This window comes from Phodopus roborovskii, unplaced genomic scaffold (genome assembly GCF_943737965.1).
Source record: "Phodopus roborovskii unplaced genomic scaffold, PHOROB, whole genome shotgun sequence".
NCBI classification, from domain to species: Eukaryota; Metazoa; Chordata; class Mammalia; order Rodentia; family Cricetidae; genus Phodopus; species Phodopus roborovskii.
Genome location: NW_026126547.1, coordinates 4,831,329 through 4,975,507, shown reverse-complemented (window position 1 = coordinate 4,975,507; position 144,179 = coordinate 4,831,329).

The following is a 144,179-nucleotide window of genomic DNA, read 5'->3' as shown; positions in this document are numbered from 1 at the left end:
ACTTTCTGTGATATAACTATTTCTTTTTTTCTTTCTTTTTTAAAATTAATTTTATATAACAAAGTCCATTTAAATGAAAACAAACATTCATAGACAATATTTGGGAATTTGGGCATTGTTCTTTCCAAACTACTTCCTGCTGGTAAGGGGTGCTGTCATGGGGGATTCAAAGAAGATTCAGAAATCCTGGCTGTAGTCTGTAAGGCTGCTTTGTCCAGCTGTTTTGAATGTAGGATCACCTTGTACTCTATTTCAGGCGGTCTGGCTTGATCAAACCACTTTAGTCTGGAAGGAATCCACATCTTTTCATTTTCTGTGGAAACAAAAATAGAAATCCTTTTCCCCAGTAACTTGTCCTTGAACTTAAATTTTGGAGTCACAGCATTTTTATTTAATTTAATTTATTATTTTACATGTCAATCCCAGTTCCTTCTCCCTCCCTCCCTCCCTCCCTCCCTCCCTCCCTCCCTCCCTCCCTCCCTCCCTCCCTCCCTCCCTCCCAATGTGCCTCACTCCCTCACTCCTTCCAAACCTCCCTCACTCCCTCCCTTCCTGCCTCTCTCCTTCCCTCCCTTTTACACTCCCTGCCCTCTCACATGCATTCTAACCACCCTCCCATCCCCCCATCCCAATTCCATATGTAGGGGAATGTCATCTAGTAGGAGTCATGTAAGTCTGACAGGTCATGTGAAGTAGGGACTAGGGCTTCTCTCCTGTCTCTAGATTAAGGCAGTTATCCCTGCATGGGGGGATGTGTTCGAAAAGGCCTTTTGTGCTCCAGGGATATACCTGGCTCCACTGTTTGAGGTCCCTTAGACTGCTCAGTCCTTTTGGCTGAGACCCATATTCAGGAGGGCCTGAGTCAGTCCAATGCTGGCTTGCCAGCTATCAGTCTGGTGGCCTGTTAACTCCTCCTTGTTCAGATATGCTGTCTCTATGTGTTTCTGCCGCCTGGTCTTGTCCTCTCCCTCTGCATCTGAGTTCTACTTCGACTCAGTGTTTATGTATGGGTGCTTGATCCTATTTCCAACAGGCATTAGTTGAGGACTCCAAAGATAAATTAGTTGTTGATCTCACTCTTCGGGAAGGGCATTTATGGTAGCCTTTCCACGGAAGCTCAAATTGTTAGTTGGGAGCAGTCTTGTAGTTCTTTAGACCTTTCTTTGTGTTCAATTTTATCTTCAAACCAATATTGGCTCCCTCTTTTATGTTCTCTCTCTCTGTGTCTCTGTCTCTCTCTCTCTCTTTCCTGTCTTCTATTCCAAACCAGGATAAATCTTCCTGGTCGTACATGTTTTCCTTTCCTCCCCCTCGTTTTCTCCTACTTCTGTCTCCATACGCTGTCCCCCCAATTCCCCTGAGCTCTGGGGCACTTGTCCCTTCCCAGTTCTGTGAGGGACTTTATATGAATCTCTTAGAATACACCTTGTATTCTAGTTCGTCTGGTGGTGTGAATTATAGGCTGGTGATCCTTTGATCTAGGTCTAAAATCCATATATGAGTGAGTACATACTCTGTTCCTCTTTTTGTGACTGGGTTACCTCATTCAGGATGGTTCCTTCAAGTGCCATCCACTTGCCTGCGAATTTCAAGATACCATTATTTTTTTCTGCAGAGTAGTATTCCATTGTGTAGATGTGCCACATCTTCATTAACCATTCTTCAATTGAGGGGCATCTAGGTTGCTTCCAGGTTCTTGCTATTACAAATAGTGCTGCTATGAACATAGTTGAACAGATGTCTTTGTTGCATGGATGTGGATCCTTTGGGTATATGCCTAAGAGGGCGATTGCTGGGTCCTGTGGTAAACTAATTCCCATTTTCCTGAGGAACCGCCACACTGATCTCCAAAATGGCTGTGTGAGTTTGCACTCCCACCAGCAGTGGAGGAGTGTTCCCCTTTCTCCACATCCTCTCCAACATGAGTCATCATTGGTGTTTCTAATTTTAGCCATTCTGGCAGGGGTAAGATGGTATCTCAAAGTTGTTTTGATTTGCATTTCCCTGATAGCTAAGGATGTGGAGCATTTTCTTAAGTGTCTTTCAGCCTTTATGATTTCCTCTATTGAGAATTCTTTCTTCAGTTCTGTACCCCATTTTTAATAGGGTTATTTGGTGTTTTGTTGACTAGTTTCTTGAGTTCTTTGTATATTTTGGAGATCAGCCCTTTGTCGGATATAGGATTGGTGAAAATCTTTTCCCAGTCTGTGGGCTGTCGTTTGGTCTTGTCCACTGTGTCCTTTGCCTTACAGAAGCTTCTAAGTTTGAAGAGGTCCCATTTATTAATTGTTTCTTTCAGTGTCTGTGCCCCTGGAGGTATGTTCAGGAAGCAGTCTCCTATACCAATTTGTTCAAGGGTACCTCCTACTTTCTCTTCTAAGAGATTCAATGTGGCTGGATTGATGTTGAGGGCTTTGATCCATTTCGACTTGAGTTTTGTGCATGGCGACAGACATGGGTCTATCTGCAGTCTTCTACACACCCTCATCCAATTGTTCCAGCACCATTTGTTGAAGATGCTGTCCTTGCCCCATTGTATAATTTTAGCTGTTTTGTCGAAAATCAGGTCTTCATAGGTGCGTGGGTTAATATCAGGATTTTCAATTTGATTCCATTGGTCTACCTGTCTATTTTTATGCCAATTCCAGGCTGTTTTCAGAACTATAGCTCTGTAGTAGAGCTTAAAGTCAGGAATGGTGATGCCTCCTGAAGTTCTTTTATTGAATAGGGTTGTTTTGGCTATCCTGGGTCTTTTGTTTTTCCAAATAATGTTGATTATTATCCTTTCAAGGTTGGTGAAGTATTGTGGTGGGATTTTAATGGGGATTGCATTGAATCTGGAGATTGCTTTTGGCAAGATTGCCATTTTTTACTATGTTTTATCCTACCTATCAAGAGCATGGGAGATCTTTCCATTTTCTGGTATCTTCTTTAATTTCTTTCTTTAGAGCCACAATGTTCTTATTATATAGGTCTTTTACTTGTTTGGTAAGCGTTACACCAAGATACTTTATGTTGCTTGTGGCTATTGTAAAGGGTGATGTTTCTCTGATTTCTTTCTCTGTCTCTTTGTCGTCTGAAAAAAAGTAGGGCTACTGATTTTTTTGAGTTTATCTTGTATCCTGCTAGTTTGCTGAATGTGTTTATCAGCTGTGGGAGTTCCCTGGTAGAGTTTATTGGGTCGCTTATGTAAACTATCATATCATCTGCAAATAGAGACAGTTTGACTTCTTCCTTTCCAATTTGGATCCCCTTCATCTCCTTTTGTTGTCTTATAGCATTAGCTAGAACTTCTAGTATGATATTGAAGAGATATGGAGAGAGAGGGCAGCCTTGTCTTGTTCCTGATTTTAGAGGAATCGGCTTAAGTTTCTCTCCATTCAGTTTGATGTTGGCAGTTGGTTTGCTGTATATTGCTCTTATTATGTTAGGTATGTTCCTGTTATCCCTGACCTCTCCAAGACCTTTATCATGAAAGGGTGTTGAATTTTGTCCAATGCTTTTTCCGCATCTTGGGAGATAATCATATGGGTTTTCTTTCTCTGTTTGTTTATATGGTGGATCACGTTGATATATTTTCGTATGTTAAACCATCCCTGCATTCTAGGTATGAAGCCTACTTGGTCATGGTGGATGATTTCTCTGATGTATTCTTGAATTCGGTTTGCCAGTATTTTACTGAGTATCCTGTGTGGATAGTCAGGTCGCCTTTGTTCAGAGTTGCTCTGAGAAGTCTCCAAAGTAGGGTGGACTGTTGGCTCCACCCTCTGTCCCAGTGCTCAACCCGAGGGGCAGGACCGTTGGTAGGGTAGGGCACAGGGTAGGGGGGGTAGGCTGGCGGTGGAGATGGGTGGGGGTGTATCAGAGCTCCAAGGGTGCTCTTGATGGGGACTGGAGATAGCGTCCTTTTCATTCTTGCAATAACTCTCATCATCCTATTCATGTTGCATATGAAGGGGACAGCAGTATTCTTGACCCCCCCCCCCACAGGCTTCTGTGTCATTTTCATCAAGGAAGTGTGGAGCTTACACACGAAGATACTAGCAATAAGCTTCCAGTAGAGTTTCCTAATTCACTATTCTTAGTGTATACAATTTCACCTAGTTACAAAATGTTAACCACAATCTCTCACCAATCACTATTGTAGCCAGTTGATAGAATAAGCCGTAGTTTTTTCATCTGGATCTGAAAGCCAGCAATGCAGTTTTGATGCATGACTTGTCCAACTCTCTCTGCCATTCCCCCTTATCCTCCTGCTTATATGAATTTTCTTTGTTCTTTTCCTGTGCTTTCTTGTTTCCTGCCCTTTATTAAAAAAAAATTCCATTAAGTTTTGTGTTCATGCCTTCATATGTTCAGTTTTTAAAAATCTTTTCTTTTTGCCCAGCATTATACATACAGTATAACTGTGTATCATATATTATCTCAGATTACATGTATGACTATTTAATAAGTGTCAAGAGATAAATAGTACATATAGTTTGATAATTAACTACAAATTATACCGACACAGGTTAAATATTTGTAATAATGTAATGCCATTACTTATTCACTGACAGAATATTTTAGCAGACATTGTATGTTTATGTGTGTGTGAATGTGTATGTAAGTACATGTGTGTGCCCCAGTGTGTAGAGGCCAGTCAATCTTTCACTGGTATGGGGCTTGCCCAATCTTACCAGGCTGCCTGACTGGCCAGGGATTGCCAATATCTGACTTCCCAGAGAAGGTGTGTGGCAAGTGCCTTTTCATATAGTGTTTGTTTGGTTATATGAGTTTTAATGAGTTAAAACTCAAATTTTCATGGTTGTATGGGAAATACTTTACCAACTCAGCCCATAATTTTTATTTTGATTTCTTTGTTTCTCCCAGTATTTTATCTTTGTGTCTTCCAAATTTTTATTTCTATTATTTTGAGAACTCTGTCTTACACAGAAAGAGCTTTTCAGATTATGCAAGGCTGCCTTTTAGTAGTTAAGAATAGGGGAAGCTAATCGGAAGTTTAAATATGTCAGATTCAATGTTGATTGTTATGTGAGGTGTGTATAGGATCAAATAACGACAGTCTTTAGGTGTTTCCCACTGGGCTACTTGAATGACCCAGAGGGAGTTCTACCTCTCACAAGTCAGGCAATGCTATCCTTCCCTTCAAATATTCTGCTGCCTCTTGAAAGACTCTGTTCTGATTTCCTGTTCTCAGCGTTCAGTGTGTTGAATGGCTGTATCCTCTCTCTGGTTCTTTGCATGCCTCACTCTTTAGCTGATCTGTGTCTTACCTCTTAACATACAGACTTTTGTGGTGAGAAAAGGTCAGGAGCTAAGCATAAAGGCAGCCCAGTGGAGCATGGTCCCTCACCTTGCTTTTTATTTCAGCCCTATTTCAACAGTAACTCTACTCATATGGGTACTAAAGTGGTCATTTCATGGTGAAGTCAAACCATATTTCTTGTTGGCTTACCTTGCTGTCTGGAGGCATGCTTAGTCAGTAAACTTCTCGACCATCTGTTCAGTAGTTTATGTACCCAGGCTTGAGCTTCCATCAAAACCCAGAAGTCAAGTATCATATGCTGGAATTTCTCTCCATTTCCCTCATGCCAAATACATTTTGTAAGTGAAGACAGTGAAGGGTGGCCACTCTTAATCTTCATTCAAAGACAAATGTGTAACTAATTAAGAAATTGAAGCTAATCAGAGCTCATATGATGGCTCAATTGGTAAAAACTTGTCTCCCAGACCTGGCAACCTGAGTTCAATCCCCAGAATTCACATGGTTGAAGAAAATAATTGACTGCTAAGGAAGCATTGCCCTTTGATCTCCATTTGAACGACACAGCATGTGTGTACCCTTCCCCACCACCCCGACCAATAACAAAATATTTAAAATTTAAGAAAATCAATGAAAAAAGAAGCTCTTGAGAATAGGTTTCAGTACAACTATAAACACAATATGTTATTAAAGTGTACTTATAAGTAAAATAAAGCAAGAGGAATGAAAGTTTTAGAAATAGGCAACAGGAGAGGTGGCTCAATGGGTAAGATTACTTGCTGCTCTTGCAGAGAACCTGAGTTCTATTCCCAGCATCTATTGCGGGGCAGCTCCCAACTGCCTCTCACTCCATCTCCAGGGAATCTGCACCATCTTCTTGAATCCATGAGACAATACACTCACATGCATGTACCCATACAGACTCACACATACACATAAATAAACCTAAAAACAAATCTTTGAAAAGAACCGTGTAAAATCATACCAAGAAACTAAAGTTATACATTTGAAATAAACTACTTGTTCTTAGATAAGAAAGTAAGCAATTAGTGGATGTAATCAAAATAGCCTTTTAGAATAAAAGCAATATTTGAAGTTCACATGTATTTTCACCCACATTTATAGGCATCTTGTTGGCTGCAACTTATTTTTATTTGTATTTTTGTGTAATTTGAAAATATTCTACTTAAGCATGAATTATGCAATAAAATTTGACACTAACAGAAAATTTGCATACTTCAGTTGTCTGAAATTTAAAAACAGCATTAATGAAATCCATGTTTTTAGTATAAAATCCTTGTCAAGTAAGGATTTTAAAAATATTTGTACCCCATTCCTATGATTGTTAACTGACAAGCACCAATTTAATAGATAGACTCACATGAACTCTAAATTGTTTTCCTGCTATGGCTAAGATGACAAATGTCTATACAATTGCTACTTTAGCAGTACCATAAAATGTCCTTTTCCTGTTAAGTGTTTCCCTGTCAAAGAGAAGATAAAAGACATCAAACACAGATCATCCTTAAATATCTTAAGTACTCACACAGGAACTAAAAGTTTATTCACAATTTTAACTATGTGTCAAAACTTTTAGAATTGCACCCTTACTCTGGGCAATATGTTTGGTACTAGGAATAAAGTGACTCAGAAAATATAGGTCTGTCCCTGCATCTACAGAAAGAATGAGTTAATTCTAATATTAATATGGTGGATTGTTGTATAGTGTTATACACTTAAGTGATATAATAGGAGTGAAAGGGCTGGGGAGTGTATATAACTTGCTGTGAATAGGCCCACTTATAAATTCATTGCAGCATTTGGGCATCTTGCTAACAATAATCCACAGCAATAATTGAAAACACAATAGTGAAAAAAATCTGGTTGTCAGATTGGACTAATTTACCACCTGAGTGATTTGCTTCTACTCAACATGAAACAAGCAAACCATTCAAGATCACGCTTTGGCATGGTTTTGGTGACACCAACAAAGAGTGGAGGTGGAGGCTAGCCTGTTCCCATGCCAACACCCTCCTTTCTCTAAGACTAGGGTGCAGCTGGTCCAGTCCAGGACATCTGAAACAATAGCATATAGACAATGTCCATCCTAATTGGTTAGTGTCTGTTCCATAGCAGTGGATAAATGTTTTGTATAGAGTCCCTGTTCATGCGGACAAATTTGAATATCTAAAGGTGAGCTTTGAAATGAATTTTCTTGATGAATTTTAATTAAGGAAAGTTGTGAAATATTTTGCATAATTCAGTAGGAGTGAATACTAAACATAAAGGGCATAAGTCCAGTGGGATCTCTAAACATCTTCCCATTACTTTGCTGGCTATTATTATATGTCATTTGGAGATATTGTCTATTCAGTTCCTTTGTGCATTGTAAAACCATGTTGTTTACTTTTTGTTGTTGAAAGAGTTCTTTATATATCATGAATACTAACCCCTATGTCATATATATCCTGTGTAAATGTCTTGCAATACTTTATAAATTCCATTTTTTGCTTTCTTTTTTTCCCATGGACACCTGATTTATTTTTATAAACAGGCCAGAGATATATACTGGAGGAGTGATTACTGGAATTAGGGAGGCATTTGGGGAGTGGTACCAAAACCTAGTGTAGTGGATATTACTGGAATTAGGGAGGCATTTGGGGAGTGGTACTGAAACCTAGTGTAGTGGATACTCCCTGGAATCTGAGAGTGGCCTTCTCAAAGTCTCCTAGTAAAGCAAGATATGGAGCTGGAACGGCCATCTTCTATGCCTTTAACAGTGGGAGAGGGACACCAAGCCAGCCATAAAACCTCCAACCCAGAATGCACAGGGGCAAGGGAGGAGCAGGACTTATGGGAGTGACTGATGCATAACTGATCCAAATTAAGGCCCATGCCAAAGAGTGAGTTCACTCCTGACACTGTCTAGATGGCCAGGAGCCATAGACAGGATAGCCACGATACCTAGGTTAGAAGCAAACATGATTAACAAAAGAAAGACAGAGAGAAAGAAAGAATAAGGAAAGAAGGGAGGGAGGGAGGAAGGGAGGAGCAAAGGGCAATGAAAGAAGGAAGCTGTTGGGAGCCATTCATAGCAGTGATCATCTAAAATCCTAACACACAGGAGGCTTGCACAGAGGATCACCATGATTTTGAGGCTATTTGGTAACAGTGCATTTAAGGACATTCTTCATAGGGAGACTCCTCTTATCACACACACACACACACACACACACACACACACACACAGAGAGAGAGAGGGAGGGAGGAAGAGAGAGAGAGAGAAAGAGATGCTCTGAGACTACAAAAAAAAAAAAAAAAAAAAAACAGTGAAGTTTCTTTAAGAAAACTGCAGTTCAGACAAAGTACATTCATTTTACTCCCTGGGGAACTGAAGTTTGGAACAGGACTGATGTCAACTTCACCTCCTTCCTCTGTGCTGGGGGAGTCTTTCCTGGGAGACATTTAGCCATTAGTGTTATGGAGAGTGGCAGTTTCTTTTATTTATTTATTTATTTATTTATTTATTTATTTATTTATTTTATATAACCAAGTCCATTTAAATGAAAACAAACATTTATAGACAATCTTTGGGAATTTGGTCGTCATTCTTTCCAAACTACTTCCTGCTGGTAAGGGGCCCTGCCATGGGGGATTCTAAGAAGATCCAGAAATCCTGGCTGTAGTCTGTAAAGCTGCTTTGTCCAGCTGTTTTGAATGTAGGATCACCTGGTACTCTGTTTCAGGTGGTCTGGCTTGATCAAACCACATTATTCTGGAAGGAATCCACAGCTTTTCATTTTCTGTGGAAACAAAAATAGAAATCCTTTCCCCCAGTAACTTGTCCTTGAACTTAAATTTTGGAGTCAAAGCATTTTTTTAATTTACTTTATTATTTTACATGTCGATCACAGTTCCCTCTCCCTCCCCATTTTTTGCTTTCTTAATGATGCTTTTGATAAGGATAAGTATTGATGTTTATAAATATCAGGAGAAACAAATAGGCCGAATAGATGTTTATTCAGGGAGAAATAACTCACAACATAGACAGATGAACACCAGCAGGTTCCTGGTCCCAAGGATGCCTCCAGAAGTGCTCCTGTCCTTGTGCTCCAAGGAAGAGAGCTCCCTGAGACCCTTCCTCAGACCTAGTTCCCTTAGGTCATGTCTGGCCCTGTCTCCACCCACTATGGGCATGGTCTATGCCACAGGTGCGGACAAGGTGAATATCTCACTACAATTCCCCTTTGAGTCTAAAGAAAATATTTGGGGTAGATACACAAACTATATACAAATAGTGAATAACAAGTGTGCTCTAAGGAAAGGAAAATCGAGAACATACAAACTTAAGACCTAACTCTCCAGTTCTAGGGTGAAGTTGAAACAGCGGTTTACAATAGAGTTGTCCTAAGCTGGAAAGCTTAAGTCTAGTACCTAATATATCTAACTAGGAAGAGAGAATAATAGTTGTGATAATTTAATCTTCAACCTCATCAAAGACCTGAGAAGGAAAATAATAATACTAGGGTAGGCAGGAAGTGCGGATGAGCAACTTCCAAAAGGTACAGCAAGGACAGAAACAGCGGGCTACCTGAACTATCACCCAAGGTCTCATAGCAAAGTTGGTACAGCCAGTTTTGGCTAAGGCCTAAAGTACCTGACAGACCACAACAACAGCAGGGAGGTAGAAAGGCTGTCTTACCCTGACTTGGCAAGGCTCAGCAGTCTTCTATATTTCTCTCCTGAAAGCAAATAGGAGTGCATGTCCAAATCAGTGGTCAAGGTGGGGGCAGTTCTTTGCCCAAGAGACCATTAGTTCAAGCGAGGATGAACTCCAGAAGGAGCAACAACAGTGTCCAACATATTTTCGGGAAAGTGCATGGTGCTGTCAGGAGCAATAGTGTCTCATGTCAACAGAGTACTAATATTAAAACATTTGAATGCCATGTTCTGCATGTCTATGAATTGATTGAAGATTAAGCAACCATGTCTGACTAATCTCATAGGTAAAGGAAACATGGGTGAAGATAATCTGTAATACTCAGGAATTTAGCTAAAAAAAATCTGATTAAACCTTCCTTGAGTAAAGCAGGGATAAATACCTAAACAATATAACTATGTACATATATATATATATATATATATATATATATATATATATATATATAATTGTAAATCTCTAAAATAGAGGTAGAGTAGAAATGTCTAGATAAGAGGTAGAACTATAAAGGTCAGCATGATAAATATCCCAAATTCTATCCATATACAAAATGTCTTGAATACAAGAAAAAGTATACATACATAGAATATGGCAAGAGTAAATGTGCATAAAATATAAGTGGAAAGATTTCACACACTATGACAAAATATAATATACAATTCTTCCGGGAAGGGAATATAAACTTAATTTTACATAGGTTACCACAAATAAGAATATATAACAATGTAAGCTGTATAATACTATTATCTCACTCTTACTAAATAATTCACAAGAAGATAGGCTAATCTACCTATATCCCATCTAAACCATACCTTTCCCAACCATACCCTATTCCTGTCTAAAAGATAAACCCGAGTCTAAGCATCACCTTCCATACCCAACCCTAAGTAACTAAAACCAACCCAAAGAAGATGAATATTATCCTCAAATTCCAAGAGTAGGGAAAGGGGGTGTCGTTATATTAAGATTACTTCCTGATGAAATAGGACGATAATTTTCCAATGGATCCTGTAGGAAGACAATTTTTAGCAACCAAATTTCTCAACAGAACTGGCTGTGACATATGTACCTAGTCACTGTGTGGCAGAAAATGCTTGACTGTAGTTCTATTTGAAACTCTGGCCAGGGTGTAATAAGAAAGTGCACCATTACAGTTAGCTAGTCATGAGTTGTCTCGAGCAAAACAGTCTCAAACAGGTTTTAGGGTGATGTTTGTAGTCCAGATGCATCAGTTGAGTCAAGTGGAAATGACGACATGGGGCCCCATTTTCTTTCCAGAGAGTTCAAAAATTGCTTTTAAGAATTGTTATTATTCCTTGTGGAAAACTTAAACATCAATATTAAAGTAAAATTTTCAAGTTTTAAGGTATGCATTAGGGGAAAGGCAACAATAAGCATTAAAATGTGTATGAGAAAATTAGGATTTCAGAGATAAAATTGCATATAAGCAAATGAGTCCCCAAATTTTGTTTTCTACTGCCTTATACCAATTGGCTTCTTGATTTAAGGCAGAAATCATGAATTTGATCTTAACAACATGCTTGAATTTAGAGAAGGAAAGCCAAATCCAACTCCAAAGCCAGCATTGGTTTACATGAATTGGGACTACAGGAATACTAGATAGTAAAGAGAAATAGATTTCTGTATAGAAATAGTTTCTAGAATTAAATGGTTTTTTTTTTGTTGTTGTTTTTTTTTTGTTTTTTTTTGTTTTTTTTTTTTTTACCATAAATCAGATTCCTCTTCATTAAGTGATTGTTTCTGGAGAGCTGTTTTCTCATCTGTAGGGGCCTACATGTTCAGTGTCTTTTGGCTGTTTGAAGATAGGTTTTCTCTGTTTTCCTGTAAGAACAAGAACAGAACACTTCCCCTACCTTTGAGAGGCTTCCGCACATCTCATGGGACCTAATTTGTTGGATGACTTGTCATTTCCCTTCATTAAGATGTTTCTCTTGTTCAACTTGGATCTTGATTAGATAGTATCCATAGTTTTTCTTCTCCTGTAGATACAAATGTGAAACCCCTAATCTCACCAGATATTGATGTTTAATAAGTATCAGGAGAAACAAATAGGCCAAATAGATGTTTATTCACGGAGAAATAACTTACAACATAGACAGATGAACACCAGCAGGTTCCTGGTCCCAAGGATGCCTCCGGAAGTGCTCCTGTCCTTGTACTCCAAGGAAGAGAGCTCCTTGAGCCCATTCCTCAGACCTAGTTCCCCCAGGTCATATCCAGCCCTGTCTCCATCCACCATGGGCGTGGTCTATGCCACAGATGGGGACAAGGTGAAAATCTCACTACAGCTAAGATTTTATGTATGTATGTATGTATGTATGTATGTGTGTATGTATGTATTTATTTATTTGATCTTTCAAGACAGGATTTCTCTGTGTAACTTTGTGGACCAGGCTGGCCTTGAACTCACCGAGATCCTCCTGCCTCTGCTTCGTGAGTGTTGGGATTAAAGGCATGTGCCAGATTTTAATCTTGATGCACAATTTTAATCCTAGTAGCCTATGCTTTCAATATCTTACCTTAGAACCCAAAAGTGTGTTTGAATAGGTTTTAACTTTAGCCCTACTTTTCCTCCTATGATTTTCATAGTTTTAAATTTTATGTCAATGATCCATTTTGAGTAAAATTTAAATGTGATAGGAGGTAAGGTTTAAATTTTTACCTTTATGTTTATTGATGATGTATAATTTCCCAACTCCTTTTATTGAATGAGTTACTATTTCCTCCTATTGAATAGACTTAGATTTGTTAGACACATGTTAATATAGATATGAGTTTATAGGTGGCAATTATTTCCCTATCTATATATATCTTTCCTTATGCTCATATTATTCAGTTTTGATTAAAAAAAACTTTATTGATAATTTTGAGGCCTTTGATTTACTGTGTTTCAATCATTTTGCCTGCTCAGCCTTGCTCACAATGACCTATGAATTTGAAGATCAGATTTTGAGTTTTGATGTGATTGAAGTAAAACTGTAAAAGGCTTTGGGCTATATTATCATTTTAATAGTATGACATTTAATATTCATGACAACATAGATATATTTCCATTCCTTTTGATCTTCATGTATATTTTTCTTTAAAAGTATTTTATAGCTTTAAATATAAAAGACCTTAGTTAAATTTATTCCTGATTATCTTGTTGTTTGTCATCATGTTATACATGGAGATGCTTTGTGGTTATAAGAGTAAATTGCCCAGTTACTGTCAGCAGACATTGCTTTGGTTTTCCTTGCTTGCTTTGGTGTCAGTGGGTTATTAGTCAGTGTCTGTTCCTAGGCTGGGGTCAGGAAGTGTTGAGACAGTGAATTCTAATAACTGTACACACCTGCAAAACAAAATTTTGATTTACAGAATATGGCCATTACCCTCCATGTCTTCCCAGCAATTACTTGGCCAGCACCAGACAAAAGATTATTTTAGGAATTTTCTCTCTTCCACTACTATGGATTAATTTCCCTATTTTTGAACTTCATCTATATGAAGTCATGGTGCTTGTACTTGTTTTTCAAAGTGTCCCAACCCCAAAAATTATTGCAGTATTGAAGTTTTACATATTGTTGTGTATTTCTTCTTTTTCTTGTTGGTGTGGTTTGCATTTGTGTGTGTGTGTGTGTGTGTGTACATGACACCACTGTTTTCTTCATCCTCTTATTGGTGGATATCTGGACTATTTGTAGTTCAGGACAATCCATTGTATGCCATGTAATAATGTTTGGTGGACACACCTGGAATTAGAACTATTGGATCATTTGGTATGAGCACACTTAGTTACCCAGCTGTAACCTGAATGAGCTAGAAAATTCTAAAGTAAAATGTGTTGCCAAGACTGTGTGTTGTCAGTCACTGTGGCAGGGATGTAGTGAAAAATAATCCTGTTTTTAATTATAACTTTTCTGAAGCATTGAAATGATGGGAAATGTATGGGTTTTACATCTGCTCATGCCTTTGTCTGTTTTTATTGGAAGGCCTTCCTTTCCTCATTGAGCTATAGTATTTATTTATACATCCTTTGATTTTTCTTGCTAATACATTTTAGTAAACACAATCTTACAGTTTAAGTGAATTTTATGGCTTTGCTTCTGTAATTGAACCATTAGGCTTAATCTTGATTCACATAATTTGTGACTATAATATTTGAGTTCATGTGCGAATATTTTATATATACATAAATATGAATGCAACTGATGAATTACATTTCTTAATTAATATATAGAAACCTTTGTCCTTAAAAATATCTGTTTCCCTGGTGCTAAACATATATCACCACAAATTTTCTTTTGTCTCATATTTCTGAAAATCTTTTTGTACCTGCTGAATTTCAACTTTTCTAAATTTTATAACAATGTAGAAATTTTATTTCTTGCAAACTTTTAATTCTTTTACATTCATTCAAATATATAAGTAATGTGTTATATATTTGAAAAAATTTTAATCATTTTGAGATTTACCCTTAGTGCATTTCTTAATATTTTGTTTCTTCCTTTTAAATAATTAACGTTAATCCATGCTTTCAGTACTTTCACCAATATAACGAGATGTGCAATGAGTATGTGATGAGTCATTTCCTTTCCAAGTTTAATGTCATATGTTATAGTTTGACTATGGACTGTTTTCCATAGGCTCTTGCACTTGAGCATTTGGTCTGCAGCATGTAACACTGTTTTTGGAAGGTTGTGTAACTTTCTGGCATTGAATCATGTTGGAGCTAATGATTTTAAGTCTTCCTCCACTTACTGATCTCTGCTTTCCAATGAGTGCATTGTGACCAACTACTGGAATGTCCCACCCTCAGGCCTTCTCTGCTGGTAGACTGTAGCAGCTCTTAAAGCTTGAACCCAAATAAACCTTTCCATTCCTCAGCTGCTTGTGCCTTACACGACAAAGACAACAAAAGTAACTAACAACACCATTTGTTTAATTTTTTTCCTTGCTTTGTTTAATCTTATAATTTAGGTGGTATTATGAGTGTCCTGTACAGTACATTATGCTATTAATTAGCTATTAAAGTAGTTTTTATCACATTTTCTTTCATCTTTGGGTTTTCAATTTGGATAATTAATCCTTACTGGAATCTTGATTCTTACAGAGTATGTAAGTACTCATCAAGGAAAATCTCCCTCTCCACTGATAAGAAATTTTTGTCTTTGTAGTTGTTTGTAGGGTCCCATGCTATCCTCATTATAGGACAAGTTGTATGCCTATTATCCTGATAATTTCTCAACATTTACAAAATCAAAAATTGCTCCTTGCTTAATTCTTCACTCTCTAGAACTTTTATTGCTACTCTCATATATTCAAACTCCTTTCTAAAATGCTTTTCACACTTTGTATTCTTCTCTTTTTGTGTTTTATTCTAATTAATTTTTTGTGGTCTAAGTTCTTGCTTATTCATCTCATCCTTGACTGTGTGCAAAATACGTTTTATCATCTTCAATGAATTTTAAATTTCAGTATATTTTTCTTAATCTGTAGAAGTTGCATTGCCTGTTTTTTCCCTACCATATACAGTCCTTCACTCCTTGCTTGTATTTCAAATGGTCACTTTTGTCTTCAGACACATGTCAAATATTATTTTCTCTATCCATTCTAATAGCTGCACTAAGAGACCTGGTTAATTTGTGCTTTATCTCCTTGTGTGTTTTGATTTTTCTCTTTGAATGACCATTTTACAAAAATTCCCCAGAAATATATTTGTTGGGTACATTCACACACACACACACACACACACACACACACACACAACACACACACACAACACACACACACACACACACACACACACACACACACACACATACACACAGACCTCATATTAGTCAACAGTAAAGCACCAAGCAAGACTGTGTTTAGTTAAAGTACTTTTTTTTTTTTTTTTTTTTGAGATTTCTGAGTTAACATTAGCAGTACAAAAATCTTTGTATAAATTCTCATTATGTTTGATTGGTGAAGAGCTGAGAAGGATTTTTCTACTCATACTTCAGCTAAAAACTGAACATTTCCTGTTTTCTTTTTTCTATTTTTCAGGAATGAACTTTTTTCTTTTGCCAAAGAATGTGATTTTCTTATCTCTAAACACACCTCTCCTTTTAGAATCCTGTGAATCCCTTTCCATGGCATTCAGTAGTTGTTCATTACAGAAAGATATGTAGGACCAGTACAACAGAAACTATAAATGATAAGACAAGCCTTGTACTTATAAGTCTTCAGTATAGATGGTACAGTAGCTGTCCCAGTGTGATGACTAGTATTATTGAGAAGCCATCATCTAGTTGTCAAGACTTGGAGCACACCTAGTCAAGGACTGACTAGATTAAAGTTGCTCTCTGAGAATGTCTATGGGGGACTATCCTGAGTACATTAGTTGACATGGGAAGACCTACCCACAGTGGATGGCACCATTACTTAGACAGGAAATTTGGAACTAGTATGCCTGAACTTGCCCTCTTCTGATGCTTATATAACATGCACAGCTGCTTTAAGCTCTTCTACCTTTACTTCTTTGCCTTGTGGAGAGATGACCTGGAACTGTGAGCTAAGATAAAATTTTCTCTTTTCGGTAGCTCTCATGGGAGTATTTTTTACAGCCAAGAAACTAATAAAATCAATGTTTTGGGTATAAACTGTTATAGTAGCATACAAGGCTAAAATAGTTGCAATTCCTAAGATGATGATTTATTAAAAGATTATTTCAAGGGCAGGATTGCATACACTGAAGGAAGGCCTCCAAGAACTTTTGATTGCTGTGCTTTTCAGATTGTTTTTGTTGTTGTTGTTTTACATTTAGTTTGCTATTACATGCTAATCTTATTGAGATTTGACAAAACACAATCCTTTTTTCAAAGCAAAATTTACTATTATAGGCTTTTCTTGGTATATTTTGTCTTGATATAATATCCTCTTACAAATTTTATGTTCTTTTCTAGAATGCATGTCTATTAAAATCAACTGAAACATGTTTTTTCTTTTTTTTGTATCATTTCACTTTTTCTTTTCGTTGAATATAGATTCTTCTCTCATAAAATAATCCTGACTACATTTTTCTCTCCCCTAACTCTATCCAGCTCCTCTCACAAACTTCCTCCAGATGTACTTCCCATATATTTCCTCTTCAGAAAAAAAGCAGGCCTCCAAGGAACAACAGTCAAATATGAAAAAACAAGATACTATTAGAGAAAAGCTCTCATAGCAAGGCTAGACAAGGCAACTCAATACTGGGAAGAGTCCCAAGAGCAGGTAAAATATTCACCCATTCCCACTGTTAGGAGACCCACACAAACACCAAGCTAACAGCCACAAAATATGCAGGTCCTGGGCTTGCTGCTTCGTCTCTGTGAGCTCATGTTAGCCCTACTTAGTTGATTTGGTGGGCCATGTTCTCCTTATATCCTCCATCCCCTACAATTTCCCCCTTTCCTCTTCCATGGCCTCCATGAACTTCAAGAGGAGGAACCTGACGGAGACTTTCACTTTAGACCCTTTGCATAGTGTCTGTCTGGCTATGGGTCTCTGTACCCACTTCTATCTGCTGCTGAACAAAACCTCTCTGATGATGACTGGGCAAGCAGCATTTTATGAGTGTAGCAGATTATCATTAGAATAATTTCATTTTTTTTTCCAGATATGTTTGGTACTAACCTAGGTATCTGGGCTCTACAGTCTCTGATTCCTGAACATCCGGCACTGTAGAGGCATGGATTCCCTCTCATGGCATTGGCCTCAATTGGTTGGCCATTTCTACAAGTTCTGGGCCACCATTGCCCCAGCACATCCTACAGGCAAGACATATTGTAGACCAAAAGTTGTGTTTCTGGGTTTATGTCCTGGTTTCTTTTCCTATTGTCTTTAGAGTACCTTCTTGCACCAAAGAGACTAGAACATAGGGGTTAAGGCTCCAAGCCTACAACAACTGACATTCCCATGTCTATTGAACTAAGTGGAAGCTGTCCTCAGCTATGGGGCCCTGCTGTCAGTATTTGGAGAGCAATATTCTACCCTAGCATCAGCCTGGGTTGTCTAGGGATTTCCCTGGGATCCTCATGGCAAACAACTCAATGCAATGCAACCCAGTCCTTCCACTGGAAGCCTTGCCTGGTTACAAAAGATAGCCAGTTCAGACTCTGACTCCTTCATTACTGTGAGTCTTCACTAGTCACCCTCACAATCTATGAAGTTTCCACACCTCCCAAATGCCCTCAATTCCATCTGTCTCTCTCCACACACACACTCTCTCTTTCCATCCTTTTCCCACAACCAGATCCCTCTTGCTCCCTTCCCCACTTATCCCCAGTCCATCCTCAAAATCTATTCTATTTCCCTTCTCCAGATCTGTGCTTTCCCCCTAGAGAACTCCCCATTACCTAACTCTCTGGGTCTATGAATTATAGCTTGATTATTATACTTAACAGCTAACATACACTTATAAGTGAATACATACCATATTTGTCATTCTGGGTCTTGGTTACGTCACTCAAGGATGACTTTTTTCTAGTTCCATCTATTTGCCTACAAATTTCATGATGTCATTTTTAATAGCCACATAATACTCAGTTCTATAAATGTACCACATTTTGTTTATATAGTCTTCTGTTGAGCAACATCTAGGGTGTGTCCATTTTCTGGTTCTTATGAATATAGCCTATATGAACATAGTTAAGCAAGTGTCCTTGTAATAGTATGGAGTATCCTTTGGGTAAATGCCAGAGTGGTATAGTTGGGTCTTGAGGTAGATCGACTGCCAATTTTCTGAGGAGCTACAAGATATTGATTTCCATAGTGACTGTACAAGTTTGCACTACCACCAGCAATGGAAGATTATTCCCCTTGCTCTACAGCCTCATCAGCATGAGCTGTCACTTGAGTTATTGAGCTCATCCATCCTGACAGGTGTAAGATGGGATCTCAAAGTAGTTCTCATCTGCATTTCCCTAATGGCTAAGGATTTTGTACATTTCTTTAAGTGCTACTCAGCCATTTGAGATTCTCTGTTTAGATCTGTAGCCCATTTTTAAATTGGACTACTTGATTCATTGCTACCTAGTTTCTTGCGTTCTTCATATATTTTGGATACTAGACCTCTAGCAAATGAGGAGTTGGTAAAAATCTGTTCCCATTCTGTAGGTTGCTACTTCATCCTATTGATAGTGTTCCTTGCCTTACAGAATCTTTTCAGTTTTTTGAGGTCCTATTTTGTCAAGTGCTATCACCTTGCCAGCAAGAACGACGCTCAACAACAGGATTCTTCTGCAGCTATGTTTATTGCGTGGCTCATTACAGCAAGTTGAGGGAAGACCCCGAGGAGGAAAAAGGGCTCTGCTTATATATCCTCAGAGGAGCCGTGTCCGTTACTGACAGTTGCAGCCCGCAAAGCTTGTAACGGTCACCTCATGACGTGGATCACGCATCCGCGCCTTGGTGGCTTATGGACAGGAAACCGGTGCCATCTTCGGGAATAGCACCGGTGGCTCTACACTATTTGTTAATTGATGATCTTATTGCCTGAACTATTGGTGTTCTCTTCAGAAAGAAATCTCCTGTGCCAATGAGTTCAAGGCTATTCCCCACTTTCTCTTTAATCAGGTTCAATGTGTCTGGTTTTATGCCAAGGTCTTTCGTCCACTTGGGTTTGAGGTTTTATGTAGGGTGATAAATATGGATCTATTTGGATTCTTCTATATGCAGACATCCTGTTTGACCAGCACCATTTATTGAAGATGCTTTGTTGTTTTCAGTGTGTATTTTTGGCTTTGCTTCTTTATCAAAAATATGATGTCCATTAATGTATGGGCTTATGTCTGGGATTTCAATCTAATTCCATTAATCAATGTGTCTGTTTTTATGCCAATACCATGTGCTTTTCATTTCTACAGCTTTGTAGTACAAGTTGAAGTCTGGGTTGGTGATCCCTCCAACAGTTCTTTTTATTGTTCAGGATTGTTTTAGCTATCCTGGGTTTTTTGTTTGTTTTGCTTTGCTATACAGGGATGAGAAATGTGTTTTCAAGGTCTGTAAATAATTGTGTTGGAATTTTGTTGGGGATTGTGTTGAATCTATTATCTGCTTTTGGTAGGATGGCCATTTTTAATATGTTAATCCCATGATCAGTAGGTGATTTTTTCCATCTTCTGATATTTTCTTCAGTTTCTTTCTTCAAAGACTGAATATTTTCATATACAAGTCTTTCACTTGCTTGGTTAGAGTTATCCCAAAATTTATGTCATTTGAGGCTATTGTGAATTATGTTGTTTCCACGATTTGTTATTTGTTTGCCCACGATTTGTCATGGTTAATCATTCTGTGTGGAGTAAAATGTAATACCAAAAGTTTTGATTTACATTTTCCTGATTGATATTAATATTGAACCCTTTAAAAATATTTATTAATCATTTATGATTCTTCCTTGACAAATTTCAGTTATGTACCATGCATGGTGGTTTGAATTTAATTGACCCCCATAAACTCATAGGGAGTCACACTATTGGGAGGTGTGGCTTGTTGGAGGAAGCTTGCCACACTGAGTTCAGGCTTTCAGGTTTCCTATGCTGAAGATACCCCACGATGTGACAGTCAGTCTCTACTTCCTGTTGCCTACAAGATAAGGACTCTCACCTACTTTTCCATTACCTGTCTGCCCACACACTGCCATCCATTTTCCTGTGAAATTTTAACTAAGTCATCCACATTAAATGTTTACCTTTATAAGAGTTGCTATAGTCATGGTATCTTTTCACAGACACTATGGTTAAATTTTTATTGGGGCGCTTTGTTGCTCAATGTTTAGGTTTTTTAAAATTAATTATATATTCTGAATATTAATCATCTTTCAGATGTATAGCTATCAAATATTTTTTCTACCATTCTGGTCTTCACTTGATTAACTGTCTCCTTTGTTATACAGAAACTTCTAAATTTAATAAGGGGCTATTTTCTAGTTGTTTGCTGTACTTTCTGAATAGCTAAAGTCTTATTTGGGAAGTTTTTACTTATACTTACATCTTTAAATATTTCCTATATTCTTCTCTAGTGGTGTCATAGTTTCTGGTTTTACATTAGACCATTCGATCCTTTTGGATTTGATTTTTTATGCAAGATGAGTGATAAGGATCTAGTTTCATATTTCTGTTAGGTGGATATACAGGTATTGGCAAGCTTAGGGGCCATTGGTTATGAACCGCTACATCACAATTAGCTTTAGACTTCGCCTCCATCTTTCCTGGTCACCCATAAAAGGGAAAGACCATGGCTGTCCTTTATTCAGGTTTAAATTCCCATATGAAAAGGTGGAAGTTTCAGGACTTTGTTGAGGTCTATTAAAGGCCAGTTCAAATTAATGGAATGGGAGCTCTACTTCTGTCCCTGGATGGAGACCAGATGATTCTAATCTGCTGCATAGATTAGAACATTATAAACTACTCTTTCCTTCATTAAGAGTTAAGACAGCTGTGCATGTGTCTATCACCTGGCAAGAGAAACCTCCTCACAAAAGTTTACTCAACTCAGGACTTGCTAAAAAGTTGGGAGGATAATTCTCTCCATAATGGGATAGTGTAATTATGCCACCCAGAAGCTGCATCCTTTGATGCAGTTGCTTGATGGTCTGCACTGTTTAACACTGCCTGGTTTTGTGAGTACTAACTTTAGAAGCCTCACTCCCAGGTCTACTTCAGTCTTTAGATAGAAACTCAAATCCTTTGTTTGCACTTACATTCTTTCTCTGAAGACGTTGTCCCCAGCTTCCTTTGTGTTGCTTTTGGCAGATATCCATTACTAAACCTGTCTGATTTCTTGCTCTCTTACTCAAATGATGTAGCTATCACTCTTCCTCTTATCTTTTTTTCTCTTCTTAGCTGCTAGAACTTAGCATCTGACAAGAGTCATAGCTTGTCTACTCTGTTAGTTTTCTCTCAAATTTCAATAACAAGGTCCCCAAGGGTTTGACTCCATTCTGAAGTTATTTAATCAAGGAGAATAAGGATGTAACACTTTTATATGTAGGTATGCAGGTTTCCTAATACCATTGGCTTAAAAGACTTTTTTTCTCCTATATGAGTGTTTTTGACTATTTTTTTTTGGAAAAAATTGAATACCTGTTGACTTTATCTATAGAGCAGTAGCATGTTGGGCACAGGGACTGGTAGAGTATGAGTGTGGTAGCCCAGGCCACTGGGACCAGGAGAGCCTGAGCATGGTGGGCCATGCCACTGAGACCTGGAAAGTGCCAGTGTGATAGCCTGGTGACACAGCAGCATCCAGAAACTATCCAGCCACTGGAACCTGAGCCTCAGCCCTGCCTGCACACAGAGGAGCAATCACCAGAGGCTCTACCCTGCCTGCAGCTGAAGGAGAGTTCAACAGAGCCACATCCCCCAACTACACCAATTAGAGGAGGAGGAACAGCCTGAAACACAGACTTCACCTGTATGGATTGGAAGAAGAGAAGGACAACAGTGTGAGAATACACCAGACAAGTTGGGCAGTGGTGGCACACGTCTTTAATATCAGCACTTGGGAGGTATAGGCAGGTGAATCTATGTGAGTTCAAGATCAGCCTGGTCTGTAGAACTAGTGCCGGAGAGGCTGCAAAGCTACATAGAAAAACCCTGTCTGGAAAAAACAATAAAAAACCCCACTAAACAACATAAAGATAAATATAGCATCACCAGAAACTAGTGTTTCTATAGTAGCAAAACTGAACATGCCAACACATATGCGGCAGCAGCAGAAAACTGCCTTAAAAACTTTATGAAGATGACTGAGACCCTTAAAGAGGAAATGAAAATTTCCCTTAAAGAAATGGAGGAAAAGAAAACAAACAAAAAAAAAATTAGAAGAAATCAACAAATCCCTTAAAGAGAACTAAGAAAAGCAATCAAACAGGTGAAGGACATAGTCCAAGACCTGAAAACTGAAATAGAGGTAATGATAAAGCACAAATTGAGTGAATTCTGGAAGTGAAAAATCTGGGTAAACAATCAGGAGCTACAGATGTAAGTATAAACAAAAAAATATAAGAGATAGAAGAGAGAATCACAGGCATGAAGATATGATAAAGGAAATAGATTAATCTGTCAAAGAAAATGTTAAATCCAACAGAAAATATCCTGGTAATCTGGGACAACACGAAAAGACCAAACCTAAGAATAAAAGAGATAGAAGAAGTTAAGCACAAAGGCACAGAAAACACATTCAACAAAATTATAGAAGAAATGTTTCACAACCTGAACAAAGGCATGCCTATGAAAGTACAAGAAGGTTATAGAGCACCAAATAGACTGGGCCAAAAAACAAAAAGACCCCTTACCACATAATAATCAAAATATGAAACATAAAAAATAAAGAAAGAATATTAAGAGCTGCAAAGAAAAAAGGCCAAATAACATAGAAAGGCAGACCTATCAGAATTATACTGATTTCTCAATGGAGACTCTGAAGGCCAGAAGGTCCTGGTCAGGCATCGTGCAGACACTAAGAGACTACAAATGCCAGCCCTGACTACTTTACCCAGCAAAGCTTTCAATTACCACAGACAGAGAAAACAAGATATTGGATAACAAAACCAGATTTAAACAATACCTATCCTCAAATCCAGCCCTACAGGAAGTACTAGAAGGAAAACTCCAAGCCAAGGAAGTTAGATACACCCACAAGAATATAGGCAATAGATAGTCCCACATCAGCAAATCCAAAAGAAAGGACACATACACACAATACTATCACCACCAACAAAACAAAAATAACAGGAACTAGCAATCATTGGTTATTAATATCCCTTAATATCAATGGCCTCAATTCCCCTGTAAAAAGACATAGGCTAACAGAGTGGATATGAAAGCACATCTCAGTCTCAAAGAGAGATATTACCTCAGAATAATAGGTTGGGAAAAGATTTCATTATCAAATGGACTTAAGAAACAAGCTGGTATAGTTATCCTAACATCTACCAAAGCAGACTTCAAACTAAAATTAGTCAAAAGAGAAGAAGGACATTTCACATTCATCACAAGAAAAATCCATCAAGATGAACTCTCAATTCTGAACATCTATGTCCCAAACACAAGGACACCCTCATTTGTTAAAGAAAAATTACTAAAGCTTAAATCACACAATAAGCCCCCACACAAATGGTGGGAGACTTCAACACCCCTCTCTTACCCCTAGACAGTACTGCTGGAGAGAAAGTTAACAGAGAAATAAAGGAACTGACAGATGTCATGACTCAATTGGACCTAACAGACATCTATATAACATTCCACCCAAACACAAAAAAATATACCTTTTTCTCAGCACCTCACGGATCCTTCTCTAGAATCAATCACAAAGTCTGTAACAAAGTAAACCTCAGCAGATAAAAACAAAACCAAAAACAGATCATTATGGTTTAAAGTTAGAAATCAACAACACTAATAGCCAAAAGCCCACAAACTCATATAAAATGAACAATGCTCACTGAATCACTACTGGGTCAAGGAAGAAATAAAGACAGAAATGAAAGACTTCCTAAAATTCAGTGAAAATAATCATCAATATACTCAAACTTATGGGACACAGTGAAAGCAGTACTCAGAGGAAAATTCATAGCACTAAGTGTCTATATAAAGAAACTGGAAAAAATCCCACACTTTCAAATGAACAGGACTGATGGGAGATGTCATTTTGTAAATATGTTTCTGTTATTGGTTAATGAAAAAAGCCCTGCTGGTCAATAGGAAAACAAGGTGGGTGGGACTGGGAAAGGAGGAGGATTCGTGGAGAGGTAGGGAGAGTCAACATGTAGGACCAAGAGAGCAGAGGTCCAGATCCTCTCTCCGGTAAGATAAGACCATGTGGAAATACTTAGATTGATATAAATAGGTTAATATTTAAGACAGAGCTAGCCAATAAGAAACACTAGTAACAGGACAACAGCTTTATATCTAATACAGCGTCTCTGTGTGTTATTTGGGGATGATGTGGGATTGAGACCAGGCTGCAGGAAAACTACTCTTACAACAGAACACTTCAATGATCTAAAGCAATAAGCAGCAAACTCAACCAGGGGGATTAGAAAGTAGGAACTAATCAAATTAAGAGCTGAAATCAGTTCACCATATGAAAATCAATCAATGTAATCTACCATACACACAAACTGAAAAAGAAAAACCACATGATCATCTCAGTAGATGCTGAAAAAGCCTTTGACAAAACCCAACACCACTTCATGATAAAGGTCTTGGAGAGATCAGGGACAACAGGAACATACCTAAACATAATAAAACCTATATAGAGTAAACCAACAGCCAACATCAAGTGGAGAGAAACTCAACGTGATTCCTCTAAAATCAGGAACAAGACAAGGCTGTCCACTCTCTCCATATCTCTTCAATATTGTACTTAAGGTACTATCTAGAGCAATAAGAAAACAAAAGGGGATCAAGGGGATACAAATTGGAAAGAAAGAAGTCAAACTTTCATTATTTGCATATGATTTGACAGTTTACATAAGTGACCTAAAAAAAACTCTATCAGGGAACTCCTACAGCTGATAAACACGTTAAACAAAGTGGCAGGATACAAGATTAACTTAAAAAAAAAACTCAGTAGTCTTACTATATACAGCTGATAAAGGGGCTGAGAAAGAAATCAGAGAAACATCACCCTTTACAATAGTCACAAAAAACATAAAATATCTTGAGCTAATGTTAACCAAACAGGTGGAAGACCTACATAATAAAATCTTTGAGTCTTTAAAAGAAAGAAATTAAAAAAGATACCAGAAAATGGGAAGATCTCCCATGCTCTTGGATAGGTAGGATCAACATAGTAAAAATGGAAAATGGCAATCTTGCCAAAAGCAATCTATAGATTCAATGCAGTCCCCATCAAAATCCCAGCACAATTATTCACAGACCTTGAAATAACATTACTCAACTTTATATCAAAAAACCAAAAGATCCAGGATAGCCAAAACAACCATGTACAATAAAGGAACTTTAGGAGGCATCGCCATCCCTGACTTCAAGCTCTATTATAGAGCTTTAGTCCTGAAAACAGCTTGGTATTGGCACAAAAATAGACAGGTAGACCAATGTAATCAAATTGAAAACCCTGATATTAACCTACACACTTAGTTTTTGACAAAGAAGCTAAAATTATACAATGGAAAAAAAGAAAGCATCTTCAAAAAATGGTGCTGGCATAATTGAATGCTGGTGTATAAAAGACTGTACATGGAGTAAATGATATCATAGATCAAATGGACTTAACAGACAGCCAAAGGATATCCTAGCCCCAATGTACATTCTTCTCTGCAGTCCATGAAACATCTTCTAAAATAGACGTGTATGTGGATACAAAGAAAATCTTGGCAATTGGTGTTATTGGTCTAAAGGAAAACAGAAATAATTTCTTGTTTTTGTTTAATCACACAGAGTAAAAGTATCACAAAACAGCAGTAGCAGCTAAAAATAGGTACTTGGTACCTTTGTGAAAACTAGTACTTAGAGTAGCCAAAGAAAATCCATTCCAATTATCATAGCCAAACAAACTGAACCCTGACTGTGTCATCTTAGCAGAAAGCTATTGGGGACACTGTCTGATCTGTCTGATACACTGAACTTCTCCACATACAGGGCTCACTTGGTGTCTGTTTGGACTTTGTTATTATTGGTTTTTTTTCTTTAGTTGCAGGGATTTTAACAATGAGATTGGTAAAAAGCCAAAAATAATATCTTAAATAAGTAAAATCTTGCCTTTGCATACTTCTTTACAGTTTATGATAATCAAATCAATTACAAGAGAATAAACTCCTCAATACCGGGTTATGCTACAATTTTTAAAAGGATTCTACTTGTTTACATTTTTTTTTACTGTGTAAGTAGGCATGTTCAAAAGTAATTTTGAATTGTGATTATGATGAATTATATACATAGGCATTCTTTGTTCAATTTTAAAGAGAATAGAAAGATAATTTAACAACTGAACTTCAGGCCATCTAGCAGCCATACCTTACTTTTTCCTGTTTATAGATTATTATCAAAATTGATAGCACAGCTGGAGATGGTTGGGTTCAATTCTCAGCACCTGAGTGGTGTCTTACAACAGTGTAACTACAGTTCCAAGGAATCTGACACTCTTTTCCGCTTTTCTGGTCACTGTGGGAACTAGACAAGCACATGGAACACAGACAAAAACATGCAAGCAAAATAATTACACCTATGAAATAAAATACATTTTAAAAACTGAGAAATACTGGTTAAATAAACGGAAAACATTAAGAAAAATCATGCCAGAAGACCTGGTAGGGTGCTCATGGACCTTCTGCATGCTCTTGGTCCCTTCACACCCAATTCTTAAGGTCTCTCCTAGCATTGGAACAGAACAGAACAACAGCTGCATCCTTCTCTCCCTCTTGCCCATGCCTCTTGTGAATCGCAGATCATGTTCCTTACCTCACTCATCACTGTACCGTAGGGCCCTACTCAGGTGAATGCCCTGCCCAACCACAGGCCTTGCCTTTCAGAAGCCTAGCTCCCAACTTGGGTGGACACCCTCTGCACAATCACAGATCATGCTTGTCTAAAGACCATAACAACTCCCCTGGCCTCCCCTCCCCACTTATCACTATGACCCAGCCTCCAACTTAGGCAGATGCCACAACTTCCAGAAGACCAAGTCATCTGCCTGTGGACCTTCTTCACCATACCTGTTTCCCCAGATCCAGTTCTTAGGGTCATCCCTACAGCCAAAATAGAGTATCAGCTGCAGCCTCCCCATCCAGTACTCCTTTGGATCCAACAGACCATTGCCCTTGGCTTCCCCCCACATAATAATCAAAACACTAAACATAAAAAACTAAGAAAGAATATTAAAAGTTGCAAGGGGAAAAGGCCAAGTAACATTTAAAGGTAAAATTACACCTGACTTCTCAATGAATGCTCTAAAAGCCATATGGGCCAGGATAGATGTCTTGCAGACTCTATGAGACCACAGATGCCATCCCAGACTATTATACCCCCCAAAATTTCAATCACCATAGATGGAGACAAAAAAGATACTCCCAGATGATGTCAAATTTAAACAACATAGATCTAAAAAAATCCAGCCATACAGAAGGTGCTAGAAAAAAATTCCTTAAACAAGGAGGCTAACTACACCCATGAAAACACAGGAAATAATCTATAAATAATCTCACATTAGCAAAACTAAAAGAAAAGAAAGGATGCACACACACACAGATGCACACACACACACAACACACACACACACACACACACAATACTGACAACAAAATAGCAGGGATTAACAATTATTGGTCATTGATATCTCTGAGTATCAGTGAACTAAATTCTCAACAATAAAAAGACACATGCTAACAGAATGGATTTGAAAACGGGAAATTCAACTCAACATCAAGGATAGACTTTATCCCAAGATAAAGGGTTGGGAAAGGAAAATATATTTCAAAACAAAATTAATCAAAAGAGATAGAGAAGGACATTACTTACTCATCAAAGAAATATGCACCAGGATGACATTTCAATTTTATTCTACTGGTATACTGGGAGATATCCACTTTAGACACTTTTTGGTTGGTTTTGTGTCTGGAATTCCTGTCAGTGCTTCTGTTCTTAGGGAAGTGGTCACTGAGATTTTCTCTCCTGGTTACCACATCTATGTCTTTCTGAGCCATGGAAACCTTTCAAGTCCTGTCTTCTTTCAGTGTCTCATTCCTCTGGACAAACCCACTTGCTTGTTTGGGTTGATCCTTCACTGTCTGTCTGCCCCTAATGAGGTCACCCTCTGTTACAGGTTGAATCTAGTTCAGTTACCAGCCCAATGCAGGACAAGCATGGTAGTAAATTTGGCATCGAATACTCATGGACTTTGGAAAGTAGATTTTTCCATTCCCAAGGAACGCATATAGAAACTAATATTAATCAGTTAAAAAAATAGAAACACCAAAGTTAAAACATTAAAGCAAGAAGAAAATATTACGCTATTTTCTAGGCGCATTGTGTTTATTAGTTTTTGTCACCTTGACACAAGCTATGATTATCTCAGAAAAGGAAACTCCGATTAAGAAAATACCCCATAAGCTTTACCTGTAGGAAAGTCTGAATGGGAATTTTCTTGATAAAAGACACAGGGGGGCCCAGCCCACTGTGGGTGGTGCCACCTCTGGAAGATAGGTCTATGTTGCATAAAAAGTCAAGGTAAATAAGCTAGGGGGAACAATCCTGTAAGCAGCATTCTCCAAGATCCCTGTTTTACTTCTGCCACCAGATTCTTGCCTGGAATTCCTGTCCTCATTTCCCTAAGTGATGGACTGTGACTTCAGAATTGTAAGATGAAATAAACCCTTTCCTTCCCCAACTTGCTTTTGGCCATGGTGTTTATCACAACAATAGAAAAGCAACCCAAGACATTCATTTATATTATTCAAATACATTCCAGGTATTTAAATTTTTCTTTAATGAGTCTAAGAACTCAGATTTTTTTCCTTTTTTATTTAGATTTGAAACAAAGTTGTTTTACATATCAAACCCAGTTCCCTCACCCTTCCATCCTCCCTTATTACCCCCACCAAACCCCAGCATATCCCCTAGTTAGGAAGACTGGGCAGTCTATAGGGCCTCAAGTAATGGATCAGTATTTATCCCTAGTATACGAATGGACTTTGGGAGCCCAGCCCACATAGAGAGATACTCTCTCAGCCTGGACACATGGGGGATGGCCTAGGCCCTGCCCCAAATGATAGAACTCAGATTATTTATGTTATATTCTAGATTTCTGTGGTAATGAATTGAATCTCTAATGTTAGTATTATGAATAACAACTCACTATGGCTGCTGGCATCAAGAATCATGTTTTACAGTGCTGAGCTTCGGGTGGTAGTCTTTTTGTAAAATCTTATGTCCACATTTTCTTACCTAACAAAGATCCCTGGAGCTCAAATATCTTATTCCTAATAATTAGGAATTATTGAGCAGAAAGAGGATGGAATGTGGAGTCAGTTGGGGGCAGGTGGGGGTGGCATGGGAGAATGGGAGGGAGAGGGAACTGGGATTGATATGTAAAATACGATTTTTTTCTAATTTAAATTAAAAATTATTAAAAATTAGAAATTATTCAATCTGTTCTTATACAATCTATTTTATTTCTAGTAGCTCTTATTTCATTTTTAAAAGTTTATTGAAATATAGTTGGCATATAAGAATATATATAATTTATAAGTTTGAAAATACCTAATGTTTGTAATACCTTCACCACTATGATGACTATTCTTGGTTGTCAGTCAACTTGATTATATCTGGAATTAACTAATACCCAAGTGGCTAGGTATTTTGAGGCATTTTTCTTAATTAAATCATTTGAAATGAGAAGACCTAATCTGGATCTTTCGGGGTGGGAAGCTTAAAGCTTGACCATACTTTCTATTGGTAGCCTATGTAGAAGACACATTAAAAAACCTTTTGCTCTTTGTCTGCTTGCCCTTGCTCTTGCTGGTAAGCCACTTATCCACTGTCATTACAGACCACTTCTTCAGGATTCCAGTATACTCTGAGACCAGTTGAGACATCTAGCCTTGTTGACTGAACAACTTGACTTTTGGACTTTCTATTGGTAGACAGCCATTGTTGGACTAGCTGGACTACAGCCTATAAATCACTCTAATAAATCCCAGTTCTGTTTCTCTGGAGAACCTTTACTAATACAACCACCACAATCAAGGCGTATTCACTCTTCCTAAATCTTCTCTATGTCCTTTCTTTTAAATAATGTTTGTAATAATTTTTAAACATGACACACACAGCCCATGAAAAAGTTGTAGTGCACAGGACTATATTATTAGCTGTAGCCACAGTTTTGAGGAGCAGATACTAAAACTGTCTCTTCTTCAGTAACTTGTAAACACATATTCACTGCTTACAACTCCTCCCTTTCTTTATAACATTAGTTCTCACAGACTGCTATTTTACTCAAAGGGAAAGAAAACTCTACTCCCATATCCAAAATAGAACTGTTCATAATACCAAAGCTATGGAAATAATTCAAATATCCACCTACATATGAAAGTGTTAAATAAAATATGGTGTATGCATTCAGTGGAATATTTGTTAAGATTTTAGAAAAGGTGATCCTTTGTGACAGTGTGGATGATGTGACACTAAGATTTTTTTATTATTCAATCTTCCTTATGTTGTAGTTTAATAACATTTTCATTAGAATGTTTTGGATTTCAATTTATTTATTAATATCTGATGAAATGCCTTAGGTTGAATTTTGAAATACTATATGAGTCAGAACTCCCAAACCCTCAACCAAGCAAAATTTAAAGTGCTAGAACTTGTGTTAGCCTTTATTTCATTTTTTTCTCCCTAACTATCTCTCCCTTCAAATTTACAAAGTTCATTTCATCCAAATTACCTCATTAATCATGATCACCATGGCTGTCTCTACTGCGTCCTGTATCCAAAACTATTTTCTTCTTTCTGAATATCAGTTACCACCCAGGAATCTTCTAATCTCTGTATTTAGAAGTAAAAAATAAGGCACTTCAATCAGGATTATGCAGGATGACTTTGACTTGATAATGTCACATATATTTAATCCAGATTTAATTAATTAATTAATTAGTGCAGAGCCTAAAGAGGTGAATTAAAAGGTATGTTTTAGTGCCTAATTTGTGAACCGTTAGTGTTTCCCATTGTATACTGAGTGTCAGTTCTAGATCATGATGTAAGCCCTACTTGGTACAAAAAACAGGAATTTGAAGTAAAATCTACACTAATTAGAGAGGAATAAACAAGTGACATCATTTTACATTGTATTATCATCTATGTTGAAGTAACAAAAATTCTTGGAATTTTTTATTTAGATGAATTATAGAGAGCTTAAGGAAATATACAATGCCAATTAAATTAGTTTATCTATATAAGCAATGAAAAAGTAGAACTTGAAGTAAAAATAAGTGTCCAAATAAAATATTTAACTGAGACCTAAGAAAATATGTATATTATAGAGAAAATGTCAAAATTCCAATAGGAAAGATCAGACAATATCTAAATTAATAAATATGTTCAATGTTAACATTCCTGTTACCCACAACTTCATCTAGAGATAAATATCACAACTAAGGCAATCAATTTTGTTGACACTGAATAACTATGGTTTATAAGAAAGTCGAGAAAGTCCACAATATTAGCTATGTACTAACTAACATTAAGTCAGAACAAAGTCAGACTGACACTGTGTGACTTAAAGATAGACTGTGAAGAGGCAGTGATTAGAATATAATGGTATTATTGAAAGAATACATGTAAAGATCAATGGAATAAAATAGATGTGATAGTACTAACCATCAACTTGACAAAAGTTGACATCACCTTGGAGATAGGTTTCTGAGTATGTCTGTGGAGGATTGTTTTACTGTGGTTACTGAGGTGGGACACCTCCCCTCTGTGAGTACCGCAGTTTCCTAGCAAGGGATCCTGGACTGTGTAAGAATGGAGAAAAAGTCCTGAATACCAACATAAATGTATTTACTCCTCTTTTCTTACTATTGAAGTAATGTGGCCAAATATTTCCAGTGCTTGCTTCTTTGACTTCCCCTCATTGGTAGAGACTTCTGTACACTGAACTGTGAGCTAAAATTAGCCAATCCTCACCTGTATTTCTTTTGCTGTGGAATTTTGCCACAGCATTAGGAAAGAAAACTTAAGATAAGGGAGAATCCAGAAACAGAATCTAGGAAGTATTTTTAATTTCTCATTGATAAAGCCAAAGTCAAATGCTATATAGAGATAAATTTTTACAACACATGGGACTTTTTCAAATTCCAGTTACTTTCAAAACATTAATCTACACACAAGCACATCTTTCACAAAAATTAAGTAGATTTTAGATATTGTACCTAAATATCAGATGTAAACCATGCAATATACCCAAAAGAACAGATAGGAGAAAAAAATGTAATGAGTTTTTTGTTTTTTCTTTCTTTCTTTCAGTATGATCTATGATTATAATTATTATCTAACTGGGGCTTTTTAAAAATTTTACAACTGTGTTTCTATGGAAGAAGTTGTTAATAGAACAAAAATCCTAGCTACAGTTTATGAAAATATGTTTCCAAATACATGCATTCAAAGTGTACAAATTCATCAAATTTAACAATAAAAATTAAGTATTCAAATTTAAAAATGAATAAACTATGTGAATAGTTATCTCTTCAATGACGTATTACAATAGCAAAGAAGCATGGGATTTTAAATACCCTGTGTCACCAGAGAACTGCAAACACCATTATGTACATACTAGATGGCTAAACTCCAAAAACTCTTATCAAAACCAAATGTTGTTTAGGATGTAGAAGACATGGAACACTCACATATTTTGAGTGGAAATGCTAATCAAACAGGTGCTTTATAGTTTGGCTGTTTCTTACACAGCTCCACACAACTTTATTACACAGTTCAGCAAAAACCTCTCTCAGGTTACTGTATATTTTTTTATATTTTTATTTGTTGATATTTGCTAGATAGTGGTAACTTATTCAAGTGATTTGCTAACATTTGTATAAGGATGCTTACAGCAGAATTATGTGGATCACCCCAACTGCTGTCAATTAAGATACAATTGATGAATGATAATGACTAAATAAAAGCATGTTAATCCCTCTCATAGAATATTATGTGGCCCAAAAGAAGAAAGACTAAGCTACCAAATAATTAAAATATATAGATGAATTCTAAGTGAACATTTCTGAGTTAAAGAAATACGCACTGTGCTACTTTAGTTGTGTGATATTATGAAATGCAAACATATTGAGATAGTACAATAAATCGGTTGTTGCGAGAATTTTTGGCAAGTGATGGAAGACAGGATTATCGGGTAGGAGAAACAGACTGGCTGCTTTTCACTGTTTTAAAACTATTCTGTGAATAGTGAATAATGGTGAATACTTTACTGATGCATTTGTTTTATCCTGTAGAGAAGAATGAGTGAATGAAGTGTGTGAAAAACTTTAAAAGTCATTTGGGAGATCAGGGTCTTCTAGGATGGAGTGAAGAATGCTCCCAACCCACTTAGCTGTATTATAGGTGCATACATACTTCAGTGGAAGAGGTAGAGAATAAGATGCTGACTAAAGTTAGTTCAAAGTTATGTGGAGTCTGTAAAACCAAGGGCAAAGTGAACTAAATGTAACTACTGCAGTCTCGCTGATAATGTTCTTCCCTGGGCATCTGATGCTCAAACTTATACCACCATAAGTATATACCCAAACTGCACGAGGAAACAATAGTGGAATCCAGGTCCTGATTCCTGTAGCTGAGGGAGGGGATTAGAATGTACCATGAGGCAACACATTAGAGTTTGAGACAAGGGACTCATTTTGGGAATATATATGTTGTTACAAAGAAATATTGGTGATTATATCTCTACACATGAGTTAGCAAAGACACATATATTCCTTTGCTTTGTCAGCTGAGTGGGTCCCAAAATCAGATCTCAATTATCATGACCATACCTAGCATATGAGTTATGAAACAGCAAGAAGAACGTTGGAGAAATGGATAATTCTAGACTGAGGGGAAAATGAATAAAATGAATCCAAGTCATTTTGTTTGACCAGAAAGTTAGGAAGTGCTAAAAAACAATATTTCCTCAAAGGCAAATAAATGCTCCAACAACAAAGCTTCCTGTGATGGGATATTTTAAGGGGTGGTAATAATAACTGAAAATCGGACAGGGCCTAAAGCTGAAGATTTGAGTAACGGAGGAAGGTAAAACTGGATTGTAATCTTAAATGTAAAGAAATATTTGCAAATCCATATTGATATAAATTAGGCAACAAATAAACAAGTTATGTGGAATATTACATTTATAATAACTGACAAATTCTTAGTAAGTTGTATATGTGGTTTTCCATGTAGAAGGCAGGTGGCCCTTAATGCCTCTTTAAGTGTGGGCTGTGCAAAATGAATCATACAGCAGCTCTTTTGAATTAAGGAATACCCTTCTCATCCACCAGGCTCTCCCTTTGAACAAAATTCTTGCTTATGATTGGTTTCTGATTTCCATCATAAATTGGGGACAACCAATATATAAAATATAGGCTGATTATAGTATACAAATCCATCTTAATATAGAAATTGCATTCACGTGATCAAGCAAGTCTCCATGGCATGCATAAACTACTAGCAGGAGAAAAGCCTAAGATCTTCAGTTCATTATCATTTTCCCCTTAAACCCAAATCTATGACCTTAAGAGCAATTCCTTTTGTCTGGTTGCTGAGGAAAACATAAAACAATGACCCAAAGTTTCCAACTGAAAGGCAATTGTGCCTCAATACAATGATGTCACCATGGTCCTGAGATTGAGCCTGTTGGAGTAACATTCTCGAATATCCAATTCCTGGGACTAATGCCACATTATTCTTTTTAAGCACAAACAAACAAACAAACAAACAAACCCAGCCAGGTATACATCTCAGTCACTGAAAATCAAGTTCAGTAAATTATCCAAGAATTTCTTATTCCTGGTGAGAAGGAATATTAGGAAAAGATAGGTGGTTAAACATATTGATGTAGAGAGAATGCAAATACTTAGTATACTGTTTTAAGGTTCAAATATGTTTTTGGAGCAGAAAGAGCTCTTGGCAATATATTAACCATGAAGAGGCTCCTTTGTGGCTTTCAACAGCATCCTCCAGTCAACCAGCATACCTTATTGACTCAATGCCATGAACAAAGTATTTGTGTCTCTTTCCCATACTTGTACATGGAAAAATCAAGTGCCTAACTTGATGGTATTCCAATGTGGGGAACTTTGGTTAATGGTTAGATCTAGATGGGTTAAGGAGTGTGGAACTTCCATAAGGGAGACTGATACACGTATAGGATGAGGAAGGGACATTATAGCACCTTTTCTGAGTTTATTCACTAAAGAATGCTACCTGATGACATTCTAGAAAGGCCATTTTCACCAGGAAACTCTTCAACCACACAGGCATCTTGACTTTGGGATTTCACTCCCCAAATAGTAAGAAATAAATATGTGTTAAAATACTCAGACTATAGTGTTATTATAGCAGCCTAAAACATAGCACTGATATACCCAGACCATGGTGACAGGAGTCAGGTTTCTATGAGTTCAATATATGAACATAATATCATTGGAATTGATTTGATAGCTGCCGTTGCTGCACCATCACTGGCTCTTGGCTTGGTCTGTTTCCTAGGTTAGATCATCAGCTTCCTGGAAAAAAGTCAATGAAACTGTTACATTGGAGTCCTTTTCATCCCAAATGAGTGAGCAGAGATGCTTCACTTTCCAGGGCAGAGATTTGTTTTATTTACTTAGAAGGTTTCTGCCACTTCACTGATCTTGAAATATACTCCATCACCCTGGAGTAGTCAACCAGGTAGAGCTCTTTCATGTGCACAGGTAGATTGTGTCTAGGATACAGTTACCTTGGAAGCTGCATTGTAGCCTGTCATATTGCTCACATGCCATGCAAGGAGCAGGATATCAGTTCACTTTGAAAGAGTTTTGCTTTATTTCTTCAATCCTCACTTCTTATTAGGAGAGTCTGCTCAGTCCACTGAGACTGCCACCTGGCTCGCTTGTTTGCTTAGGATTCACTTTGTCCTACATGGTGATTGTTTCATGCTGAATGACATATCCCAGCTATGAAAGGCAAATTGGATTGATAATCACAAATAGTCAGGTGACTTATATTTGGAAACAAGGAAATTTTACAGAGTTCTTCATCAGGATCAGTAGTAGATGTCAGTAAAAGATTATACTGACTCAATGAAGCAAAGACATTAAAGATTCTACCAGGCAAAGAACATTGATCAGTCAAGTGAAAGAATACTTGTCCCTACAACAGAACTATTTAATTTAAATGACTTCACTTTTTAGAATTGAGCTAGAAGAAGCAAAGCCATCTCCAAAGGCAGTATGTCTAAGTGAGCATCCTATCTCAGAGCCAGATTCTTGGCCTGGTTGCCTGTTAAGAAGCAGAACCTCACGTAGATGTCATCATCTGCCACAGAAGCAACTGAGAGTTTAATGTTTCTGTGAAAGTGAGTTGACAGGACTAGCTGCTTCAGTTTTCAGGGAAAATGTGAAAATGTGAATCTCTTAGTCAGCACTGTAACCAAGCATGGTTTTTTTTTTTTTATTTTTTATTTTTTTTTTTTTTTTGAGTGTTCACTGTAACACTGTGCAGGACCCATTACCATGGAATAGACCTTAGTAGTCAGAGTCCACCCAGAAAATCAGAAACTACTTTGCTACTTGAAAGGGCATGGAGGTGCTTTAAAGATGGCCATTCAGATATAGAAGAACAAAGAAAACTAGAAGAAAAAAAAGGAGAAAAAAAAAGAAGAAGAAAACTAGAAGAGACTACATAGCACAGCAAAGATGAGCAATGTCAAAAGCCATCATCCTTAGCCTTCAAACTGAAGGTATAACAGAAGAAGGCTCTTTCAGTGCCTAGCAGAGAGAGTCATATAACTGGAATTCCTGAGTTTCTAAGAACCAGGACTTCGGCCTCAGTCAGCTTGCTATTTCACTTACTATGGTTTCTTTCCCTCTTGCTTCTTCCTGTCTTTCAGGTCCCTCCAATGCACCCTTACTCACCAACCCCGATAAGAAGGAAAACTACCACAGAATGGTGAGTACTAAAGAGTGAACTGAAGAAAAAAAGTTGATGATGGATATATAGAAGGACAATATGCACACTACCAAGGAGGCAAGCAACAATGATGAGTCTCATGTGGAATGATGGCTGACGTGCTAAGGTAAGATTATGATCAGGATATTGGATAATGATATCAGAAGCTGGAAGAATTGACTAATTATTGCAAAGGGCCAGTGTTTTGGCCTACTGAGTCTAGAACAAGACAAAAATATTGCAGCCTGGGTGTTGAAGGTACTTAATGGCTTTATATGCCCCATGTTTTGCTTAACTTGAGACATTGCAGTATGAATAACATAACTTCCGTTCTTAGGGATTTGTGCTGTTATGGCCTATCTGAGGAAAATGGACAATTTCTTCCTTTTACAGCCAGTAGTCCAAGTTGCTATGAAAGAGGATCTGTTTCCATAATAGGAATATTTCATAAAATATTCCAATCTTTTGCAATTGAGCCAAAAGAAGCACAGATGTGCTGTTGTCTCCAAAGATACCACATCTAGAAAGATAGCAGAATCCAGAAGATTCTGCTTCCCTTTTCCTGGCCCACCTTGAAAATATGAGGCTTATAAACTCACAAGGAGGAAAACCCAAATTTTTAAAATATCTAGCTTGTAATGTTAATAATTACTAATATTTCCAAAAGCTTAATGTTTCGGATAGCATACTAAGTAGACATCTATAAGCATTTCCTTTTATGGTCCCTCAAACCCAGTTGGTAACACCTTCTCTGGAGATTGAGGGCATCATTAGAGGTATGTGGGAACTCTCCAAGGGAACTTTCTAACAGGCACACTGGTACCATACTTTTCAAGGAACTTGGATTCCATCTTCAGATTAGCCCTAGTTTGGGAGCTGAGGGGAGAGTCTTTGATGATTGTGGATACACCCTTAAGTTTAATAAACTTCCTTTCTCTCACCCCTGCTTTAACTAAAGTTCTTATTTTTCACATTTCTCTTTCTAGTCTCCACCATGTTACCATTATGCGAATGTAAAAAGAGCTGTGAGCAACACCAGCAACAAAATGTTAATTATGTTTTTGTCTGTATTTTGACTTGGTTTTAACACTCTCTTTAAAGAGTTTGGTTTTTCCAGTTCTCCTCCAACTGAACAAGAAGATTCTACCACAGTTGTCATCTTTGCACATTCCTGACTCAATGTGATGTGATTCCTCAGTGGGAAGGGCCAAGAGAAATTAAGTTTGTATTTTGATCACATGGAATTATTTCTCCAAGACAGTTGTTGTAGAATTATGTAATGACTCAAAACAAGCAAATGTTTCTGTGAAATTGAATAAAAACCCCTGTGTATTCTGCTTAACTTCCAGCTTTGATGTTCTTTCAATGTGTGGCCTTAGGTCTTTTTGCTGTGATATCTCATAACTTCACTGACAAAGCAAGGAAAACTCTCTATATAAATTATTTGTAATAGTGTCTGGCAAATAGGTATGAAACCTAGGATTATGGCTTTTCTGTTTCTTTAGATTAGAGATGGATTTCAACAATTCATAAAGTGGACACACTTGATCTGTTTCCACTATCCTAACCAACTAGGTCTTCCACCCTGCTTGAAACCTCCTTTCTCACTGTGGCAATCAATTCTAGCCTCTAATAACACCAGCTTTTCTTAGAGTGAGTGGCCCAGGCAGCAGCATTGGGCCTGATGCCCTTCCCCATCTTCATACTCTGACAAAGAATCCCCATTCTTGAAGACAGAGTTACAACTTTCATGTGCCTGTGAATTCTACTATAAATTTTGAACCAGTATTCATCAGCTTCAACACTAACCAATAGGTCAATGACTAAGAAAAACACCAGTGGAAGCTTTGTATTTTATAGTGCTGGTGATCACATTTAAGTCCTCATGAATCCTAAGCAATCTTTTTAAAAGAGCAGTATTTCTAGTCCCAGAAGGTTGGGTTTTATTTGAATGTGGGATCTCCTTTTCTCATTAATCCCCAGGTAGGAAAGCCTAGCATGGCAGATAGATTGTGAATTAGCCCTAGGTCTTTATCTCTCCATGCTCACAGCCTTCCTTCTGCATTCCACTGGCTTCCCTTAAGCTGCTTTCCAGGCTCACAGCTTGATGCCCTGAAAGGCCCTATTGGCCTTGTCATGGCCTCTTAGGCTTGGTTGTTATGATGGCATCCTATAAATAAGCAAATCACATTACCTTTTCATCCTTAAAAGCAATGAGTGTGTGGCTCAAGTCTTTGATAAATGTGTAGAAAATATATGAAAAAATACTGAGTCTTAGTCTCCGATGTTGTTTCAAATAAAGGCTTTTTTTTTTTTTTTAGATTTTCTTTTTTATGTGTAAGAGAATTTACCATAAGTTTATAAATACCATGTGCATGCAGTGCCTGCAGAGTCCAGAAAAGGGCATTGGATTTCCAGGAACTGGAATTATAGACAGTTGTGAGCCACCATATGGATGTTAGGAATCAAACTCAGATCTTCTGCAAGAATAACAAATGTTCTTAACTACCAAGCCATCTCCTCAGCCCCCAGTGTTGTTTCAAAATCCCGTTTTTGTTTTGTTATTTTTTTTGTTACTTTTGCATGGTATATAATAAATTCAAACACATGGTTTGTGTTGACATTTAATGGAAGGGCTGAGAGGAATGTAAACACATTGATTCTTTCCTTTTGTTATTACTAGACAGTTGTTATATGCATTTTTAACATTAGAAAGAATATCAAACATTACAGCATAAACAATCTAAGAATATATATATGTATATATATATAGTTGTCAAGTGTAGGCATGTTCATTATTTAATATGATGAGAATTTAATGCCATGTTCACCTTAGCTGATAATGTTCTGGATTGAGATGCATAATTTATTGTTTTAAAAGAAAGGAGTGAAGCAGAAAGGTCAACATGAGGGCCTCTCCCCTCCACATCTTTCTGCCTTTTAGCCTTTGTAGCAGAGGCCATGGATCACTCATCAATATGCTTAGTGAATTCTTAACCTATCACAGGATCTGTGAAGAGGGCAAGCAATTAAAGACATTCTTCTGGCTGGACTGGACACACTTCTAGCCAGCATTTGATTGAGACTCTCCTCTTCTTACTGCAGGTCATTGAGCAGTAATAACTTTCACTCTCTACAGTGTAGAATAATCCTTAAACTGACCAGGAAGAATGAGTTACTGATTCTTAAGAAACAAGGTGTTTCCCCCTTGATTCTGATTACAGAAAGGCTCCTTTCTAAAGGGAGGGTTTTGTTGTGTTGTAACTATGTGCTGACTTTACCCAGGACCTGCTAGTCAATAGTAATGGTCACGGAGGCATCAGGGACATGTGGTGCTTCCTACACGTTCTTTAAAAAACATCCACAACTTCCTTGTAACATGGGTATTTGTATTTTTTTTAAAGGGGGAATTAAGACTCAGAAAAGCTATGTTCCAAATGATATGAAAGACTTTGAAGATTCCCCATGGAAGGCCTCACCCTCCCTGGGAATCAGAAAGGGAATGGGCTAGGGGGTTTAGGGGGTTGGTCGGGGATAGGGGACAAGGGGAGGGAGTGGGAACTAGTTTGTTTCTAATTTAAACTCAGAAAAGCTAACAGTAATTTCAAATTCCAAACATACAAAGATAATAATTCAGCTTTTAATAGGCAACTTCAAATAATTTTGTAAATGTTGCATTCTACAAAGGAGATACAGATTGGCGTAGAACTTTGAAAATGCTCATATAAGTTGTTAATGATAATAGTATTTCATACTTTTAACAAGTAGAAACACACAGCAAATAAAAATTATCCACGCAGCTAACATTTAACACATTATTTATCGATAAGTGCTTTTTTTGTTGTTTGTTTTTTTGTTTTTCAGACAGGGTTTCACTGTGTAGCTTTGGAGCCCATCCTGGAACTCACTCTGTAGACTAGGCTGGTCTTGAACTCACAGAGATTTGCCTGCCTCTGCCTCCCAAGTGCTGGGATTAAATGCATGTGCCATCACAGAGTGGGCCCTAATTTTTTTCCGTTTGTTTGTTTAGATTCAAATAAATTCAACCAAATTTCAAATTTTATCCTAGTTACTTTTAGTTTCTTTTGCTTTTAACATGTGTGCACAAAAAATTAAAAAAAGTGCACTCCCCTATATTTGCTGTTGCCAAAGTTACTTGTTAGTGTCAGGTATAATTCCATTCTTCCTCTTAGGGAGGGAGGAATAGCCCTATGTAACAGATTATTCATGAAGGCAAAAAAGTTATTTCCTAACAAAACACCCAAAAAGCTCATTTATTCTTCAAAAATTTTCTCATCCCACCCTTAAGAGAAATTCAACTGTTTCAGTTCCCTGGATAAAATCCATCAATGATTCCACAGAAACTAGGTAGTGAATCCAAATTCCTTTAGGCACTAAGATTGGCTGAAGGACTTTGTCTCCATAAGTTTATTTTGGCTGAGATATTTCTACCACCGATCCCTAGTGTCTTTCCTCAAGCCCAACTCTCAGCTCTGTCTTGTGCATTGGCTACTGGGTTGAGAGATAATTTCTCCTATATATTGTGTGGGCAGAGGCAGTCATTGCATATACACAAGTAAGTAAACCTTGTCACATCTCCGTCACTGGCCCAGAACAAAGTCCTTGGCCTTATGGGTCCTCATGAAGAAAGAAAGACAGGTTCAGGAGAGCTGCTAAGACTGATCCATTAGTTGGTAAACAAAAAATAAATGCCTAGGTTTCAGGGCCATTGATATTTGGGAATGTTTGTTATGCAGTTAGAACTAGCAGTCCAGAGGATGGTAGAGCTTTAGAATGCTGTACTGCTTCACACCATTTAACTGTGGGAGTGCATGACAATTTGTTCCTCTCTTTTGCTATCTACCTTTCCCAGAGAAGATGGTAGCCACAGGGATTCAGAGAATGGCTCCGAGAATCACAAACAGTAAACAAAAACTCAGCTACATAAGCTTGAGGGTATGTATCTGATTCAACCTTAATATTATTCTTCTGGAAAATGTGAGCGACAATGAATACACACACACACACACACACACACACACACACACACACACACACACACACTGTATATATTGTATATTGTGGCTCTAGTTTAACCATCTCTGTAAGACTTATTAATGGAATAAGTCTTGTTTATACAAGGTTGGTGCAATGGGCACTTGTAGAATTTGCCTACTCCCATCTCCCATTTTCCTGTGTGACTATCCCTCCAATGTATCATTCTATACTGTTCTGAGATTGATGACATCTTAAACATTCTAAGAGAGGAAAGTCTGGCACACAGTAAGGTCTAAAGTTCACATTTTTCTTTTAATATATTGGAGTTTTCTTATGCGTTACGGCCTACCTGAAGCTCAGAGTTCCCAGAGGGAGCTTGACTTTTCAAGTGAGTGGTACAGTCGAGCTCTTCTGCCTCCCTACTTCTGACTGTGCTTATGTTTACTTCATCTAGCAGGAACATTAATCATTTTGTATGTTTTCTTCTACCGGGACACGATGGACTTGATTATTCATATGCAGAAGTAAACAAATTCAGCTTGTTTTCTTCTGGGAGCCAATAAACCTGGAAGCTATTAATTTATGTTAGAGAATGGGAGTTTAAGAAGGTTTTCTTTTTTAATGATGCATTCCCTATAACTCTATTGCATTTCATCTGGGAAATAGCAGGAGAGTCCTCCTGTGGCTAATTTAACATCTGCTCTAGTGTGGAAAGGTCTTTTTATTTGTACATTTTACTTGTTACCATTGGTGAATTAATTCTGCTGCTTTTATAAAGAAGAAGAACAAGGTTAAACATCTTTCAAAGAATTGAAGAAGATAAAATTAAGTGAAAATTTGTGACTCAGGTAGGGATCCTAGAACCAAGGGACATGGTGACAGTACAAACTGGACAGTTTTATTTGAAATCTTCTGGTATCAAAGGATTGCTTCTCCATGTAGATGAAGAAGAAATAACTTTGTTTCCTACAACCTTTCAGGTTTTATAAGCAAGTAACTGTCCCACCTTCTGGGTAAGAACATGTGTCTACAATAGGGACATAATACATAATTCTTATTTTAAAGTTAAAATGTGTTTGGGGGCAAAGTATTCATTAGTTACACATTTTTTTTAATGTCTCTCTGACCTCACCTTTCCCATCCATCAAACACTTGCATATCACAATTGTGAAGTTAAATATAAAAAAATGTAACTATACCCTGGCTGCCATCTGCATGTTTGTTGGGTAAATAACCCATGTTTAGGTATTAGCTTTTCCTTCATTGTGTCACTATGAGTAAGTCACTCCATCGCTGTTGCTACAGTTTTGTTTACTACAACAAAGGACAACTATTACAAAACTTTTGAAAGTTACTGAGTAAAGTGGTGTAATGGTCAATCAAATTACTAACATTTCTCTTTTGAGAGGCAGCATTTTTTAGGCTATTGTGCAAATTACAACACTGCATGTTTAAAGCATGCAGTGCGTTTTAGCTTATGGAACTGCAATTATCTTTTGCTATGGTTTGACTATGAAAAGGATGGATATCTCCTTTACTGTGAGCTCAAACAAGACATTTTCCTATAAGTCACTTCTGTTCAAGCATCTGGTTCCTGTAATCTATTTGTTTTGGTGTAATATAGGTATGGTTACATATTTTTAACTTTCTCGGTTTATTCCAGCTGAGATCATTCATTCTTTATTATATACACCATTTTTTTCCCTCTCCACACAACACCCCCCTTTACACTGCTGTTAAATTTCATCATGGCCCCAGCAGGGACCAATATACTCTTTGCAGTTTCACTGATAGACAGTTCTTGTAGTGCACAACTAATATGTGGATTTGAACTAGTTTCTTTCACTTGATAGGTAATGCTTTTGGCTCATTGATTTTCTGTCTTATGGATTATAGGTTTCCGTCAGGAATATTTAAAACGCCAATTTCATCATATCTTTGCCTGTGCATGTAGGGTGATGCTGGAATCCAGAAGGCAAGATTGAATGTCATGGTAGAGCTCCATTTTGTTCTTACAGGTGTACAGGTGTGGGTTGGGGAGGGCAGAGGTGGGCATGAGAATTGAGCAGTGTTCTTGTCTGTCAGTTGAAACAGATAATGTACTTCCCACTACATGTTGGTAGTTCTCAGGATGGCGTGAAAAGCTGTGGCCCAGGTAGGGGGTTGGCTAGGGGTGGAGCTGAGGGAAGGCAAGCGGTGGAGGTGGGGTCTGATAGTGGTGTCAGGCTGGCAGAAGTGGTTTCAGCTACCCTTACTGCCACTGTTCTGGGAATCCCAGATACCTTGGGCCATTTTGTGTCTAGGGACCCACCTTCCAGTCCAGACCACCTTCCTACTGCCTGTCAATTCAAAAGGGAAGGGAAAAGCGAATCTCCTCTGGCTTGCCTGGGAGGGAGCATTACAAGACACAGCAGAAAGATGACTCCAGTTCTAGGAGTCCTCCAAGTAGTAGGCAATGGAAGAGCAGAGTGAAGGTACAAGTAAAGTGGTTGGGGGCCCTATAGGTAGCTACAAACATGAACATCCTTCTGTAGTGGCAACGCTGTGCTTAACACCCTTAGGCATAGTGTTTATTGATAGGACAAGCCAAACATTTCTGTGGCCTTTTTACTTTGATCTATTTTTTTCTTCCTTCCTGGGGCCTACAAACTTTACTAACCAGGCAATCCATGGTTCTATAGGCAGCTTTTCTCTTCGGTACAGTGAGACTTTTTCTATGAGAAAACGTACTGATTTGTGATTTCAGGGATCCCCCTGGGCTAAGTCCTCTCTTGGTTACTTGTTACTATGATCAAACTCTGTTGAGTTTGCTTGTTCTGTCCACACTCCAAACAGTGTTCAGAAAGTTCTTTGTGTCCTTTGGCTCAAGAGGCTGAGTGGTGTTTTCATTTTTTCCTGGATGATTGCTACTTAATTATCCAGAACTTAGTTCAACTGTCATCTCCTCTCTGGTCTCTCTTCTCTTAAATACACTTGCTTCTTTAAGTGTCTAGTGTGTGTGTGTGTGTGTGCGTGTGTACACGACTTCTTTACACTAGCACCTGCCTGCCTTATGCTACTCATCAACTGAGTACTTGACTTTTAATGCACTTGTAGCTCAGGGATATTGAATACAAGTATTACTGTGGAAGATATTCGTATCTATTGGTCTGCACTTGAGTTTTCTTAGATGCAACAATTGTGATTTCTGCTTGCTTTCCCCATTGGATGAGGCTGCCTAAGGTTGCTTGCCAGCTTCCCTCCTCTCAATCTGTTTTAGACTGTGCAAGTATCAGATTAATTTGGCAGTCCAAAGACAATCCCCCCCCAATGTATCTCCTAATTCTTTCTTTCTGCTTCTATGTAAACATTTGCACTTGCTGACACAACTTCTAGTTAGCATTTATTTCTCTTTTTACCAAATTAGGCTAGTTATTGCCTAATTTGCATACAAGACTCACTATTGGGGAAGTGTTCACAAATCACAATAATTAATACTTACTCTCACTCAATATCACCTATCTACAAAGCAATTTAAATTTATTAACGAAGTCAACTAATTGGTAAACAAGCACACACCACTGTGGTGCTGACAGAGTGGAAAATTGGGATGTCGCAGTGCTGAGTGATTTGTCTAAGCCATTCAGTAAATGAGTTGCAGAAAGAGTGTCTGTACTAGGCAGTTGTTGGCTCTCAGCCCTACATCTAGACTACTGGCACAGATCAAGCTACACAGACAGCAGAGGGCAATTAGCTATGCAAATCAGGTAATTACAGACGTAAATACTCATTGCCTCTCGCCATGTCTGCTGGCCAGAGATGGCCCATTTAAAGCCAGGTCCTGAAGGGCTGTATTAAGCTCAGCAGGACTTGGTGGCTCCACCTGGATGGGAGAATAAATTATTATCTAGTGAATATTTCTTATATGTGGGCTGCATAAAGAATTTCTGTGCTTTCAAATCCAGTGTTATGATAAGCAAAGCTCCCATTGTTGTTGTGTGAAATAACTGCCTCATTGGGAGAAAAAAATAAGTAGTAAGTTCATCAGCCCACACGTCATTTAAATGAAACAGTTGTTATACTTTTCCACACGTCATTTAAATGAAACAGTTGTTATACTTTTCCATGAGAGATATTTGAATAAATGGAAAACCATGGTCTTTCTTTATGAGTGTATCAAGGAGGGATAGTACGTTCCAGGGATGTTAAAACTCATCATTTCTCAAGAGAGCTCTGGGAAGTGTCATTATTTTAAATTTATGAATGGAAGCCAAGGCAAATGCAGAGACTTGCCAAGAACTCAGGGTATAAAGGAACCACTGAAGATTTAGACTTGGGTGTGTGCAGCCTCAGATCTCACATATACCACTGAGTGCATTCTGAATGCAGAGAAGTGTGCATATCCAAAGCCACCAAGTAAAAATCCCTGTGTTTGCAGCACTGCGTTTAGTCCTGACTCCAAATCAGAGCTGCAGCTTCAGGTACTTACTAGGATATGGTACTGTTCCAGAGACCACACACCTTGAGTCATCACTTTCAAGGGAGGAGGCAGGGGCCAAAGAGGTCTAAGCTACTGTGCTCATGAACCCACCAGTTCTCCTGCCCTGCTCTGTGGAAGAAGGCCACTCAGTTACACTTATAGGAGCCAAAATCAGGGCTATATTCTGATCTTGGAGTCTCCAGAAGGCTGGCTATTGCTTATTTGTGACAGATATGAGGAAAAGACAGAAAAGTCACCACCGCATGTAGAAACTTTGGGCACTGTGAGAGCCTTTCCTCTGTGGAGTTGTCTAACATTAAGATAGAAGGCTATGACTACAGAGATAGAATGTTTAGGTTATAAGAGAGGCAAGAAAGAACTGAGAGGAAATGAAGTTAAAATGTAGGCGGTACCATTCCAACTTATCCCCTCTGGTGGGGGAAGGCTAAAGAATGCAGGGAACCACAGCCTGGTTCCATGGGTGAACAGGTTTGAAAATGGCAGAAGAAAGTACGAGATGGGAGGAGGCAGCCAGTACAGACTCTTCAGAAAGCTACCTTGGCTCCAGCATCCTTTCTTCCAAATACAAGGATTTCTTATTAGATAATCTCTGCCCCTAAACAAGGACATGTTTTTCAGTGAATATGCTCTGTGCTGAGGAGGGTAGGCCACGTAATACAACCAAGGGGTCAGAATCTGGGGATCATTCCTGCCTGCATGCAGACATAGGTAGGCTTGCAGCTCATTGGTCATGTGCTTTGGGAAAAGGAAGTAAGGTTTCCAATGTCTATTTTCTTCTGTAAAACATGGACAACAATAATGGCTTCTGTAAGTTATTTCTTGGGAGTTCAAAGAACTAATAAATAGAGCCTGGCACACAATAACCCCTCTCTGAAACTTATATTATCATCAGGCTCAGGGACCACCATGCCCATTAAGTCACATGAAGCTATTCTCCTGCCACTGGGAGACTTAATCAACATTTGCCCCTCCTTATGTAATCAAAAAGACAAAGCAAAGAATAATTCTGCTAAACTTCAAGCTGGGAACCAATGAATTTACTGTACTTGCTTACCCAGGAAGAGGTGAGGTGTTGCTAGCAGGAGTGTGGGTGGTGCCAAAACAGTCACACTGGTAAGACTTCACCCATAGTGTGTGATGACTTCATCATAACTAGGTAGACAGAAGCCTCATCGGTTAATCTCCTTAGCCCAGTGCTCTCTAGCATCCTTCAGGGAAACTCAAACCTTGAGGTCATGTGCATTTAGGGTAGGATTGCACACAAATGGGTTGAAGGAGTTACTAGAATCTCAAGTGAGGGTCCCTAAACCCTCCTCTGAGAGAGTTGAACAGTCAACAGGCACACTCACAATAGTCTCTTCCAGGTAGTCACAGCTGATCTGATGAAAATAGCTGCTGTTTTGCTGGGGTGGGAGATAATGGCTTGTTATTCCATTCTCAAAACCTGGTATGTGTTTGGTATTTGGCACTCATTTGTTGAAGCCAATATAGGTCACTGAGAATATTATACATAAACTGGGGCTGAATTTCAGGGTACTGGTGGAATTCCAATACAGTCTCATCTTTGTTTATTCCTTTGAGCATAGCTTTATAGGTAGACAAAAACCTCTCTGCATTGTATCCCAATACTACATAAATTTAAATTACACTTCTCCAGTGAAGCACAGGGTGGAAAGGGTCCTGAAACCCTCGTTCTTTCTGGCATTTGTGAATGAACTCTTCCCACACCACACTGTAGGATGAGAAGGAGGCAACAGATAAGTAAAAGACAAGCCAGGGGATCTTGGAAAGGAACTGTGTGGTCCTGTAAGAAAGGAATACTGGATAGGTTTGAGCATCTTTTTGTAGCCCTTTCCTTAGGACGGGGTTGTTACATCATCTGGACTCTGAGGTTGCTGTTTTTTTTTTTTTTTTTTTTTTTTTTTTTTTTTTTTTTTTTTTTTAAAGAACAGACTATGAGGAGAACAGAATATGAGGAGGTCCTCAACACTTCAGCCCTAAATCTGCTCCAGTCTAAGTGGGACCTGGAATGAATCTGATAGGTACTCAGGGATTTTGTTAAAATGTTTGAAGCCCATAAAGCAATCACATTTAAATAAAATAATGCCACCCAGAAATAAATAAAAGGAAGCAAACACACTTCTCAGAGAGAACATTATCTCTCACAGTGAAGAACAGAGTGTCTCCTTTGATCTTTCCCCTGCAGATTAATTTTTTTGTTATTAAGAAGATAAATAGTAGACAATCAACACTTCAATCTGGATAACGTGGAAGGCAGCCGATTAATTTCAAATGAGAGAAATGCACTCAGATGAACTTATCCTGCAAGGAGAGGCTCATGTATCATGGAGAAAGAACCCGATTAAAATGGGCAAGGTTTGTAATAAAACTAAAGTATCCAGCACCTGGGAATTCAGCCAAGGAGAAGCGCCCAGACCTCAGTTTTTCATGAGGAACAAAAAAAAAAAAAAAAAAAACCAGAACTATAGAGTGTCATGTAGTGGCTGTTTCTATTAGGTGAAGTCCTACTGGTTGATATTTAACAAAGCAACTTTTTAACAATAATGTTATGTTTGTATTCATTAATGAAGTTTAAAAATACATCAACTATTACTGTACAATGTTTGTGTTTTTCTGCACACAAGTACATTAGGAAAGCACAATAGAGTTGAACAAAACATTGTCAAAGTATGTGAGAGAGCACTGTGCTGATTTGTCATGGGCAGCAATACTGATGTGGGTACCATCTTGAGCTTTTGTGATATTAGGTAAACGTTTTATTTTTACATACATTCTGTATAAATACCACCTGGTCCCATTTTGTTGTTGTTGTTGTTATGGGGGGTTGGGAGACTTTTAATAACTGATTTTATTTCATCAGGTATTATCAGTATGTTTAATTTGGTGGAGTACAAGCTTTTAAAATATGTCCTTATGATTCTCCGGATTTCTTCAGTGTCTGTTATTATATGTCTATTATATGTCCCCCTTTTTGTTTATGAATATTTAGTATTTTCTCTCAGCCTTTTAGTTAACTTTGATAAACATTTTCCAAACTTATCTGTTTTCTCAAAAAAAACCAACTTTTGTTGTTGTTGTTATTTCTCTCTTATTGATTTCAGCTGAGTTTGAATATTTCTTGTCTTTTGTGTGTGATTTCTTTTATTTTCTTCTAGATCTTTCAGTTGTACTGTTAAGTTGCTATATAAAATTCCTCTGATATTTTTATGTAAACCAGTGAGTGCCATGAATTTGACTCTTTGAACTGCCTTCATTGTGTCTCATAAGTTAGGTTATGTTGGATATTCATTTTTATTTAATTATAGATAGTCTTTAATTTCTGTCCTGACCTATGTTTCATTCAGTATTGAGTTGTTCAGTTTTCATGAGTCTGTAAATTTTCTATTGTTTGTTTTCTTAATATTTAGCTTTAATCTGTGATGGTCAGATAGGATGCAGGGTATTATTTCAATTTTCTTGGTTTTTTTTTTTTTTTTTTTTGAGACTTGCTTTGTGTCTGAGTATATGTTCAATTTTGGAGACAGTTTCATGAGGTGCAGAGAAGAAGGTATATTCTTTTGTGTTTAGGTGAATTTCTGTAAATATCTGTTAAGTCCATTAGATTTATTGTGTCAGTGAGCTACAGCATTTCTCTGTTTTGATTTTGTCTGGATAAGCTATCTATTCTCAAGAGTTGGATATTGAAGTCTCCCCTTATCAGTGTGTGAGAGTCAGTGTGTGATTTTTAATCTGTAGTAGTGTTTGTTTTACAAACATAGATGTCCTTGTGTTTGGTGCATAGGTGTTAAAAATTTCAGTGTCTTCTTTTTCTTTAAATTTTTGCTTTTATTCTTTGTGGATTTCACTCCGTGCATTCTGATCCCATTCATCTCCCCACCCTTTCATATCCACCCTCTGCCCTTGAAACCTATCCATAAAATAGAATAAAATAAAACTTAGAAAAACAATAAAAAATCCCAAGCAAGCAAGCAAGCAAACAAAAACAGCCCTCCCCCCCAAACAAAACAAAACAAAACAAAACAAAATCTTGGCTGTAGTGTGACACAGTGAGTCAGACAGTATACACTTTAGCCCACATTTCTTGTAAGTGTTCATTGCAATGAGTCATTGGTCTGGTTAGAGGCCTCTGGTTTCTTCTACACTAGCAATACTGGGCCCTCAGTGGGATGCTTCTTGGATATCCTGTTGTTGCTTTGTGTCATGGTAATCCGGCATCTTTGAATCTGCAGTGTAACGAGTACAGATTTTCCACCCGCCGCCTTGTCTTGTCCCGACGCCGCGCCAGCCTCAAATAATACACAGAGACTCTGTATTAAATATTATACTGTTGGCCAGTTACTACTTTCTTATCGGCTAGCTCTGTCTTAAGTATTAACCCATTTGTGTTAATCTATGTATTTCCATGTGGTCTTCTTACTGGGAGCCAGTTGCCTCGTACTGCTCTCTCCAGACTCTCCATCTTGGCTCCTCCTCCCTACTTCCTATTTCCTCCTTGTCTCCTAGTCCCTCCTATCTTGCTTTCCTATTGGCCAACAGTGCTTTATTTATTAACCAGTATTATGAGAAACATACATACATAATGGCATCTCCCATCACTGCAGGTTCATATCCTTCATATGCTCCAGCAGTGCATAGATAGAGTTTCCGGGTGGGCTAACTCATAGCCCTGGTTCTGGGCCTGGGTGATAGCTGGTTTGGTGAACCTGCCTGCTTTCCCTCATTGTCACCACCAGGGTGAGCTCGCCAGCATTTCCCTTGCCAGCACACCCACTGCAGCAGACCACTACATGGTGTGTGTGTGTGTGTGTGTGTGTGTGTGTGTGTGTGTTGGTGGTTGTGTGTGTGTGGGGGGGTTAGCTATCTTATACCCTCAGGGCCAGCTCACCTGTGCACCTGCCAACAGGGTCACCTCTACTGTGCTGCCCCAGAGGAGTGCAGGGTCAGGGCAAGCTCTTCAATGCTCATAACCTCAGGGCTAGCTCTCCCATCACTACAGGCAGCAACGGGTGGATTTAGAGGGAAGGACATCTCTCCCTTGCCCACTGCATCATGACAGGTGAGGGGTGGAGACAGATCTCCCATGCATGTTCCTGGAGTCAGATAAACTGCACCCTCGTCAGCAGGCTCAGCTCTACTATGCTGCCCAGGCAGTGTTCTGGGCTTTGCTCTCCCAAGTGCTGCAGCTGGTGATGGACCCAGCCAGTTCTCCCTATTGCTGCAGGCAGTGAGGGGCAGGGTGAACTCTGTAGTAACAGGAGGATATCAACACCGACCACTGCTGCAGCAGGATCACAGACCCAGACACGGCCTTTGGCAGCAGCCCAGACCCCGATGACACCATGGCCCCAGGTGGAAGCACAGGCCACTCAGATATGTATGACCTCCACAGTGGCACAGCCCTTAGACACTAATGTGGCCTCAGCTTAGACTACAGTCCTCTGAGGCAACAGGAGCCACTGGCATCAACATAGGGACAAGCTGCAGCAGGGACCCCAGACATGACTCCTGGCAGAAACATGAGCCTGGAAGACATTATGGTTCCAAGTGGCTGAGCAGGCCTCAGACTCCACATGGCCACTGTGTGGGTGCATCTCTTGGACAGGAACATAGTCACAGGTGGTGGCTTAGCCTCTGGATATGAGCAGGAGCCATGGACACAGAAAATCATGGCTGTGTCGGAGCCACAGACCCAGACATGGCCCTTGGCAGCCCAGGCCTGGCCTTCACCATTGCCCTGGGTGGCGAGCAGGCCACCCATATCAGTCCATTCCTTATGGCTTTCATCCCTTCAGATCCATCTCTGTCCCCACACATGGACTGTTATGCCTCTCTCGCTCTCTCTCTCTCCCATTTCTCCACCGTATACTCGCTCACCATAATGGTGCCTGACAGGCAGGTGCCAGAAACACTGGGTGGCTTGCTGATTTTTGCTTACTCAGGTGGCGTGTCCTGGAGCAGTGTGCCTGTCCTCCCAGTGCTCGGGCCTCATAGTACCCAGTGGCTTGTGCTTGACTTCTCTCTGCCCAGACTGAGTATCGTGGGGTGGAGCTGTCTGCACTGTCCTCTTGAATGTTTCTTTTGATGGTTACAAGTATGTAGTGTTCTTTTCTATCTCTTCTGATGAGTTTTGGCTTGAAATCTATTTGGTCAGAAATTAAATTGACACATCAAGCTTTATTATAGCACCTTCTGTAGGGCTGGATTTATAGATAAATTGTTTTCTTTATTATGGTGAAAGTTTGCTGGATACAGCATTCTGGCTGGACATCTGCAGTCTATTGGAGTCTATAGCACATCTGTCCAGGCCCTTCTGGCTTTTAAAGTCTCTATTGAGAAGTCTGGTGTAATTCTAATATGTCTGTCTTTATATGTTACTTGGTACTATTCCCATTCAGCTTTGTTTATTCTTTATAAAGCAATATTCTTTCTTTGCTGTGCACATTTAGTGTATTGATTATTATGTGCCACGAGCACTTTCTTTTCTGATCTAGTCTATTTGGTATTCTATATGCTTCTTATTCCCTAGTAGGCCTTTACTTCTTTAGATGAGAAAACTTTTCTTCTATAATTTTGTTGAATTTTTGTTGTTGTTGTTGTTGTTTCTTTGAACTGAATGTCTTCTCTTTCTCTATCCCTATTATTCTTAGAATTGGTCTTTTTTAGAGTGTCCCAGATTTCCTGGATGTTTTATGACAATGTTTACTTTATTAGATTTAACATTTTCTTTGACAAAGCGATCCATTTTTTTTTTTTTTACAATTTCTTCAATTCCTGTGATTCTCTCTTGCATCTCTCATTTTCTACTGGTGAAGCTTGCCTCTGAGGTCCCTGTTTTCATTCTTAAATTTATATTTTCCAGATTTCTCCTAGTTTGGGTTTTCTTTAGTGACTCTTTTTCCATTTTCAGATCTTGAACTGTATAATTTATTGTCTTCCACTGTTTGTGCTTCGAAAGAGATTTACTTATTTCCTCTGTTATATTTATAAAGTGCATTTTAAGATCTTTGTCTTGTGCTTCAGCTATGTTGTATCACTCAGCACATGCTGTGGTAGGATTGCTGGGCTCTGGTAGAGACATTTTGTCCTGGCTGTGATTGATTACACTTCTACACTGATGTCTAGGCCTCTTGGTTTGGGAAGATTGTAATTCTAGGTATTGGTATCTAGTCTTGTCTTTGTTGTATGGGTGAATTTCCCCCCTTGGTTTCTGTTGCTCTCTCTGGTTCTTAGGAGAGTGTGGTGGCTGTGTGACACCCGGTAAGAAAGTCTTCTGGTGTGGGTATTGAGGGTCCTGTGTAATATGTTTTCCTAGTCATTGGGAGATGGCGTTTATAATAGGGAACGGTTAAGATGGAGAGTGCTGAGGGGGTCCACAGAGGGGAGGAAAGCAGGATGTTCCATTAGGAGCTGTTTATTTCTCTAGGAATCGGGTCAGAGAATGAGAAGAGGACACATCAGGTGGTCTGTTACAGAGCTTGGGATAGGACTGAGGGATTAACTATGGAGGGAAACTGAAGATCTGAAGCTCATCTATCTGCTTTGCTGGTTTTACTGTTTCTCCAGCAGACTTAGCTGGTGGGATCTTAGGGAATGCCTGTTGGAGTTAGGGGCTGGGCTAACAGATTGAATGGGGAGGCAGATTTGAAGGGGAAAGCTTGATCCAGTAGAGAAGAGGGCAGAGAGGAGGGGTGGTCTGCTTCAGAGATGGGGGTGAGACTAGGGGACTGGTTTTGTAGGCGGGGAAAGAGCAGTGAAGATCCACTGGCTGTCTGGCTAGAGTGATCTGTGAGCTCCTGGGGAATAGCTGTTGGAGTTGGGGACTGGGATGAAGCAATAAGTGGGGGAAGAAAGACCGGAGGGGAAATTCTGTGTGTTCCACTGGGGGTAATGGGGAAGAGAGGCTGCAGCAGGTGGTCTGCTCCAGACCTGGATAAGACTAGGGGATTATATTTGTAGAAATGGAGGGAGGGGTGAAGATCTGTAGTTAGCCTACCTGTTTCCCTGGCCTCCTAAGCTGGTATGTTTCTAGGGAATTCTGTTGGTGGTAGAGGCCGAGACAATAGAATGAGTAGGGAGAAAGAGGGTTGGAGGAGAATTGGAAATGGGATCAGACAGGAATGGAAGGCTGCAGTTTCTGTTCTGCTGCAGAGATGGGAATGAGACTGGGTAATTGGATTTGTAGGAATAGAGGGAAAGGTGGAAATCTACAGTTAGCTTACTTGCTTCCCTTTCAGAAATGGCCTATAGAGAATGTCTGCTGGAGTTGGGGATGTAATAAAGCCCTGAGTGGGGAAAGGAAGCTTGGAGAGGAAGATCTGTGTGGTCCAGTAGAGATGGGTTAGAGATGAATTGAGGCTGAAGCAGGTGGTTGGCTACCCATATTGAGATAAGACTTTGGGGTGTATTCTGTAATTTATAGACTAATGTTGCTTCTCCTGTCCACTATTAACTATATACTATTATCACAAAGATGACTATGTCCACCATTTTCTTACTTTTACCTGCATTATCCACATGTGCCACTTTCATTATAAGTATAATCAAGTTGTGAAATGCTTTGAGATTTAAATGCACCAATGAAATATAACCCATTAGTCATTTCCATGATGTGATGATGCCTTTACTCCCAGGCAGCAATGGAATGAACCATAATCTAATGGGTCTTCTGTCACTGGGCTTTACTTAGTTTTCCTGTTATGACATTTGTTTTCTTACCATTGAAAAGAGTGGTTTTATTTATGTGTTTATTTTGCAGTCTGTCAGAAGATGTTCATACTCATGTATGGATTATAAGTTTTTGTCTCCAAATTTTGTTTAATTTTACAATTCTAGAAGACAGTTTTCATGGATAACCTGACCCTGAAAATGCACCTAGTGCTATTTTCTAGTTGTGGGCCTCTTCCATAGAGTTTTCTTCAGCTTACCCCTGGGATCACATTGGATTAAGTGGAAAAGCAAGGGAAAAATGAGCTAGAACTGTAGAATTTTGTGGAAAGAGAATCTTGGGAAGTAAGGCAATGTATGGATTTTATTTGATTTCTCCAATCTATGTTTCCTCTCCTCCTATGTTTATGCTGGTAACTGTCACATATTCTCAAGTGGGATTACTCACTACTAATTCAGGAGACCCCACTTCTCCTGGGCCAGTGATGGTGAGGTACACTAATCTTAGTGGTGTTTAAGACAGAAAAATTTGAACTTCAGATTGTCCTCAAATAGTGAAAGGTTTTACCAAGGTATGGAAAGATAGGTTGAGGGTGTAGATCAGTGGTAGAGTATATATGCTTAGTGTATGTAAGGCCTTGGATCTAATCCCACTATTCCAATCCCATCATAAAGAAAAACAACAAAAGCTATGGGGTGAAATACACATAGCTTCCCCAGATATGAAGTTTAAAATCTTTCTGGGAATAAAGATGCTCTTTTATTTACTCTTCTATTATGAAGAGACACCATGTCCAAGGCTACTCTTATAAACAAAAGCATTTAAGTTTGAGCTTGCCTACACTTTTATAGGGTTAGCCCATGTTCACCGTCAAGGTGGGAAGCAGACAGGCATGACACTGGAGCTGTAACTGAGAACTTTCATCCTGATTTGTGAACAGTAGGCAGAGAGAGTGTGAAAGAGTATGAGAAAGAGAGAGAGAGAGAGAGAGAGAGAGAGAGAGAGAGAGAGAGAGAGAGAGAGAGAGAGAGAGATCAAACCCAGCGTGGGTTTTTGAAACCTCAAAGCCCACTCCCAACAATACTTCCTTAATGGCCATTCCCAGCACCACACTTCCTCCACCAAGGCCATACCTCCTAATCTTTCTCAAATTGTTCTACTCTATGATGACTAAACTTTCAAACATATGAGCCTATGGAGGTCATTCTCATTTTATTCAAATCATCAACTACCTAACAGTAATGAATCACAATAAATATGGAGAGTCCACACAAGTATTGAGCAGGTGGACAGGAAACCTATACACATTGAAACTGTTCAGTTAATGAGTCAATATAAAACTCCCTTTTGGTTTAGTGGAGTTGAGTCTTTGTTAATTTTCCATGTGGAAAAGAAGGAAGTGGTATGGGGATCCTTTATGCATACTAGCAAGAGGAAGGGAGGTTATTTGAAAAAACAAACAAACAAACAAAACAAACAAACAAACAAACAAAAAGAATGGTACCAAGAGGCAGAAATTATGTCTCTAAGCATGAAAGAAAGACAAAAAGAATGAGAACATTCTTTAGGGCTGGCTGATCATGCTATCCATTGTAAGTAACTGAAGCTCTGGCCATTTAATTCTTGCATTCAATAAAAAACATTGGCTAGGTAATGAAAGCAGGGACTGGTCTCAGATCTGATTAAGCTCAATGTTTTCCATTCCCCATTGTCTATGGATATAGAAAGCCTGATGGTCAGTGATAAGGAGACGTGAAGATGCTTCTGTGAAGGCTGGATTTTTTGGAAAGATGCTTGCTGTATTCCATTGTCAACATTCAGAAGCAAGTAAGAGTTGAGGTTTATCTTTTGTCAGGTGTATTTCAGCTACATGTAAAGGTCTTTGTTGTGTAAACATGGGCATATAAACATCCTGATGAAGAAGACTATGGACAAGTGTTAAACATAACATGACAGTAAGTTGATACATATTGTATTGGAGGTAGCCCCAGGATTTTATGTCCATCTTTCCTTGAGCTCACTAAGGTAGGCATTCCATTGATAGCAGTGTGAGAACATTTTGAACATGGATTTACTTGGGGAACAGATGATAACTTGTCATCTGTATTCCTAGAATTGTGGTAGCAGGTGGTTTGTAAAATGCTTGCCAAAGGAGGAGCCCAGAGAACTCCAGTGAGGAATCATTCACTCTTCTGACTTCTAACAGTGGCAGATAGAAGTCCCTAAGGGAAAAACTCAGATGTGTTCTGTTTTTCCTTGGAGAAAACAGTATTATTAATTTTTTACATGTTATTTTTTTCCACATTTAATTGCTCAGTTGGATTGACGTATTAAGGGGAATTGAGATATTCACTGCTCCAGCCTTCAACTTGATTAGTCACATATGAGTCAAGAGATCACAAAGACATATGGACTGTGACTGAACAGGGTAGGAATTTAGCTACATAAACTTGAAATATCCGTATGTATGACTAAGAGTGGGAGCAATGGAAGAGAGAGTAATTTAGCATTTATGATGTGCCAGTCACAGTGCCCAGGATTTATGACCATTACCTCATTCTGCCCTCACAATAATCACAGGAAGAAAGCAATAAGAACCACCATTTTCAAGGCAAGGGAATCGAGCTTTTGAGAGAAAACATACAACTAGAGAAGAGCCATGCTGTATTTAGACTGAGATTTCTATACTCAAAGTCTCAGCTCACTTTCAAATAAAGTTAATCTAGGCCTTAATTCTGATTCTTGACTTTCCCAAATGTATATTCTCTGCTTAGGAAATAAAATCAGAAAAATACAATAGAGAAGAGAGACATGTTAATATACTTTGGAAAAGAGGTGTTTGTATTATTGCAAACATTTCCAAAATACTAAATATATAACACTTTAAAATTAATTCTTAATTTATCATAGATATCTTAAAAGGCTGTATTATCAGGTACAAAACATGACTACAAATCAACTACAATAGTAAGTAGAATGCAGTGGGGTATTTGACCTAATTAGTAGCAAATGCTTTGAATATTTCAAAATGACAAAAAGGTTGTGTTATAGTTTTAATAAATACTGATCATCTTAACACCTTGATGGTTGAATAGTATTTAAGTGATGTATTTTCAATCATCAATAAACAATATTTTCCAATTAAAGAGAAAAACTTAAGTAAGAACAATATAAAATAAAAATTACAGCCAATCAAAATTACTTAGAATAAAAGCAAAAATATTTTAAATTATAAACAATACAAGGGTATATCTTTTTTCATTTTTTGATGGTTTTAATTGACTCAGGATATTTATACATATTTTGGGGGTACAGTATGGTAATTTAACAACTAAATACAATGTGTAATGATCACATAAAGGTTAACTAGTATTTTATCATCCATCATTTGTGATTTTTATGTTGGAATATCTCTTCTAATTACCTTGAAATATATAATAGACTGTCACAGGCTGTATGAGAATATCAGGACAATTCCAGTCTAATTACATTTTGGTAGCTGCTTCCTTGAGTCCCACACTTTATCAGCTATCAGAGGAAGAGTCAGGGGAGCGGCTCCTCCATGGTGGGGCTGAAACAAATGGCTGGGCAATTCCACTGCAGGGACTTCTAGGTGGCTAATAATACATGCTCTTCTCTCCCATTGTTGTTACTATTGAGTGGTTCTCTGCACCAGGCAGAGGCACAGTAATATGTCACATTTTCTTCTTGGTGCTGAACAGTGTTGCATGTCTATGCTGAAAGAACTCACTCAACATTGCTGACTCTTCTGTACTTGGCATGCAGTGAAGCTAGGAAGGGTCAACCTCCAACATTTTCATTGCTTTCCCTCTGTCTCTAGGAGACTGAGGCTGTGTCAAGTTATACTCTAAGGGAAACTCAGTCAATTTCTTTGCTCATTTATTGTGGACCAGTTCAGAATTACTAGGTAAACAGTTGTAGTGCTGAAGCTAGTTGGGTGGCACACATGGACTTCCTTCTATGTCTGGTCTGAAATTACTACAGAACAAGTGGAGCATCAGTCCTGCACATTTATCCTTCAGTGTGATTCCTGTCTCCATGTTCTTTCTCTTCTGCCTGTATAGACTGAAAAGGGAAGAAAACAGTAGAGATGTTGTCTCAGTTGAAGGACCTTATTTTTGGCCAGACATCTTTCTGTCATTTTATTGGCATCTCTGAGTCATGTTTAAAGCAACAAATGGCTAGGGCCATGCAAGAATTTCTGGGCAATTTTATTTTTAACATTGATGGTATTTCAACTTCCTCAAGATCCCTGATTCTTACCAATATTCCCTTGTTCTAATATGTACCTAGGTTGAAAAATCATTCAACAGGACTCTCAAAGTGATTTCTGTTCATAGGAATATAAAAATTGTCTGGACCCCACAAAGGCAATGGGAATTGGACAAATAACAAAAAGAAGTGACTTGCCACAGTGATTAGTGGTACATTTAGTCTTGTACTGACAAACACCTGAAGCCACCATTCTGTGCTTTGGAGAGAAGTCTTTATCTTAGTGTAGTTTTTATCACTGTGACTAGATGACATTGACTGGGTGATGTTTAAAGAAATGACTGGATTTCTTATCTATGGCTGGAGGTCCAAGAGCACGGTGTTGGTATCTGTTCAGCTTGTAGTAAGGACTCCTACTGCTTTAACTCATGGCATAGTGCAGAAGAAAATTTGGATATTTGTAGATGAGAGAAAAGACTTGAGGGCTCTTTGTTTTATAAAATCCACTCTTGAGGTAAATAATCTACTCTTGAAGATTATTACTAAGTCCTCACAGAGAACTCAGAAAAATTGGCCAGTTCTATAGAGCTGCATTAATCATGCTAAGGAAGCAACTGCCTTTAAAAGCTCTGTCCTCCCCCTCACATTAAGAATCAAATTTAACATAAGTTCCAGAGTACACATATCTTATTCAAATTACAGCCATCTTCATGGGTCCGATTTCAGTCAGACACACACACTCACAATGAGGATGAAATGTCTATCACAAGAACAGATGAGAAAGATGTCTGGCCATTGCTTCTATTAAATGGCTCCAGATGCCCATCTGTAAAGTGTGACTAGAATTCTCAGAGAAAGGAAGAGCAAAGGTCCCAGTGGCTACACAGCATAGTGGCAGATACTCAAGCCTCTCATTTAGTGCTCTGGGCCAAGATGGAGCAACACGAACTTGTCTATGTGAAGCAGAGGAACAGGACTCTATGCAAGTAAATACCAAACCAGAGTGGGTAGAGGATTTAATTCCAAGGGTACAGAAAGGGTTAGCAAAGGGAATTTTCAAGTGGAATTTCTGACAGAGCAATAACTTTGATTCATCTCAGGACCCAGTAAACTAAGCAATATTAATGTCTTTTGACAGAGAAAACCTGAACAGAGAAAGCCAAAAGCTTAAGTTTAAGTTAGAAGGAAAACCTTAGTAATTCTAAACAAATCCTTATTGTGTTACTTTCTCTGGGGAGTTATGAATGAGCAAATAGGGAAGCAAATAATGATTCTACCAAATTCAACTCGGAGAACCAATGAGTTTAATGGTATTACTTACAGGAGTATGGGTAAGGAGTTAACTATAGGAGCATGGGTGACAAAAGGCAGTTGCATTACTGAAAAGTCCAGTTTAGCATATATGATATCTCATAAACATTTTTTTCTGATCTGACAGTCTCCTTTCCTCTGCAATCATTATTGCTTATATGATCTTGGGAAGGGATTTTGTGAACTTTATAAGTTTCAGGAACTTCCTGAGACTTCCAAGTTGCTTTTTCTCGAGTCTTTTAGGTTCAGTTTACTTTATGAATCTCAATAAGCCTTCCTCCAGGATGGAATGAATCTTTTGTTTTTGCCACCATATATTAAATCACAGTGGCATGTATTGCCACACTAACTACTATGAACAGGAAAATGCAGATGAGGATTCAACCCTGGATGTCTGCCTCAAGGGATGAGCAGGTTCAGAAGTGTCTCCACTAAGACAGACTTTAATTTTGGTATTTCCACCATGAATTCTTCATGCTACACATTCACAGATTTTATGCTTCTTGTCAAAACCACATACAAATATTGTTTAGCATTCTAATCATTTGGACAACAAAACAATGAAGAAAATAGTCAATTTATGTCTCACAGTTAGCACTGCATAGATAAAACAACTAAAATGCATATATAATTCTTAAATCTTATAGAATACATTTTAAACAAGGTTTATACAGGTAAAGATGATGGAAATTCTCTTCTTTTATAGTAAAACATATAACCATATATTAGAGTACAGAGTAGTGCTATGCTTCACATACATATACACATACATACATACATACATACATGCATACAACATGTGCACACATGAACACACACACAAAAATATACACACTATGGAGTAACAGGATTGATTTAATTAGCAAGGTTTTCATCTGAAAATATGTATCATTTATTCCCTTAGTATAACTGAATATTCACATCCTTTGGCCGAAGTTTTCATGTTAGTCATGGTGCATAAGCCCTAGCATCTGATTACTGGCTGGAGAATACTTTCAGCTTCCACAAGTACCATTGGACAGATTCCATGTATATTTGACACTATGTAATATTTTTTGTGTGTTGTGGTTATATGTGGCTTACTGCATCGGACATAATATTCTCCATATTTATCTATGTTGTCACAAGTATCATTTCCCATTTCCTGTTTTAAGGCCAAATAGTATTTTTCTCCCTTTACATGTCTGTAGGTGTAAATATCACATTTTCTTTATCTATTTGTTGGACCATTTAGGTAGATTCTCTAAATTGATCTTTGAATATGGATATCTATCATATAACATAGTCACAACAGTTAATAGCATTGTTCTTATAAAAGAACAAGTTTTGGACTTCATAGTCTGGCCCACCTCTGGCTGGTTTACTGAATGTCAGACTTGTCCTAGGGACACCAGGTAAAACATCGGCAATGTTCTTTTTTTAGACCACAGTCACCCTGATACCCACACCAAAAAAGACTAACAAAAAAGAGAATTACAGACCAATTTCCTTTGTAAACTTTGGTGCAAAAATACCAAATAAAATACTTGTAAACTAAATCCAAGAACATATAAAAATGATCATCCAACATGATCAAGTAAGCTTCATACCAGAGATGTAGAAAGAGTTCAGCATATGAAAATTTGTTCATGTAATCAAACATAAACAAACTGAAAGGAAAAAAAAAAACACTTGATCATCTTATTAGACCCTGAATAAGCCTTTGATAAATTCCAACACCCCTTCATGATAAAAGTCTTGGAAAGATCAGGGATATAAGAAATAGATCTACTGTTGAGCGCTATTGCCTTGCCTGCAAGAACGACGCTCAACAACAGGATTCTTCTGCAGCTATGTTTATTGCGTGGCTCATTACAGCAAGTTGAGGGAAGACCCCGAGGAGGAAAAAGGGCTCTGCTTATATATGCTCAGAGGAGTCGTGTCCGTTACTGACAGTTGCAGCCCGCAACGCTCGTAACGGTCACCCCATGACGTGGATCGCACATCCGCGCCTTGCTGGCTTATGGACAGGAAACTGGCGCCGTCTTCGGGAATGGCACCAGTGGCTCTCTACAATCTACTATAATAAAGGCAATATACAACACATCTATGGTCAACATCCAAATAAATGGAGAAAAGGTTATATAGCAATTTCACTAAAAGCACTGATAAGACAAGGCTTCCCATTCTTTCCATATCTATTCAATATATTATTTGAATATTTAGCAAGAACAATAAGATAACCAAATGAGATCAAGGGGATACAAACTGGAAAGGAAGAAGTCAATGTATCACTATTTGCAAATGATATGGTAATATATATATATAAATACATACATGCATACATACATACATATTCTACCAGGGAACTTCTCCAGCTAATAAAGACCTTCAGCAAAATGGCTGAATACAAAATAAACAACAACATCAAAAACAACAAAAAAGTAGCCCTCCTATACAGGAAAGATAAATGGGCCGAGAAAGAATTAGGAAAACAGTACCCTTCACAATACTCACAAATAACACAAAATATATTGTAATTCTAACCAAGCAAGTGAAAGACCTGAATGGTAAGAACTTAAATTCTTTGAAGAAATTGAAAAAGACATCAGAATATGGAAAGATTTCCCTGCTCATTGAATGGCAGGAAAAACATAGTAAACATGGCTACCTTACCAAAAGCATCCTACAGATTCAACACAATTCCCATGGGAATTTCATCACAATTCATAATACTCAACTTCATAATGAGAAAACCCAGGATAAAACAATCCTATACAAAACAAACAAACAAAGAAACAAAACAAAAACAAAAAACTAACCAACCAACCAAACAAAAACCAACAAAACAAAACACAACAAACTTACATCATCCCTGACTTCAAGGTGTACTGCTACTGCAGAGCTATAGTGATAAAAACAGCATGCTATTTGCATAAGAACAAAGAGGTTAATCAAAGGAACAGAATCAAAGACTCAGATGTAAATCCACAAACCCGTGGATACTTGATTTTTAAAATAAAGAAGCCAGAAATATGAAATGGAAAAAATTATTTTCAACAAATGCTGCTGTTCTAACTGGATGCCAGCAAGTAGAAGAAGCAATTATATTCATATCTATCAGTCTGAACAAAACTCAAGTTCAAGTGGATCAAAAGATCTCAAAATAAAACCAGATACACTGAATCTGATAGAAGAGACATTGGGAAACAACCTTGAACTTATTGCCACAAGAGACAACTTCCTAAACATATCACCAATCATTCCTGCATTAAGATTAACAATAAATGGGACTTCATGAAACTGAAAGCTTCTGTAAGGCAAAAGACATGACCAAAGGGATAAAATGTTTAGCTACAGGATGGGAAAAGATCTTCACCAACTTCCACATCTGAAAGATGGCTGATTATTAATGTATACATATATATGTATGTATTATGAACATATGTATGTATATGATGTATATGTATATGTATATGTATACAGAACCCAAGAAACAAGATACCAACAACCCAAATAATCCAATTACAAAATGGGGTACAGATCTAAGCAGAGAATTGTCAATAGAAGCATCTTAAATGGCCAAGAAACACTTACAGAAATGTTCAACATCTTAGCCACTACGGAATTGAAAAATCAAAGTGACCCTGAGACTTCATATTACACCTGTCAAAATGGCTAAGATCAGAAAAAGAAGTGACAAGTGATACTGGTGAGGATGTGGAGCAAGAAGAACATTTCTCCATTGCTGGTAGTAGTACAAACTTGTACAGCAACTTTGGAAATCAATATGGCTGTTTTTCTCAAAATTGCGAATTGATCTATCCCAAAATCTAGTTATAACACTCTTGGGCATACCCAAAAGATAATCCATCCTACAATAAGGACAATTGCTCAACTATGTTAAAACTTATTCATAATAGCTAGAAAGTGGAAGCAAACTAGACATCCACCAACCAAAGAATAGATAAAAGAAAATGCTGTACATTTACAGAATGGAGCATTACTCAGCTGTTAAAGATAATGACGTTGTAAAACTGGCCAGTGAATGAATGGAACATGTGGTAAGCCAGACTCGGGAAGACATACATGATATTTACTCACTTATAGGCAGATGTTAGTCATAAAGTAAAGGATAACCATGCAACAACTCATAGACTCAAAGAAGCTAAATAAGAAGGAAGGTTCAAGGGGGGGCACATGAATCTCACTATGAAGGGGAAATAAAAGTTATCAAAGTAGACAAGAGAAGATATCTAGATGTAGGGTGGGCATCGGAACCATAGAGAGCAGGTTGAGAAAGGATAGAGGGATAGATTACTGGGAAAGAAAACTGGAATTACCGGCATGTCTGGAATGAGCTGGAAACCTAGTGCAATGGAAACTTCCAGGAATCTATGAGGGTGATCCTAGCTAAGATCCTAGCAATGGGAAGTGTGGAGCCTGAACCAAACAGCTTTTGAAAATAGGCAGGACTTCCAATGGAGGTATTGGGACCCCAACCCAGTTACACAACCTCTGACTTACAATTTTCCCTGTCTACGAGATATTCTAGAACAGAGGTAGTACAGAAATTATGGGAGTGGGAAACCAATGACAGGTCCGGCTTGAGATTTATACTGAAAGGGAGCCTACCATTGACACCTCCCGCTGCCTGGAGGACCAGGACTCAGAGCCCAGACAGCCCAGAGACCCAGAATAGAACCAAGTATATCTGGTAAAAAAGAAAAAAAACAGTCAGTGAAATGATTCCTAGTAGATCACTGCCTAACTCAATTGTAAATGGAGAAATTTCACCCAGCAACTGATGAAAACAGATGATGCAGAGACCCACATCCAAACAGTAGACAAACCTCACAGAAGGGAAGGGAAGATTATGGGAACCAGAAGGGCCACGTATATCATGGTAAAACTCACAGAGTAGCCAGGCAGTGGTGGCACACACCTTTAATCCCAGCACTCAGGAGGCAGAAGCAGGCAAGTCTCTTTGAGTTAGAGGGCAGCCTGTGTACAGAGCTATTTCCAGGATAGCTAGGGCTGTTACACAGAGAAACCTTGTCTGGAGAAAAAAATGCACAGAATCAACTGACCTGGTCTCATGGGGGCTTATGGAGACTGAATTGCCAACCAGAGAACTTGTATGGGACTGACCTAGGCATTCTGTACATATGGTGCAGTTGTATAGATTGGTCCTTTACAGGACTCCTGGCAGGGGGAATAGGGGCTGTCTCTGACTATATTGCCTGCTCTTAAACCCTTTCTTACTGCTTGGCTGCCTCCTCCAGCCTTAATAGGAGAGGAGGTACCTAGTCTTGCTTCAACTTGATATGTCTTTGCTGTCTGATATGCATGGGAGGCCTACACTTTTCTGAAAGGAAGGGAGGCAGTGGATAGGGGGTTGGGGGAGGGACTGGGAGGAGAGGAGGGAAGGAGGGAAACTGTGATTAGGCTTGGACAAATTAATTTTAATTAAAAAAGCAGGTATTTATGTGTCCACATCATATGCTTGTAAACATGCCAAACATACTCACACATGGTCAGTGTGAGTAATGATGACATATTTACCATTTTGGGGTAGCTAGCAGACAGTGAGTATGTAGATTTAAATCACAGGGCTGTAAAACTTTACTGTGGACACAGTTATTGTAAGTTGACGATTCTGTTGCTTATTGTATTATGTCAGCTTTTCTAACTTGATGCAGAGACCATGCTGGTAAAGCTAACAAGGGTTGAAAACTTCCAGGAAAATGCTGAAGGGCTTAGCAATCATGCTGTGACCTGCATGGCTTTGGGATTTTCCTAACTGGGGTATGAGGGAATGAAGAAAGTACACACAGAAGCACATGTACAGAGAAGTTGCCATTGTGTGGGCTAAGATACACCAGCAGCAGCTGGGGAACTCAGCATGTTTATTTTGTACTGCTGAGGGAGGAGGTAGGTTTATTGCATACACCTACACAAAGCACATCTTGGTAGTAGGTCTCTACAGAGGCACAGTCTCAGGCAGTAAACATCTGGGAGGAGGACTCTGCATTCATACTTTCTGCATACACTGTCTATCCACACATCAATCAGGGAAGGGCTTTCCTACTTCTCTGAGCCTTAGTTGGAGAAAGTTTTACTCTTCTCGTTGGTCTCAGGCACTGGGGTCCTTGACAAGGCTGTGTTCATGTGAACAGCACACATTCACTCAGAACTTCATATGCTTGCCACCATGTCAATTGCTAGGGAGCACAGAATATAGGGATGGTCTCAGGTGTGCACACATTGGCTCATCTTCATGCATACTTGATTCTTGTGATGGTTGACAGAAAATGGACCCCATAGGTTCATAGGGAGTCTCACTATTAGGAAGTGTGGCCTTGTTAGAGGAAGTGTGTCACTGGGGATGGGCTTTGAAGTTAAAGAAGCTCAAGCCAGGCCAAGTGTCACTCTCTCTTACTGCTGCTTGTGGATCCAGATGTAGAACTCCCAGCTTCCTTTTCAGCACCATGTCTGCCTGTGTGTTGCTATACTTCCCACCATAATGACTAATGGAATAAACCTCTGAAATGGTAACTGAGCACCATTGATATGTTTTCCTTTATGGGAGTTGCTATGGTCATGGCGTCTCTTGACAGTGACAGAAACACTAAGACAATTGGGTACTCTAGTTTGTCACCTGGAGACATTTGCTGTGCTACTCTTGATGAAGAAGTTGTGCAAGGTCAAGTTCACTCATTTCATAACTGAAATTTGATAGCATTGCTTCTGTATGCTAGGGGGGAAATTAGAGGTTAGAAGCTCATCTTGTCTTAAATCTAACTCACCACAGAGCTATTCAGATTGGGCGCTTGAAGCTACTCTCACTATAACAGTCACCTATGCCTCCAGTCCTGGAAAGTAGCTCCTAATAGGCACTTAGGCCAGTGCCCCGGAGAGCATCTCCAGTTGACCAAAAGAAATAGTCTTTGTTCCAGGTGTTTGAGCTTGGATTGATCAGACTGTAGTGGCTTTAAGACTCTGACTCCATATGTCTTCCATATGTAAGCTAGTATGGGAGCATGACATAATTTTCATAGCTGAGTTGAAAATGTAGGAGATTGTAGTGTTTTATTTTAATTTTATTTGACATAATATGCTCTACTGAGAATTCTTCAAAGCCTAATGAACCTGCACAAATAAGCTATTTCATGTAGGCTTTTGGTGAAAACAGTATCTTTTTCTTTATTCTTTAACCTTTAATTTGAATTTTTGATGTAATTTTATTAATTCAAATATTTCTATTGCTTTTATCACTGCTTTGTCCACAAATGTATCTAAGCTACATTATGCTAATGACTATGTATAGCTAATTATGGACTCATCTTTTTACGATAGGGTCCAGTGAGTCTAGTTTAAGAAAAACAGAAAAACTTGAAGTGATAGTTTTCACATTCATAGATTCAAGCATTAGAAAACACAAATGAGCTCTTGAAGATTTCTCTCTTTCTCCTTCCCCTTTCCCCTACCTCACTCTCCCCTCTCTGTCTCTTTCTTTTTATCACAACTCAAATTGTCCTTGGTTTTAGAAGTGTATATGCCCCATGATGGTGGATAAGTTAGTTGTTGATTTCACTATCTGGGAAGGGCATTTATGGTAGCCTTTCCACGGTTGCTCCAATTGTTAGTTGGCAGCAGTCTTGTAGGTCTCTAGATCTTTCTTTAGGTTCAGTTTTCTCTTCAAACCAATAATGTCTCCCTCTTTTATGTTCTCTCTCTCTCTCCCTCTCCCTCTCTCTCACTCACTCTCACTCTCTGTCTCTCTTTTCTGTCTTCTATTCCTACCCTGACTCAATCTTCCTGTCCTCTGCCTTTCTTTCTCCTACTTCTCTCTCCATTCACTGCCCCCCCCACTTCCCCTGAGCTCTGGGGGACTTGTCCCTTCCTGGTTCTGTGAGGGACTTTATATGAATCTCTTAGAATACTCCTTCTATCCTAGTTCCTCTGGTGGTGTGAATTATATGCTGGTGATCCTTTGCTCTAGGTCTAAAATCCATATGTGAACGAATACCAACACCCATACCTAAATATTGAGTCCAACTAGAATCCAGATGCAGATGGAAAGGACAAGACTAGGTTGCAGAAACACATAGAGACAGCTGACCTGAACAAGGAGGAGCTAACGGGCCACTAGACTGATAGCTGGGAAGCCAGCATGGGACTGACTCAGACCCCCTGAACATGGGTCTCAGCTAGAAGGCCTGAGGAGTCTAAGGGACCTCAGACACTGGAACAAGGATGTATTCCTGGTGCACAAAAGGACCTTGCGGACACATTCCCCATGGAGGGATAACTGCCTTAACCTAGAGACAGGAGAGAAGGCCTAGTCCCTACTTCCGATGACTTGGCAGATTTACATGACCCCACCTGGATGGCATTACCCTACATGTGCAATTGGGGTGGGGGGATGGGAGGGGAGGGTGGTCAGGGTGCATGTAAGGGGGCAGTGAGGGTAAGAGCAAGGGAGGGAGGGAGGGAGGGAGAGGGAAGTGGGATTGACATGTAAAATAATAATAATAAAAAGAAATGTATATGCCATAAACTCACATTTTTGGAGATTCCGAAATTCAATCATCAGCACAGCAAATACAGCTGTGGAGGAGCTGCTTTTCCCACATTCGTTTTTCTTGTTTTACAATTCACCCACATTACAGTCATTGATAGCCTGGCCAGGGGCTATGGAAGGACAGTGCTCACCTGTGGGATGTTATAGCTGATTTCATGGCAGATGAGAGCATATGGGAATTACAGGCTACACCCAACAAAGAGAGTATCAGGCCAGTGCCAGTACTAAATTCTAGGTTGATATTTTCTTATGATTAGCATGTTTACAACATTTATGAGATAAAAGAACTACGGGAAAGATGGGAAGAGAATTCAAGTGGTAAACTATGAATAGAAAATTAATACTGAAATGCACTAACATACATACACATGAGAGGAGAGAGAGAGAGAGAGAGAGAGAGAGAGAGAGAGAAAGAGAGAGAGAGAGAGAGAATACAATGGTAAGAAGGAAACAAGAAAAATACCTAATATGCCACTAGAGACTTTTGATACATAGTTTCATCTCAAACTTTTATGTGGATATGGTAATGCTATCTGTTTGCCTCTCTGTCTAGGTATCACTCTATGTTTATTAGTCAATTTAATCTATTTTCTGACTTTCATTTATCTGTTCTGATATCTATTTAAGAAAACATTGACATATATTCACATGTCTAAAGATTTCTGTCATCTATCTATCTATCCGTCCATCTACTATCTATTCATCATTTATCTATCTTTATCTACTATCTATATCATCTATCATTACTTGTTTCCTACACCTGATAAGGGATGGTCTTCTATTTATAGCAGACAGAATTGTGTGATGTTAGTTTTTCTGGACATAAGGAAAAGAGTGACCTTTGGGTCCAAATGTCTCTTAGGGATGTGTATAGACCCTGGATACAGAACTGTCACGGGAATCTGACTCCCATCCCCTTGTTGCTATACCTCTTTGTCCATCTTCCTGGTCTCTCAATGTTGGTGAAAGAAGATTCACTCTTAGGTAGTGTAAATGGGTGACTTTTCTAAAGGCAGTATTTAAAGCAAACAAATTTCAAGTTGGGCTACTATCTTAAACATTGTCAATTGTTCAGGTGGAGGTGGTTTAGTAGACTTCCTTAGCAGCTACCTATTTGTAAAGTCTTGTGAATGTGCCCTCCCAGACACATTTCCTTTGTATGTGATTTCTAGATTTCTCTTAGAATTTATAGTTAGTAGTAGAGAGGGGAAACCACCATTTTAAATTCCAAGAATTGTAACAATATCCATAGCTTTAATTTATTTTAAACCTTAACCAATACTGTTTCTTTTTCAGTTATTATCTTATGTTTTAAAAGCCTTTCTTATTATCAAGTCAATCTGTTTCTAGAAAAACAAAAACACAGAAAGTAAAACAGGAGAGAAAATATAACCATAATTTTACTGTCCTTGGTTTCCATTGCCAATACCATGATTCTAGGGTGTTTTTTTTTTTTTTTTGTTATTATGGTTGTTGTTTTGTATCTTATTTAGGTATACATGCATTTTATTTTCACAAAATTAGTTCATATACTACATTTAATTGATTTTGTAACCTTAATCAAAGATATCATTTTTATTAAATATTTTCTATCATATTGAAAAATATTACCTTTTAAAAAACACCCCAAACTCAGCTTTAGTAAATAGGAATAAATAATTCCTGCTACATTCATGCAGAGAGCCAAGCAGAGAAAAGAAGTAGCAAGATAAATGGATGTGAGTAGGACACCATGCCATCAGCTTGAGACAGGTCACAGCACATCTGCCTGAGAAGCACCCATCCCCACACGTAAATCATAAACTGGCTGCCTTCACAGGAGCAGGGGAGTCACAATATTGAAAGACTATGAAAACCAGAAAGTCTGACAAATTACTTTGCCCTCTCCAGACAATAGGAACCCAGATTGAGGAGGCCAGCAGAGCAAGTGTTGATGAGTAGAAGAGTCCAGTATACCATTGGTCCAAGGGTACTGAAAATTGACAAAACAAACAAACAAACAGTCTTTGCAGAAACTTTGTGATAGATAGTTAAACACAACAAAAATGTTTTAAACAGAAGTTTAATAAACAACCAATTTTATCCACTAATCAAAATTCCTTTTGTAATCAAGGAAGAGAGACTCCAGAACCATGTATGGCTCAGTGGTTAAGGGCATGTTCTTCCAAAGGACCCAAATTCACTTTACAGCAAATACAGGGCGGCCCACAACCACCAGCAACTGCATCTCATGAGAAATTGATGCCCTCTTCTGGATTCTCTAGGCACTGCACTTGTATACACAAAAATAACAACACTTTTTTTTTTTTTTTTAAGAATAAGACAAATTGGGAAAGGAAGAAATGAAGCGTAATCAAAATCAAGAGAGAAGTAAAATAAGAGGAAGCAAGAACAATACAATTAAAAGCAAAATTAAAGAACACTGGAGACAGAAAACTGTACAGAGAGGTAAAGAGAAAAGCAAAAGGAGTAACATTGACAAGAAGTTTTCAACATAAATTGAAAGGAAAAAAAATCAAAAGACGCAAGGAAAAGAGATCCAAAGAATACCAAATTTGAATTTTCAAAGAACAAAGCAGTCACAATAAAATGGACTATAACACAGAGGTGTAACTTTAGAAATTATATGGGATCAAAGCTCGAGTACTTGTCACCACATGCTGGACCAAGCCGACAGTTATTTGGGGCTGAAAAATGAGACAGACAGATAGATCTCATATATATGTTACTAACTGAATGCTCTGACAATAAAGTCATTATTAATAAAATAATAATAATAGTAATAATGATAAATGAGTTGCAAATTTCAAAGCAACAGTCAACACTTTCAGGGTAAGACTGTAAAATCACATGTTAAAATATTTCTGAAGAAACTGTGAACCATGCATTAAAAAATCAGCCAAATTGTCTTGCTATGGAAACACCTGACGAGCATGAATTTCTAACCTGCAGAAAACCAGGTTTTATTTTGAGAAAATTCCTAGGAGATATATGTTAACTCCGGAATCCAAACCTCAAAAGACTGGTAAAAGACGGCATGAGTTTCAAAAATGATCAACTACAGGGCTTGTGAAAGGTTGTGTGGCTGCCAGAGTGACAAAGGAGGATGAGAAAAAAAAAAAAAAAATAGAGAAGGACTCTCCCTTATCTGGAAGGCTTGGTGACAGAAGCATTTTGGATTTTAGATATTTTCACATTTGGGATATTTATATACACAGAGATGTTTAGAGGATAATACCCAGAGCTTAACGTAAAATTTATGCATGCTTTATAATAGTCATGCTTACACATATATTTAATCATTCTGTGCATGGAGGCACCATCTTGGTATTGGATTGCCACTTGTGGCATCATATCACAAAGCTTCAGAGTGTGCAGAATGATCCTTTCGTTAGGGACACTCAACTGTACAGTATGAGTGTTTTATCTGTGTATATATCTATGCACCACATGCATTCCTAGCATCTACAGAAGCCCAGAATAGATATCTGATCCCCTGGAGCTGGAGCTATAGCCAGTTGTGAGCAATGGTGTAGGTGGCTGGGCACTGAACGTGGATCCACTGGAAGAGCAATTAGCGCTCTTGACCACTGAGCTATTTCCCCAGGCTCATGAGTGTCTTACTTCTAAGAATTACAAAGTACAACAGGAAGAGTTTACAAATCCTCTCTCAAATGATTGGACACAATGAAGAATTTGAAGAAGGGCTGTCTGTAGGATAACACCATGCCTGAATGATGACAGAGAAGAATGCGTTTTCCAGCTAGAATATTTCAGTACTGTCTGCTAGGTCTATATAATGTATATAATGTTGCCCAGATTTTATTAAACAACTTTTAGTTAGCAGTGGATAAAAATCTGTGATTTATTATCTCTGCATGTGCTTGAAGAATTAGTGACAATGGATTATTATTTCAAAGGTGTTTTAAAACAAGACACTATGCATATGCACTGCATGCCATTATGAACCACTTAAACGGTGAAAATGCAAAGACCATGAAAGTAGGCTATGAAGAGGAAACCTCAGCTTTGAAATTTAGGAGCGTCTGAAAGTTGACATGGATGCCCCCTCTCTTGCTGTTTACAAGCGCAGGAGTTTCTCTGGCAGGTCAGATAGTGAAAAGAATCAGAGCATCACCTTTGCTGATTGCCTTTTTGCCATGTCTTTACTTGAAATAACCCAGGGTATGTGCTTTTAACAGATTTATTCTCATACCACAGACTGACTGCTGCTTCTCTTTGAGAATCTATGATTTCATTGTTTTATAATTTTTATGTTTTTTCTTTTATTGAAAATAGATTTGTTTCTCAAACAATATATCCCGATTATAGTTTCCCCTCCCTTTATTCTTCCCAGCCACCCCATCCATTCCTTTCTGTCTCTCATTAGAAAAGAACAGGATTCTAAGAGATAATAACCAAATAAGACAATATAAAATATAATAAGATGAAGTAAAAACTATCATATTGAAATTGGACACAGTGATCCAACAGAAGGATAAGAGTCCTGAGAACAGAAACAGGAGTCAGGGACCCACTCATTCTCACAGTCAGGAGTCCCATGAAAATACTAAGCTAATAGCTGATATATATATGGGACTTTGTGTAGGCTTTGTGCTTGCGGTTTTAGTCTTTGTGAGCTCATATGCACCTTGCTTAGTCGATCGGGGGACCACCATCTCCTATGACTCTTAAAAGCTTTATGCCTCCCTTTTCACAGGGTCTCCTGAGCTTTAAGGGGAGGGATTTGATGGAGACCTCCAATTTAGACTCTTCTTGTAACGTCTGGCTTTGGGTCTCTGCATTTGTTCCCATATGCTGATGATGCCTGGATAAGGCCCTGCTCTGTGAATACAGGAGAGTATTATCTGGAGTCTTTCAATTGATACTTTTGTTTTTCAGACCAGTTGTGTTTGATTTTAGCATAGGACTTTAGGATACTTAGTTCTTAGTTACTCAATAGGTGATGGATGTGGGTTATTCTGGAGTGGGCCTTAAGTCAAGACAGACATTGGCTGGCTACTCCCACAAGTCCCACAAGTTCTGTGTCATAACTGACCTAGCATATTGTGTTATGAAAGCAGGACAGACTGTAGGCCAAAGGCTTTTTACTTTTTAAAGTTTTTATTGTTTCCATTTGGATTTTACATCATGCATCCCAATCCTACTCACCCCCCTGTTCCCTCAATTCTACTCTCTGCCCTTGCAACCTCCTCCCCAAACAAAATTTAAAATTTAAAATCTAAAGGAAGAAAGAAAGAAACCACACCAAAGAAAACCAAATCAAACCAAACCAAAACACAAAACCAGAATAAACAAATAAAAAAATCTCAGCACGGAAGCTGTGGTGTGACCTAGAGAGTCACACAGTATATGCATTTATACATCTTTACTTGTAAGTTCTCATTGCAAAGAGTCATTGGTCTGGCTCAAGGCCCCTGAATTTTGCCACACCCTCAATAGTGGGCCCTCACAGAGACTCCTCTTGGATATCCTGATATGACTTTGTGACATAGAGATCCTGTAGTTTTGGATCTGCAGAACTGGACCCTTCACATGCTCTACCAGGTCTTCTGGGCTCATAAGCATGGATTCATCTTTCTAGCCCCTTTAATAGTATTCTTTAAATTATTATACTATGATAGCTATGAATATGGACATTCTTTTTTACTCTTATGCCAAAAGTCAACCACAAAATCTACTCACAATGAAATATATATATATATATATATATATATATAAATATATATATATATATATATATAAAGCTCAATGATTTGCCTTGTGTTTTGAAATACATCTTATATCCATGCAGTTTCTGCCTTTCAGATCCTACCATTTGACAGGCTTATTCTTACTTTTTTTTAAACATTAAAAAGTGAGAAATCCCCAAACACTTATCTTTTTAAAAAATCCAGAAACTGAAAGTCAATTGTAAAAATAAAGCAGCCATTAGAAAAAGCAGAATCCAGTGTCTATGTCAGATGTGGCACACTGAATAAGACAAAGAGTCACTCCTTAATCTGTGGAACCAACAGAGACAAGGAAAAGTTGACTATGAAAATTCTATTCCAGAACAAAATAAAGAACTAGTCTGGGAAACTTCCTCATCCTAAGAGGGGCAACCCATCAGCGCTATGACTGCTACGGACATACAAGGCTGATAGATCACATTCTGAGGTAGTCTACTATAGCTGCACATCAGAGCAGACCTTCTCTCATGTTACAGGTTGCCTGCACAGAGAAGGTGGGTATGTGAAGTTTCAGGTGGCGCTGGTGCTGGAAATGGAATTGGATGTGCCTTTGTTGGTATGAGAACAGGTCTTCTGCCAAGAGCAGATATTAGCCGAGGACACCTGGATTCCATCCAGACCTTTCCAGGTGTGAGTTTGCAGCTGAAATTACCAGCATGTCTTGGAGTTTGATGGCCCCACTGAATGTTGAATACGTGAACTGGTTGTCATGCAGCAAGAAATATCATTGTTGGTTTTTACTTGAGTGAAAAATAAAAGGTAATATGCATATAAAAGAATTGGTCTGCTTCTGTTTCAATGTAAGCCTTAACTGATGTTAATGCAAGGGTACTATACACGGTAAAGTATGTTCTATGCTTATTCTGTGAACCACACAAGGTTTGGTTTGAGAACAGTTTGATTAGGAAAAACAAAACAAAACAAACAAAACAAAAAACAAAAAACCCTCTTCTGGGAATTTGACCCGTTTCTAACTCATTGTAATGTCTTTGACAAAGTGGTAAAGTTGTCTTTCCAAGGCTACAGTTAGAGGCAATGAGAGCTATTCCATCACAAGATGAGAAGGAAAACTGGCAACCATGGTCATAGTGTCAAGAGCAAATAGAGCTAGCCTTTTTATATGTTAATAAAATAGCTTTCTATATTTGAAAATCTATGGAACGCTCCATCCTAACCTATTTTCTTTCTTTCTTTCCTTTAAATCCAGTGATACTGAGCCCACATAATTTTTCTCTGTGTTTACTCAATCTTATGAAGATAGGTTTGGTAATATCCAACAATATCACTTTGGATCAACTTAGCATTCTCCCTCTCTATTAAGGCACTAAAATGATGTCTTCTGCTTGCCTTTGGAGATTACTACACTTCTCTGTTCCAATAGTCAGCTATAGATGGACCACAGTGGAAATTGTTAGACCTTTGTGAGTCACTATAATGACAAAAGATCAAAATTTAACAATTAATATGTAGATAATAATCTGAAGTTATTAAGTAAATAATACCTAGACATAGAAGTAACATCTTTCCCTTGAAAGTATCTTAGTAAAATAAAATGGAGATAGTGGTTCTTATGTATCTTCAAATCAATAGAGAAAGATTCATGTGTCAAACAAATAGGTAGGAAAAGTACAGTAGAAAGAAAACCTTAATTAACTGAATAAATTGAGTGCTAACTCAATTAGAGTAGAAATAATCTTTTGGGAAAATTAAACAATGGCACTTAAGACCAAATTAAGAGACAATAAATCAAATTAATTTTAGAAAATATAAGGAAGTAAAACTAAGATATAAGTTTCATATAATTTGAATATAACTCATGCCATGAAACTACTCACAAAAATGAAGAAATAATTAAGAGGATATTACAAAAGGGAGAAATCAAAGAAACTTGTACAAAAGTAAACAAATCTCTAGAATTGCTTGGAACAGTAGTGAACAATTCTTTGCACCAGATGAAAAAATTACAAGTAATTAAGAATACAACAATGAAATGGATGAAGAATCATGACAATACACACCAGAAGATAATCTACTTGATGAATTGCTCTCTAAGAATATAAGTAGACCTTCAATGCATAGAAAATCAGGTATAGAAGCAGACAATCACATATGTTAGTCCTGTGTCTTACTGTGCACTAGAAGAAGTGCACATCAAGTCCTTCTCAACAAAATGAAACAAATACCTGGTGCTATTTCTGAACCAAAAACCTGTGGCTATGTAGGACATAGGTGTTAAGGGAAAACCTACTAATATTATTTTACTGAATGGATATAGTATCATAACAACTCTTAATGATTAACTGTTATACACATAACTCAATATGTCTCTCAACCCTTATTTGAGTAGCATCTAATTGCAATAGGAGACGATTAATGTAGAGACCCACAACACTAAGATGAAGAGAGTAAGAGACTTCAGAATACTCACCTCTAAAAGGAATATATACTGTACCTACCTCAAGGCTGAGGGATAATTGTAGAAGAGGAGTAGAACAAGTATAAAATTAAGAGGCAGAAGATGATTAGAAGGAAACATCTGGACACAACAGGGCTACTGCATGAATGAGCTTATAGCAATTGTGACAGCATGCACAAAACCTGTGCAAGTCAAAGCCAGACCAAATCCCACCATAGAGAAAAGAGTTGAACAATTCCACCCCTAGCTATAGAGCTATGCCAATTATTAGCTGCAAAGAAAGGAAGGGTCCATATTCCAGTAGAAAAGCAGGCATCTAAGAATATTTTGGGCAGCACAAATTGGTCTTCAAGTATTACCAAACAGGTGCATCCATAGGGAAGGGGGCATATCTGGAGAGATCCGGGGGTACATGTTATCAAAACAGATTGAACATAACTCAGAACTCTCAAAGAACTAATATACAAAAGAAAACAAATGACCACAATGAAGATGTGGGGAAATGGCTTATAAACTGCTGGTAGGACAGCAAACTGCTACAGCCATTGCATAAATCAGTTTGGCTATGCTTCAAAAAACTGAAAATAAAGACACCATTTGGAATGGCCTATTCCACTCCTTGTGTAGTGGAAGGCTCTAAGTTAACATTCCTCAGAGATGCTTGTACACTCATGTTTATTGTTGAGCTACTTATAACAGTTAAGAAATTGAAATACCTTGAATGCTTATCAACAGATAAATAGGTAAAGAAAATGTAGGTTTGGGGAGGGGGAAATGATGTAATTATGTTACAATTATTATATTATAATTAAAAATTGGGGCATGGAGGGAGAGTCCGGAGGGAGGAAAGAAAAAAAGGGAAATGATTTAATTATATTCTAATCTCCAAATAGAAAAAGTAATAAAAACCAAGTGTCCTGCATATACTGTAAATGGAAGGCTCCTGTCCTGATTACATGTTCCCAAATATCCAGCAGCTGCTTCCCAGCTGATACAGTGGCTTAATATTACCTATACATGATTGACCAATAGATCGGGCTTATTACTAACTAGCTGTTAGACTTTAAGTAGTTACCCTTTGTCATGTGGCAATACATTTATTAACATGCTATGTTCATGTACTGCTCCCTCTGGGTCTGGCTGGTGAGCTAAGATTCTGCACTTCTCCTTCTCATCATGCTTAGATTGGTCACCTGTACCTCTTGCCTGGCTACGGGACAATCAGCATTTTATTATGCCAATTTGATTGACAAATCTTTACAGTGTACTAGAGGATTATGCCATAGCATTCTTTTTCATCTAGAAACTGAAACTGCGACATGTATACTGAAACTGGTGAGTCCAGAGGACATTATCTTAATAAAAATAAACCCAATTTAGAAAGACAAATATTGCACATTTCTCTAGTATGTAGAATCTAGATTGTATGTGTGTGTTTGTGTGTGTGTGCGCTTGCTGTGTGTTCCTGTGTCCGGACAGTAGAGAAGGATGCATAGAAGGCAAGGCAGGGATTTGGAAGGCAGTTGGAGGAGAGGAAAGAGGAGGTAATAGGATGAATGTAATAGAATAAATGTGGCCTGAAACTGAAGTGGGGCTGTTTGGGTGGAGAAAGGAGATCAGAAAAAGGGAATCAAGGGGAATGGTGGAGAATCAGGGAGAGGTACAACTAAGAACAAAACATAATGAATATATGTAAGTATCAAAATGACGGCCACTCTTTTATTTAACACATAAAATAAGAAATGTTTTCTAATATTATTCATTGAAATCCTTACACAGGTGAGTAAAGAATTTCTTTACTTTGACATTGGTGATGTGGGCACCTTAGTGACTTTCTCCTATCCTCAATATGGACTTTCTTTTCTTTTCTTTTTTTCTCCTGTGAACTTCTCTGAAGAAGAGATGTAGCATATGGAAATTACCTAACTAATCCTAGAAGAATTTCAGTGCTAACACAAATTTATCATTGGATGCAATCTCTGTAGGACCATTTCCTCATTGACACACCAGATGATGATTTGCTAAGTGTAAATTGTGCTCTAGGGCCAATGAAGTTGCAGCATTACAATTCTACTCATACAGTAACAACACTTTCTATCCTAATTTGAAGGCCAGAAACATGATTTCTCACTGTATGAAGATGAGTACTTCAGAACTGTTGATATGTGGGAATGATTCTTATAAGTCTCTGGTACAAATTATGGTATATACATAGTCTATCAGTAGGCAGCAAGCCCAGGCATCAGTTCAAATAACATACAACCATAGACATATACAAGAGATCATTTTATGCCTAGAGATCTTTTCCATCACAGACTGAACAAATCCCAAAGCAATAGGAGCCATAACAGCTGCAAATTCTGTGCATGCTAATCGGCAGTTGTTTGGGTACTGTGCAAATTATTAGCACTTATACTATAGTTAGAAGCCAATTTTGCAAAAACCTAGGAAGCAATTTTATACTAACATCGATTTTAAAGCTGGAATATTGCTGGGAAAGCACACTGGGCCAAAATTTATATCAAATTGACAATTCAAATAACAATCATGTTTGAGAGATTAGATGTCATTTATGACTCAGAAACGCTAACCAGTCATTGGCATTGGAAGATAAATGGAAGTTATCTCTTTTTATACAATTCAGAACATGAGTATGATAATAAAATTCTCCAAGAGAGAATCCTTCTAGTAATAGGTGAGCAATGTACTCATTGTGTACAATTTTAAAACGGTACAAGTTTAAACTGAAAAAAGTAGTCAATCATATTCCTGTTTCTTGGAAATGGTTATGATTATTTTCACAAGGTTGAAGTCATTGAGGGTGTTCATTCTCCATCATTTTTTATTTGTTCAATTTTGTTCATGTAACTTTTAGTCATAATTATCTCCCCACATTTTATGATTTTTCTGTGTTTATTTATTCTACACTAGCCTAGAACTTCAGGTATTTTTTTTTTCTGATCCTCCTGTGGCTACATCTTGAGTGAATACTTGAATTACAGGCATATGTTAGTTACCTGTAACATAATGCCCAGCTATTATTATTTGCCTTAAAAATATATTTGGCTACATTCTCTGGTTGCACATTGCAGTTAAAATATAGTTTAACAATCCCTAGGTACTAGTGATCTGCTGTTTTATTCTTATTACCGAACTGTGGTTAATGTAGCAATCTGATCAATGCTTACAATTCATTTTCCCTAGAAGAAAAATAAATTATTGAGTGGTGGAGTATTTTTTCTTTTTGCCTGACTATCCTGCTCTGTAGTCCATGCTGGCTTCAAACTCACAGAGATCCACCACCTGCCTCTGCCTCCTGAGTGCTGTGATCAAAGATATATACCACCACACCCAGCAAGTAATGGTATATCTTAATTTTAAGTTCTTGAAATATATTTTGGAACTGGTATTCAGAAGATGATAAAAATTGTATATAACGATTGTGAATTGTTTATTTTATTTATTGTTAAATTTGTGGTGGAGTAATACAATTGATTGATAGAAAGTTCTTTAACTCTCTGACCTTGACATAAACAAAGGGTGGTTTCTTCTATCTATATTCCTTTGGACTACTCTATCAAAGTCATAGGATCATATCTGACTAGGATGAAGAATGTTTATGCAGCAACTTCAGGATAAAGCACCCAATGCTTGGAATGGGGGATGTTGACACATTAGAACAGGTAAGCGTGTGGGAAGCGAAATTTAATTGTTATGGATCGAATGCGAAATGTACCTTATGGGCTCTAAGTTTGAAAAACTGTTTCACATCTGCCTGTGCTGTTTGGGAGGTTATAGAATCTTTGGAACCTCTGGAGGTGAGGCCAGGCTCTGGTTCTGGCTGGAACTCTGATTCCTAGCGGTAAGACATGGAGCTGTAATCACATCTTCCGTTTTCAGCGGTCAGTGCTATTGCAGCTGTTATTCCTTCCTCATCATGATAGGCTGAAATCCTGGAAACTGTGAGCCAACACAAATTTTTCTTTGCATTGCTTCTGGTATTTATTTGGTTATAGTGACCTACATGCTTGACAGAGATCAACTTTCTGTAATTTAGAATTTCAAATAAAGTGATTGTGTGCAAAATATGATTATTATGTATAGGTGTTTGAATAAGAATGTCCGCCATGAGCTCCGCTTCCTGGATACTTGGTCCCCCAGTTGGTGTTTGGATAGGTTTATGAAGTGCAGTCTTGCTACAGGAAGTACATCACTATGGGTGGGCTTTGAGAGTAAAAGTAGCTCCACCACTTCCAGCTTGCTCTCTCTGCTTTATGCTTGTAGTTCAAGCGAGCTTCTGGCTTCCTGTCTCTGCAGCTATGCCTTTGCTCACTGCCGTGGTTCCTTTCCCTGTGGGACTGTAAACCAAGCTCTTCCTTCTGTTAGTTGCCTTTCTCTTGGTATTTTATCATAGCAGTGGAAAAGTAGCTAAAGCAGGATGTAACAGTTTGAAACACAGTTCACAGATCTCTTGCCTCCTTCCTCTCCATGAAATCACTTTTAACCTGTAGGCCTGATGTTTAAATCTACTTTTCCAAATTCTTCTGGAGCTAATTCTGTGTCTAATAAGCAGTTACTTATTTATTGATTGATTATGTGCATATACATATATAGTGATTTCTTGCCAATGCCTCCGAGACCTCCAAATACCTTTGTATAAATTACATAAGTTATCTTTCTTATTGATGTATGACATGACCCTGTTTGGTGATGAGCTCTCTTTATGTCATAGAGATGAGGCTGTGTGCGGCATCTGCTTCTCATCGGGGGCACCTACTCTTGAGCTTTCCAGCCTGTGCTTGGATAGACTCCTGCCCTCCTGCAGTTAAGAGCTGGAGACCTTTGGTCCTCACCCAGTTCTGTTGCAATTATTATGCTAGGACTAGACAAACCCAATACGTTAGAGAATTAAAACCAACTTTTTATTTTAGAATTTCTGTGCATACACTAACACCCAAAGAAAAGTTTCCATTGAACATATCCAAATGTAAATGTAACAGATTCATGGTGTAGAATTTCCAGCAAACAAGTTATATCAAATCAAACTTTTAACAATATGTAACAAGATTGGTATTTGAATCACAGATCTTGCTATGTTCATGGTATGGAGTTTAAATGAAAACTTTATTGTAACATGAACAATGAAAACCCAGAGGCAGATATTGGGGTTCAAGCTGAGATCAGAGAAGCAAAGTAGCTAAGCCACCAGAGAGCCCTCACCTCTACCAATGCTCAGTCCAAAGGGGGGATCTTCTGAACCTTAGATTGCATTTCTAGATTGCAACATTCCTCACCAAATCTCAAGATGCTCCTGAGACTGCACTGAGCTCCTTATTTATATTCTCTAGTGCAGGGATTAAAGACATGAGATCTGTTTATCTTTTAGACTGATTCAATCTTATGTAGCTCAGGATGGCCTTGAACTCATCTGCCTCTGTCTCCTGAGTCCTGGGATTAAAGTTATGTGCCACTACTGCCCAGCTTCTATGGCTGTAGCTTGCTTTGCATTCTGGTCTCCATGCAATTATATTAGATCATAAACAATACATTACCATACTGCATATTTTGTTGGTCATGTTTAACCCATGACCAGAAGATGTATATATATATATATATGGTCAGGAGAGCTTACAGATAAGCCATTTTAGGGGAGAAGAGATGGCTCAGTGGTTAAAACTGAATGCTACTCTAGTAGAGGTCACAAGCTCTGTTGCCAATAGTCACTTCAGGAAACTCACAACAGACCAACAAACTCTAACTCCATCTTCATGGGGTCTGATGTGCTGTTCTGGAATCTGTGGGCACTACCTACAGAAGTACCACCCACAACCACATATCCAACTAATTTTTAAAAAATCTAAAAATAAACAAAACAAGACATTCTTTGTAGAATAAAAATGTATGTGACCTAAATAGGCTCACAATATTGAAAATTAAAGTGAAACAGCAGTACAAATAAATGTATGTAGATTGGTGTTCCTGTAAACAACCTGTGAGTATATAATTAATTTGGATAATAAACTAAGATCTGGATACATTCCACTGCCAAGAGACTGTAGAATCCCTGACTATCCTCCCAAAACTGCCTGTTAGTTTGCCCATGTCGTGGTTGGAGTTAGCTGTGAGACGTTCCATTTCTCCTTTCTCACATCTCTTTACTTTCTTCAATTGGATAGAAATAGTCCTTATACAGGCAAGTTGAGATGGTGGATATATTCTGAAAGTTTTTACTGATATCTGAGATGTTTATCTGCAACTTTTATGGAAAACCATTTGTACCTGGTCACTCTGCCAATCAGTTTGAGAACTGGATGGTACTGAGGATGGTGACAGGAAAAATGAGTGACTCTCTACCGATTCTGCTGTGGCTGGAACACAGGAACTTTATTCATTGGGATGTGGTACTTGCAAGGTGGTGTTACCAGGAGGCACTAAAATGTGTAGCCTACACAGCAAAGACCTCCATGTTTTCAAGCAGGTGTCACTGTAAAGTTTCATTTATAGACTCTTTCTATCCTGCCTGTCCCAGTGGTCTGTCATCAACTGTAACTAACACCTTAGTCTCCCTTCCTTATGGTTTTAATAGCTTGAAATGCTCTTATATAAGCTCTTCAGAATCCTACATACATTTGGAGACTTGCCCTGGCAAATCTTTAATCTTGTTTTCTGTCTGAAGGCTTTCTTTTATGGTTTTGCATTGGGTACATCAGTTGGTCCCATTATTTCTAATTCCTAGTATTTACTTATTGCAGAACTTACTATGGACTAACTGTGCACCTCTTCTTCACTCATTCACATGGAATTTCTTAAGGATGACCCACACTTTCATTCATTGTCTGTTCCTGCTTACAGAGATTCTGAGTGTTTGGGATCTCAGAGCCATGTCTCTATTTTCCTCCTTATTCTCCCCACCATCATCTTCTTTCCATGTGTGTTGCCCTAAGTCCTTGTTGTAATGAGGTTGGAGATGATAAACCACTTCCTGACCTTTGAAATGCAACAGTAACATCTCTAACAACTTCATTCTATCACTTCAGTGATCTAAACATTTTATCTCAAACTTAGAGAGGCCAGGTCTTCTGCTTTGCCCTGAAAGTTCCTAATGTTGGTACTGGTAAAACAGAGATGACTTCTAAGTCTCAGGAAAGCCAGTATTCTGTTTCCTAAATCTGTTTTTGGTCCCCCAGTGACAGGGAGTTATATGCTTCACTTTTTAATCTCTGTGAAGCATCTGGGCATGGGGGTGCAGGAAATGCTCAGGAACAGTTTCTAGAATGAATGAACTAACTGAAAAACACAGAGCAATGGCAAACAGACATGACTCAAGTGCTGATTCCATGGCACAGATTATGGGGGTGGTTTTCCCAGCAGCTCTTCTGTGTACAGCTGGAGCTGAGGGATGCTTTCACCTAGAAGCAAACATTTCAATGTTAATGACTAGATGGGTATGATTCCCAGGAGAGGGAGAACATTGGTGCTGAGTAAGCTGTGTATTTGTATCTGCTGCATCCTGAGCAGAAAGCTAAGAGAACAACCAGGATGCTCTGGGGACACCGGCTCTTCCTGTAACTGGCTCTGGCTTGGCTGTTATTCATTTCTGGCCTTGCTATTGATTTCATTTATTTTTATTTAGATTTGTGGTAATATAAGTCCCACAAATAATTTCCTATTCAGCAGTGGTGCCTATAAACTATAAAATTCCCTATTTTCTTGTTGATTTTTTAGCTATCTTGTTTGAGGCAATGCATTCAGTGCCATAGTATGTTACATGAGAGCCTGAGATTGGTTTCTTATGATGATTGTGTTCATCTACACACAAGTTATTTTTATTTCAACCACTTGCCAGATAACTAATTATCAGCCAATGCCTGTTCTCTACAAGGAACTTCTCTTGGCTATGTCCCTTCCTGAAAACTGTTACAAGCTCCTAGTTCAGGTTGTGTTGTCAGTCAGAGCCAAGAGGAACAGTTGTGGTGGGCAGGTGATGCCAGAAACTCTGGTATGGGAGGTCATAAGGTCACACAGGAGAAACAAATCTCAGATGAGAAAAAAAAAATCTTATAGAGGGAGTGGGCAGAGTAAGGATGCAGGCATGAAAGGCTACAAAGAAACTAGGGAAGTCACAATGCTCATGCCAGAGGGGTGGCTGTAGAGCCTGAAAGAAACAGGCTGAAAGATAGAGTGCAGAACCATCTGCTTATCCATGTGCAAGGAAGGGACCATGGCATGTAGTCTAGCCAGTTACTACCACATTCCTGTGTCTAGAAAAGAGCTGTTTACCAAGCAACCTGAAAGAGTGCAGAAGGCATGGAGGTTCTTCCACAAGTGATCTGATATTACCAAGCTTCAGAACATCACTCATTAAAATGGGCAAGAATCACCCTCTCTTTGCTCAGATTTTACCATCATGAAATGACTGATTTATTTTTAAATTTCATTTATTTTTTATGCATGTAAATTGTTAACTGGATGAATAGTGAGAGTGACATTGAATTTCAAAGGAGGGAGATTTCTTTTCTGAAGGGGAATGTCCTTTCTATATGCTGTGAATATATGTTTCTCTTATTGGTTTAACAAAATGCTGATTGGCCAGTGGCCAGGAAGTATAGGCAGGGCTACCAGACTAGGAGAATTCTGGGTAGTGGAAGGCAGAGAGGGCCACCAGAGATATGCCATGTATCTGCCGAGGAAGAAAAGGGACTGGAGATCACCAGTAAGCCCAAGACCATGAGGAAATACATAGATCAATGGATATGGGTTAAGAATTAAGAAAGAGCTATCCAATAAGAAGCCTGAGCCACCAGACAAGCAGTTTATAATTAATATAAGCCTCTGTATATTTATTTGGAACTAAACTGTTGAGGGACCAGGCAGGAAAGAAACTCAGTCTATACTTTTCTTTTTTAATTCCAACAAGGGAAGACTTCATAGAAAATCCCACATGGTAATTGGAGAGGAAGTTACTGGATTAGTGGTACTCAATTTGGCTGTCAAGTTGGTAGGATAGGGAGCTCAAGGGTATCACACTCACCAACAACTAGAAGCTTGTATCATGTAAGTTTTGTATCATATCAATTAGTTTTCTATCATGATGAAAGAAATAATTTGGAGGGGGCAAAATTTATTTTGTCTTAAAGTTCCAGAGGATTTAGTTCACTGTTTTCTGACTCTATTGCTTGTGGCTTGAGATGAGAGAGAATATTGTGAAAAAGGGTGGTTGAGCAGAGCCTCACACCTTCACAATATACAGGAAATAGCAAAAGAAGATGAAAGAGGCCAGGAACACAGGCATCCTCAAATACACCTTTCATTAACTCCCTCTCTCTAGTCATGGATCCAAATAATCTGCCTTACTATGAGCTTGTCAGTGGATAACATCCACTTAATCTAACCACTTCTCTGTAGTGATGCCAAATATAGACCACACCATCAATACATATGCTTTAGGGAATCATTTCAAATTTAAGTCATTTCTCACAGCACATATTAGATGTTCCATAAAGTAAGGATAAGCCTCTGGAGGCCTTGTAAAGGAGCTCGGTTGGCTGTGCATGGAATCTGAAAAAAGGACCTACCTTATTTTACAAAATATTACTTGGAAAGAGGTCATGTCTTAAATTTAAGAAGCATGGCAATTGTAATGTAGAAAGGGAGTGAATGGAGTGGCTGTGGTGGAGGAGGTAGGAAGTAGGCCCTTCTCTGGAAAAGTTAGTGGAGGTTTGTATTTGTCTGTGGCCAGTGCTGTGTCTGGAGATGATCTTAATAAAGAACCAATGGCAGCTGCCTTCCTGGAGCTTCTGACTGATTCTGTGAACACTCAGTGACCACCCCTGAAGGTATAAGCAATGTGTTATCTTGTGGGTCTGGAGAGCAGAAGTCTCTACACCACAGGGAAAGTGCTGGCAGACTCCATCATTTTGGACACACTAGGAAGGCATAGGGAGCTTTTCCCCCGTCTTCCAGGGGCTGCCTCTGTATCCCCCCACCCTCTAGACCTTCAGGGCTCCACTCTTTCTTACATAACTTTTTTCCAACACTATGTTCTCCCTCTCCATCATTTCAGGGATCTTTGTGTTTAGGTAGCACTCATCTAAATTGGGGTTCCAGTGCCACTAGAATCACTAACAATCCTGCCCCAATAGGAAATGAGAATATGGGGGGGGGGGTGAGGGACTTTCCCAGGTTGTTCTAGCAAACATTCTCATGTCCAGTTGTCTGTTCAATGACTGAGTCCTTTGGCATGCTGGCGGATGCCTTTATAGCTACTGAGTTACTGGTGTCTGGTTTATTCTGACAGACTTTGGCTCTGGTATCAGAAGATTCCCTGTCATTTTTTCACTACTCAGAGAACATCCAGGCTGAATAGCCTCAATTCTTTTGATTAGAGGCTCACATTCAATAGCCCACCTTTGTAGGAGGTAGGGTCAATGGCTTTTTCTGACCCCCTGAGTAATCTGAGAATGCTCAGTTGAGAGTCTTTTGTTCTTATGTAGTTTGAGGCTAGAATGCTGTGAAGAGGGGTACCAGAGAAAGATAGAAGAAGGGAGAAGAGAGACAATCAGTATATATAAAGCGATATAATGTGGTTAACTTTAAGTTCATAGACAAGTTAATGGGGCTCAAGGTTTCAGATGATTTAATCTATTATCCATTAGGTTTGTTGCTTCTTAGCCTGAATGATACAGAACATTGTGGATGAATGTGATATGAAATGGAGCATCATGGAGGAAAGTATGTGGAGAATAAATGTCAGCAGTGGAAGAGATGCTTCTGAGTTACCTCTGACCACCAATTTTTGCCGTGTGTATGTGTGTGTGTGTTTTGCATTTCTACTGTCTAGATACAGCTTTGCCTGTGACATTCCAATTACGTGTTGGAGTTATATTGGTTCTGCTGAGATACTGATAGATAATATTCTTATCTTAAAGCCAGGTGGTTACTGACTTTTGTGCCATTTGCAAACTTAATTCTCCTTTGAAGTGACTACACCTTTGGTCCTCTATATCCATCAGTTCCCTGTATGAGGACTCAAATATTTAAGACTAAAAATATAGAATAATTTTTAGTATCTCTAAGTTTGTATAGAATGTTTCTTAAAATTATTCTCTAAACAATACAGTACAATTACATTGTATTTGTCATTACAAGGTGGGAGGTCTGACTGTTTCATGTAAATATTTTGCCATTTTATTGTGAGGCTTGGATGTCTATGGATTTCTGTGTCTCAAGGATCCTGAAACCAGAGATGGTAGTCATGCTCTCTTATGTTTTGAGGCAAAGTACCTGAATTTCTGGTGGTCAGGGAGCATTATTCTGCTTATAACACATGTTACTGATGGAAACCAAATGACCAGATCAACAAAGTAAGCAAGATGAACCCATTTCTGTGTATGCATGCATTTCTGTATGTACATAAGTTCAGCAAAATGTGTATTGAGTAGCAAAGGTGATATTGTGAAGGAGAGTGAAATAAGAGACAACTCAAGACAAATCTATTAGAGAAGTGACATTTGAGAAATGTACTGAGGAATAATATTTTTCAGTGCTGAGGCCTAGCTCTGTTCAGTTGTAAATGAAGAACATGACTGAAGAATCATCCCTGCTGAGGTGAGAATTCATGGGCCACCAAATTTGACTCTTTGTGACTCTCATTCCTTCTTTTTAACAAAATTGTACAATGCTATAGAGGCAAAACATTGTTTTGAGAATAGAGAGATGTAATGTCCTTTGTCACTGGCTGATTCCTTGAACTTAGGATAGTTTCTGCAGCCAGGGAACCTCAATAAGTACTTGTTAAATCAAAGAGTTTGCATTGATTTTTGTGTTGATTCAACAGGGGCATTGTTGCAAAAAATTCATATGTATTTCCATATATTTCCATATTCTCATTCTTTATTTTTCCTTGGATGCTTCACTTCTATCCAAGCAGTGAGTTTTAGTGCTTTAGAGAAACATGACATATCTGCTAAATCAATAAATTCTTTCCCCCAGTTTCACTGCCAAAATTGGTTAGGTTTTTGGTTTAAATCTATATTGTAAATCAAACTTTGCAAGGACAAATAGAGGTTTTAGTAAAATCATCACAGAGAGAGATAGAGAGAGCAAGGTATTTCTTCTTTAAGCATGGACTGGGGTTGTGTTTCAGTGGTGGAACATTTGCTGAACATTCAGGCATCCATGGTTCTCCTTGGAGCACAACAACCTTTTTATAACACCAAACTTGGAGGGTTTACATTGTAATGTTGCTTTTTTAGATGTGGAGATGGGATGAACAAAACGAAATTGGTCCCTTTTGCCCAAGACTTGGAAGTGAATAAAGAAGAGAAGGAGAAAGAAGACTAGAAGGCAGAGGAGACAACTTAATTTGAGGAAGAAATCTTTCCAATTTGACCCTCCAGACTTGAATTGGAGGAAACACAGATGATCCTGAAAATATGGTTTTCCTTCTGTGTCTTCCATGGAAGTTGTTTTCAGAAACACAGTGATTGACATTGTGTGAGATGAAAAATCAGGATTGCTACCACGTTGGTGGGTGGACAGTTGGAACGACGTGGAGAAACCCATCTTAGAACACTGCACATCAGTCTCCTTGAGTGAGCTGAAGGCCTTGTATGGCAGACCTTTATATCCATCCAATGCACACTTTCTTACATAGAGACAAAAAAATTATTGACAACTACTCAAGTATTGAGGGCTTAGGGACCTAGAGATCACACTGAAGTCTTCACTGGTGGGGAAGAGTGCTGACCCATGTAGTTGATCTTGCCATTGAACCTGTAATGGTGACCACACCTCTTTGGGCATGGCTTCAGAAGGATGGAAAAGGAGAGAGGAAGTGTGCAGCATGGTCTCGGTTTCAGGGTCTCTATTTTGGGTCAGCTGATCTAAGCACTCACATGGTTCTTTATTATCTGTGTAAGTGTTCCTCAGTAAACACCCATTTATCATTTATCTTGGGTCTAATGAAATCTTTACACCCTTGCCTTCAGCCCCACACTCAGAATATAAAGGACTGGCAACTTTGGAAGCAGGTAGTAAATGGAATCTGTGCCATCATTTCTGGAACCCCATTTTCCACTGGTGTTAAGCAAAGGTTCTGGAAATTCCCATATATACACACTTGGAAGCTCCCAAGTTCAGGAGACTAGCAGTTCTTGGGTTCAGGATTAAGATGATTCTGTATGCAGTGAGTGTGATCACGGATAATGAGACAGGAAGAATCACCACTGAACTCAAGGAAAGCAGAAATATAAATGTTGGATTTTAGCTAAAGAATCTAAGACTTAGGTAAGAGAAATGCAATTTTGTAAACAGCCAAGGTTTCTTGGTTGGTAATAAAATTTATTTTAGTTTTTAAATAGTTTAGTGGGATGTTTTGTGAAAGGTGGGTTGTGATTGAAATTTAAAAACTGACTTTTTTCTCTCTGAATGTACACCAAGTACAATATATGTTAACTGTACATCTTATTAAACTTCTGTGCCTACCCATAGACTGCAAGCTCTTTGAGAAGAGAAACATTGCCTGTCTTGCTCATTTGAGTATGTACACAACGGATTTTGAATAGTGAATTTATAAGGGAAAGAAGGACCAAATATAAATGGCATTGGCCAGCGATGATACAAAAATATAAATAGGATACTACAATTAAATTATTTACTAGTATATCCAGAAAGTTTGTATCATGTTCACAATAAAGGTCATAATACAATATGCTTGATATGCATGTGGAAACCACTGCACAAAGCACTGCAATTAGCTGAAATTTTTACTCTAAATGGGTTACAAAAGCCTCATTTATTTTCCTTTTTATGTTTTCAATAAATTCATCTTTTTTTACTGTTGTGCAGGTTCTTGATGGAGAAATACTATTCAAGCCATGGCACACAAACACAAGCCCATGAGCTACTGCTTTAAGGAATGCAGCTCTAAGTTGCAATGGCAAGAAGAGAGGGAGATGGAATTAGAACTTAAAGGCTTTAGAAAACAATGACTGTGTGATGCATATTAAAGCTGGTGAGGGCAAAGAACAACTTTCAAACTTTCTCATCATCATCTCTTCCAGCACCAAGGACCAGAATGTGAGAAGCTGATAGCCATATCAACAGTAATTTTTTTTAAATGTGATGTTTTATTTTTAATTTCAAATTTTGACATTTTTAGAATTCCACACACAAATACACTGTATATTACACATTCATATTTCTCCCTCTCTCCCTGTCAATTCCATTGTCCCCTCATCCCTCTGGAGCACATGACCTCTTCAATAGTCATTATTAATATATACATATAAATCTGTATATAACATATAGTTACATGTATAAAGAGTTGCATCTACTCATATATGTATCTAATTCTATTTATTGTTTTTCATAACTCATGTGTTTAGGGCTGACCACTTGAGATTGCTTAACTTATCAAGGTGCTTGACACTAGAGAAGATGGATATTTCCTTTCTTAGCAGCAATTGGCTGCCAGTAGCTCTTCATCTACTGGTGAATCCTTGAAAAATCTCCCCCACTCATGTTGGCACACCAGCTGGTGTGGTCATTATGCAGGTATTATTTAGGTAACCACATTTCTGAGATTCCTATTGTGTCTAGAAACTATCACTTCCTACATACATTCTTGTCCCCTGGCTCTACAGGCTTTCTACCCTAGTTTGAAAGGTTACTCAAGTCTTAGTTGTAGTGGTTGTATTGCAGATGTAGAAATTGGGATTAGGTGTCTCTTGGTTACTTATTCTCTCTGTAGTAGTCATTTGATAGGGGAAAAAAGGTTTTTTATTTTTAATTTTTTTAAAATTTATTTTTGAAACAAGCTTGTTTTACATGTCAATCCCAGTTCCCTCATTCTCCTCTCCTCCCCTACACTCCCCCTAAGCCCCATCCCAATCCATTTCTGTCCCCCAGGGAGGGTGAGGCCTTCCATAGGGGATCTTCAAAGTTTGTCATATCATTTGGAGCAGGGCCTAGGCCCTCCTGCATGTGTCTAGGCTGAGAGAACATCCCTCTATGATGTGGAAAGTGCTCCCAAAGTCCATTTGTATGCTAGGGATAAACACTGACCCACTACCAGAGGCCCCATAGACTGCCCAGTCCTCCTAACTAACACCCATGTTCAGTGGTGATGGGAGATGTCATTCTGCAAATATGTTTCTTGCATTGGTTAATGAATAAAGCCCTGATGGCCAATAGAAAAGCAAGATAGGCAGGACTAGGAGATAAGGAAGAATGCAACATGTAGAGACTTGAGAGAGAAGAACTCAGGACCCTCTGTCCAGTAAAATAAGACCATGTGGAAATACTTAGAATGATATAAATGGATTAATATTTAAGACAGAGCTAGCCAATAAGAAACACTAGTAACAGGCCAACAGCATTATATCTAATAGAGCAACTCTGTGTGTTATTTGGGGATGACAGGGCTGTGGGACCAGGCTGTTGGGAAAACAACTCGTACCACACTGGATCTGGGTCAGTTCTATGCTGTTTCCTAGCTATCAGACTGGGGTCCATGAGCTCCCCCTTATTCAGGTCAGCAGTTTCTGTGGGTTTCTCCAGCCTGTTGATGAACCCTTTGCTCATTACTCCTCCCTCTCTGCAACTGGATTCCAGGAGTTCGGCTTTGGGTATCTGCTTTTGCTTCCATAAGCTACTGGATGAAAGCATGTAAGGTAGTTATCAATCTCATTATTGGGGAAGGGTAGTTAAGATAACCTCTCCACCATTGCTTAAATTGTTAGTTGTGGTCATCCTTGAAGATTTTGGGACATTTCTACTAGGGGAAAAAGTTTTTTGATAAGGGAGTGAGAGTTATACATATCTGTGTGATAAATATTTAGAAATAAGTTAGAAGCTATATTGATTTAGGAAAATAGCTGTAGTAAGTTTTCCTACAGATTCTATCTCTCCATTCATAGATAGTTGGCTTGGAAGACCAGGGGAACAGAACAAGAGACCCAAATCTAATTACACATAGTTGTAGCCATCTCAAATTTGACAAATATGTAAAAAATAAACAATGGAGAAAAAAACAGTATCTTTAATGGTACTGAAAATCTTGATATGAACATATGAAAGAATGGATTTGGGTCTTTACCTATCAACCAGTAGAAAAGTCAACTCCACTTTCCTTAATTTGAAAACTGTTAGATACAAAAACAATCAATAACCTACAAGTTGTAAATATAAGAAAGGACTTTATGAATAGGTTTCCATTTTCTCCTATGTTAAGGCCAACAACTAATGGGACCTCATAAAATGAGGGGGGGGGGACCAAACAACACAATACAAAGAACCAAGAAAACAAATGATCTAATTAAAAATGAGCTATGTATCTGAACAGAGAATTCCTAATGGAATAAACAATAAGAAATATCCTTTAAAGTATCTAATATCCTTAGCAATAAGAAAAATGCAAATTAAAACTATTTTGAGATTTCATCCTACGCCAGTCATTATGGATAACAACAACAACAACAACAACAACAACAAAACAATACATGCAGGTGAGGATTTAGGGCAGGAGTAACTGTCATTCACCATTGATGGGACAGTCACTCTAGATGTCAGTGTTGGGAATTCTCATAAAACTAAAATCAGGTCTACTCAGCTGGAGTACTCATCAGTAAATACTTCAGAGAACTCCATAATCCTACCACACAGGTGTTTGTTGGACTGTATTCATGGCCACTCTATTCACAGTATTAAGGAAATGGAATAGCCTAGATGACCATCAACTGATGAATGCCCATGTCTACAATGATAACACCACACTTGATCCTAGCTCAGACTCTTCAGATTTGAATGCATAACCTGTAGTAACAACACAAACAAGGAAGGTAGGAAGGGACTATGCTGTAAGGGGAAGAGAAGGAGCTCTACAAAGGAGAGATAGTAGAACACAGGTGCTATGAAAAGAGAAGAGGAAAACTGGGGGTGGTGCTTAGCTGAGAGAGGGGATGGTGAAGCTGAGGAAGGAGGAAAGGATAAACAACTCTAAGGTTGTTTGGAAAAGCTACATGGAAACCTATTGTTTTATAAGCTTAAGTAAAAATACACTGTATCTCTCCCAATCTCTGTCTCTCTGTCTCCCCTTCCACAATGTGTGTGTGTATGTGTGTGTGTTAGTAGATGTGTGTGTGTGTGTGTGTGTGTGTGTGTGTGTGTAGTTTAAAGGGATTTGCACCACATGGACTGATAATCTCTACTCCCATCAGCCAGAGACTATCTGACAAAATATCAGTGTTGATCAAGATAAATCTTTTGAGTTTTTGGCCAGGAGGTTTTCAATTGACTCCCCAAACAATATAAGGTATCACTATTGTTCTTGATGCTTTACATACCTTGAAGATTTCACATACTCCAGGCACAGTATTTGGACTAATTGAGCTGGAACTAATATGGAAGCCTCCTCCATGAGAACTGGCTCTTATAGTAGATGCTGTAAAATGTGTCAAGCAAGAAAAGTAATCAGTAAGTAGTACACAGATCAAAAGCCTGCAAACCACAATAATGGGTAATCTGACAAGATATCCCCAAAGATGCAATAATGACACTTATATTCTGGGAATAATCAACAGCTGTATCACTGGACTCAAGTTCTTCATACAAGGAAATTCATGCCTGCTATTATAAACCTAGCCAGCTAGAAAGTGTCCAACTTTTATTTCAAAAATGGCTGATGAGTTTCAGCACGTATAGTACAGAAGGAAATGGGAGAACCAGCTCCTTGCGACATACTAATGGTTTCCTTCTTTTCTTGAAAGAGGATACTGCAAAGTTATGAACATCAATCAGGTGTATATTTATATATGTGTGGAAAGAGAATACTGCAAAGTTATGAACATCAATACAGGTGTATATTTATATATGTGTGTTTATATGTAGATTCAACTTTAGTGAAGTCCTGAGTAAATATGCTTTGTTTGACACAAGTATAGTCATATCAATGATCCCCAAAGGCTCAGCCCTATGAGAGTGGCCACAAATGAGGACCAGAGGGATGCTAAAGCCTTTTTTTGAGTCTGAGCTCAAATGTTGATAGTCTATGCAGAAAATATTGTCTGCAATGTAGTTTTCTTGACCCAAATATAACCTGAAGACTTCTCCCATACAGAAACTGCTCAAAGATCAGCCTTTTCTGTCTCCTTGATTCATATGTACACAATAAATCTCAATTCCTTGTGCAGCTATGTTATAATCTCATTTCCCATGTTAAACTATATTTAACAAACATACCAAGGTTCCATGGTGCCATGGCTTCTCCAGCTAAGCACCCAGTACCTGATCCTCATTTTTCTGTGTCCATGTGTCAGTTCTTTCTTCATTCCCTTACCACCTTTGCTAGATCAATCCCTAGAGACATGCAGGACATTGAAAACTTATATTGGTATAAGAAAGAAGTAGACAAACCAATGTAGAAGTGAATGTAGTTATAAATATAGAGGTAGATACATAAACAAAGACATAGTTGTAGGTATGGATAGAGGGGATGCAGATAAGACATATATCAACATACTTGTAGAATTAGATGAAGTTAATGTGAAATTGGCAAATGTAGATGAGACCAGATAAATGTAGAAATTCATGGAGATATAGGCATGAGGCATGTTTGTGGGTACATAGAGATATAGGTGCATGTTTAGATGATGTATGGACACATACAGATAGAGATGTAGGTATATTTGATATAGATACATAGATGTAAGTGTATATGAAAAATATGTATATATATATGTGTAAACATGAGCATCCATGTAGAAGAGGTAAATACATATTTAAATGTAGACAATGATGATAGTGATACAGATGTATGGATTGAGATGATATAGTTTCATAGGTAGATAGATGACGGAGAGATAGGTAGGCATGTACCTGTGTCTAACTTCTGAATGCTTCTTAGCCTTTTTCCCCTCCCATATTTCTCACACATTACATATTCTTTCTGTTTTGCGCATGTACCATGCTCTTTAATACCCTGTCCTCTTCTTTATTCCACCTGGAATCCCTTGTCTTTCTCAACATCTTTTTTATCTTTTTTAAGAGTTGGACCAGATAGCATATTTTCTAGAAAACTTTCCTATATTCTTTCCACATGGGCCTTTTTAGTTGACTCCTATGGTGCCCTTTTATCCTGGTGCTTATCCCAAGGGGAAGTCACTGTCTTCTGGATGAGGAATGTACTTGGAAGGAGCTAAAATCAAAGTATTTCTCATGCTGGGGACCTACTATTTTCTATGCTGATACTTATATATGAGTACATCCTGGCATCTTAGTGCACCAAAGATTTTGTTTGCAATTGAAATTGGTGCTAAAAAAGTCTCCTCTGCCATAGTTAATGGGAGAAGCAGTAGGGAAATCTGACTCATAATCCATGTGCTATTACTTAGTGGAGGCCAGATGGCCCCATGACATGAGATACTAATAAAATCTCACAATTTCTCAGACAGATAGTAGAGATGAGACATGGTGCTCTCCTGCAAGGTGCAGTTGGTATCAAAACTACATCCTCTGCCTTATTGATGTACTCCTTAAACTAAATTCTTTGTTTTGTGGTTTAAATCATTTCTATAGATATGTTCCTTGTTTTATCTGCTATAGAGCATGAAGAATTTGTAGTCTGGATGGCTTGATAATTAACAACAGCATAGCCAGCATATGTTATTTTGTGAGTAATATATGCCTGTGCATATGCATGCATGCATATACATGTGTGTAGATATACATATATACAACAGGATCCTGGATCTCATCTGGAATGTGTATCTTACAGCTCTTGGAACCATATATACCTTCTGTGATATGCTTTGCTGCTAGTGTTTCCTGGGTCCTTTCATCTTAGAAAATTTTGCTTTTTTGATAAGTGATTGTCCAATGCCTATATCATTTCCACCTGGTAGCAGTATCATCCTTTCTCTATTCCTTTGTGTTGCTCTAATACATATTTCATGAGCTTTATGCCTAGATACTGGGCTTTATTTCTAGTCCATTTATTTAGGTTCTCCAGGCCGATTAGCATCTACCTCTGGAGGGCCTGCACCTCACCTTGCTTCTACTTGTGCTGTTCTGAGGGAGTTCTCCCAATGTTTATAGTTCAGTATACATTGCCAAGAATAGGCATATTCTCATGAGTTCCTTTATTGTTGCTGAATGCTTTGGTTCTCTAACTATAATCTTATCACCAGAACAAAGTCCAGAAGTGTGCAAAGTTGAAGATTCACAGTGATTCACCCACTACAGACATCCAAGGCAATCTCACAAGAACTACTTTAGATATCCCAAACAGAATCTTCTAAGACATATCTGTAGCCAGACTCCAATTTCACCCTTCCCTCCATCTGCCTTCAGTTTCATATATACAAGTAGTGAGAGGAATCAGTAAGGGAGCTGGAAACAGTCATGCTACTGAACATTTCCTGAAGGAGATGTGGAGGCAATTTCCATGGTGACAGACTCATTACTAGCATGAATGGCCACGAGAAAGATGGGAAAAGACCTGAACAGACATCTTGAAAACCCAAAACATGTGTCTAATAAATCCATGGGGAAGCCTTCAGTGCCATTAGTAAAGAGAGAAGTGAAAATAAAGAACAGGAGTTTTAGAATCCTTCAGTAGATTCAGATAGAGTCTTCATTATTTCCCTTCTGGACAGACAAACACTGGTGGAAGAATATCAGCTTTTTCCTCCCAGAAAGCAGCTGAACCTTGTTTTCTAAAGTAAAATATCTTTATTCCCTGAAACCCTCACAGTTCTTTTGTCTGGATATTTTTGAAGGAAATATGTGCATGTTTACAAAAGAAAAGATCAAAGACATTCACAGCATCCTTATTTCCAAGAGTGAAACCTAGCAATGATCAGGTGTCTATCACCTGCAGAGTGGGCTTTTTAGCTGTCAAATATTTCTGAGACAGAGCAGCCATCAGCAATCCAAACAGATACACTCTAACAGAAGGCAAAATGGTAGACGATCATTTCCAACTCTACAGCAAGAAAAAAACACCCAAAGTTTACATATGGTATGGTATCTGACACATAGACATTTATATTATACACATTGTTTGTGCTTGTGTATATATGTGTACACATCATCATATATATAGGCAAGTTAGTCATCTGTCTTAGCTAGGGTTTCTATTGATGTGAATAGACACTATGGCCATGGCAAAACTTATAAAGGAAGAACACTTAATTGGGGTGGCTTACATTTTCAGAGGTTAAGTCCATTATCTCCATGGTGCAGTGCAGTGCAGTGCAGGCAGGCAGGCAGGCATGGTGCTGGAGATAAGGCTGAGAGTTACATATTTTGATTTGCAGGCAACAGAAAGTATGGCTTGACCATGTATAAGACCTGAGAGCCTGCCCTCACAGTGACACACTTCCTCCAAGGCCATACCCACTCCAACAAAGCCACACTCCCTTTGGGGGCTATTTTCTTTCAAACCACCACAGTATACCTTATCTGAACTAATTGAGACAAGGAATGTTCAGATTTCAGGAACTTTTTGCTTTCATATTTTCATATACACAACGATATGTGTCATGGAGATATATATTTATTTACATTCAATATATGATATATCTGATCTATATCACATCTAGACATGAAATTAATTTATTCTTCCTATATATGTTATACAGTAGCTTGAAGATAATTTTGTAAAATATTTTTAGTTATTTTGGGTATGAAAGAAATTTTCATGGTTTAAAAATTTCCACTTGTGTCATGTGGGGGCTCTAAAACTTTCATATTTGGAAAAATTATGGATTTGGAATTTTCAGATTTGGATTGAGGAATGTTCAATAAGGATGCATATATTTATATGCATATATATACATATGTATATATATTTATCTATAATTTTTAAATAAATACAATTATATCAAATATATAAAAAAATGAGAATACCAAAGGGAATAATGGATATGGCATTCAGAATCTGTCACCTGGGGTGGGAGATGGGAGGAACTATGATATGGTCAGTATGCATTATTGTCAATGTGTCAAGTCCTGGGTTTGGAGTAGCTGGAGATGCCAGGGTTTCATATTTTTTTCTAGTAAGAAATTGTCTTAGTCAGATTTGCCTAACTGTAACAATGTCCCAGTGAAATTACCAGTAATGTTATAAAGTGAAATGTTTATTTAGGTTATAGAATTGAATGTCTAAAATCACATGATACAATACATAGTTTGGCTGCTTCTCTATCACTACATAACATAGATATTCATGTTGGGGAATATAGGTGGGGACAAAACACCCATCTGTCCAACCATAGCAGTGAGAAAGATAGAGGAGGGTGAGCAGCACCATACCGTCTATTTTGAATACATATATTGAATGGTCTGAGATCTTTGCAGTAGCTACCTTCTGAATACATGGTCCCTTCCTACAAGGCAGCTCAAGATATCAAGCATATACATGTGTACCTTTAGGAACATTGGAATCATGTCTAAACCATAATAGCTACTAACTGGTTACAAAAACAGTGGCTATGTCAGGACTTCAGGATTATGATCCATTTTTTTACATGCGCCTGATCTCCATGGAGAAACCGCAAAAGACCTACTCAAAACCAGAAGAACAGTCTACAAACTGAAGGCTAACCTCTTTTGCTCTGAAGGTTAAATTAGATGACATAATTCCAGGTTCCCAGGGTGAGAACCTTGCTTCTGCATGAGATAGGATAAACTTGTCTCTTTCAGTGCTTGGCCATCTGTTTGGGCAGATTGGGCACACCATCAGAGGGTGGGGATATAGGCATTTGAGGGTGAGCAAGGTCATGTGTGTTCATGCTAGGCTTGGATACAGTAGTGCTGTAGGTGAGTCAGGTCTGGAATGTACAGTTCAAGAGCAGCAATGGGATCTTAGCAAGGTGTGGAGGCAGTGGTCAGAACAGATGCAAAACAAGTGGGAATGCGAGTCTATGGAGGCAATGGCACAGTAAATGTGGAACAAGTGGAAGATGGAGTCCAGTTGTATGTGGGTCAGAGATGACAGCCAGAGAGGTGTGAGGACACAAACATAGCATGAAGAACCTAGTGTTAACACTCAGTATAGGTCCAGAGTCAGAGACCATTCTGTTAGTTACTGCTGTGTAGCCTGCAGCTAATAATTAAACTCTCTGTGCTTCAATTTTTCTTCATATAAAATGTAGTATAAAATGATAATATAATTTACATATTGAAATAAAATAAGAAAAATGTCAGCATTAAAAGTTCTCAGATGCAAAACACTTATTCCTTGTGCACTCTATGCAGAAGAAATGATCAAGTGCTAGAAATGATTATTATTAAAATTACCGCAAATTCCAAATTCCAATTTTATTTAATGACCTACCAGCAAATTTAGGATTTGGTTTGCCTGGTTTGGGAAGATATGCTACTCCAGCAAAGGCCCTTGGCTGGATTCCCTAAGTTTAAAGACTCCATCCTAGACCGTTTACTGTAATTTGGCTTGCTAGGATCCCTGTCTTGGAAGCTTGGTCTCCATGTTCTATTTTGAAAGGTGTTGCTACATTACATTCAAGTGGTGGGGCTCATGGCAGAGTAGATAGGTGAGAAGGGAAAACATGCTTAAGGGAGACTAATGGGACCATTGAGGGCATTGATTTCCTCAGATTACAATTTGTCATGAAAAAAGAAAAAAAAAAGATTGACTGGTTAAACATGATACCACACAACTGTAAGCCCAGCATTCAGGAGACTGGGACAGGAGGATTAGGATTTGGAAGCCAGACTGATATAGATGGCAATATTCTATTCTTGATGATGATGATGATAAAATTATGATGATGACGACGATGACAATGATGATGACGATGATGGGTCAACCACAGTAATAAAAGCAAGAAAGAGCAAGACACTTCCCTCTTACTTTCTGGCTCTAGTTGTGTAATGTCCCTCACAAGAATTTACCACAAGATTATATCTGTTCCCCTGTGATGCAGCCAAGAGACCATCACCAGAACCAAGCAAAGGGGGCTGCTTAATCTTGGGATTTGGCTTCTAAGCGAAAGAAGCCTCTTTTGTTTATGACATCCAGCTTTTCCATTTCATTATAGCAATGGCAAACAAACTAATGCAGTACTGGTGAGAGCTTAAATTTGATATTGATAAGACCATGTTCAAATCTGAAGTTACTAGCACTTAGATGGTCTTTGATCTCTGACAGCTTAACTACCCCGAGTTTTGGCTGCAGCCTTCGAAGCCAAAACAGCACAATCCTTCTTAAGACCTGCATATGAATCCTTAGCACAGACACCCCCTTCATGTTTGCACTGTATCATTAATAGAATTCTAAAAGCTGAAGCGCAAAGCAATTGGAACATGACCCAGAAATTGTGATTATCTCATGATATCGACATCACAAATTTCTTAATGCTAAAAAATGCATGTACCCAATTTCAGATATATAGGAAAATAAAAAGTAGTAAAACTTGTATTGTTTAGTAACTGGCACTTTAAAACATCAGCTCCTTTCAAGGTTACTGTGGTTTCTTGTTTGGAAACTTAACAAATGCTATTCAATACTATTCTTCTTATCATATGACTTAGAATTCAGTGGTACTTTGGCAAATTGCCATAGTCCTACTTCACAATCTTGGCTCTACTCCCCTCTTTCTGTCTTTTGTGCTATCTATGCTGTCAGAGTTCTTTTAGTGGATATCTTTGCCTGACTCAGACCTAAGGCTGAGTCATTTTGTCGCAAGCATTGGTCAATGAGGACACTAAACTGACTCAACAGAATTCTCGTGGCTGCACATCTAAGGCTTCAGACTCCTGCCTCACTTGTCACCCACCAGCTGTCTCTTCTACTCAGCTTACATTTGATTCAGTTTTGTTTGTTGATTGGTTCCTGTTTCTTTACATCTTTTCTTCCATGGTGAACTCCCTCTTTTGATTTGAGTATTAGCTAATTTGGCATCACTCAGACAACACTCAACACTAACAGCAAAAGAGAGAAGATGAAGGACATAGTTTGTCTTGTGGTTTCAGTCCCTCACAATGGGGAGGGAATGTCAGTCTCCATCACCAGAAGCAGAAATGTACAGAAGCTACAGCTCATGCTGTGGAGGATCTGCCCTGGCATAGAGCACAGATATAGACCAAGAGAGGATAGACATAGCCTTCAGAATATCTCTGAAGACCCATTTCTTACAGGAAGACCCACAGCCTAAAAGCTTTTCAGGCTTCAAAATAGAACTCTATCCGTGAAACAATGCTCAAAACATGAGCTCATAAGGCTGTTACAGGTTCTAACCACAATTCCTAATAGCTCTGTCAGCTTTTCATGGGGACCAGACAACGTGCTCTCTGTCTGTGTACCAAATATATTTGTCAACTGATCGAAATAAACAAACAGGAAGAAAAACTTGGATGTGATTATTCATGCCTTGCACAGGCATCTGGGAAAGCATTACTTCTCAGGACACATATGTATATTGTCCTTTTGGCACCAAGCCAGCGGATCGTAGTCTTTCTAGGGTGGTGTAGTCATATCTCAGGCCTTCTAGCCAGCCTTGCTTTTGTGTGTATTTGTGTGACTAGGTTAGGTTATCTTGTTCTCCTTGATCTGACATGGAGTTTTGAATGAAATTGTCTTTCGTAGTTGATGTTTTTGTTTGCTTGGTGTTGCTGTCTGAGAAATTTATGGAACTTTGGGGACTTCCAGCTTGGCAGAAGGAAGAATGGCACTGGGGACAGTCTTTGAGTGTTCTTAATCTCATCCACTTTCGGTGCTCTCTCTTTGGTTTCTGCTTGAGGTTGAGGTATGATTTTTCAGTTTCCTGTTCTGACTGTATATTGCCATGCCTCCCCACTATGATGGACTGTCTCCCCAGAACCATAAACCAAAATAAACTCTTTCGTAAGTTGCTTTTGGCCATGGCATTTTATCATTGTAACAGAAAGGTAAGTATTATATCTTGTTACCTGAGATCTTATAGATACCTCTGAGGATGTCTCATTTTGGAGATACAGACGAGAGAAGCATCTTGAAAATATTTTTTTTCTCTACCGAGTATTTTTCACTCTTCCCTTTAAAATAGTAAAGCCACAGGAGCTATTTGGGGACTTTCTAGAGTGAGATGCTCCCCTCCTCCATCTATGCTGGTCTACCTGATACCTTTCCTTCAGAGACATAGAGCAGAGAGGAGTTCTTACATATTAACTGATTGTGATTAATCGATCTGATTAGTGGCTCACACTGGCTACTACAGATCTCACAGCTCCGCTCTTTCTCCAGTGATGTTAAGCTTGAGACATGTATGACATAATAGCAGGTGTTCAGAGATCATTGATAGATTCAAAGAAGTGATTTGATTAGTCAATAGTCATCATGCACATCTCTTTTTTAGATGAGGGGTTGTTGGATTATAGCATTAAGAGTGGTGAGTCAACTCTATATAAGTACTCATGATGAATATATCATAGCAACTGAATGAGCATTGTTGGAAAGACAAGTGTTTTTTAAATTATAGTAATTGAAACTTGTAAGTAAGTGAAGACTATTTTCTATCTACATCATTTCTGTCAGTACCAGTTATCTTCTCACCTCTAAATCCCCAGGCAAATTCTGGCTTATGCCATAGTGAGGTATCCAGCTGGGAGTAGTACTTCCAACTTAGGTGAAAAATGTGCCTGATGGACTTCCAGTCAGGAGTGTAAGCTTAGCACAAATACACTTGCCCAAAAGGTAGAGGAATGCTCCAGTTAGGTATTGTGGTTGACTGGCCTTAAGGAGCTCTCCATCCACTTCCTTAGCTGTTAGCTTTGGGTTATGTATGGTGCTATTTATATGACTCACAATAGAGTACAATGGCAGTTGCTGCAGCCCCTTATACCTATTTCTATCTTCCAAGAATTTCAAGATGTAATCCTAGGTATTTCTTCATGGACTGCACAGGAGTCATTGACTGACATTTTTAGTCTTTCATATTTTCAAGCACAATTAATATTTACTATGTATACCACTAAGCACCCAGCTTACACTAGCAATAATGCTTGTGTCATTTACCAAAAAAATGTATTTGGGAATTTTTTTTTCTTTTTTAATCTTTAATTTTCTTCAAACAGATCAATGATAGACTCATTTCCTGGGAATGGTGTGGAGTCGCCATCACAGGTGTTGGCCAGTGCTAGGAACTATTCCTGGAAGGTAGGAGGTTCTATGGCTGTAAGCTATTAATTAGGTCTCCCTTGATCTGTGCCTCCCCTCACATCCTTGTATTACCTTGTGAGCTCTGTCTCAGGGCTTCTAGGTACACTGTGTTTGATGACTTCTACACTAAGCAGAAGTGACATACTCCTCTGAAATGGAAAGGGATGTTTTAAATTTGGTTTGAAGTTAGCACTCAATGTCAACAGTTCACTGTAAAAGGGACTAAAACATCTCCTTTCTGTGTTCAGAGCAGCCAAGCAATCTCCCTTTCATTTGGCTCCCGGGCCTCCTGCCCTCAGTGTGGATCAATCTCTGAGGCAAGGAAAGCACAGATCATTCACTTCAGCTCAGGCTGAGTACAGACTGCTGACAATCGCCTTTATGCCTTAAAAGCATCCTCTCAGGGTCACCTACCCGGTCATCTCTTCCTAGTTGCTATCAGCCTCCTCTGTAGGAGACCCTGACTGACTTTGCCCATTTATCCAGCGGAGGCATGTGGCTGTGGGCAGATCCACAAGTTTGAACCACCCCATATGTCCCTTTGAAGCAAATGTTTACTCAAGGTGGACCCAGGTCAGTTATTGAAGCTGCAGTTCCTGGGCTGCATGTGGAAATGCTCCCTTTTCCAGGAAGGTTTGTCCAGGGTGCAGACCAAGTTCCTGGAGCCATTTGTGGGTTAACTGTTGCATTTTCCCCATTGCCCAAAACTCTTCCTATTACAAGAGGACTTCTTTTATATTTTCTCCAAAATGCAAGGAAAATTCTCTGTCTAGAAACCTTGGCGTAGAAAAGTGGTGATGGCAGGTGGGATGTGACAAGCTGTCTACTGTGCCAGAGCACAGGAAGGACACACAATTTATTTATTTACTGTCTTCGATGCAGAGAAGAGCAGATTGTGGTCCAAGCACAGATGCAAAGTCCGTGTTCATCCCTGAGCACTGACTGTTCTACATGGTGTGCTATGTCAGCAGCCGCATCAAAGGTTGGCTTGATGTGTGGGGAGCACTGTGCTTCTTACCTGCATACAGCATTGTTTTCTGCAGGCAAATGCATGTTTTCAGTTTCCGAGAAAGGAGCAATTATGTGTTATTTTACAAACTTAGCTTAACCAGGGAATCTTCCCCATCAAACCACCCACTTGGGAAACACTGAGTCAGGGCAGTGCACAGAGAGGGGGCTCAGAAACAGGCTCACACCTGTTCAAACCATTTCCTGGTTGATTACTGCTTTTTCTCTTCAAGTGATGTGTCTAATTTCCAAGCAAGTCTTGTTTTCCGTTTTCAGAAAGTGATCATAAAATACTTTCAAGTTGCTTTTATAGAAAGCTAATTTTTGAAAGTATGGGGAAAGGAAGTGAATATGATTTATTGAAAGGAAAAGAAAAACTCTTTCAAAAATGTTCTGGAACAGTTAGAGATCCACATGCCCAGAACGACTCTAAGCTGCTATGCAAAAACACCGAAAACCAAAAAACAAAATGAAACCAGAAAACCTCATCAAGATACCAGAAAAATAATCCAATGACCTAGGGGAAAGGTGCTTTCTAAAATACAGCATCGGAAGCTGTTGGTAGTCAGGACCTCAACCAGTTCTGCTCAGTGAAGAAAATTAAGAGTTGGGTATGGTGCTTCATGTCTGTAATCCCAGCACTAAGGAGGTAGAAGCAGGTGCAGTATCATGAGTTTGAGGTTAGTATGGGCCACGTAGCAAGATCTAGGCTAATTTTACCTATAGTAGGAGACCCTGTCTCAAACAAACAAACCAACAAACAAATAAGAGGAAAAAGGAAAATAAAAAAGATAACTAGAGAGAAAAGCTTTGTAAAATACTATATCTACTGGATATGGAACTGTTCAAAGCCAAAGGACTTCTTTCAGACCCGAAAGTAGAAGTGGGGACTTCTACACTCTCAGCTCCTAGAGAGATTGTACAGAACTTGTACAGAAGAATCACAAGTTCAAGGGCAGCCTTGGAAACAGAGTTCAGTGCTTATCAGTGCAACTTAGCAAGATGCTGCACCCAAACAAAACTAAAGCAAAAGAAAGTGTGGGAGTGGTGGTATAGGGGTGGGGCTGAGGAAAAGCTATAGTAGAGTGCTTGCCTTGTAAGATCATGATTTCAACCACTAATACCACAAAGAACTTAAAATTCACAAAATAAAACCAAACAGCTAAAAACAAACAAACATGACACACAGATGATAAATACATGAAAGATGTATGAGCCCATGGACTTGCACACACCAGACAACACACGAATGTGTATCCCTCGTGGGTTTTATACACCGTGGAAGTGCATCTTGCACTGAGACATTACTACACACCTAATAGGCTAACATTTAACAAGGTTACAGCATCTCTGGGGGAGATATGCTCCAACAGTGCTTCCCTCAGAGGTAAAGGAGCTGGGAATGGTTCAGGCACTCTGGGAAGAGGCTAAATGGTAACTTACAAAACTAGATTTTAAATCCAGAAATCTGTTATTTGATGTTTGCCCAAAAGAGTTAAAAACTTGTTTCCATATCCACACTGAAATTTATACCTGAATATTTATAGCATGTCTATTTAGCATTGCCAAACATTAGAAGCAAGCAGCCTGTGTATACAGTCTGTGGTACAGCTGCACAGTGCAACTTTTCAGCTCTATAAAAGAAACAAGTGACCATGCAGTGGCGAGACACGGGACCTGTAAATGCCCATTACTGAGTTGAAGAGAAATCCCAGCAATACTGTACTGCTAAAACTGGAGTTTCTAAAGACTCAGAAAGAAGAATGATTTGATAGGACATAGGAACTTTGAGTCAATGAAACTATTCTACATGATCCTGTAATGCTAGATGAATGTTATCCTTCATGAAAACCCATCATGTAACACTATGAGGGAGCCTCTATATACACTATGGATTTATTTAGTCATTACTATTATATGTCTACCAAGTATAATCAGTAGTATGCATTCTGAAATAAAGCAAGATACTAATAGGAGAAGGTGGGGTTGGTGGATAAATAGAAATTCTCTGTGCACTTCAAATACAAATAAAAGAAAAATAAGTGCTCAATGCACACAGCTCATTGGCAAATAATAATCTGATGGCGCTCCTCTTTCAAGTAACTGAAATAGGCCACATGGAAAGCTCCTGTCACATGGAGAAGCCACACCACTGGATACACCACTTGTTCACTAGGCCACTTTGTGCATACTTCCTGATTTGTTATTTTGGACTAGAAAAAAAATCAACAACTAAAAACCCTGAGTGAGGTTCACCTGTGGTAGGAGCTTCACTGCCTAGATTCAAACAGAAGCCCCTTGAGCCACAGCCCATTGTACAGCTGCCTCATTTTGCCTCATATGGCTGGTTCCCGCCTAGTCAAAATGGTGCTGATGAAGGTGACAAATTTCACTTTCATTGAAAATTCATTGCTTTGGCATCCAGTGGAGGAAAAGTTATGGAAGCCATTAAAGGCCATGGGGGAGGCCACAGCTGCAATGCAGCAGCATTTCCTCCACATTTCAGCTATCCCTGTTCTCAAAGAATCCCAAGACAAGAGTCAACCCACACAACACTGATATGAATATGAATGTCCCTAGCCAAGCTGGAGAACAGGCTGAACTCACAGTTTGGCTATTTTTGTAGTTTTTGATTGTGTTACAGAGCTGTACCAGATCTGATTGTCAAATCAATCTCACCCTGGTCGGTCAGAGTTCCCAGCGTCTGACTATGGGTACAGGCAAATCTAGAGGCTAGGCTAAGGCGAAGCAGAGAGAACACATTCCCCTTCCTCCTTTTGTCATATACCCCTGGACCACATACCCCAGAGGATGAACGCTGTAGGTAATTGTTGGGGAACCTATATATTTTTGTTCATGTCTTGTGTGTTTCTTGTTTCTTCTCTCATATCCTTGTGTTTCCATGACCATGGCCTCACATGGCACCATCCCCTTTCCCCAACAATCATAAAAAGAAAACTTGATCTATACACATATACCTTCTATCTCACAATCCACTGCCAGACCCATCCTTTCTGGTTCTGATGACAACCTATAAATGGGAGCCCATACAAAGCAGGGAGTTTATGTGTGAACCTTAAATAAGTGACTCATAAGGCCACCAGACAATGGGAGCACATGCACACGTGTATGCATGCACATGTACACACACACACACACACACACACACACACACAGACACACACACACAGAGGGGGGAGGAAGAGAGGGAGGGGAGGGGTGGGACAGAAGAAAAAGGGTGGAAGGGAGGGAAGTGTGAGGGATGGAGACAGATACAGAGAGACAGTGAGAGAGAGAAAGATAGACAGTCTAGTGTGGCAGAGGTCCCAGTTTATTGTGCTGCGAGCAGCTAACATCTGGGGCTTTGAATCCACCCAGTAGGGGTAGCTGGAGACATGACTTGTCTCAGAGCACTCACAAAGCTGAACATGTGTTCATCATACTGTGAGAAGTGGCATGCATAGCAAGGAGCTTGAGCTTGAGATTGTGTTGCTCAATAGCAAATATGAGAAATGAAATTCCATGTGTTGCTTCAGTCAAATGTGGGAATGGAGGTGAGACCAATATCAAAGCCTTAAGTCTATTGAAGAAAAGAGTTTGAAGGCGTGAAGCCTTGGGAAAAATCACAGCAAGGGATACAGAAGGAAAATGCACCACATCCTTTTTTTTTTTTTTTTTTTTTTGTCTTTACAGTTTGATTGATAAAGTAAAAGTAGACATTTTCACATAATGGAGTTTTGGGGGGAGCTTTAGAGAGCCTCGTTAGGTTTGGGGCTAATCAGGCCATGCTCATCTGCAGCAGCCTTTCTTCCCTCTGTCCTCACAGCTGCTGCCAAAGAAATGACAAGTCCCCCACTGAGAGAGCCTACCTATGAATCTAGCCTTCTATAGAATGCCCCAGGTGTCCTGATTCTAGGAGAATAGCAGTTGCCCTAATTCTAATTTCTCCAAGGAAGTTTAGACCCCCCAGGCTAGCAGACTTTAAGGCATCAGAGAACTTCTGGTATAATAGGTAAGCTGCTGTTAACTAAACATGCTCTTCCCCTCCACTTCTGCATCTTCAGGGTCACTCATTTCCTTTCCAGAACGCAGGACCCTCTCTTCTTTCCTGCTACCTTGGAAACAGAAACAGCCTCTGAATACAAGCAATATTAGGCACCACTCAGCACACACATGGTGTGGAGCCTCCCCCTTCCTCTGTCTCTTCAGAGCTTCTGCCTCTGCATCTAGGTCATTAATCATACTTCCTATTTCTGCGGAGATCTGGAGTGGACCCCTCACTGTAGTGGTCAGCATGAATAAAGAAGCTTCCCCACCCAAGATACTCCTGTCTGTCATTGGATCTTTCTCCTTCAGTGTCCACTAACTCTGTGCTCACAGGATAAAGAGCTGGCATAAACTAGCCCTCTACAAATGCTTGTTTGCATTCTCTGCCATATAAATGCACTCCATTTATAGATGGGAGAGCCTACCTAGGTGTCACCCACAGCTCATAATTAATTTTAACTGCAGAACTTAACTGGTCATCATTGGGCATGAATGACATAGAAAAGAATGATTTTCATTGGAAAATTTTATAATCAATCACTTCTGCCAACATGACATTGACTGGTACAAGTACAACCTATCCCCTTTTGCATTTTATCACAAATCTTATCTGGTAAAAGTTATAACTAAGAAAGCTGTGGGCAGGAGATCAATTCGAGAATAGTAATGTCCGGGATTATTAATAGTGTCCTGTCATTTGTCATGTTGTTCCAAGAGCCCTGGAGGCCACTGAGTATTAACTTCTTCCTTATCACCAGTTTTGGGGCCCTGCCTCTCATTTTTCCGGTAACCTTAGAAAAGAAAACAAAACTTTGCTATTTCTTAGGGCTCTTGGCCAAAAGAATATAATACTGAGATATGATGAGATACTATGTTCTCATCAGCTTAAAAAATTAGAACATTTCATACTATTGTCCCTTCCCTTAAGAGTTAATAGAGGATGGCATGTCAATCAACTGGCTCCCTAGGAAAGCCAGTTCACCTGCAGACATGCTAAGGAGATGGAAGGAATAATTATCCACTCAGTAAAATGATGTAACTGTCCTCCTCACCCAGAAACCTCACCCCTGTGCAGCCCTTTGCACAGGCTCCATCGTATAGCACTGCCTGCTATGCTGAGTTATTCAGAAAAACATACATTTCTGTCCCCTCCTTTTCTCCTTTTTTCCCCCCTGTCAAACACTGGTTAAAGTCTGAGGATGCTCTCCTAGGCACTGTGAACATTCTGACTTTTCCTATGAAGCCCCCTACATTCCATCATGCAGTGGCTTGCTGACACTAATTGCCAAGCCTCCTTGTTTTGTTAGAACTAAAGAAATAACTGTACTTTTCTCTTTCCCTTGTATCTCTTTTTCTTGGCAGCTGCAGAGTTTTATGACTCATCTGCCCTATTGTTTTTCTCTCAAACTGTAATAAAATTCTCTTTATTTTTTTGGGCGGGGACTCTAATTTTCAATACTTTTATTAATGAATATAGGAATTCCTAAAGGGAACCCCAGTTTTCTAGAAACAGCCAGTGTCTTTACCACCCAGTCCACTTGTATCTCACAAAAACGTGTGTCAGGTTTTAAGCAAATATGAAAAGCACCTGGAGAGCAGTGGAAGAGAGATATAGACCTGTTACTGGAACAAGGCAAGGACCCTTTACAAAGTGGGAAGTTTCTAGTAGCATGCCAACCAACATCCCTTATCTTCCCCTGGATTTCTACCATACGAAACATCTTTCTTTCAGAACAAGAAAACAAACAAGCAAACAACCCCCCAACAAAAACCAAAGACAACAAATAGACAGACAGACACCCCCCCTTTCCTAAGTTGCTTTTTGTCAAACTGTTTTAATACTTTACCGAAAAGTAACTAATATAACTTTGAATATCCCAGCTGGCTTTAAATAAGCCTTTGGCATGAAATTGCTTGTTTAATAGACATGGTTTTGCCTTACTATTTTCTTATATACTCGGCCTTCTCTTTCTTTAGCTCTTTCCACATGGGTATCATCTCCAAATAGGTGTCATCACTGTTTGCTCACATGGACTTGATAGAATCCAAAAAATTCTACCTCCAAGTTTGACCCATGGCTACTATTGACTTTATTCAGCTGTATAGATTTTCTACTTTTCTTAGTTATTTTAAAACAGCAAGAGTTCTTTCTTGCTTTTAGTGTTCTCAATTTTTCTTTCTTCATGATTTCTTATTTTTGTAATTTCCTTGTTATATTGTCTGAATCTCAGTGAGAACCCTAAGTTTTTATTCTTTTCTGTTTTCTGGGTTATATCTACTTGAACAGTCAGGCTCTTTTCTTTGGGGTGGTTGATACTTAAGGAAACAGGGTCCATGGTTTATATCAATGTGCATTCAGGTCTGGCTGGATCAGAATCCATGTTGCTTGTGGTTTCACTAGCTTCTTGATCACCTTCTCACATCACAGCCACCACAGGGTAGTCAGTCTAGTGACATCAGTCTGTGGTCCAGGGATGTAGCATTCTTTCTTCATGTTCAAGCCTTAAGATTTCAGTGTCACTGTCTTGCTTGCTGCCATGTATTTTAGCCCCTGCTGGAGGTTATCATCATCATAAAAAAAAAAAAAAAAAAAAAAAAAAAAAAAAAGAGGAGTAGTTTGGAAGACTCTACTATTTAGATAACTTATCACTGAGAACATCTTTTTGGTAACTGTGACCTAATATGTTGGAAAGTGTATAGATTCTCCTTCACATGGCTCTACTGCTCATGTTTCTATCACTTTAGAAAATTTTGTAACAATTTGAGCATCCTGGAAAGGCTACCATAAATGCCCTTCCCTCATAGTGAGATCAACAACTAACTTATCCATGGAGCCCTCATCTAATACCTGTGGGAAACAGGAGCAAACACCCATACATAAACACTGAGTCAAACTAGAACCCAGATGGAGATGGAGAGGACAAGACCAGGTTGCAGAAACACATAGAGACAGCTGACCTGAACAAGGAGGAGCTAATGGGCCCCCAGACTGATAGCTGGGAAGCCAGCATGGGACTAATTCAGGCCCCCCTGACTATGGGTCAGCCAGAAGGACTGAGCAGTCTAAGGGACCTCAGACAGTGGAACCAGGATGTATCCCTGGTGCACAAAAGGACCTTACGAAACATCCCCCATGGAGGGATAATTGCCTTAACCTAGAGACAGGAGAGAAGCCCTAGTCCCTACTTCACATGACCTGTCAGATCTACATGACCCCAACTGGATGGCATTCCCCTACATATGGAATTGTTGTTGGGGGATGGGAGGGGAGGGTGGTTAGGTTGCATGTGAGAGGGCAGAGAGTGTAAAAGGGAGGGAGGGAGGGATGGAAAGGGAGAGGAAGGGAGGGAGAGAGAGGGAACTGGGACATGTAAAATAATAAATTAAATAAAAAAAATGCTTTGACTCCAAAATTTAAGTTGAAGGACAAGTTACTGGGGAAAAGGATTTCTATTTTTGTTTCCACAGAAAATGAAAAGCTGTGGATTCCTTCCAGACTAATGTGGGTTGATCAAGCAGACCGCCTGAAAAAGAGTACCAGGTGATCCTACATTCAAAACAGCTGGACAAAGCAGCCTTACAGACTACAGCCAGGATTTCTGCATCTTCTTAGTATCCCCCATGACAACGCCCCTTACCAGCAGGAAGTAGTTTGGAAAGAATGACACCCAAATTCCCAAAGATTGTCTATAAATGTTTGTTTTCATTTAAATGGACTTAGTTATAAAAAAATAAAAACAAAAGAAAACTTTGTGTTAGAGAGATATATGTAAAAGAGGTACCAAATCACGGATGCACATCTGCCTTAGTCAACCATGGTTGCCATGATGATCCAGCCAACCTGAGTGGCTTAGAGTACAAGCTTCCATTTCTCACTGTTCTGGAGCTGAATGAAACGGTCAAGTACAAGGTATTATGCCTTCCTTCTGGTCTTGTAGACAGTCACTTTGTGTCATTCCATAGTGAGAAAACATGTTAAGACATGGTAAAGAGAGTAATAAGCTCTTTCAAATGTTTTTATCAGAGCACTGTCCCATCATGAGGGCTTCACCCTCATGATGCCACTTAATCCTAATCAGTTTCCAAAGGCCTCCTCCAAATACTATACTCTGGGGCTTAGGATCCCTACATATAGATTCAGTTCAAGGCAATATCCAGAACTGTTTTACCTGAGACAGGGTCATTCCATGAACCCAAAGCTCATTGATTCTGCTGCATGAACTTCAGGGAGCGTCTTATCACCACATTTCTAATGCTATGGTGTCCGTATGTTGCAACCATGCTGGCCTTTTAGCACAGGTTCTGGGAATCTAATCTCAGATTCATCTCTGGAGCCCAGGACAGGCTGTCCTTTTCAAAGTGGTAGTGTGTACTTTATGTTCATGAAAATTTCACATTCTCTTAAAGCATATTTTCCTTTGTTTCATTTGGATTTTGGGAGCCTCAATGTGAACTTACCTTGTTATCTATGCATTTTACTTTCTATAGACCTAGATTTTCTGTCTTATATTTCCTGAGCGGATTAGTGGGAACTTTACTGGTTTATTCTATACGTTTAGTCCTGGTAATTTTTTTTCTCACCATGCTCCCCACTCTTTTCTCTGCCCCAGTGAATTGTGTTTTCAGTGATGCCTCATATGGACGAATCTAGAAGTATGGGTACTAGAACGAATCCTGAAAGTGCTCTTTCATTAAATGTTTATTTTACCTATCACAGCAGACTGGGAGACCTACATAACCTATAATGCACATCAGGGTCAGAAAAAGGCTCTAGGTCAGGAGTGCTAAACCCTTTTAATGCTACAACCTTTTAATACAGTTCCTTATGTTGTGGTGATCCACAAGCATAAGATTATTTTTGTTTCTACTTAATACCTGTAGTTTTGCTTCTGTTATGAATCATAATATAAATATCTGATGCACAGGATATCTGGTATGGGACTCCTGTGAAAGGGTTGTTTGACCTCCCATGGGGTTGCAACCCTCAGGTTGAGAACCACTGCTCTAGATGGATAAAGAGGCACTGGCTTAGCATGACTCACATACCACTCAGCTCTGCTTGCTGCAGCTCTAGCATGTTCCCTTGCATGGCTTCACTTTGGCATTATAGTCATATAAGCTTGTTCATCTTTGAAGCAGGCAAGCCCTGTGTGGAACAATTGTGTGAACTGAAACTCTGCATTGGAGAAACCATGGGTTTCCTGTGTGAGTCAGCTCCTGACACGAGTAATGTTTTTTTTTTGGAGTCTTTCTGTTTTTCAGATTACTTCTACTCCTTCGATTCAATGTGTGGCTTCTGCTCTCTCCCACGCAAACCTTCTTTCATAAGCTCTCGTAAACAAGTATCTGGAGTAAGACATCCATTTAATGACGAAATTACTCTTCTGTAGAGTTTCCATTTGTTGCCTTGGAAATTGAACTAGACTAATTTCTTCTCAGAAGAAAAAATAATTAATAGAGTTTTCTTTTAACTATGAGAGAACTTATTTTAACATAGCCCAATAAAGAGCACAATGTTTGAGAGTAATGGGTGAGTTTTGATGTTTTTATTCCTTTGTATATGGAATGCAGGAGGAGTGTAGTGTTGGTGTAACGTGTTCCTGTTTGGTAGCAGGGACTATGTAGGAACATGACCTCAATTTTTGTCACAGCATCTGTGAAGTATCTACTATCATTTTTCATTTTCTAGAGGAGGAACAGGATCATAAAAGTCAAATAATTCAGATGTAAATGAAGCAGGATTTGAAGAGGGTATGTGTCACTTCAAAACATGCTTGTTTCTATTTATCCTTGTCAAAACATATATTAACATGAGAACTCATATAGTTATGAAAATGTGAAAGCAGATAAAAACACATTTCTACAAAGGCTGTGTGAATTACAGTTGAGGGGGCTTAGCAGAAGGTAGAAACTTATGAGTTCCAAATAGTGTCCTTTATGGGATGTGCACATTTTCATGTTCTCAGCAGAAAGCTAGGCTTAGTGATAGGTTTTATTATTCTCTATAATCATTTAAGAGCATTGTGATACTAGATTTTGATTGGCTTTCTCCATGGGTAGGGTTAGGTGACATGAAGAATAGGGCGGACCATAGGGAATGGAGAGCCAGTCTAATGGTGGTGGGAAAGAACATGGCCACATTAGCTGTTTGTGGGAACAGCTAATGTATACAGAGTTGTATGGAAAGAGAGCTTTCTGTAGAGGGGTCCTTCTATGCATATGTGCATAAGAAATCTGATTATACAGGTGTATGTTTAAGGAAGCATGTCCTTATGAATTTGTGCAATGGCCTATAAAAAAGTAAAATGGAGTCCAGTCTAACAGAGACTTCCCAAAGCACAGGCAGGTTCCAGCCAAAATTTGTGCTATCAAAAAAATGGATAAAAAATTCCACCTTTAGGAAAACTGTCTAGCACTAAGCAAAGTAATTACTCTGTTTCATTACATACCCACAGACAGACAGGTCTCTCATATCTTTTTTTATTATTATTATTTTATTTTACATGTCGATCCCAATTCCCTCTGCCTCCCTCTCTCCCTCCCTTCCTACCTCTTACCCTCTCTGCCCCCTCACATGTACCCTAACCACCCTCTCCTCCCATCCCCCCACCCTCATTCCACATGTAGGGCTATGCCATCCAGCTGGGGTCATGTAAATCTGTCAAGTCATTTGAAGTAGGGACTAGGACTTCTCTCCTGTCTCTAGGTTAAGGCAATATCCCTCCATGGGGGAATGTGTCCGCAAGGTCCTTTTGTGCACCAGGAATACATCCTGGCTCCACTGTCTGAGGTCCCTTAGACTGCTCAGTCCTTCTGGCCGAGACCCATATTCAGGGGGGCCTGAGTCAGTCCCATGCTGGATTCCCAGCTATCAGTCTGGGGGGGGTTAGCTCCTCCTTGTTCAGGTCAGCTGACTCTATGTGTTTCTGCAACCTGGTCTTTTCTCTTTCTGCATCTGCCCTCTTATCTTTTATTGATGATTTGTTCCACATCACACTGTGGGTAAGAATTGCCATTTAACTTGCCAGGGTTCAAATCCAAGAAAGTTTATTTTGCAACTTTTGTTCATTCCTTCTATCTGGCTGAGCTAAGTTCTTTGTCCTTAGGAGACCTATCCAATTCCAAAGAGAGGACTGGAGTTCATTCAGTTGGAAGAAGAGGGCCTGCCTGTTGTAAGACTCCTCCAGGAGTACTTATTCATGTCAGCTGAGCAGATCTATGCTGAGGATTTCTGTCCCTTGGATGAAGTGGACAAAGGAAGGGACTGGGGTTTGCAACAGAAGATTGCTGGGGTTTCAAAGCTAAGGCATTTGGATGCTGAGTTCTATGATGAGGCAGGCAGATGGGTCCTTGGGCTCACCAGATGGAGCAGAAACACCTTGTCAAGGGAAGTAAGTTCCCAGGACAGAGCAGCTGAGCTACAGGGATCAATGCCTCTGTTGAGAAAGATTCAGACTGCCAGAGAATCAGAAAGAATCAAGATCCTCAGGAGGCTTTTAAATAGTCTTCTTAATCTTCACTTTGGCAAACTTGAAGATATGGAAACATGTCATCTTGAGATCTGTATAACCAAGTGGAAGGATCTAGCATGCTCGTGGAATCACTGCCAACTCTGGCCTCTCTACCTGTCTTGCCAATCTTTGGTCATTTCTGTGATGTGTCTTCTGAGCCCTTGTTGGGACTGCTGCCAATGACTTTGCTGGTGACTTTCTTGGCCTCTCAATAGGATCATATTTCTTTTTTCTCACTGACCTCAGATAGACCTGACATACAGGCTTGAAATGATGAACAGATTCTTGCTTTTGTTTGTGGATGGGTTGAGGGTGCAAGAATGTACTTTTGCACAAATGGATTATTTTCTAAAACTTATCCAATTACAAAACAGCTGCAGAATGATCCTGGGGTTAGAAATAATCATACACATACACCCAGACAGCTTCCTTATCCATGCAAAGTGCCAGACTGGATGTCCAAAAGCCAGACACTAATTATAGTTCCACCAGCTCCCTCATAACAGCTGAATAAATTTAACTCTTGCTTGTTCTGGCTGCATTTTGCAAAACCAGTTAGGCTCTGGTTTCTTTCCAGCAACTGAAGGGACCCTGGGTTTATTTTATTCTCTCTTTTTCAAGGTGTATTTTTAAGAGTTTCTGTGGTAAAGCACCATGGCCAAAAGTAACTTGGGGAGAAAATGAGTTCAGTTGTCATACATGTTCAGATAACAATCCATCATTGAAGGACTTAAGGGAGGGAACTCAAGGTAGGATCTTGGAAGCAGGAACTGTCAGAAACCATATATGGTAATACTGCTCATAGTGGACCCTCCCATAGTAGTCAGTAATCAAGAAAGTATCAGACAGAATTGTCCATAGGGCAAACTTTATTTTTTTAATTGACATTTTACAAAATTGACTTTTTAAAATTAATATACTTGGGCCATATTCTTTCCTTTACTCCAACTTCATGGAGATGCCTAGATTCTCCCATCTCCATACCCATCCAACTTCATGTTCATTCTTTGTCTGTTTTCTGTATGTCTGTCTGTCTGTCTATTTTTCTGTCTCTCAAACCAGTAAATCAAAACAACACAAGTAAAAACATACAAAACATGGAGTCTGTATTGTGTTGGCTAAAACCTGCTCTGCAATATTTTTAATGTACACAGTGCCACTGAATTGAAGAAAACTAGAATTTCCTATCCTCCAGAAGCTGTGAATTAGAAAGGGCTTTTTTAGATAGGAGTGCAACTTTGTGTCCAGATCCTCTTCTCTGTGCTAGGATTTTGTCTTGCTTGAACCACTGCTGATCTGTGTGTTCTGTCATAGTCTCTGTGTGTTCAAACATGCATCAGTCCTGCTGTGTCTAATGACACTGTTTCCTTGGAGTCATCCACTGCCTCTGGATCTTGCAGTATCTCCTCCTCCTCTTCTGCATAAATCTCTGAGCTTTGAGGGGAGGGTTGGTTAAAAAAAAAACCCAAGTAGTTATGAATACTTCAAAGTCTCTCACTTTCTGCTCATTGTCCAGTTATGGGTCTCTGTGTTAATGATCATAAGATGAAAGAGAAGCATATTTAAGGAGGTTTGAGAGATACATTAATCTACAGGTATAGTGCTATAAGTCATTTTATTGCTTTGTTGCCTTAGAAGAATAATAGTCATATGTTTTACTTTAAGGCCAATGACATATCTAGTCTCAGGTTCTCAGACAACTTCACAGTGTGAGATTGAGCTCCATCTCATAGAGTAAGCCTTAAATCCAATTGAAAAGTGGTTGGTTACTTCCATAACATTTGTGCCACTATAAGCATTACCATAGCTTGTAGGTAACAAGTTAATAACTGTGTGGTATTGATGAGTTTTTCTCTTGTGAAACTATATAATGTACCTTCCATCACCATGATAGTTTGTAGGGGTAAAGCATCTCTCTGGGTAAGAGTTTAATTTTTTTTTTTTTTTTGTGTTCAAGACATAAGTAAGTGACATCTTTACTGATAGGACCTCATCATTAAGATGTGTGGGAAAACTAATAAAACAGTTAATTTTTATAAGCATTTCCCCCCCGCTGTTCTGTTCCCACCGCCACGCCAGCCCCAAATAACACACAGAGACTTTGTATCAGATATAATTCTGTTAGCTAGTTACGAGTATTTCTTATTGGCTAGTTCTGTCTTAAATATTAACCCATTTCTATTGATGTAAGTAATTCCATGTGGTCACATCTTACCAGAGAGAGGGACTGGCATTCTGCTCTCTTTGTCTTCCATCTTGAATCTCCTCCCTACTTCTTCCTCTCTCCTCCTAGTCTTCTAGCCCCACCTATCTTACTTTCCTATTGGCCAACAGTGCTTTATTCATTAACCAATAAGAGAAACATATTTACAGAATGACATCTCCCATCAGTCAATAGCTTGTAATTTCTGGAAATAGTTCTGTGATAACCTTTTGGCCAACTACTCAACAAACTATAACCCATTCCTAGTACTGGATGCTTTATATGGGATCACAAGATGTCTTGTTAAGGCATTGTGTCCCCTATTATAGGATAATTCCATTAAAATTCCCTTTATATATTATATATTTAGTAAAATTCTATATTAATAGGATTTCATATGGCTTTTAAAAAACCCCTTTATTGTTAATTGACCTACCCATATTCTCTCCTTTATCCTGTCATCCTGTTATTCCCCTATTTACTATTGCTACTCTAGTCTATATATCACTTCTTTCCATTTTCCCTAACTTGGAAGATCCCATTTATGTCTTTATATCAATATGCCCTATTTCCTCTTCCTTGGAAGATCCCCTTATCTCTTCATTTACTAGCTACCTAACATTTGTGGTGATTCTAAATAAAATATTTGTAACTAGTTTAAAATCTATCATTCACATAAAAAAAATTCAATGTTTGTCTTTTGAGGCCTGGGTTATCTCACTCAGGATGATTATTTCTAAACCCATCATTTATCTGAAAATTTCATTTTTCTTAACAGTTGAATAATATACCACTGTATAAATATACCACATTCATTCTTAACTATTAACCCATTTCTATTAATAAGTGCATTGCCACGAGGCTGTGGCTTACCCAATAATGCCCTGCCATGTTGTTACTCTTTCAACAGCATGATGACCTGCTCAAGTGAGATCACACCTTACACTTCCCTCTTTCTACTGCTGTCTTCCTGAAGCCAAGCACAAAGGGGTGTGGTCACCATTACAGGCAAGACTGTTACAGAGTACTTATCATATTTGTCTTTCTTGGTCTGGGATACCTCACTCAGGATGATTTCTTTTCTAGTCCTATCCATTTGCCTACAAATTTCATGATATTTTTTTTTCTCCTTTTAATAGCTGAGTAATACTCCATTGTGTAAATGTACCACAATTTCTTTATTCATTCCTCAGCAGAGGGATGTTTAGATTGTTTTCAGATTCTGCATATTATTAATTAATCTGCTATAAAGCTGAGCAAGTGTCCTTGTGGTGTGATGCAGCATCCTTTGAGCATATGCCCAAGAGTGGTATATCTGGGTCTTGAGGTAGATTGATTCCCAATTTTCTGAAATTGATTTCTAAGGTGTCTGTACAAGTTTGCATTCCTGCTAGTAATGGAGAAGTATTCTATTGTCTCACACCCTCATCTGTTCTGACAGATGTAAGATGGAACCTCAGAGTCATTCATTTTGATTTGCATATATCTTATGGCTAAAGGATGTTAAACACTGCTTTAAGTGTTTCTTGGAACTTGAGATTTTTTTTCTGTTGAGAATTCTTTGTTTAGATCTGTACCCATTTTTTTTTTTTTAAATTGAGAGTATTATTATATTTTGATGTTTGGTTTCTTGAATTTTTTTATATATTTAGAAATTAGCCCTAGGTTAGATGTGGCATTAACAAAGACTTTTTTTCCCATTCTGTAGGCTACCATTTTGTCTTGTTGATGGTATCCTTTGCCTTATAGAACCTTTTCAGTTTCATAAGGTTCCACTTATTTTTTGTTGATCTTAATGCCTCTGTTATTGTTGTTCTGGTCAGGAAGTTGTAATATGTTCAAGGCTATCTCCCACTTTCTCTTCTGTCATGTTCACTGTATCTAGATTTATCTTGACAGCTTGAGTTTTGTACAGTATGACAGATATGTATTTATTTGCATTCTTCTATTACAGACATTCATTTTGAGCAGCAGCATTCATTAAAAATGCTTTCTTTTGTTCAGTGTGTATATTTAGCTTATTTATAAAAAATTAGGTGTCCACAGATTGCAGTGAGATATTCACCCCTTCCCCCACCCTACCTCCACACCTGTAGCACTGACCACTCCCATTTGGGCTTGGTTATAGGTTCAGATGTGACTGAGAGTAGGATTAGGTCTGGGGTTGAGACCCATGTTCTCTTTTATGATTCTGGTGGGATCACAGAGTGTAGCCTGTGTGGATCCTTGGAGTGGGAACTTGCAGCGGTCAACTGTTTCTTGTGTAAATGCCTCTCTCCCCCCCCAAATAAAATGATATTAACCAATATTGAGCTTAGTCCAGTGAATCTTGATCCATGTGTTCATAACAGACATGCGGATTTCTGTCTGGGTCTTCAATTTAATTCCTTTGATCTATTTGTATGTGTTTATAGCAATACCATGAGGTTCTTATTACTATAGATCTGTAGTAGAGCTTGAAATCAGGGATCATTCTTTTATTGTACAGGATTGTTTTGTCTAGCATTTTTGTTTTTCTGTATGATATTTAGCATTGTTATTTCAAGGTCTGTCAAGAATTGTGTTAGAATTTTGATGAGGATTGCTTTTGGTGAGATGGTTGTCTTTACTATGATAATTCTGTCAGTTTCACTTTCCTTTAACAATTCTATTTCTTTTTAAATTCTACTTTCATTTCTTTAAATGATTTCCTTACTTCATTCAGATGTTTGTGTTTTCATTGAAGTCTTTATGTCTTCTTTGAAGTTGGACACATTTATAATATCTATTTTGAATTTGTCTTGTGCTTTAGGTAAGTTGTTTTCCTCAGGTCATATTATAATGGAGTTTCTGGCTCCTGAGTTAGACATATTGTCTAGTTTGTTCATGTTTGTATTTTATGCTAGGATTAAATATCTGGAGTTATGATGGTATGGTGCTTCTTGGTGTAGATGATGGTCTTAACCTCTTTTTGAATGTGTATTCAGTTCTTTAGCTGCTGCTGTCCCAATGAGACACATTTGTGGACTTAAAGAATGATGAAGTATTTTCAGCTTGAAGCCATTCTGGTCTTTAAGATTCAGACTCTGATTAGTCACAGATCTGAATTTCTGGTTTGAGCTTTGGTTTCTGATACCAAATAGTCCAACACTTATAATGTGTATAGAGTGTGTGATAGGCTAGCAGGAAGGGGATGAAGGTTAATTCTGCCATTCTTTTACATAGGACTTGTTTCAGATGCATAAAGGGTGGCAGAGGCATAACTAGGGGTACCTTGATTGAAAGGGAAGGAAGTTGGCTAGGAGGAGGAAAGGAGGCAGAAAGAAGGTAGTAGGTATATTTTAGTTAGGCTTCTCTAAGGGACATGACTGATAGAATGAATGAATCTATATCTACAGATTAGTAAGGGATTTACTGTAGTGGCTTATAGGCCATGGTCCAAGTAATCCAACAATGGCTATCTCCTGACAGAATGGCCAAGAGTCCAGTAGGTCTTCCGTTCATGAGAATAGAAATCTAACAGTACAAATCATGTGCTGAAATCTTAGAAAGCTGCTAGTTTTTAGTCCACATCAGAATCCTGAAGAGTGAGTTTAAAAATCAGCAAAGGAATGTATCAGGGTAGTTGAAGTGGCCAGTGAGAATGACGAAAAGCAGACAGAAAAAAAAACAAAAGTTTCCCTTTCCCGTGTGTGTGAGTGTGTGTGCGTATTAACTGCCATCAAAATGGGTGGCTCAGATTTAGGGTAGATCTTCTGGCCTCAAATAATATGGAATTAGAGTTGGTCTCCCTCTTCAAATAATCTAAGGAAGAAAAATCGCCCACCAGTAGGAGGCTAGCTGCTCAGGATTTAGTTACTTCCAAATGTAGGCAAGCAGACAACTGCCATCAAAATATCTAGGAGAACTCTTGAGAGACAAGAATGAATGAGGGGAAGTAGGCTGCAAGTAACCTACCTGGGTCCTAGCCAAGTGTGGCGGCTACATGTTCTCTTATAGAAAGTGCTTCTGTGGTCAGTGATGAAGAATGGAAATGTGCCAAGAAGAAAGGCCAGAGTGGACAGCAAGGAAGAACTAAGGGGTCCATGTATGTAATCCAAAAGATCACATTCTGATGCAATGGAGATTAACTGTAATAAGGGAGTCCATTAGACGGGCTGTAATATGTCTAAGTATTCTCTAGGGAGCACAGAATGAACCAAGAGGAAAGCATGGGTACATTAGCTGGAAGTCAAGAATGCTGTCCATGAGGTCCTTGGTAGAAAGAGGTACCTTGGGTCAGTGAGAAGTCCCAAAGAAATGAAGATGGGCTATAAAGAATGGCTGCTGAAGCAACAATGAAAAACCTAGGAAACCTTGGGTCTTCCCACAAAGCTGATTTCAAAGGGATAAAGATTGGCTCGGAAGAGGGGTTCTCTATAGGCCAATTTTATGGAGTCCTTTTCTCAGTTGTGATTCCTCTTCCTCAAATGACTCTGAGTTATGTCAAGTTGACATAAAATTAACCAACACAACTGACTCTTTCTCAATTTGAGACACAAACAAATCATTAAACTATAACTTTTATTTGTTTAGACCTCATATTAATGTCAATATCACAATATAAAACATTCCAACTTTTAAAGGCCTCACAGCCTTTAAAGATTCAAATACTTCAAATGTCCACTACTGGTGTCCTCTGGTAGTAAAATAAAGACAAGTTTAACCTACTTTTCTATTGCAAAATGGAATAACCAAGGTCACAATCCATCACTGAAGGAAGTCAAGGCAGGGATCTGGAGACAGGAATTGGAGCCAAAACCATGGAAGAATGCTGCTCACTGGCTTGCTCCAGCCTGTTTTCTTATACAACTCAGGACCACCTGTCCAGGGTGGCATTGTCTATAGTAATCTGGGCCCTATCACATCAATCATTAATCAAGAAAATGTCTAATACACTAGCTTATGGAGGCATTTTCTCAATTGCTAGTTCCTCTTCTTAAATAAATCTAATATATGTCAAGAAGACATAAAACTAACCACCATGCCATGGACTGTGTTTATTTTAATTACAGTATCTAGAGAATTAATCTTTCCAGTCTTGGGTCACTGAGCAAACTAAGTCACAATATGACAATCCTCTGTTTAGTTGCCTTTGTTGAGGTGCTAGAGAGGCATATACACATCCAAGTCTACCTTCTTTGAAACAACTTACTTCAAATCAAGTTGGGTCCAAAGTTTCTATGAGAAAGAGAAACATTTCCAGGCTACAGCTCATCTTCTGTCCTTTAGCAAGGGTAGAGTAAGGTCTCAACCTGTACCTTCTTAGGGAGCACGGACAGAGGGATCATCATGATCAGTGGTGGATCATGAGCATGTGAGGTTGTAGTATGAACTCTTCCTTCACTTATTATCTTGCTCTACCACTTACTGATGTCTACAGTTCATGAAGGGAGGTAGCCATAGTGTCCAAGTCTTATACCAAGAGGTCTGACCATGTCTCCTACATGAGTGTGATCACACTGTGTTTGCCATGAATACTTTGTTGGGCTCCTTCTCCCTATTCTAAGTCTTCTTTCTTCATCCAGAATGAATTTCACTTACTAATATTCCCAGTTTGGAGAAGGTTAAAAGTCACTTAACTCAGAACAGAGTAGTTCAGATATAAACATGTTGGTCTACACAGAATCTCACATAGTTTGTCTCAGAGAAGAGTACAAAGAGCAAAGAGAACATGCATTCTTCCTCAGAGGACTGTGTCTCTCCAACATTCCATTTTTAAAGTTCTCATCCCTAATGTGACTGAATTTGTGGAAAAGCACCGTGAGTCATGAAGATTAGATTAGTTCATGAAGTTCGGGCAGGTATCCAATAGGACAGGTGTCAATACAAAAGGGACACAATGAAAAGGCACAGTGAAAAGGTCATGCAGAGAAACAGAGACACAGTACCATCTGCAATCTAAGAGTAGAGGCCTCTGAACAAACCAGAACTCATACATATTGTCTGGATTTTGGATTCTAAGCCTCTGGAATTGTGTTGAGCAAATTTGCATTGTTTGAAACAACTAGTATATGGTACAATTCCTTACCCTGTGGATACTTTTACTTCATGCAATACCAACAAATGTTGTCTGAAACACCTTAGCTCAGATCAGAGACTATTGGTTAGGGTTAGGGTTAGAATTAGGGTCAGGGTATGTGTTGTGGTCTGACTGTGACATGTCCCCTGTTGGCTCCCCTGTTGGTAGTACTGTTAGGAAAGATTGGGTAATCTTAGAATGTAGAACCTTACAAGAGGAAGTTGGTCACACGGTGGCTTATGATTCATCTTCACTTTCTGTTCAACTCTCTGATTTCTGAATTTAGGTGCAATGTGAACAGTCAGCCTCCTGCTTCTACTGCCATGTCTTTCTAGCCATGATAAGTTAGGCTTATCATGATAGTTATCCCTCTGGAATGGGGAGTCAAGATAACATTATTTTTTCTTTAGTTGATTTTGTCAGAATATTCTACCACATCAACACACAGTAACTGGACATGTTATAAATAGCAGTATTTTTACTGTACATGGAAAGTGTTCCATTTTCATAGAAACATGTTTTCATTACAAAATCACAAAGTTTTAGTGTCTTCCTATTGGCATCATTTAATGTGTCAATGTATTTTTGGCTTATATTGGATTAAGATATTTGATTTTCAAAATTCCCATTTTAACTGTTATCTCCACCTTCATAAAATCATTAAATGAATTTTGGTTTGGGATAAGGATAGAATTTTCAACCATTTTTGAAATGCCTACTAATTTACTTCTACAATTTAGTACTACATATTTGTATGAAGTGGTATTCTCAGAATCAAAGATTTTACAATGAAAACCTTTGAAGATGCCCTGTGGCACACATATTCAGTAAATATTTGATCCTGTGAAATAAACAAGCATGTTGCCTAATTCATAATTAAATCTGCTTTCATCTGTAATAAATAGTAAATTATTGTAGGCTAAAGAATTAAAAATGAATTACTTTATGGTTTATTATCAGTAAATACTTCATTTGTATACTTATTTCATATAACTATATACTGAGCGCTTCATAAAAGTTTTGGGAGTGAAAGGGGGTTGCAAATCCTATAGATTTAAGAAACTCTGGCCTGCAGTGCTTTTGTTTTTATGTTTGTTTGTTTGTTTTTGTTTTTTTTTTTTTTTTTTTTGTGTACGATAGCTCTAGCTAATTAATATGTCTGCAGAGTTACGGAGCACAACCCTAAACAACTAGGCAGGCATGGTAGAATCAGAGGAGCCTGAGAGCTGTACTGTCTGCCATGCATTAAGTCCTCAGGATTTGTGGAATAAAGACCATGCGAACGAAAGGAGGGATCACTTGGCCACTGAATCAGTCACTTTTCTTACTGTTGTTGTAAAATTGGCAAAAGCAACTCTTATGGAGCACTTATTCTGCTCTCACTTGGAGGGTTATAGTCAGTCACTGTGGGGAAGACAGCAGCAGGAGTGTGCAGCTGAAATGTCTTGCTGTGTGTATTTGTACACAGGAAGCAGGGTCTGGCCAAACACCCTCAAGGCCAGACACAATTCATTTTTATTTTAAATTAATTTTTAAAATTTATTTTACATACCAACCACAGTTGCCCCTCCCTCCTCTCTTCCTGTTCCCTCCTCCTACCTCTTGTTTACCCCCTCTACTCCTCCTCCATTCATAAAGTGTCAGGCCTCCCAGGAGAGTCAACAAAGCAAGAGTATCAAGTTGAGGCATGATCAACTAACCTCCTCTCCCTTCTTCAAGGCTGGGAGAGGTATCCCAGCATGGGGAATAAACTCCAAAAAGCAAGCTCATGTGCCAGGGACAGATCCTGGTCCCACTGCTAGGGTTCCACAAACAGACCAAGCTATACACCCTTCCTTTGTTCTTTTCTTATTGTGAGTGTTACCTCCCAGAGGTTACCCAACTTCCCAAATTAGCACAAGGAGCTAGCTATCAAGTGTTCACACATATGAGCCAGTGGGGGCTATTTCTCATTTTAAACCACAACAAGCTCTGATGACTAGGGAGAGGAAGAACTTGTCTACATGCTGTGCAATGTGCTCGCTCTCAAATAAAAATGTGTGGCACATTTTCTAATTAACACACTAACTGACACATTATAGGTAATCAATGAAGCAGAACTTAATCTGAATATATCCTCTTATTCCTTGTGGTTTTCAAAGACCAACACTGACCCTGGCTTAATGCAGTGGAGTTAACAAGGATTTGGTTTAAGGACACTTTCAGCTGAAAGCAGCAGGTTACCTTTGTGAGTTTTAAGCAAGGAGAGCTGAAGTCAAGCAGTGTCAGTTCCTGGGAGCCTGATGCAGGATGCAGAAGTCTGACCTCCAGATGGGAAGCAGCTTCTTGTCAGCAGCTCATCTGGGAGGACAGTGGAGACAGGTTTGTGCAGGAAGTGCCTCTCTGACGGAAGCTGTGCTGTATGTACTTTAGTCCCAAGCATTACTGTCTCTCAGTGGTCAGGTCTAGTTGAGAGTATGGCTCACGTCACTAAAACTCAAATTGGGTATGAGAATGAAAGTAACCCTCTGATGTACAGCTATTAACATTTCTGTGTTCTAACCTCTATCATGTTGGGAAAGATGATGGAACTGGAACAAACCATCAATGTTTAACTTCCAAACAGAAGTGGTTGATGAAGAACACAGGCTATGGTGGTAGCTCTGCTCCAACTCTAAATCCTAGTCACTCTTTGTAGCTGTATTGCCTATATAGGAGCCAGGAAATGCCACACCCAGGGTTTACATAGACAAAATGGAAAGGTGAGCTAGAATCAGCCACCTAGGAGCCAGGAGAAGGATCAGGAATGCAAGGCCAACCTGGGGTACTTATCCAGTAATCTAATTTGAGGTGGGCTTGACTTAGAGAGATCCTGATTCAAAAAACAAACAAAACCAGTAACAAAAAGGAAGTTTACTTAGGAGATGGTGTCAAGAGGAAATATCATTAATACCAGGAATAAAGATTCTTCCTTAATACAGAATTAAGAGGTGAGGTCCTAACCCTGTTGAGTCAGAAGGAGCCAGGAGCCAGGAGCCAGGAGTGGGGATAGGAGAGCATTCCTGTAGCTGGACACCCACAGTGCTTGTACAGAGAGAGGTGTGTAAAGTGACCCAAATGTACAGATAGGGAAAATGATGAAAACAGGAAAATAAGATCTGCATGAAAAGTACAATGTTTATATTTACATACAGTACAGATATATATCATGCTCTTCATATACATTATACACACACATATCTGTGAAAATATCTTTCATTCTGGAGTAACTTCAAAAAGACACATGAAATGCCTTTATATATCACTTGTGTAAGAAACATGTTTAAGAAAAGGGGTTTCAGTACTAGAAGTGGGGGAGGAAATGACAGGCTAATAAGAGCTGGAAAGGAATGGAATTTTCTATATATGGTAAGAAACTGTTCATGAATTAAGATAAATCAGTTAAGAAAATAATAATAAACCAACAAAAATGGAAAAGTCATAAAACAGTTTTTAAATATGCACTGAAAGTCCCAAATGTTTAGAAAAGTGAGGTGAATAAATTAGATGATAAGAGATATCTACATGTATATATCTACATCTATCATGTATAATATTTAATTTTTTATAAAAAATAAAATATTGAATAAATAGCAAAAGTAAAGGATGAAAACTGGGAGTAATCTTAAGTAAAGGTGCTAGAATACCAATATTAAAAAATCTGGTTATTATGAACATACTTTTCTAATGTTCTAATACCCCAGCTATGTGTTTGTATCTTGCCGCTTATTCATGATAGAGTTGGTTGATGCTGAATACTCCAGGTTGGCTAGTCCTCCAGCTTCTGAGCTGTTTTTGTATTCTATTTTATTTCCATGTAATACGTTTAGCATATAATGTGATACATATTACATTGTATGTTAAGTATATATTTAGAAAATAATTAAGGAAATGCTTGTATCAAGTTGAATATGTGATAACTATACTTTTCAGCTTATAATTCTGTTTTGTTTAATTTTTCATATACATTTTCTTTCAAGTAGTTGGGTTACGGTAATTTTCCTGTATAGATGACATTCATATACAAAAGAATACTGCCTGACATATAGTAAGCACTACAAGTTATCATTCATCTTGAAGTGAAAATTAACTTTAAAGTTCCCACCATGAATTTGCTCTCATTTGTGTTGAAGAGTCAGTTAGCTCTTGATGCTGCTGTTTCAAATGGATACAGAGAGGAACCCTCCCAAAAACCCTTTATGCCAGGGCTCTGTTGAGTTCTTGTTTGCAGCTGTGTGACACCCCTACTGAGCTGCCCCCTGCTGTGTCTCAGCACATCTTCTCTGCTTCTGGTGGGAAGTGAATGATGACTGTGATTCACTCCTTTCTCCAGACTCCATGACTGGGACACAGTGACACATGCCATAATGTAAAGTGGGGGTAGAAATGGTAATTCTAGGGTTTTTATCGAAGTGCTGTCAAGAGCCTTGCCTTTTTCTCCTGGGCTAGTCTTTATTCTATCTATCACCTTAAGGAGTAGAAATAAAACAAGAAGACAAATAGAGAGACAAGAGGGAAAAAGATGAGCCCCATGGGTGCTTTTCAGGATAGCCTTCAAGCCAGAGTACAAGTGGCTCTGAGCGGAACTTTGTAAGTATCTGACACAGTAGAATTCCAGTGACAGCTCCCTGCACCTAGAATACCTTCCAAGCCTGACGATGCCTACAGGTGTGTATTGGGCTTTCCTGGTATGTGTGTGCCAGGTGGATGGTGTCTACCTGTAGTCTCACTGCTACTCAAGTCCCTTCTCTGGATTCCCACAAAACTGACTCAAAACCATTTCTCTAAACTTTAGCACACTCACAAGGAAGCCACACTTCTCAGCAAAGACCCCCCAGCCAAGAACATATAAAATTCATTGAAGCACATTAGAAACCCATGTTTAGAAACCCACGAGCTTCTTTTTTATTTATCTATCTTTTTTCTTTTTTTTTCTTTTATTTAATTTTATATAACAAAGTCCGAATTAAATGAAAACAAACATTTATACACAATATTTGGGAATTTGGGCGTCGTTCTTTCCAAATTACTTCCGGCTGGTAAGGGGCGCTGTCTTGGGGGATTCGAAGAAGATTCAGATATCCTGGCAGTAGTCTGTAGGGCTGTTTTGTCCAGCTGTTTGGAATGTAGGATCACCTGGTACTCTGTTTCAGGCGGTCTGGTGTGATCAAACCACATTAGTCTGAAAGGAATCCACATCTTTTCGTTTTCTGTGGAAACAAAAACAGAAATCCTTTTCCCCAGTAACTTGTCCTTCAACTTAAATTTTGGAGTCAAAGCATTTTTTTTAATTTGATTTATTATTTTACATGTCGATCCCAGTTGCCTCTCCCTCCCTCTCTCCCTCCTCCCAACCCTCCCTCCCTCCTTCCCTCCCTTTTACCCTCTCTGCCCTCTCACATGCACTCTAAGCACCCTCCCCTCCCATCCCCACACCACAATTCCATATGTAGGGGAATGCCATCCAGTTGGGGTCATGTAGATCTGACAGGTCCTATGAAGTAAGGACTAGGGCGTCTCTCCTGTCTCTAGATTAAGGCTGTTATCCCTCCATGGGGATATGTTCGCAAAGTCCTTTTGTGCACCAGGGATACATCCTGGCTCCACTGTCTGAGGTCTCTTAGACTGCTCAGACCTTCTGGCTGAGACCCATATTCAGGGGGGCCTGAGTCAGTCCCATGCTGGCTTCCCAGCTATCAGTCTAGTGGCCCTTAGCTCCTCCTTGTTGAGGTAAGCTGTCTCTATGTGCTTCTGCCGCATGGTCTTGTCCTCTCCATCTGCTTCTGGGTTCTACTTCGACTCAGTGTTTATGTATGGGTGTTTGCTCCTATTTTCAAAAGGCATTAGTTGAGGGATCCATGGAGAAGTTAGTTGTTGATCTCACTCTCCGGGAAGGGCATTTATGATAGCCTTTCCACGGAAGCTGAGATTGTTAGTTGGGAGCAGTCTTGTAGTTATCTTGACCTTTCTATGTGTTCAATTTTATCTTCAAACCAATATTGGCTCCCTCTTTTATGTTCTCTCTCTCTGTCTCTGTCTCTCTCTCTTTCCTATCTTCTATTCCTAACCAGGCTCAATCTTCTTGGTCGCACATGTTTTCCTTTCCTCCCCCCTCATTTTCTCCTACTTCTCTCTCCATTCGCTGTCCTCCCCCACTTCACTTGAGCTCTGGGGGACTTGTCCCTTCCCAGTTCTGTGAGGGACTTTATATGAATCTCTTAGAATACACCTTGTATCCTAGTTCGTCTGGTTTCAGCCTTTTTGATTTCCTCCATTGAGAATTCTTTCTTCAGTTCTGTACCCCATTTTTTAATAGGGTTATTTGGTGGTTTGTTGACTAGTTTCTTGAGTTCTTTGTATATTTTGGAGATAAGCCCTTTGTAGGATATAGGATTGGTGAAAATCTTTTCCCAGTCTGTGGGCTGCCGTTTGGTCTTGTCGACTGTGTCCTTTGCCTTACAGAAGCTTCTAAGTTTGAAGAGGTCCCATTTATTAATTGTTTGCCTCAGTGTCTGTGCCCCTGGAGTTATGTTTAGGAAGTGGTCTCCTATACCAATTTGTTCCTACTTTCTCTTCTAAGAGGTTCAATATGGCTGGATTGATGTCGAAGTCTTTGATCCATTTGGACTTGAGTTTTGTGCATGGTGACAGACATGGGTCTATTTGCAGTCTTCTACACACCCTCATCCAATTGTGCCAGCACCATTTGTTGAAGATGCTGTCCTCGCCCCATTGTATAATTTTAGCTGTTTTGTCGAAAATCAGGTGTTCATAGGTGCGTGGATTAATATCAGGATTTTCAATTCGATTCAATTGGTCTACCTGTCTATTTTTATGCCAATACCAGGCTGTTTTCAGAACTATAGCTGTGTAGTAGAGCTTAAAGTCAGGAATGGTGATGCCTCCTGAATTTCTTTTATTGTATAGGGTTGTTTTGGCTATCCTGGGTCTTTTGTTTTTCCATATAAAGTTGATTATTATCCTTTTAAGGTCGGTGAAGAATTGTGGTGGGATTTTAATGGGGATTGCACTGAATCTGTAGATTGCTTTTCGTAAGATTGCCATTTTTACTATGTTAATCCTACCTAACCAAGAGCATGGGAGGTCTTTCCATTTTCTGGTATCTTCTTTAATTTCTTTCTTTAGAGTCACAAAGTTCTTATTATATAGGTCTTTTACTTGTTTGGTAAGCGTTACACCAAGATACTTTATGTTGCTTGTGGCTATTGTAAAGGGTGATGTTTCTCTGATTTCTTTCTCTGCCTCTTTGTTGTCTGAAAAAAGTAGGGCTACTGATTTTTTTTTGAGTTTATCTTGAATCCTGCTAGTTTGCTGAAGGTGTTTATCAGCTGTAGGAGTTTCCTGGTTGAGTTTATTGGGTCGCTTATGTAAACTATCATATCATCTGCAAATAGAGACAGTTTGACTTCTTCCTTTCCAATTTGGATGCCCTTGATCTCCTTTTGTTGTCTTATAGCATTAGCTAGAACTTCTAGTACGATATTGAAGAGATATGGAGAGAGAGGACAGCCTTGTCTTGTTCCTGATTTTAGAGGAATTGGCTTAAGTTTCTCTCCATTCAGTTTGATGTTGGCAGTTTGCTGTATATTGCTCTTATTATGTTTAGGTATGTTCCTGTTATCAGTGACCTCTCCAATACCTTTATCATGAAAGGGTGTTGAATGTTGTCCAATGCTTTTTCCGCATCTTGGGAGATAATCCTATGGTTTTTCTTTTTCTGTTTGTTTATATGGTGGATCATGTTGATAGATTTTCATATGTTAAACCATCCCTGCATTCCAGGTATGAAGCCTACTTGGTCATGGTGGATGATTTCTCTGATGTATTCTTGAATTCGGTTTGCCAGTATTTTATTGTGTATTTTTGCATCGATGTTCATCAGGGATATTGGTCTGTAGTTTTCTTTCTTAGTTGTGTCTTTGTGAGGTTTGAGTACCAAAGTTATTGTGGCCTCATAAAAAGAGTTTGGCAATGAACCTTCTGTTTCTATCTTGTGGAACAGTTTGAGGAGTAGTGGTATTAGTTCTTCCTTGAATGTCTGGTAGAATTCTGCACTGAATCCATCTGGCCCTGGACTTTTTTTGGTTGGAAAGCTTTCGATGACAGCTTCTATTTCATTGCAGGTTATAGGTCTATTTAAGTTGCTTGTCTGTTCTTGATTTAATTTTGGTAAGTGATAGTTATCCAGAAACTTGTCCATTTCCTTTGAATTTTCAATTTTTGTGGAATACAGGTTTTCAAAGTATGACCTGAAAATTGTCTGGATTTCCTCTGTGTCTGTTGTTATGTTCCCCATTTCGTTTCTGATTTTGTTAATTTGCATGTTCTGTCTCTGTTTTTTCGTTAATTTTGATAAAGGTTTTTCTATCTTGTTGATTTTCTCAAAAAACCAACTCTTTGCTGCATTGATTTTTTGTATTGTTTTCCTGGTTTCTATTTTGTTGATTTTAGCCCTCAAGTTGATTATTTCCTGGCGTCTACTCCTGAGGTGTGAATTTGCTTCTCTCTGTTCTAAGGTTTTCAGTTGGGCTGTTATTCTCTTATGTGACTATGCTCTATTTTCTTCATATGGGCACTTAGTGCAATGAACTTCCCTCGTAGCACTGCTTTCAAGGTGTCCCATAAGTTCGGGTATGTTGTATCCTCATTCTCGTTGAATATTAGAAAGTCTTTAATTTCTTTCTTTATTTCTTCTTTGACCCAGGAGTGGTGCAATTGCACATTGTTCAGTTTCCATGAGTTTGCAGGTTTTCTGCTATTTGTGTTGTTGTTGAATTCCAATTTTAAAGCCTGGTGGTCCGATAAGGTACAGGGGACTATTCCTATTCTCTTGTATCTGTTGAGGTTTGTTATGCCATGTAGTATGTGGTCGATTTTAGAGAAGGTTCCATGTGAAGCAGAGAAGAAGGTATATTCTTTTGTCTTTGGATGGAATGTTCTATAGATGTCTGTTAACCCCAGTTGAGACATTACTTCTGTTAATTCTTTTGTTTCTTTGTTGAGTTTCTGATTTGTGGTCCTGTCTAGTGTTGAGAGTGGTGTATTGAAGTCTCCCACTATAAGTGTGTGAGGTTTTATATGAGCTTTGAGTTTTAGTAGTGTTTCTTTTACGAATGTGGGTGCCTTTGTATTAGGGGCATAGATGTTCAGAATTGAGACTTTGTGTTGATGGATTTCTCCTGAGATGAATATGAAATGACTGTCTTCATCTCTTTTGACTAATTTTGGTTTGAAATCTAACTTGTTAGATATTAGGATAGCTACGCCTGCTTGCTCCTTATTTCCATTTGATTGGAAAATCTTTTCCCAACCCTTTACCCTGAGGTAATGTCTGTCTTTGAAGCTAAGATGTGTTTCTTGTATGCAGCAGAAGGATGGATTCTGTCTTCGTATCCATTTTGTTAGCCTCTGTCTTTTTATAGGTGAGTTAAGACCATTAATATTGAGGGTGAGTAAGGACCATTGATTGTTGATGCTTGTTTGATTTAGGTTTGTTGTTGGCAGTGGTATTTTGAATATATTTGTTCTGTTCACCCTTGGTTTCTGGTGTAGTTGGAGTATCTGTTGCCTACATTTTTGTGGGCGTAGTTACCTTCCTTGGGTTGGAGTTTTCCTTCCAATACTTTCTGTAGGGCTGGATTTGTAGATACATATTGGGAAAATCTGGTTTGTCATTAAATATCTTGTTCTCTCCTTCTATATTGATTGAGAGTTTTGCTAGATAAAGTAGCCTAGGCTGTCATCCGTGTTCTCTTAATACTTTTAGAACATCTATCCAGGACCTTCTGGCCTTGAGGGTTTCCATGGAGACGTCAGGTGTAATTTTGATAGGTCTGCCTTTATATGTTACCTGTCCTTTTTCCTTCACTGCTCTTAATATTCTTTCTTTATTCTTTATGCTAGGTGTTTTGATTATTATATGTCGAGGGGTCTTTTTTCTTTGGTCCAGCCTATTTGGGGTTCGGTATGCTTCTTGTACTTTCATGGGCATGTCCTTCTTCATATTTGGAAAGTTTTCCTCGATGATTTTGTTGAATATGTTTTCGGCACCTTTGAGCTGGTCTTCCTCACCTTCTTCTATACCTATTATTCTTAGGTTTGGCCTTTTCATGGTGTCCCACATTTCCTGGATGTTTTGTGTTAAGGATTTGTTAGATTTATGATTTTCTTTGGTCGATGAATCTATTTCTTCTAGTTTATCTTCTGCGCCTGAGATTCTCTCTTCCATCTCTTGAATTCTATTGGTTATGCTTGTGTCCGTCGTTGCCGATTTTTTTGCCCAGCTTTTCAATTTCCAGCATTCCTTCCGTTTGTGTTGCCTTTATTTTCTCAATTCAGTTTTCAAGTCTTGAACCATTTTCTTCACCTGGTTAATTTTTTTTTTCTTGGCTTTCTGTACTTTCCTTAAGGAATTTGTTCATTTCTTCCACTTTTTTTTGTTTGTTTTTTCCTCCATTTTTTAAGGGATTTTCTCACATCTTCTTTGAGGGCCTCTATCATTTTTATGATGGTAATTTTTAAGTCGTACCCTTCTGCTTCTTCTGCTTTGTTGTTGTGTTCCATTCTAGTTGCTGTAGATTCCCTAGATTCTGGTGGTGTCATGTTTGTCTTTCTGTTGTTAGGTGTTCTCTTGTATTGCCTTTTTCCCATAGTTCCAGTAGGTGTTGTTGGTGTCTTCCCCCTCTCTCTGTGGTACTTCCCCGATGGGCTTATGTGGGTCTGAGATTCAATATCTGTAGCTCTGTGTGGTCCAAGCTCTCTAGGAGGTTTCTCTGCAGACAGGGATCCAGGGATGGGGTCAAGGATGAAGATCCAGAAGAAGATGCCAGCAGGTACTCACAGTGGTCCTCTGGCCAATAGCTCTGGCCAATAGCTGGTGGAAGAGGATGAGGGCTGAGCTGGAACTTGAGAAGGTTTTGCAGGATAGTGGGATCTCACTGGAAATTGGCGCTCTCCAGCTGAGACCTCATTGTTTGGCAGAGGCCAGGATTTGTGGGTCAAGGATCTTGCCTGCAGGAACTCTGAGTGGACCAGCAGAGAGAGGCAGATCTCTGGGAGGGGCCCGGGACTCCACAGAGGACTGGAGGCGGGGTCAGAGACCAAGCTGGTGGAAATTAGGGGTGGTCCAGCGTGGATAGTCAGGTCTCCTTTGTTCAGAGTTGCTCAGAGAAGTCTCCAAAGCAGGGTGGACTATTGGCTCCACCCTCTCTCCCAGTGCTCAACCAGAGCAGCAGGACCGTGGGTGGGGTAGGGCACAGGGTAGGGGGGGTAGGCTGGCGGTAGGGATGGGTGGGGGTGTATCAGAGCTCCAAGGGTGCTCTCGATGGGGACTGGAGACAGGAGCAGCAGGATCAGGGGCCAACCCAGGGAGTTCAGGCGGGGGAGGGGGAAAAAGAGGTTGTAGGGGACAGGCAGCCCTGATTGGGCCCAGACTCACCTCTGGCCAATAGCTGGGGGAAGAGGATGAGGGCTGAGCTGGAACTTGAGAAGGTTTTGCAGGGTAGTGGGATCTCACTGGAAACTGGTGCTCTCCAGCTGAGACCTCATTCTTTGCCAGAGGCCACGATTTGGAGGTCCTTATTTATCTATCTTAATAATGTATTTCTACATATAATTTTGGTGCTAGTTAGTTTTATTTAACTTGACATAAACTTCCTGAGACAAGGGAGCGCCATATGAAGAATTTTCTCCATTGGATTGGCTACCATAGGCAATATCATCCCTAGGCAGGTATGGCTAGGCTAAATAAGAAAGGTAGAGGAGCAAGCCCATGTAAGCAAGAAAGTAAGCATCATTCTTCATTGGTCTCAACATCAGGTCCTGCCTCTAGGTTCCTGCTTTGACTTCCCCTAAGAATGGGTTCTAACCTAGGATGCTTCCTCCCCAGGCTGCTTTTGTTGTGGCATTTTATCATAACAACTGTAAAGCAAACTATAATAGAAATTGATACAAAGAGGGATCTTTCTGTGATGGGTCTGACCAAGTTGTGGGGGAGAATTGTATAGTTTTAGACTACGAGAGCCATTGAGTGCTCAGATCTTAATGAGATGTGGGAATTTTCAAGATAATGCTAAGAGAAATGTCAAGCATAGAGGTCTTGCTTGTGAAGTTTCATATTACCTCAAAGACTATCAGGAATGTTTGTGCAATCTATTTAAATTAGGAATCCATGGAAGTGAAACCTTCAATGTCTTACAGGGATCTATGTTGATAAGCTGGGGCTGGAAATTGGCTGTAATAAATAAGAGATCAGCATCATTGAAGTGAAATCTGATCTGGGGATATTTCCTCATGGTCCATGCACAGGAGTGGTGGTTCAGAGGCATGTAGAGGCTGCATTCAAACAGGCAGCTGAACATGGGAATGTCCTTACTCAGACTATAACTCAGGTATGCTTGTGCTGCCCATTGTCAGGGACAGGGACAAAGTTAGATGGCAGTCTAATGCTATTGCCCATTAGCAAAGTAATAAAATAGATACACCCCTGGGACATATGAATTCCCCAACCATCCTCATATGTTTCTTTCTGTGAAGTGGACCTTTAATTTAATTAGAAAGAAGGTTGTTAACCCTGTAACATCTGTGACACTATTGTACCCAGGGATATGTCTTACCATCCTATTTTTTTATTAGCTCATATGGTTTACATCATAGTGACACTCTTGATAATGAGTGGGATAACTCAGACCCGGAAAGACAAATTCTTTGTATCCTCTATCATATGTGAATCTTTATACTTGTGGGTTTAATTTGGAGAACAAGTTTAACTTATAGAATTTACAAAACAAGGAAGTAGAAAGAAGAATCTTAATAGAGGGAATATTGTCTTATTGTTTTTTTCATATTACTATGATAAGACACCATGACCAAGGCAACTTATAAAAGAAAGATGTTTACTTAAGGGTTACAGTTTCTGAGAGTTAGAGCCCATCACCATCAGCAAGCAGGCAGGCACTGAATCAGCATCTAAGAGCTCATGTCTTCAGACATGACTATGAGGCAGAGAAAACAAACTGGAAAAACTATGGGTTTTGAAGTTTCAAAGCCCAACCCAGTGACATACCTCCTCCAACAAGGCCACACCACCTAATACTTCCCCAAAGATCCACCAAAATGGGACCAAGTATGCAAATATATGAGCTTATTGGGGCATTCTAATTCAAACAACCACATTCCACTCCATGGCCCCCACAGTCTCATGTCCACAACATAATGCAAAATCGATTTTGTTCAACTTTAAAATTCTCCACAGTCTTTCATAGTCAACAGCACTGTTTAAAAGTCCAAATCTGCTCTGAGAGTCAAGGAATTATCTTCATTGTAACCCTATGTAAAATAAAACATTATATTACATACTTCCAACATACAATAACAGAGAATATACATTGTCATCCCAAAAGAGAGGAAATATTGGATGAACACAAGGCCAAAATGCAGCAGGGAGAACTCTAAATCCTGTGGCTCCATGTCTGATATTAAGGGCTTATATGGCTTAGACGATTACAACACAGTTCTCTCCTTGGGCTTTCTCTACTCCCTATCTCTAGATCTCCTTGACAGATATTTTATGGATTGGGTATCTCTTATCTCTAAGGGTTTTCAATGCAATTCAGGCTTCACTTTCGTAGCTTCATGCAGTGGCCTCTCTTGCTACATTTCTGGCCTTAGAGGCCCTTAACCACAGAGGAATATTCCAAAACTCCTTTCCTCATGTATTATTTATATGAAATAATTTATATGAAAGCCATAATGACATGGACAAGTCTGACTATTAACTTGGGGTGAAACTTGATGGCCTGGAGTCCTATCATAGCAGCTTTAATGTGTTGCTTTTTAGGAGCAGACAGCTCCCTAGGCATTTCCTTTTTACTAGTTGGAAGTTTAGCTGGGGAAGCCATTGCCTTTATTTTTTTTCCCATCAGTCCTCTCCTTATCTCCTTCAGCACAAGCCCTAACATTAAAATTTCTGGTGCTTTTTTTCTCCTCAAACTGTTCATTCTGTATTTCTTTCTCCTTCACTTGCTCTATTTAGTTCTAGACCTGGTGTAAAATTTACTACTAATAACCCCACAATAAAGGCAATATTAGGCTGTCATAAATTCTCTTTGGCTAATCTGGAATTCTTCACTGTCAGATTCATAGGAAAAGGGAAAAACCAGTCCCATTCTTTACCAAATATCATAAGAATGGTCTCTAATTCAGTGCTAATATTCCTCCCCCATGAAACCTCTTGAACTGAGCTTCCACTGTCCATGTTGTTCTAAGTACTACTGTTATTCACATTCCTACAAGGATTGCCCATTAAACCCTACTTATAACATTCAATTGCTTCTCTAGTCCTAAATTCCAAGTTCTTCCACCCACGTTCCTCAAGACAAAAAAAAAAAAAAAAAAAAAAAGCCCAAACAAAAGAAACAGAACCAACCAACAACATCACACAAGCAAAAACAACAACCACCTTCCCCTGGCTTGCTAAGTCTTGTAATATTTCCACCCTTGGAACCACATTCTTTCTCTTACTTGTTTGTTGCTCTGATAAGATACCATACCAAGGCATCTGATTACATAGGGCAGTGTTTAGTTAGGCCTTTCAGTTGACTATCATCAGGCATACAAGCAGTGCTGGGGTAGTGACCAGAGGGCATTGATTGAGACACAACCATGAGGCAGAGAACATGCACTTTTGAAATTTCAAAACCCCCAGTGACAAACCTCCTTCAACAAGGCCACATCTCCAAGTCTTTCCCAGATAATTCTACCAAGTAGGGAGCAATATCAAATATATGAGCCCATGGCAGGGGCCATTCTCAGTCAAACCACCAAATAGATAGTAAAACACAGAGAAAATGAATGGGAAAGTAAGAATAATGAAAGGTGTGGTTTTAAAAGGGAGGAAGAGGGGAGGGTGATACAGAGGAGGGATAAGGGAGAACTAACCATACATATGTTTGAAAAAGTTACTTAAAACCCTATTTTATAAACACACACACACACATATATAATGCATATATATTTGTACACCCATACAACACACATGCACATATATCATATGAAAAAAATCTAATTCAAATTATACTATCGGGGATAATATTTCTTTCAGAAGCCTTAGGTATAGAATATTTCCTCTCAAGGTGATAGAAGCGGTTATCCACCAGAACTTGATGGCAAGATCTTATTGCTGAAGACACCAGGCACATTTGTCATCTGTCATGGAGAAATCAAGTTGGCGTTTACCAGGAAGCTCCTTCCCTACTGACTAGCTTTCATGGTACCTAAAGGTGATGTTCAGTCTGCTTTCAGGAAAAGTTAAGAATAAAAATGTATTTCCCATAGTGCTAAATGCTAGAGGTTTGAGATGAGATCTCCTCACAACACCTTGTGAGGACCCTTGTGACTAATCTTTGACAGAATGGAAGGCAGAGGGTCATGGAGAACCATTCATCAAATTCTTCATAATGGAAGCTCATTCTAAGAGGAGGGAGGAGCTTTTTGATCAGATAATTTGCTGAAATCCTGGCCTCTTACTGATACCATGTGTTCAGCACCTGAGTTTTGGAGTAGTCATCTTGTACCTTATCTCTTATTCAAAATGGTCAAAATAATAAAATCCACAAGTCCTCTCATCTCCAGTGCAGCATTTCAAAACTCAAGTGAACAAAGAAAGTGTCAGCTGCTTTCAAAGATATTCTAAAGCTCTTCAACATGAAAGAAAGTGGCCCTAGCACTAATTCAAACTTCTAAGAACAAGCAAAGCACACTGATGAAGGCAGTTTTGTAAACAAAATACACTGAACTGTAACTTTCTTTTCCTGAATTTTCTCTTAAAGCCACCTCTTAAATTGTAAACATGAACATCAGTATAAATTTTGAGACTAAAGGTAGTCTGGGATTGTCTTAGAAGAGCAAAATAGTAATTGGGTGCTAGTAGATGAATGGAGTAGTCTAATAATCTTAGTCCATGTTATATTGCTGTGAAGAGGCACCCTGACAATGCTGACTCTTACACAGGAAAACATTTAATTGGGGATGGCTGACAAGTTCAGAGCTGCAGTGCATTATTGTCATGGCAGGAAAAAGCATGGAGACTTGCTGGCATACATTGTGCTGGAGAAGGACCTCAGAGTTCTACATCTGGATCTGCAGGTAGCAGGAAGAGTGAGGCACTGAGGCTGGGTTAAGCATCTGAAACCTCAAAGTCCACCCCAAGTGACACACTTCCTTCAAAGCCACACCTACTCCAACAAGCCCTCAACTCCTAATAATGTAACTCCCAGGTGACCGAGCATTCAAATCAATGAGCTTATGGGGGCAGGGCATCACTATTCAAAGCAACACACTAATATGTAGTGAGTGATTTCATTCATCTAAAATGTATTTTAGCATGTGACATCTATGATATTGGTAAAACATTATTATTTTTTGAGTGATAGAATGAATTAAGGGCTTCATTCATAGCCTATCTGGCAACATTTGCCATTTTTGAAATGAATATAAACAATCAGTTTAAGGTTTGGTGTGATCGTTCAGTAATTAAAATTGTGTGATGCTCTCCCACAGGACTCAAAATAATTCTCAGCACACAATAGCATATAACTCCAGCTTCCAGAAAATGACTACCTCTCCTGGCCTCTGTATACACTGCACACATGTGCACACAAATCCCAATATAGAAATAAAATTAAAATCTAAAATGATTCATTTAAAATATTTTATAAAATTATTTTATTTTAGAAAAAATGGTTATTTAGTGATAAATCAAAATTTTGAAGAGAGTCAATTGTGCCCCTATAGAGCTTGGAACTCTGCATTTTGTATCTCCAGAGAAAGCAGTGCTTTCACCTCACAAGCAGCTGATCTCAGGCTTGTGTATGAGTGACTGTATGGTTTTTCTTGCATTACACCGATGAATACATTGGAAAAAAATTAAAATGAAGTTAAGTAAACTTGCTCAATGTTATGAAACCAGTAACCTGAAGAGTTAAGATTCGTCCTCATGGAGGCTGGTTCTCTCTTGGTATAATTTAAAGATCAACCACACAGGAGCCTCTAGACCAGCACTACTCAACCTGTGGGTTGAGCCACATTGGGGTCACAAATCAGACACCCTGCTTACCAGATATTTGCATTACTCTTTATAACAGTAGCAAGGTTACAGTTATGGAGTAGCAACACAAATAATTTTAAGGTTGGGGGTCACAACAATGTGTGGAATTGTGTTAAAGTGTCATAGCATTAGAAAGGTTAAGAACCATGGTCCCAAATTCATGCTATAGATCTCAATGTTGATAAATCCAGGATTTAATCATTGTCGCATTCCCACTTTGAAGTTAAATTTTATGTTGGTAGACAAATGTGTAATGGGATAATTGTTCAAATTTAACTCAACATCTATTGAGATAAGGAAAGTACTTTGACCATTGCTTGCCTTAGTAGTTTCTCTAGTGTAACAACATGCATTCTTAAAATCATGACTTTCCAGTCATGATTTTAAGAATGCATGTTGAGTTAAATTTGAACAATAGATGTTGAGTTAAATCATTAATTTGTTTACTATATGCACAGATTATACCTTCAGTATAAAGGACATTCAGAACTGTGACTAAATGAAAACTGGCTTTTTCAATCACCTGGAAAATTTGCCTGAACAATGAATATTTACAGTTGTGTTTCAAATTCAGTGCTTTTCCCCCTTTGTTTCATCTAAATGAATAATTTATACAAAAGTAAAGAAACTAGGAAGTATTGATGACTATGTGTAAGCCAAGACTAGAAACACTGTATTTTAAAAGGTACAATAATCCTGAAATGTGGGAACTGAAAAGTCTGTACTACACAGACAAAGTCATACACACAAATGCATATCTTTATATCTTAGACATCCTTAATTTTACAAGAGTGGTTTTAAAATGAAGACTAGATGACATGTAGAGAGATGATAAATATAAAATATGCATAGATCTGTACTATAGAAGATGATGGATGGAAGATGTTTGATTATATCTTTCCCCAGACTTAGGAGTCGAAATTTTAATCCTCAGGACATTAGAGTGTGGTTT